Raw genomic sequence first — 142,556 nt, forward strand, 5'->3', positions numbered from 1 at the left:
AATGACATAAGAGTTTTCCTTTTATTAACAGTTTCTTATAGGAAGGCTTTTAGAAAGTCATAGTAAAACCATATTCAAAGCACTGTATCTCTAATCTGTTTAGAGAAGTCTGCACAGTTTGGAATTTTATACCTATGTACAATTCCTTTGTAAACCACCTGAGAAATGAGGAAAAAGGGGCAGAAGACCCTCATTCTAGTATATAGTCAAATGGAGAAAAATTGGTTACTCTAGTACTGAAGTTCTTGTGACTACTTTATGAAACACATTCCATTTTTACTGCTTATCTTACAATACTGTTTGTTTGCTAAAAAATCACTAATTTATTTTTTCATAATGTTAGTGTTGTGCCTCTGATGTTATTGCTGTTATCCCGAAGAAATGCAGTTTAAAAAAAAAAAAAAAAAAAGAGGAAAGAAAAAGCTTTCTCTACTGTAGAGAAGGAGTTTAGAAGAATGGTGATGCTGCTGAAAATCTTTCTGCTCTTATGGCTGTCTGATTATCTGAAAAAGTACCTTAGACCTTTAATTATATCCTAATAATCTTGATCAGAGCATTAATATAAAAAGCATGAGACAAGTATGTGTGTGAGCATGCAAGACAGAAAGGTTTAGGGCAAGGATCAGTGGAAAATCTTTAGAAATGATGTAAGAGAAAGCAAAGGCAGGGATTGGAGTTTGTAGCCTACACCAGAGACTATAAAAACTCTGAAAGAAAGCTGAACATTAGGGATAAGTTAGGGGGAAGAACATAGCAGGACCATTAAGGTTGGAGTTGCTTGGAGGCAAGGTAAGATAAGTAAGGACAGGGATGGGTTTGGGTTGGGATGTTTTGTGTTTTCTTTACAGAAGCTTTCTTCCCTTCTGTGCTTTCTTCTTTTTATTTTTTTTCTAATTTTTAAAATGCGCAGGCATGCATAAAGTATTCACATACCCATGTCTGAAGGCAAAATTATAGCTCCTTTTTCCAGTTTGAGATTAAGATAATAAGATGTCTATAACCTAGTACTTTTGGTATTAAAACTGAACTAAAAGCATTGAGTGAAAACTTATTTTCTTTAACTAGTCAGCTAGCATGTAAACAGACTGTGTCACTGCACTTTGCAAAAGTGCCTAGTTGCTTTCATGCTTTTGCAGTGCTCTAAAGATGTGAACTGCTGCCTACTCTTACTGTTATGGATTTTTCTCTGTATACATTACTGCTAAAAGTATGCTGCTACTTAAAATATCCCAAAGAACTATGACAATAGTTGCCTTACTAAATACCAAACATGTAGACATGTTTGATGTCTGCAATACCTTGTAAAACACAAGATAAATAATTGCTCTGGACAGATATTTTTTCATTATTTTGTAACCGTTCAAAAGTGGTGTTTTTTTTTTTATATCCCATATTAGGTGGATAGATTTTGTCACATTCCTGCAGTAGCAGAATAACCCTGCAATAGCATTCCTTCACTAACAGAGTAATTACCATTATCCGGTGATCTGGTTACTTCAGTTGTGCCCCACTGTAAAGGAAGGCAGTCTCTGTTGCAGTGATAATCATTGTTATTTCTCCATTCTGAGTTCAAAAGTATTTCACTTTTTTTTTTTTTTCCCCTCCCACACTGGAGTCATACAAGTAAATACACGTGAATAACCTTTGGGTTACATATCCAGAGGCTACTGCATATCTAACTGGATCCCACTAGGGAAGCACAAGCACATACTGCCTTTCGTGTTTCTTTATTTGGCTTTCCAGTTTAAAATTTTCCAATATGATCCATCTCTAATTTCCATTTGTGATGGATATTCTATTGACTATTCTTCTGTTAAAGTCCCGAATTGAAAGATTTAAATGTTCACCCAGTAAATCATCATTAATATACAATTCATTTATTAACAAATTCCAATGCCATTGATGTCTCTTAAGAGCTAATCTTAAGGCATATTTTTTGTATCACACATGAAGAACTTCCATTTACCATTGCAAGAGTGGAGTGGTAAATAGCATTAGGAGTGGAGATTTTCTTTTTTTCACTAAGTGTAGAAAAGTATAATATATTTAAATTAATTAATTTAAAATTTAAGTACAAAAGTGGTTAGGAACATTAAGAAAAGCTGGCTTGCTCAGTAAATATATAAATGATTTAGGGCTGAGAGCTTGTTGTCAATGATGCTTGTGTTTTCCATGCTGCATGGCAAGAATACTGTACCTCAATTGTCTCAGGAAAGGTGGAAATAAGCTCTTCTGATTAAGATCTATTTTCTTATATTTTGTAATATCCTATTTCTTTAATAATCTGTAGAATTCTGGTTGCATTTTTTGTTTGTGTGTCCTGCTTCCTGGTCTTCTAATTTTAGTCTTGAAACTAGGTGGAGGGTTTTAATTACTAAAATCTGCTGCTGAAATTGTTTTCTTAGACAGCAGTCAGTAATAGATTTTTGAGTTGTGCAAGATACTCAACTTGTCTCTTTCCTGCTAGTTCTAAGGAAAAGGTGTCCTTGTTTGTCCTGTGTAGACTTTCCAACCTGTGGAACTCTATGAGTTTCAGTTAATGTTTTTCTGATTCATTCTCATTTTCATTGAGCAAATGTTCACCAACAGGGCTGTGGTCATCTTGCAGCACAAGCACTTTTACCCTTGCAGTTCTTTACAGTGTTAGCACACGGTGGTGCCACATTTTCAGCCTTTCTTCATATAAGCAGTATGACTCATGTTCTTCTCCTGCTAATATTGAACATTCAGTGAGTAGAATCGATGCAGAGTCTAGTAGGGTCCTACAGTGCCTAAGCCATAACTGTATCCATGGGTTTTAACTCGGTAAGGACTATCAGTGCAGGTATAAACCTGGGCATACGCTGACCACATTTACTACTTCTAATAGTTCAGTAGTTGGATTGAAGTTTATAAGAGAAACAGCAGTAAAAGGTAGACTAGATTAACCATCATGATGCTATGAGAACACAACTAGTTAGGAGCAAGCACTGGTAGTCTTACTGTAGTATTATATAGCATTAAATTGTTAATGAAATCTTTGAAATGAAAACTTATGAAATTGATGGCTAATCTGGGATGCCTCTTGAGAACATCTTAAGGAGCCTCATTTGCAGGAAGCAGAGCTTACCTGTCCTTGAAATACCATATACTAGACAAAGTGTTTCATTTGGGTTGCCCAAATACATAGACATACTCAAAATCACTTTAGCCTCTTGCATAAGTTCCTGAATTTTAAATTCTTTGTGGTTGCATCAGATGTAACCTACCAGCATCTATTTATCTGCATAGTTGGCAAAATGCAAATTCAAGGAAGTTTTCAGTGCTGTAGTTACAGTGTCTGTATGGGGTGTCTAAAAAAACATATGACATGGTGTAAAAATCCAAACCTACTCTAGAAAACTGAATGTCAATAACATAAAGTGCCTGGCACTATTTCACTTTGCCACAAAATTCCCTGCTTCAATATCTTGCTTCAGTATCTTACATAGTGGCTTTTTAGAAGGCACTGTATAAGAAGTGACCCATGCTTCTGTGAGATGAGAGTAAAAATACCAGTATAACCTATTTCTGGACTCTCTCTTCTTTTTGAATTTGTGGTTTGTTTTGATTTTTTTTTTAATTTTTCCCTCCCCTTTGATATTTCCACAGTTAGAAAATTACACTTCAGATTAGAAAGTTCCCTTAGGAGTTTCTGAAATCACTAAGACTGCTGGTATGGACATATTTTGGTTTTGTGGTTATGAATATGCTCAGAATCCTAAAGTAGGGCAAATCTAGCATTGGCTTCAGCAGGAGCAGACTTACTCTAAGAACTTTACATGAAAATATTTCTCAGTTTTTCTTCTGATGAGGTAGATCATAACTTTATGGGCCATAAGGTAGATTCCCATCATTTGGTGCATAGTGCCCAATGAGGCTATGTGTACTGCCCTATCTGCATCAGCTCTACTCAGGAGCAAACACCTCAAAGGCTCAAGGGCCCTGGGCTCTGCTACATCATGCACATTTCAGGAGCAAGGTTGGTGTTTGCAGGTGAGCTTAGACATGACCTATACTGGTGTTGCCTTAACCAGCAGAGCAGTACGCAATATATAGTGTCAGGAGAAGTGCAAGATTACTGTGCAAGGCATGATGTCTTGCCTCAGTTCTCTTGCTAACAGGCCAGCAAGAAAAATAAAGCTCTTGTGATTTATACTAGTGGACTAATTTCCACAGTAATGTGAAATATGATAGTTCAAATGGGTAAGAACAATGACAGCTGTTACCATTTTTGACAGGCAATGGGTTTGGAGCTTGGTGATGAATTACACACTGTCTAGGGTTTGCTCAGCTCACTTATCTTCAGGACGACATTTTTTTTTTTTTTCCTTTAAACAAAAATGTATTCTTACATTGTTTCGTTGGATGTTGGGGACTGAACACTTTGTGTTCGGTAAAGAATTCTGCTTTTTTGTAAACTCTTGTTGGAAAACAATTCTGCACAGATTCTTAAGAAAAAGCTCTGAATGTTTATCCTGCTTTGATAAGGTAGAATAATGTTCTTTGTTTTATCTTTAATTATATTTTAACTGGACTTGTAACAAAGATGCCCAACTTGAGTTTTGACGCGTTTTGAGCTAAAACGTCGTTAAAACACATAACTCTATCTGAATTTCAAACTTGCAATTGCCTTTAGTGGAAGGTGAACCATATTTTATGTTTGCCAGGCCAGACTCAGAGTTACTGGAGACATGGATTAATGCCCCAGTTCCTTGACCCATTTCTGTGAAACTGCTAAAGAGCTTTACAGGATGAGTCAGAAGGGGGAAATGCAGTCCAAGTGGGGATGGTGTATCTTGTAACAGCCTCTGTGACTGGCAGAGCTTTGCTCCTTCTCTTTTAGTAACAAATACAGTGAAGCCTGGTTTCAGGTCTCTCTCTTGACGGGGACAAGGTAAAATGTGGATGGGGTTAAGCAATAGCCAGATATTTGGCTAGGAGGAGGATGTGCATTTGCAAAAAGACCCCCCTGGCCGGGAGGTTCTGCTCATAATGCAAGAGAGGAGCTAAAGCAGTAGAAGCAGCAAATGGTTTTAAAATCCTGTGACATTGCTGAAGGTGGCCACCTAAGCTCAAGGCTAGCAGAAAACGGTCTGATTTCAGTTTGCTTTTGCAGAATCCTTATTGCTGCCTTTATTTTAGAAAATACTATTTTAGAGGCAAAACTGCTGCATTAGAACAAACCTGCATCTTTCTCCCACCTTGGTCACCACAGCGCAACAGGATCTTCCAGACTTAGTTTTGCACCTCTTTAAACCAGTGATATTGCTTCTTGGTTTCTGATTTCCACAGGAACTAGAGCCAAGTTTTAAGTTTTTGCCATTTCCTCTGCTTCTAATTTCACTGGCATCAAGTTCTGACTGGTTAATCAAATGTCTTTTGTGTTGCAGGTGCCTTAATATTTATTTTTATTAGTGTACCAGTTGCTATTTTTAGCTCTCTGGTCTTTGGGATGGATGAATACCAGCAGAGCTCTTAGACCATAATAAACATGTGTTTTTAACCTTGTCATTTATTTTTATGTCCCTGTATCCAACTAATCAGGATGTGGTTATCTGTGGAGGTGGTAGACTACTGCTTCAAATTTCAATGCACAGCCACATACAAAAATATACATTATAGAAGGCTATAGGCTAAAAACACCAGGACAGACATTTGTCTGGTTTTAAGGACTGTCAGTATTGGACTGAGAGACACTAGCACAACCTGGTTTCTGCTTTGTCTTTGTCCTTTGATTCCAATGGACTTAGTCTGCTTGATATCTCTGGAATAACCAACAGCTTTCTGCCTCACAACTGATGCCTAATGAACAGTATAAGGCAGATACACAGCAGGGTAACCAACTAACAGAAACATGTTTAGAATATATTGAATAAGCCAAGGTAAGAAGCAAAGTAGTGGGTACAAAAGTTTTATCTTCACTTTTTTAAACTGTATTCCAAGCACTTTTGTGGCTTTTCTCTTTTGTAGTGTGGGAAAAAGTGCAAAGCCAATTATTTTTTGCCATATGTTTTTTTGCCTGATCTTACAGAAGATTTGCTAAGCAGGGGATAAAATAACTATCATACATCATAAAAATGTATTTATACATCCTTTCTGTTTCTGTTTTTGCCAAGAGGAGAGTCAGCAAAGAATGGCAGAATCAGACTTGAGTTATACTCTGCATCTGGCCCTGGTAACAGACTAATCAGTAAATTAGCAGATTTCTTTGGCACTAGAGGCCACAGTCTATTTCTTATCAGTCATTTGAATGACTCCCACCTGCAGAAGTCAGAGGAACATTAAGCTCTGTGAGGTAGATCTAGAAAAGGGCTTAAGGGTTGCAACCCATATCCATGACCGAAGAAATCCCTGCAGCCAGCAGCTTCCTGACCTTGCCAAAATTTAAACCTCTCTGCTTGACTTAAGGGCTCTGCAGGCACCTGCAGTTCTGCAACTGTGCTGACCTGGTTTGAGCAAGAGGACTGAGCAATGGATTGTAATTGCTCAAGCTTTGGGAAAGCTTGCAAACTTTTCCCAGATGTGGGAGCTATATGACTTTCCTCCAGGATCCCAAGGGGTCTTTGGTTTTTACTACTGTTAATTCACACTATCAGGATTTGGGGGGGTGTGAAAATCAGGGTTGCTTGAAAAATACTGCTAGGGAGATCTGTGATTTCTGTAACAGCTTCAAGACTCCTACCTAACATATGGGGAAGTCAGGGTCAGCCTCGAGAACTGTGAAACACACAGACTCTCTCTGCTTACAAATGATGGTCTAGTTATCTGGTTTTAATGCAAGTTTACTCTCATTACCTCTCCCCTTCTGCAAGAACTAGGCCGTTGTGCAGAAAGGAATTAAAAGATCTGCGGGGTCACTCGAGGGTTACTAAAGGTCATTCAGCTAGTGTTATTTTAATTTTTTAATGAAGTGACTTTGTGTTAACTTTCATAAAAGGTGGTAACAGCCATGAGAACAGAGAATCTTACTGCTTGCTTTCCCTTCTCTAAAGTCTTTGGAGAGAGACATGTTCTCTTCCTTGCCTCTCCACTGAACCTGTAAGGACTCTCACTGGTATTTGCCTCTTTCCCTTTCTCTGATCCAGGAACATGGCAATGGAGCCATTGACAGCTCGTTCTCCTTTGCAGATGCTGCAGTTTCAGCTGCTTGTGGTGCATTTGACCCTTGTGGTTACCCTGCTGCAGTGGCAGTCTAGCTCGGTGCTCCTGGCCAAGGCAGCTCCAGAGGTAGGTGAATATTCCCGATGGACACCACATAACCCCTCTCTTCCTAGGAGAGCTCCCAGCCACGGGATGTGGATGATACCATGGTCTCCTGGTCCTCATGCCATAAAGGGAGCAAGTATTGACTCTTCAAGGGCAAAGCTGAAGCAGGGCAATTTCTGCAGTGAAAGGAGTGATGCACTTTGCATGGTTCTGAGAGGGCTCACGGAATTCAGTGCTGCCCAGTTCAGTTGCTCCTGAAACACACTGGGTTTTCTGTATGTTAAAATATTGCGCAGTGTCGGGGAGAAAGTACCCTGCCGGTGGGGGTAGGGAGGAAAATTTTCAGCTAACACTGAAAAAAATTCCAATCCTCTCCTTAAAAGACAAATAATAGTGCGAGTCTCATAGTAGTGAGATACTGTGAGCAGTTCTCAGAAGCTGTAAGGAGAGGATTGAGGGGAGACACCCTTCATAAAACTTAGTTGAACGAGAGAGGAGAGGAGAGGAGCAGTAACTTGCCTAAGTTTGCAAAAGAAACCTGTAGATGAAATGGCAGAACTGATGTCTTGTATTTCATCCACTAAGATATGCACTGATTGTACCTTAAAATACTTCTGGTGAATTCTTTTGTTGTTGTTTTCTTGTCATCTTGACATAAAACAGATGTGACAGCAAAGATCCTTATGTAATGGTTTCATGTCATGAAAGTCAGGGATCTAAAAGTTTAATCAAAGCATCACTATTTGGCTGTAGGGTCTTTACGCAGATTTTTTTTCCCTCCCCTCTTTTAAGAGCAGCTTAGAAGCTGGGTGCACATTGCAGAATACTGACGCACCCTTCTGCCTTGCTCCTTCCAAGTGAACATGCCCTGGCTGTGCCAAATGCCCCCTCTCCACATCAGTGCTACAGCAGCTGCTGCTGTGATACCTTGAAGAGCTGGTACTCGATGGCAGATGTTTGTGAAGAGAATATAAGAACAGGACATCTTCAGGCACGTCCTGGTCCAGACTGGATCAGTGCATTTTTTTAGCTGCTGTAAAACTGCTTTAGCTGCTTTAAACTTTTGGTGTCTGTTACCACATTTGGCAATGCATTCTACTTCGTCTGTGTGCTGTGTTTAAAAGGTAGCAACTTGTATTTATTTTAAATTCACCACCTGGTGACTTTGCCAGTGAAGAAATGGGAAACTCTTTTTCTTAATAAAATATTATTAGACTCTATTTATCCATTTGCTTTTATATAACTTTCTAAGCGTTTCACTGTAATCCCCTTCCATTCCTTTCTTGGCTCTTCTGTGAAGTTGTGCTGTCTAGTTATTCATCATAGTTGTTTAGTTCATCATCATAGTTAAAAAGTATTTTTACTTTCAAGTTTGAGCAGTGTTGTAGATATTATGCCCACTAAACAGAGAGGAGAGTTCATCCTTCTTTAAAGGCACAGTTTGGTTGCAAAGTTTTGGCAACAGTTGTGTACCCCTGAAAAAGAGCAGAAAAGCCAACTAAATGCCACTTAAGGCTCAGAGAAAAATTAAGAGAATAATATGAGAGCCTTCCAAAAATATTAATAATGCTGTGTCATTATTGTGATTTTTCCTGTCATTTGATCATCCTTATGTCGATGTTGCATTTTCCTTTTATACTATCATGCTTTATGCCACCCGCCGGTAGTGAGATGTCACCATCACGCTATGGTGTGAACCACAGTAGATGTGAACGTTTTACATTATCCCTATGATGGTTTCCTTTACGTTAGTATTTAACACACTGTGTAAGAGTAAGAAAGATAGTGGCATGATTCTGAACATAGAGGAAAGTCAGGCTTAAGGCGTCTAGTAAAAGTTTTGTTTAGGGTTTTCCTTTTGCACTTAATGCCATAGAGATCAACTTGAACAAGAAGCCACATTTATGGCATAATACCTACCTTCATGCAGTAACTGCTGTCTTTTATTTTTCTGTTATTTGCAAAGCAAATACTTCACTTTCATTTCATGTGTTTCATTTCTGTCTTGATAAATCCCAATATTTTCAGCTGTTCTGAATGACTAAGTGGAGTTTCTTTATTTTGTTAAGGTATTAAGCCTAATGTCATAACTGAGGTTCAAAATTCTGTGTCAAGTCTGTATACTGTTCTTTACTTTCCTGCTCTTCACATACTGTTGCTGTGTAATGCTACTACTCAGTTTTTTGAATGTTAGTGAGTTGATTCTGCCTTTTTGTTTGTTTGTTTTCATCATTTGTTCAATTTGGATGGAAAATACTGGATACATTTTCATTACTACTTATTAGCATTCACTTAAAAAGAAAATCACTTTCCTGAAAAATATCAAAAGGGATATCAGAGCCTGCTAATGGCTATTGCATCTTTAAAAAAGATGAAATTACTAAGCTCAGGCTAGAAGTGATGCCAACCACACTGTTAAAATAGGGATAGTGGGGTGCGCTGGTTCACAAAATATGAAATAAAAAAAAAGTTATTTTGATAATAAAAAACATAGTTATTTTAATAATATTAGTAATAACAGTGAAAGGGGAGTTCAAGTCTATCAGATATCTCAACCATTCAGGGCAGCCTTCTGTGACTGGAAAATGACTAAGTTTCACAGAAGAGATTTTGGTTTAAAATATTCTGGCAGGTTCAGTGACTTTTTTAATTATTCGAACTGTTGCTTACTGTCCTTGAAATGAATTTTTCTGGAGCTTCAGCAGCAAGCAAACATCCCTGTTTTCTTTTTCAGTCTTTGGAGCCTTCTAATGTGACAGGCATGGGAACACATCCCCCTGCCAGTGAAGAGAAGTTGGCCATCGACCTATCAGCCAAACTGTTCCTCCTTGATGAGTTAGTGTCACTGGAGAATGAGGTAACCGAGACCAAGAAGAAGAGAAGCTTCCCAGGATTTGGCTCCCCAATTGACAGGATTTCTTCAAGCTCTGTTGATACAAAAGGCAAACAGAGGTAAGCTCTCTGGCTCCTAACAGTGATGAAATTAGAAGGCCTCTGTCGGTAGATTATCCAGTATGTGAGTGGCTTTTTTTTAGTCCCTAGCAAATTCACTAGGCAGTTGTGAGGTGCCTCGTATGAGGGTACCAGAATCTCTACAGAAACCACTCTGTCCAATGTGTAATTCTTCAGCTGTGATGAGTAACACATGCTGTGGTTCCCTTATCCCCACAGTGCCATCCGACTAACTGGAACATTCAAGGACATGTATTTTTCTATACACTTCTTTCCAAGCATGTGAACTATCCTTCAGTATAAAACTGCCTTTTAGGTCATGAGACTATTTACCACAAGAATGCATCTGAGGTTAAAAAACAAAGGGGCATGACTAGGCGTATTGTAATGCACACCCTGAACAGAAGTATGAAGAACACATCAGAAAACACATTACAAAATATTAGCACACAGATTACAAAATGATTCTCCAAGAAAAAAGCTTCTGGAACTTGATCTGCTCCTGATAAGCTGGGCTTAATCAATATAGCTGTTCTGTTCTATGATGAGTTTGTTAATATTTGGGCCTTCCACGCTGGAAGATATGTTTATAACTATGAGGGCTAAGGAATGATGATTGGTATGTCTGAGGAAAGCCAGTGAGTTTGGGACAAAACTAAAGGGGCTGTTCACCATATCTGAAAGAGCTAAACCATCCTGTTTCTTCCTTTCTTCTGGTTAACTGTTGTCTTTTGGATGGAATCCCCAATGCCACAAAGTATTTAATGACATACTTAAAATTTAATCTGGAAATGGAAAGTATTCACTGGAGTCAGTCAACATTACAAGTTCTTACAAGTTCTTTTTTTTTTCTTTTTTTCTTTTTTTCCCCCCTTCAAGAAGAGTTTTGCAATATTTTCTTGCTGTTTTTTCCACTTACCCACCCAATCTGCTACTAGGAGTTTTTGACTGCAGCCAAAAGTGATAAAGTAGAAAAATTTGAAAACCTCAAGTAGGGCTTTTTTTGTCTGTATAGCTCTGCATGCATGAGATCAAAACCACTAATTCTTTGTGTTTTTAGCATATTTTTCCTCTTCTGGGTAACAAATACTAGATCATTTTTGAAGTTCTAGCACCTTTTTGCAAAAATATATGGTAATCCCAGCTCGTCATGTGCTTTCTGAATGGCAAATGAGTTCCACTCTATAAGCAATAGAAGAAAATAACATGAAAAAGGAAAAGGGAAATTTTGTGGAAAACTGTCCAAATTTTCTAGCAGCTTTCCCTGAAATCAAGTAAAGATATCATGAAAACAAAATAACCCACTGCACAAAATTCTTCCCTTCCCATCATCATCTGCAGAGTTTTGCTTGAGATTATCACTTTCAGAGAGCATTTGCAGGAGTAAAGCAGAGAATTTTAAAAGCACAATCTTGTTTAGAACCTGAAAATTGAGCAAAGGGTCAGTGAAGGAAGCAGGGATTATGCTGCCATGGCTTCATATGGCCACAAGAGGGGAAGCTCAGCTGCAGGAAACCTCCCCATTTACACAACATATTAAAGCAAACTTCTGCTGCTGAAACAAATGCTCAGAAACACTACATTCTGTTTTCGTATTAAAAGCTGGAATTATGTCTATGAACATTATTTTTAACTAATAAAATACTCCTCCCTCTACCTTCTCTCACATATTTTCTCAAGTTCTTATTCAGCAAGTTATTAGGCAATGCAATATAAAGAGAAGAGAGAAAAAACAAACAAAACCCTAATACTTTCAGTCTCATCAAGAGGATTTTTAATATTCAGTTTTGTGACCAGTGTGTTGCAGGATACCCCTTGGGAAAATCCTGGTAGGCTTTCTCTGACTTGTCCCATCTGTTAGTGTGGAATACCTCCACCATTAAATAGGAGGTTTTGAAGATCCAAGGTAGGGTGTCACCTGAGCTGTATAATACCACACACAAAAAAATCTCATTTCATACATGTAATGCTTTTCCTTTATTTTATGAATAGCTGGTAACCTATGTAATTATCTGATTGTTGGTATTCATAAACAGGGTAGTGTATCAATATCAGCTTTTCTGTAAACAGGTTGCAACTCTTACCTGTCTTCAGTTTTAAGAGAAGTGAAGCATCCCATTTTTAAACACTCCTCATTAGCTGCTGCTGTGAAACTGTTCTATCTGAACAACAAAGCTGTGCGTGGGATGAATGGATGAATCAAAGATGCAACAACATTTTGATTATTGCCATGAATTTATTTTTATTTTTTGTAGTTCTTTACCTCCTCCTTTCTTTGTTTTTCCCATTCAGGAAGGTGGTTGAGCTGCCCAAGAGACGGTTTGGGATTCCTCTTGACCGGATCGGAGTGAGCCGTCTCAGCAACACGAAGGGTTAGCAGTTCATGCAAGTAAGACGCAGCGCTGCAGGTACGGCAGGTTTGGAGAACCACCCCTGTTCGTGGTTACACGGAGGTTCTCCAGGCTTGCCCATAGGTTTGCTTAGGGAGGCTTAGGGAAGGAAGGATGACTTCATAAAATGTTTATTGTGACTGTGAATTCAGATGTGATACTCTAAATTAGGAACTCTAAAGTAGGGCTTAGTATCTCCCCAAAGTAAATCTAGAATTCTTAGTCCTGCTGTACATGACCTTACAGTGCCTTTACCCAAGCCTTGCATTTCTGACTTAGGAAAATGTAATGTTCACTGTTTTCTCTCTACAGGTGCTTCTGTTCTGAGTGATTGATGCTGTGTTGGAAACATTGCAGGGTTAGGGAAGATGCATCCAAGCATGTCTTGTCATTGACTAATGATTCAACGCTCAAGGAATTGACCTCCTACAAAATCTGTTTCACATTGCATTTTACAAACAGCAACAAATTCAATTCGTCTGCTCAGAATGCTCTCTCAGATCTGCACAGTGCCACAGATAGGAGGGAACAGAAAGTGTGTGTGTTGTGTGTGTGTGTGTGTGTGTGTATATATATATATACATATAGTTTAACTGCATGGCATTCATTTCTTAAACTTGCAAAAGTTCATACTCCTAGCAAGGACTTGTTAGAATTTTTGACTATGATGGAAAACTTTCAGAGATGCCAAGAGTAGTCCATGAAAAGCAGACAATCTGCATTGCGAATTTCTTCCAGGAGGATGTTTGCTTAGTAGATGAAGGAAGAATTTAAGTTATGGGACAAACTGAAATTTTATTTGAACTGCTACTGAGGAGAAAGCATCTGTTGACATCACTAGGCGTTTGTCTAAATAAAAAACTATTACGATATCTTAGAATTTGGCCTGATGCTTTTAGCAGAATTTCTCTTATTTCTGCACAAATTCATCAATGTTTTCGTTGTATGGCAGATCCTGACATGTGATGAGAATTACAGTTTCCTCTGCTAAGCTTATGAATACATTTTACTCCTCCCTGTGTATAATATAGGAAACCATCCAGATATGAAGTCACCATCTCCTTCACAGGCCATCTGCATCATCAGCCTTATTGTAGTCTCTTAATGTGTGTATGGGGCATAATCAGACATCCAACTGTAAAAGTTCAAGCATTCTTACCCTGATAACATGTGAAAATGTGCCTGCCCTGTCCATTTCAATTCATTTTAAAACAGATTAACTTGAATCCTGTTTCATTATTTTTCACTTCCTTCCACCTTATAAAAATAAGCTAGAAAGATGCTTGCTGATAAATACTCAGGTTCCTAGCTGATCTTTCCTAAATCTCACACATTTCTCATTGGGCATGGGTTCATGTCAGTTAAGTTCTTTGGATTGATGCTCTTGATAAATCGCTTTTATAATTTCAAAAGATCTTTTTAGAGATTATGCAGGACAAAGAGAAAAAAAAATACATCTTGCTTTGACTTAATACTTACTCCATTTTAGGCAGGGAGTTGCAGTAAAGGTGGGGATAGAAATGAAGTGCTAACTTCCTAATCTTGTATGAGGCACAAGGCAGTGACCATCAGCAAAAAAATAGGAAATAATCACAAAAGGAATCTGAAAGAAAGAAGTTTAGATGTTGATGAAATTTCCAAGATAGATCTATTCTGAGGAGTGAGACTTTTAGGTCATGGTGGGAAATAAGGCTCCCTTTCAGAAGGACAGTATCTTCTGAGCATTAGCATCTAATACTTGCCTGAGAGTGGGACATACTTGGGCCATAGCAGGGACCCCACAGGTCTTATCCCTCTCCTTGTTTCCTACAAGCCCTGACTGGATCTGAGTCCAGCAACTAGGATCTTAACATCTCCCATCTAGGCTACTTCTCCTGTGAGCAATTCCACAAAACACCGCATTGCATCAAGAAGTGCACCCGTCTTTCCACTCAAGAGCTACATCAAGTGGAGTTAGGTGATCGTTTCTCCGCGGATGGGTGTAGTGTCCATGGTTATATGTAAAGTTAGTGACAAAAGCCCAAGATCTCAAAAGTCAAAAAAAGAAGAAGAGCTATAAATCCAAATTGAGGAATTATCTTGTCTTTTTGCTTCTCACAGTTCCTCTAGCCCCAGTGCTTGCATTCAATTTTTAAATTGTAAAATCCAGGCTAGATTGACTGCATGGGTGGAGCTGGCTGAATACTGACCTGAGACAAGGCTTTCTGCCTATAGCAGAAGCAAATTTGCAAACGCAGACAAGCCCAGACCCTGTCTTCTGGAGTGTGCTGCAACCATGTATCCTGAGCCTGCCCTGCAGCTTAGCAGTTATCTTACTGCACTGAGCTCACCCAGACAAGCTGCAGATAATCTGCTTGCAAGGCAGCTCTGTGTGTGTGACATGACCAGATCATGGAGGCAGTGTATTCTGAACACTTCTCCAGTTGCCTGTCAAGAGCAGCATGATCAGGACTCATTGTGTGATACATTTTGGGCAACTCAGTTTGGAAGAATCCGGTGCTGACACAGATGATTTACAAAGACACTAGAGGAATGTGAATATATTACAATGGTTGCCTGATATTAGTCTGGGTTTCTAATTAGAAAGGAGGATTTAAAGACTACAGCTGTATGCAGATGTGCCCTTCACGTAGAGAAAAACATGAAGGCACAGCAGGACAGATGTACGTGGTTGTTAATTGTTTCCTGAAACTGGGAGCTTGAAACTTCAGTCCTATACTTGTCTTCCGCTATGTCGTGTGCGCTACCTGGGAGAGACCAGCAGCTGTTCTGCTCCTCTGCCCCATCCTTGTCACAACATGCTGAGGCCTCCTGTGATTCAGAAAGCACTTGTAAAATCCATTAAAGAAATGATATCTGAAAGACTGAACACCATAATGTTTTTCATAGACAGTACTGGATAGCCTCAGTCACTGGGTGTAACATAGAGGTTAATAAATGTGAAGTGGGTGAACACTACAGCAAGCATTGCAAGCTCTTCGCCTTGTGCACTCTCTCTGTTTGCAAAACCATTCCGTTGCCTGTGAGGATCCTGTGCTAATAAACCAACACGATCTACTAGAAAGTCTAAGGGAAATGTCTTTAATTATGAGTCAATAACTTCAACAAGAGTGACAAGACTGAGCATGGTTAAGATGTGAGCAGTACCTTGTGTGTAGCACAGTGGTCAGAAAACATGAAGTGAGAATATACTACAGCATCGAATGCGTATTAGCTTTGCCTTGTGATGTGGAAATGGCACCTGAGGACAGCAGGAGCTCCTGCTCTGCGAGTTAGGAGGATAAGCAGGACCCCTGTAGCGACATGCTGAAAGTGAGGCTAGGGAGAGCATTAACATCTTCACTCAGAACTGGTAATCAAATTGCACTCCAACACCTCTGACCAGCAGAGGTAGCCAACACAGCATCATAGAGCACCACGAGGAGAATTGTGGTAGTCTGGGTACTGGGAGCACTTGCTCCCAGCAAGTGCTCTGGTAGCACATCCTACACACTGGTAGGATGTAACACATCATGTGGACTAAATATCCCTACTAAGCAGCATGGTGCATTGCACATGCAGGGCTTCCTGTGTTTAAGATCAGACCAAGTTGTTAAAAAGCCAAAAGTGCTGTGTTTCCTGGCTTTCTCATGAGCTTGTCACACCAGGTAAGGAAGGCATGGCTACAGTTGGCAAGGAACAACAGATGGAGCCTGCTGGTCCATCCGTTCATTGCAGTGGAATTTCCTGCAGGCTGAAGGCATCTGAACAGAATAACAGCTTTGGGCACTAGGTGCAGCTCATAAGATACATCCCACTCAGCTGGAGCAGCAAGCACTTTGAGAAGGAGACACCCTTCACTTGGCAATGAGCTGTACTTTTTCCTGAATTTGCTGCTATTGTGAAAGAAACACTGTGTTCCCATGCACAGTGCAACAAAGGGAAAATCTTTCTGAATCACTACTAAGGAAATGGCAAAGAATTGATGTTAGCAGCAAATTATATATTATGAGTGATAAGACCTCACTAATTTGGTCAAGCTGCTTGTATTCCATTTATGCTTGCTTTAACCTGTAATAAAATGATATATATGGCATATCTTGCCAGAGGCCAAAGCAATTAATGTAGGATATTAATGATTTGGGAGATGTCAAGTTTTGAGGAATACGAAGTATGCAATCTGCAGTTAAATAGCATGGCTAAATAGGACTGGAGAGATACCTCAGTTCTGGTCAAAATCAGTCTACACATTAATAACACTTATTGCATTCTACTTTTGTTCACGGAACTGGAGGTCTTGAAATTAACTTGTATGGCCTCAACAATTTATTCTGTAGTTACACTTTTCAGAAACCAGCAAACATTTGCATTTTGTTTGCAAATAAACTTGAATAAAACTGCTTTAAAATAAATGTGTAGGAATCACTGATGTAATGTGACCTCTTCATTTTGAACAGGTGCAGACATAATTCTGCTGTAGAGAAAGTCAACTTGCATTAGTAGTGACCAGCCAGAAGAGCCAAAAATCTCTTCTAAAATTGTCTTTTTGAAGTGAGTAGGTGGAAGTCACTGGGGCTGGTCCACCTGCAAGACAACTGCAACCCACACATATCCACGGGGAAGAGCCAATTTTTTCCCAGTCCTGATCAAAAGGAAGGGTCTGTTCTTCAGGCACAATAAAATAGAGCTATGTTGCTATAGCTTGGTGTTTAATAGGAGCCTGTTTCACAGTAAACTTAACATGAGCTTATATCAAAGGAAGCATGCTGCCACCCTGGTCATCTACAAGGGATGAGAAAAAAAAAAAAAAACAGCATGTGTGCAACAGAAAATCTTTATTGGAATGATATCCGAAGGTCCCATACTTCTGTGCCTGTCCTCTCCCAAACTGACTGCATACAGTGACAGGACATGACAAGGAGCTCTGTTTCAGCAAGCCAGGGCAGGCAGCCCTGGAACTTCCACGTTATCCCCACTTTGCCTTCCTGTTCTGACAGTGGTAGGTCATCACAGACCTGCCTTTAGGAGGCAAAGAGGAAACCAAAACTCCACCGTGAGCAATGTCTGTGCAAGTTCAGGGCAACAAAACTAATGTTTGGCGCCTTGGGGAACCTCGTGGGATAGTGAAGAGTTTACACTGCCAGCAGACTAAATGGCACACACAGGGCTGCAGTGAAAGTTGGGAAACACTGCCAAGTAGATCAGGGAAGGTTGAATCTGGAAGGAAGGAACAGTGGTGAGGGGTAGTTGGCTACTGGCTCCTGTCACAATCCCCATTAGACTTGGATGTGGTGCAATTACAGGGGATGCATCGGAGTTAGCAGCACAAGAGAACAGAAGAAACTCTAAGACATTAATACCCAGCAAGGCAGTTTGGGGAAGGGCTTGTCTTCATTCTCCAGTCCCAACAAGCCTTCAGATGCAGTATTTCCAGAAGCAGGCTAGGGAAGGATACAAAAGGAGGATGTTAGTATCCAGGGTACTTCTAACAATTTCCCATTGTATTATAAGGATTTGCTTTTCCTTTTGCTTTGCTTTAGCAATATCTTTTTTTTTTTCTGTCTTTACTGGTCAGTAATTTTGCTGCCTCAGTTGTATGCACAGGATTTCTCACATGGGCTTGACTGGAAGAGATGGGTGCTGACTTGGAGAGATCTGAGCTCATCATAATAATAAAAGAACGAGTAGCTACTGATTTTTTAGTAGTTCAATAGCTCAGGTATGAGCTTTTCCCTAACTGGCAAGTCTTTGGATTAAGGCAGAGATTCTCTGCTTTCTAGCAGAATATCCTTTAAATCTAATTGTGGAAAGTGGTTTTATTCATTTTGGGACCCCCCCAGATGGGTAGGGCCATAAATCAGCCCAGTCAAATCAATGGCAGCTTCCAGGACTGCATATAAATTTCCGATCATCTAAGGATCACCTAAGCACTTATGCAAAGGGGACTTTTCCTTTGCACATGCAGAGAGCATCAGGGGTGAGGACAAAACCAGCTCATTTGGTTTTAGTCCAGATTCATCATCAGTGACTTCTGTTTTACAGCTATGACTTTTTTGCGAAGGAGTCCCCTGGATGTCAGCAGTAACTGGCAGTGTTCGTGAGGTTGTCAAGGACGGCCTTGCAGGAGCACTACTGCAATGTGCTCTTTGAGACACTAAAAACAGAGCGAACAAATCTCAGAGACAGTATGGCAATGAGCAACCCTGCCTTGCTGGCAGAGTGGACCAACTGGGGGACCTATTAAGATCTTAGCTCCCTGCATACTTGGTTGATTTCCACATCCTTTGTTGTTGTTGTTGTTTGGTTTTGTTGTTATTATTTTTTCCTTCAAAGGCATACACAATTGCTCCTTTTTCCTCTGTAGGGAGGCAATGACCTTGAAAGAAGGGAAAATGAGCAGTCCACTGCCTCATTATTCCCTGAGCTCTAGCTTTGTGCACCAGAGCAAAATGAGAGACACACTGAAGAAATGTGCTCATACACCTCCTGGAAAGGCAGTCATTGTCCACATAACCCCATGGTCCTCTGTGAAAAGAGGGGAGCAACACTAACTGCCTCCTGCAGAGGCAGAATTTGCAGCTCCACTGGATCTGACCCAACAGCAGACAGCGTTTGGTTACACAGAGACCTTCTCAACAGCTGCTAAGCCAGTAAGTCATTTGCAAGAGAGGACTAGGACTGCTAGAAATGCTGCCCACCTGTGGAAGCAGGAGATGTGACAGCAGAAGCCCTGGCTGGATGGCTGCACCCAGCCAGACCCGCAGACTTTAACTCAAAACCTACCGCGTTTCTTAGGCTGAGATGCTGACAGACTTTCCAAAGCATAGGCCACCTCTGACCCCTCCTCAGCTGAGAGCTGATCCTTCAACTTCTCCAGCTGTTGAAAAACAAATGCAGTAATGAACAAATGCCCCATCATGAGGAGCTCCGAGGCCTTCTGGAAAGCACAGTGCCATTCAGGGCAGGCTGCGCTGACAAGGTGGCTGGCAGCATCACTGGGGAGGACAGGTTTTTCCCTGGAAAAGGGCCCTTCCAGAAGGCTCTGCCTTTGAAGCACTCACATTTACCCCCACAGTTCCTGCTCCCCTTAGCTGTTTGTTTTGTGACAGCAATGTGGGCACTCTCTGCCCTTTCCTGCTGATGCAATCCAACCACCTCTGGAAAAGAGGCTGCACAGAAGGATATGGTACATTAAGATTCAAGTTAGTGCTTCTTCACAAGGGTGGGAGGTCCCCAGGCATCCAGACACTGCGACCCAGGGTGTCACACCTCTGTTCCTCCAGACTGTGGCTCCTATTCCTTTCCCTCTTTGCTCTTGCTAGCTTCCCTTGGTCCCAGTGATGGAAAACATTCAGCATCTTTTCCAGTGGACTGGAAATGCCTATGACCATCATCTAGACTTATGTTTTGGCAATATCACTCCCAGGAAGCCCGATCAAATATCCCTCAGCCCTAGCTTGAGGGTGGAGATGGATCTGGGAGCTCACCATATCTAGCCTGCCACACTGTTACGTTTCGTCGTCGTTGTTTTCCCAACTAAATTTGAAATCTGATGAGTGGAATTCAGCAGAACCTACAGGATCTATGTGAACACCTGTATTTGGCCTGAAGGTGAAAAGGGCTTCCACTCCCTGTGGAGACTAGGACATATTGGGAGCCACATCAAAGTTCCTGCATGACTGTTCCTGGGCCTGGAAACTTGATGTCAGATGGGCCTTCCTCTTTTTATCTACATGCGTGTGTGTGTGTGCACGTGTGTGAGTGTGTCCCGTGTGTGTGTGTACGTGTATGCGCATGCTCTCATGGCACAGCAGGACTGGTAGGTAGGGCCTTCAGTAGGGATTTTGTCTGGTGAAATGGCTGTCCCTCTAATTTGAAATAATTATTGGATTCACCCAGCTGAGGTATGGGAAGGCAGCACTAACTGTCCTTCTCTCACCCTTTCCATCCATGGATATTTCCTTCACAGCCCTTTTCTGCTGCCTTGGCCCTTTCTGGCCTGTCACTGCTGGCAGAGGCAAGAGGCGTTTCAGCCATTACTGCATTAAGTGATAGTTTTGATGCCTTTTTATGTGCTTACATTGTAACACCAGAATGAAGAGCAGGCAGATGTAAAGATAGAAAAAGACACAAAGACAACATACATGCTTGTTTAGCTGAGCTACTATTCATGCAACAATGCATATATGCATCTGTATTTCTCTCACCTGTTCAAGCTCTTCAAATTTTTTTGCCATCTCCCAGTCTGCAAGAAAAGGACAGGTATCCACATCAGTATCCACATTGCTTCCCAAAGCTCAACTCAGAAACAGTTTCAAGGCTGCACTAGGCTTTCAAAAGCTGCAAGTGGCTGAGTAAATTGCCCTGAGATATCCCATCCAGGATGTGGCAGGAGTTAGGGTGCCTGTGGATGCAATCCAAAGTAACCACCATCCAAATGGGGAAGGGCCTAGACAGCAATAGAAAATGTGGCAGGAAGGGACATGGAATTTCAGGCTCACTCCAGCAGGCTGAGGGACATGAAATCAAGCTGATGTCAAAACAGTGAAACTGTAGGAACAATACAGCTGAAGCAATGAAACTATGGGAAGCACCACCATAGGGTGGGATCAGGAAAAAATCCCACAGCGAAGACTGTGGCAGTTTTCTTGGGCAAGAAGGAGAATGCAAAGCAATCAGCTAGCTTCAAGTGCCAGTATACAAAAGAAGCAAAATAAGCAGAAGAGCTAAGAAAACACTAAAGAATGTCCCTGATAGACCCTGAAAGAAAGCCAAAAAATCCAGCCCTGGAGTTACCTCCTTTTACTGCTCTGACAGTGGTCACAGACACTGATCTGGATCTCCAAAGGGATTTAAGTGTCTAATTCCCCTGACTTCAGATAAGACTTCAGCACAGAGACGCATTGCCAAACCGGGCTTTTTTTTTTTTTTGCATTTGAAAATGAACAGAAGGATGACAAAAAAAGGGCTGGCTGCATTCTCTGTTTCTCCTTCAAGAAGGAAACAATTTAGTTGAAAGATCTTGAATATTATCTGACAGATATTCATAAAACAGAAAGAGTAACATATTATATCGGGGCTGAGTTTGAGAGACAGCATAGCGCTGGGGATGGGCTTGGAGTAGACGTGGGAGTCTTTTCCTGGCAGTGCCAGAAATTATCCACGGCAGATTCCTCTTAACTGTGTCTTTGCACATCATTGGGGTACACGCAAACAGCCGTGTACCTCTATAAGTGAATGGTGACACTTAAGAGCTTGTTATTATTTTATGCATTTTTACCTCTTTCGGAGTTTTAAGTGCCTATTTTGGTTCAACTTTCCACAAACTGTAAGCTTGGCCAATGACGGCTGTGAATAGAAAATGAACAGTGGTCGAAATTTGGAACAGATTATCTCAGGCAGGGGGAAGGAAGCTAATTTATGTATGATGCCTTGAGAAAATGCCTGCTGTAAATCCTCTGTCTGTGCTCTGCTCAGAGATTCATTATATTCAATTGTCTGGCATAGAATGCAGCCTTTCCTCTAGGAGTAATAAGTGCATTAATCCATAAACCAATCATAAAAATGTTATTTTTTGAATGCCTCTCCTCTACAAGAAAAATGCCTTTGTTAGTATAAGGATTTGATTTATTTGTATTTATGGTTTAACCACTGCCTCACTGCATTAACAAGGGGCTCGGGAAGAGCACTAAGTGATTTGATGTATTGGATTTTCATGACAGTTTCTGCTGGGCCCCCTCTCTCCTGTTTTTACAGGAAAGAACAGCTTCCTGCTCCGAGACCACCAAATATTGACCAAACCCTTCCCAGACTGTGGTGGCCGTGGGAACAGATGACCTCTGTAATCTAAGTGGACTTTGGGATTGTAGTGTCATGGAAGGCTCAAGTTCTCCATCCTATGCATCTGCAAAAATGCCACCCCACTGTGTGCTCAAGAAATGCCAGCCTGACATGGAGTTGTATCTCAAAAGCACTATGGCTATATGGGGGGTGCAGAGGGAAAGGTGACCCCCTGCCCAAAGATGCCCTGTGCCCTAAACTTAATATTCAGCACTTATCCCAGGGATGTCAGGGGAGCAGGGGCTCAGCATCATCTCTCCTTATTATTAGTCATGCCTCATATATACACATGCTCCCTTGGCAGCTCAGCATTGAGTGTCTGAGGATTTAGGTTGTAAATTTTTGGACAGTTTTGCATTGCATTGCACAGCAGGTCCAAGTAGCCCCATGAGACAGCACACCTGCTTTTAATCAGCTATAGGCAGCACACTGAAACGCAGGAGCTGAACTCTCTCCGCTTTCTGAGCAGTCTGTATTTGCTAGCAAGCTCGCCATGTAAGGAGCAGGCTCCTCGCATTCGTATGAACACAGCTGCAGGAAGCTGGGATCTCCAGCACATTCACTTACCAATGTTTTCTGGTCTCCGCCATGCGAGCTTCTTGTTCAGAAGCAGAGACAACAGGGTGTCCTCGTGACTTGTGGCTTCTCTCTCCGGATGCACTCGGTTCTCTGCAGCACATAACACACGCTTCTGTCAGTCCCTTGTGTCAGAAAGGGTGGACCCTCCATCCCCCAGCATTAATATAGAAATTAAAGCTAAGAAGTAGAGGTGAAATGTCTCCTGTCTTTCCCAGCATGGAATGAGCTTGAGGAAAGTGGAAGATGTGTGAATGTAGAATAAAATGTCCAGGCAGCGAGGTCTGCTCACAGAAAGGGTGCGGGATGGGGCAGCTCTCCCTGGCAGTTCTGGGCTGCTGGCCAGTCTCAGTGCAGCCTCACGGCCTGAGCGGCTGCCGGGAGCTGGAGCCACCACCCGCATTGACAGTCCTGACCCCCTCTGCCAGGCGGTTGCGTTCAGTGTCTCTGCAAAGGCAGCCAATAATGTGTGAGATCCTCTCTTCCTTCTCAAAGCTGTGGGTGCTCCCCACACTCTCCTCATCCCTCTTCCCAGGCCCGCAGAGGTGAGGACCAGCTCCCGTGGGGCTGAGGAACATGTAGCGCAGTGAGGAGCTCTGCAGCCCCATAGCCCACCCGTGTGCTGGTCTGGCCCGGAGCTGATCTGGTGGCATTTCAGGGTTCTTCCTGTGCAGAGCTAAAGTGTGAAGGAATTTAAAATTGTATTTTGTGTGTGCGTGGTTTTTTTTTAATTTTGTTTGTTTCTTTGTTTTTCTGATAAAACCTCTTACAGTAGCTGTAGGCCATGTATGGAGCTCCTGTTTTCCAGAAAAATCTTCCCCAGGCTGCTGTCATAAAGCAATTTGGGCCTCTCTGTGAAGTCCTTTCTTTATGTTTTCTCCCCAGTGGTTGTGGCTATGCCCTCAAAAGTGCTTGTGAAATCAGTGTCCTAGCAGTATCCAATAGGCATGGGGGGATCAGACTTATTCAGAGTCCTGAAAGCTTTCAAAGACCCTCCTAGCTCTGCCAAACGTTTCCAGAATCATCTAACACTTGGATGTTGAATTCAGTATTGAGAGGGGCAGGCTGAGAGCCAGACTTTGCAGGGAGAATGGCCATTTCCCAAAACTTTTGCTCTGAATGCCCTTGCCCCAACCAAGATACCCACAAGGCCTTAGAAGACACCCATGGAACTCATGGGTAGGGCAAGAAAATGATGCAGAAAGACATTTTTATCTCTTCCACCAAGATTTTTGAGACATCTGCTCACTCCCTTCAAGGAGGCGAGTAGGAAGAATTTGGTCTCGTGTAACTGTCTACCCTATGTAACTGTAAGGGGATGAAGACAAAAAGAGACACAAGACAAAAAAATGTAATAGATGAGCCTCAAAAGTTGCAGGAATCAGCCCCATTAGTCACAGCCACATAAATCCTTGGAAGCAGAGCGGTCCTGGCTAAAGTGATGGTCCAAGTACTTGGCTAACTCATCACTCCCTAATGTTACAGCTGAAGCCACTGGCCCTGATCGTGATCTCGAGAAACAAACCGGGGGAAGTCGGCAGAGCTGCACACGGAGCAAAACTCGCAGTTCGTGTGGGGTGCTGTGACCCTCTGTCCTAAGCTCGAAAAGCAGTTATGATTTCAAAATAGCTATTTTTAGTCATTTGGGGGCCTTGTTACAGAAAAAACAATATAAACACTCTGTGAAAAACTAAATGGCAGCAATATTTAGCTAGAGTGGCCTCAGGAATGTTTTGGTTGTCATTACAAAAATAAATAGGTGATATAGGAGGAGAAATCATTTGAAAAGCAACATGTTATTTTCTAGCCTATATTTAGCTGTTCTGATTTTTTTTTCTACTGCCAAGTCTCTCTAAGAAAGAGGATTAATGATTGACATTTCCCTGCAGAATAAGTCCAAGCTAAGATTAATTTAAATTGTGGGAGAAGAAGATATAAAAAGTAGTTTCCTGAATAAAGAAAGTTCAGCAGCACCCAACCACTGACATTTACGAGCTGTCAAATCTCATATGGTACATACTAGGATTGTTACTCTCCAATTTTGTAATATTTTTCCTTGGAAATTTTCTATCAAGAAAGAAAGCAGTACTCTTACCAGACATATTCCATCAGATCCGGTATTTTCTTACTGATTAATGGAATGTGTCACACAACCAATGCTAGACCAGAAGGACAACTATAGGTCGTGCTAATATAAGCAAGTTGTCTATGGGTAACACCCAGGTTAACTGAGTGTTTAATATAGTTGAAGGTTGATTTTATTCCCTTTCACAGACAAATGAATGTTGCCCAGCTACGACAAGCAGCAAAGCAAAGCAAAAAACAATCACCTACCTGTGACATCCAGTCTGTGTTCCAGCTTACCTTGTAGTAAATAAGGCTCTCCACGTGTAGATGGGACATACACAGTCATGGTCAAGATGGTCAGCACTCCAAGGGACAGCGGGACAGACCACATCTTCTCCATGCTCCCACCACCCAGAAGCATCTTCCTTCAGGCACGGTGGAGGACTTCAGTGCAACCCAGTGCCAGATGAGCTCACTTTTAAGAGGCAGTGAATGTGCCGTGATTGTAAATGGCCTTTGAAGGGGGGGAGAAAAAAAATCTCTTGAGATATAATTCAACCTGTCAATATGATTCACTCCTTTGGGAGTGGACAGAACAACCCAGTAACAGACGTCATATGGAACCTGTTCAATATATCTCGTATCAGACGAATCTAATGAATTCTGATGTTCCCACAGGCATGGACTGTCCACGCACATTGATATACATTCCATACGTAGATACATTAAAATATTTTTTCAAGGTTGTTGTTTTAATGATGTTCAGACATGCGGACTCCCACGTTAGCAAGGAAGATTTTGTCTAACGTACAACCTGCCATAAGTCACCAGTTTGGACAGAATCGGGTTAATGGGGTTTTGTAATTTATCATCGCACATTCTAGTGCCTATATTAATTAACATGAGATAGAATGAGTGCTGAAATGGTGGGAAACAGAGGGGCAGAGCTCTTTTCATTTAACTAATTGGAGGATATTGAGTGTGTCTCCTTCACAGTGACTTACAGCTTTGTCAACAGGAAAAGCATCACACCCTATTTTGAGATTGTGTCTGAGTGGGGAAGTTCAGATTTGGCAGCAGATATGGAACACATCAAGGATGGGCAACTACCTCAAGTCTTGTCCAGAAGGAAAAATAATGATGGTCAGATACAATTCTGGTTGCACAGCCATATTTTACTAGTTGATTTGTTAGAATAAAGCATTGAGGCATGCTGCATATGGTCCATGTCTGTTCTAAGGATATGACATCTCAGTTTGGCTTCTATTTATTGCCTGTCCATTTCTATAGATAAGGGAGCTGCTATTCACATGTTATTACAACCTCACCAAGAGAGATGCTGTAAGAATAACAGCGCTAAACTTTCTTCTTCACTTTTGCTTCGTATGCCAATCATGATCTGCAAAACTGAGTCATCTGTACTCTGCTTTGGCCAAGCACTGACATGTACATAGACTCCTAGTGAATCACATCATGTGCTTTTTTGACACCCCTCATGCCAGATGAGCCAACATAACTGTATCTGATGGTACCTGCATTTCGTCTTAACTCAAAAGATCATATAATTTCTGTGTTTGGACTTCTGGTCCTCAGTGCTTCCAACACCTTGCTGTGGAGCTAAATTGGCTATAGAATGACTAACCTGTTAATATTGCTTTTAAAAGCTTTTCTTTTAAGTAAAAAAATATGGCAGGAGAGAAAAGGGAATTCCTTTTTTTTTTTTTTTCTAATAAGTATCTATGAAAATGAATGAGGTCATTCCATGAGGAAATACTTCTCTACTGAGGAAATATTCCAGTTTTTCCCTTCAGATATATATGAATAAAACAAACTTTACTTTCAGTCTTGGGAACCAATCATCCACCAGCTGAAGTACTTCCCATTCCTTTTTCATGATCTGTGAAATTCTCCTTGGACAAAAAGACCTGCATCCTATTCAAAGACACTTTTCCAGTCATATCATTCTCTGTAAGTCTGAGTCCAGGGTGACTCAAAACCAAACTCTTAAGGAAGGTCAAGTACAGTTTTGCTTGGTGTAGAATGGTTTAAATGTTTCTTCAGGTGCCTACCAGTCTGTTTGCAGATCTGCAATGAAATTGGTTTTGCATTGATTTAGATGGTGGAATCCCTGTCTCATACAAGTCCATGCAGAACCCATTAAATCTCTGACCAGTTTTTCTTCCCACTCTATGAAATCCATACCACACTAATGCACCATGGGCAATTCACAGGATTTGCAGGAAAATGAGCTATTCGTTGGGATTTTCTCAATCACTGCAGAGCAACTTCTGTTCTGTCCATTTCTATACGTAGAGGAGTTCCTGTCCCTGAAAGGACAGTTCAACTCCCAAAGCAACTTGCACATATAGCGTTGCCATTCTATGCAAATGAGGGCTCTGGGTAAAGTGAGGGACAATCTTCTACTTTTACATATTAGAAGGGAGATTACTGGATGTTGCGTGGGGAACGCTCTGAGTGAGTGGGTGAATAGATATCTCACAGCCAGGCACCAGCTGCCAGACGCTTGTGAACTTTTTGCATTTGTTGCAGCTATGAAAATGGATGATTTGCAGTGATGGGCTTTGCAAATTCCCACCTGTAAAAGATCTTTGCTTTTATCCTATTTGTCCAGTCGGGGGGAAATTACTACGTTTTATTGTTTTTATGTATTTTAATCTCAATTAAAAAAACACAGTCACCATACTTTCCCAATTACTTCACTTTGTGATAATGCTTTGTGCATCATCCACTGGCCACCTATGTTTACAACTCAAAGATAACCAGAAACTAAAGATCAGAGGAACTGAGAAGACTTAGTCTAATGCACTAATCTCAGCTGCATCAGCTCTTGAGTGCAGGAGAGGTGCCTGCACGTGTCAGGGCCTGAGGCACTGGTGGGCCTTAATGATCCTGATCAGCATCACCTTGGAACTCCACCCACCTCCTCTGCCCATAGGCCCAGGAGCCTCATTTAAGCTCAGCTGTAGGCCCCTTTTTCCTTTCCTAGGTTATGCTGTGGGAATGCTGCTTTTTAGGTTGCTCCTGCCTCATTGTGGACCTGATATGGACTCTGCTGTGCAGGCTGATTTCCTGGTTTGATCCTAGACCTGTCTCATCACTGTGAACCTGTCTGGTGATCATGGGGCTTTCTCTGATCGTGTTTGCTCTCGTTGGGCCTGGTTGTAGTCTGTAGGCTGTCTTCCCAGCTTGACCTCAGATCTGCATAATCATATAAACTTGTCTGAAGATTTGGAATTTTGGTCAAACCTAGCAGCCATCTCCTGGCCTACCCTGATCCTCTTGCTCAGGTACTGTGGGATGGGGTCCTGGCTGGTGAGGCCCCTGCCCTGTCACCTGTGTTACTGTGCTCAGCGCTTCCACCCTTGAGAGGTGACTGCCCATTCTGCTCTTCCTGACAAAATCTTCAGCTCTCTTTACGTACTGAGCTCTTCTTTGTGCCTCTTTCAAAGGAGCTACTTTAGCTCAATAAAGCCTTAAGTAGTTTATATAAAAACTGGACTTTTTAAGCTTGGTATAGGTGGTATTGTTAATGAAGATAGGACAGTCCCTAGAAGAGCTGCAGTTTCCACATGGCCTAACCTGGGTTTATGCTAAATCTGCTGTGTGTACTGCTTCAGAGTAAGCTTCAGGTGAGAGGCCAAAGTGCTTCTCAGGCCATCTGGAAGGTGCGGGAGGCCGTGTTGAACTGCTGAGAGCAGAAATGGAGGGACAATTTCCCATAACCAGCTTGGAGTGGCAGGCTTCCAGGGTACTTTGCATGCTATCCTCCTTAGACCTGAAGACAGGGAGGATATAATTCTCTGTTTCGCTTGTGCTATTTTTCAGAGCTTCCCAGAAACATGTGGCATGTATTTCAAATGAGCCTCAGGAGCACCCATGGGCTTTGCTGTGGTTTTTATGGTCTCTCTTTAGTGCATTTTTGATTCCCAAAGCAAACAACCTGCTGTGGAAGATCTGGCCAGAAAGGATCTTCTTATAAATGGGGGAATGGGATGTTTTTAACTCTGCCCTGCTGCAACAAAGAGGGACTTGACTGAAACCAGTTAGCAAGAGCTGGTAGAGGTGGATTTTTATGCTATATAGTAAGATATAATTTTCCCTTTATCTATTTCTCTCTTACTCGGAGCACTGCTAAGACAAGGATGAGGAGTGATAAATGAATTTGGAAATGAAGAGGGGACAAGAGGGCGAGGCATACTGTAGCTTAAAATCCCCAGTAAATAGGAGATGAGTTTTAGGAGCTTATAGCAAGCAATGAAGGAGAGCTCCCTCAGAGCACCTGCTTTCAGAAAGGTGGCAAATGTCTTGTTGGCCTGGGCTCACACCTTTCCATTGATTCACAGTGCACATGTCCTCTCCAGACATGTACTTCCCCCATCCATTCAGATAGCCAAGCAACTGTCTCCCTTTGCTGTACTCAACTCCCTTCTCCTAAAAAATACCTCTGGTATTCTTCCCCCGCCCCTGCTTCCTACTGGTGTAGGACTGGGTCACCCTTGTCTTTTCTATCCACATTGCTGTGGCATCTCTCTGCCTCTCTCTGAAATGCTCTTCATCTGATAGGAATCAAAGCAGAAAGCACTGAGAAGGTGGGAAAAAAAAACACAAACAAAAAAAACCCCATTCTCTTCTGCCTACTCCTTTATGCACTTTATATATGATATCTCCCTTGTGTCAATTACACCCTGGGGCATACCTGAGAGAACAGAACCTGTTTGAGTCCTGTTACTCAAAGCACCACTGGAAGGCGCTCAGATATTCTGCTCATGACCCTGGTGCCAACTGACAGAACTCTTGACCATAAAAAGAAATTAAAATAATGTTCACATAAGCCAGACAACAGCCCCCCTTGCAGTTCCCTGAGTGCATAATGTTAAATGAGATTCTCTGTTTCTCAGGGGACTATTAAAACTGGTCAATATTTATGAAGCTTTCAGTCTGATTCATGCAATTTGTTCTCTATGTGGTTGTCTTTGGGACTCAGCTGTTGCTTGGCCTGCTGCTGCCATAAAATCAGATGCTATGGTTTAACTGCCTCCTTGCTTAGAGGTGGAGCATGGAAAGGTTTGGGCAGGATGTGAAACTCTTCTACTTGTTGCCCACTGCAAGTAACCAAGGGAGGACACAAGGGGAAGAACCACCTGGAGCCCTTCCTCCTGCCTGTCTTCCATACTTAACTGACCAGCTTAAGTTATCAACAGGCAATGTAGAAAATTTTTCTGCTGTGAAGTGTGCTGTGTCATGATGGCTTTTAAGTAACTTTCACTGATGTTCCGGTATACTGAATATTGGTCATGTGGCTGTGTGAGGACTAATCTGTGTGTCTGTTCCAGGACCCCATGCTCTAAAAAGAGGCATGGTCTGGATTGACCTAGTTGTGACAGCAGGTTTTCACCGAAGTTGATTCCTTCCATTCTGATTCATCTTGTGTTCTGCCAGGTTGACAGAGTGTGAGCAGCTTCCCTGGACTCAGCAGAGATGCTGGCTGTCCAGTCAGTGATGCTGTGGAGCGTTTCCATAAGAGCAACACTACCCTGTGGAAACTAATCCTCCTAGGACTCCCTGCCTGCTTCTCCAGGGAACCTCCTCCTCAGCTAGGAGTTTAGGGAACAGCTACTTGTGAAAATGGTGACTGAGGTAAGAAATCAGTACATTGCAGCAATGCATGACCTCTCTCCTGGAGATGAACTTGCATTTCACAAATGCAGCTGTTAAACTCTCTTTTGCCATTAATGGCAGATCTCAGCCACTCTAATCTTTCTGGTGATGGGCATGAGACACTAGCTTATCCCTTAAGCACACAAGGCCAGCAAATCAAAGTGGTTGTCTGGGCTGCAAACTCAAATGGAGCTTGCCACTGCCTGGATGGAAAGGGCAGGCGAGGGAAGGTGTTATCTCTACTGTGCAGCAGAGGACTGGGAGGCTGCCTGAACCTGTCACCAGCAGACAGGTGTGTCTTTTCCAGCAAGGTGGAAATCCATCTTAGCCACAGAAGTTTTTTGAAACTGTTCTCACTAAAGGTCACATGGGAAGCTTTAGAAAGGCAATATGGGTTACTTGGATGAACTCGTGCTGATGCTGTTTTCTGCTATATTTTTTGTCGCCAGGAGACTTTGAGACATCTAGACTTTAAAAAAAATAATAATAAAAAAAAAAGAAAAAGAAAAGAAATCTGCATAGGCAACAATAATCTAGGGCCCGACTAGTTTCTTCATCTGTGTACAGAACACCTGAAACTGGTAGCTTCTGAAGATGCAAAATAGCGGTTTGCTGAGTGAGCATCAGTGCTTTCCATGTAAAATTGTAAATATAGAATCATGACTAGAGATAAAGGGTAAACCTGAGAGCATCAGACAATCCATCCCTTGCCTCTTGGCCTGCTTGCTGCCCTGGGGCTAAGGAGGCAGGGCTCTGAAGAGTAACACAGGATATTGTTTAACTGAGAGGAAAAAAAGGATGAGAAGATAAAAGTGACAACTAAATGCCTTGAAATTTCATGCAGGTAGTAGTGACTGAGTAACTGAGTACAGGCCAAGGGAGCTTCCCCACCACAAGCTTTTTATTTGGCTGTTTGTACTTCCATTGGCAGGGTTTGCAGGCAGTTCCCTGTGAGGCACTAAGTGATATGTTAGGTGGGTTTTTTATTTTGAACTATAAGAGTAGATGTACAGCAGGTAAGGGAAGAGTAAAATAGCATATGTACCTATATGGTACAGTATTAACCTAACCTCTTTGAGAGAGGTGCTTCCTGAAAGGCATTTGGCCTTTTTTTTGCTGATGTAAAACTTGACTCTGTAATTGCCAGATGCTTCAGTGGCTGTTTCCTTTGCAGGGTGTGGGGAAACACTAAACTAGAACCTTTGCAATTGTATAAGTAAAACTGTAGGCACAGGTGCTGCACTAACTTGTATGATGCATCTTATAAGGAATTCTATAGAGCCACCTGATATATGCTGCAAGCAGCTCAGTTTTATGCACAGTACCTGACTTGAGACTATATGGGTTATCAGTTAAGCCCTTGTTTTGTAAAATTGAAATTCAGTTTTTACAATGCTTCTTATGTTAAATGTAGACATAAGCTTCGTTTCCTCTTTTGTTTCATCATTTGCAAGCATCCCATTGATAATGCTGTAGTGTTTTATTTTTATCATATCCTTATCCTTGCATGCCCCTGCTCTCCTTGTCCTCCAGGGAGCCTGAGTTCCCACAGGCACCATTCAACTGCCTAAGAAAATTGCACACCTGCTTCTGGTTGCTCCTTGCCAAGTGCTGTAGTGCCTGCTGCTTCTCCCTGGCTGCCTCTGGCACAGGACTTTAGATATCTCTGAAGTGCATCCTTGCTTACTTGGGAAAAGAAGGGAAGTTAATGAGCAGGTGAAAGAAAGGAAGAGTTATAGGTGATGTCTCCAGCTTAGGTGTGAAGGAACCATCCATTGGCAGCAGTCACCACTGAACCTAGTTTTAGGACAGAGGCTTGCATGGCACCTGATGCTTAGTATCATGAAACATGAATGAATTTCTCAGCTCTAGACTGCTAACTGATGCATATGTCCTTCTCTGTAGGGTAATGATCTTGTCTATTCCCACAATGGCCTCATTCATGGGAATTAGCCTTGCACTCATGAAGGAGACTTTAACAAAAGCTTTTCTATTGAAAGTGAACATCTTGATGGGGCCTAATTTATTTCACAGTTGCTGGCCTAAAATGACAACATGACACTTGGAGAGGTGCCCAGTTTAAGAAGCATGTACAAAGCCTGCCTGTAAAAGGAACTGAGTAGGATAAGGCCCTCCTGCTGGTCCTTAGCCTCTGCCTGGTCAGCCTTTGCCCCCAAAAGCTCCCTGTGGCTTTTCTTCAGGCTAGGCTATATTATTATGTTTTGCTTTGAGCAGGGGTTTGGGCTACAGCCTTGCAGATGTCCCCTGCAACCAGAATTATTTTGTGAAATAAGGATTACATGTGTGTGCTGTGCATTTGAGCTCAGATTCTGGTTTCCATTTGCTTTTGTCTGGGGCAATGAGATGAGCTTGTCTTTAGACAGAAGCTCTTATAGGATTAAGTATCTGCTTTCATAAGATTGAAATGTCCTCCTATCATTAGCTTAATGTGAAGAGAGTAGTCTTTCCAGCTTTATCAGGATTAATCTGCCCACTACAATGTACTAGATATCATATAACTGGTACAGAAAAAGTTGGTTTCAGTCTAGCAGAGTAACACTATTCCATACTTTTTGCCTAGAAGCAGCTTTTAGACACAGATGCTAGTCAGAAAGCTGATCTGAGATCCACCACAGTGATAAGCCTGGTGGGAATATGAGATTTGATTATGCTGTAGTGGCGGTGTCATCAGCAACAAAATTTTTGGATCCTATTTAATCCTCATTTGCAGTCCTCTGGTGGTTGTATTCATGTTCATTGTAGTTAAATTTGAATCCTTCTATATTCTTCATACCCTCTGACCAATTAATGCTACTTATCAACTTCATATTACATTTGAATATCTCTCAAAATCAAGCTAAGATGAGTTCAAAACCAAAAATGTGAGGGAAACAGTTTGGTGTGTAGGATTCAGCCTTAGGCAACTGTGTTGATAAATAACAAACTTTTTGACCCTGATGTTGCTCCAAAGAGCCTGTTCTAATCTTTCACTACTCAGTTAGAAACTTCCCCTCATTTACAGAAGTGGGAAAATAGCTTTTACACCGTCTGCCTGAAGTTCTCTGCATTCTGGCGAATCTCAGTGTCCCATTCCTATTGTTGAATTTCAATAAGTCTTGCAAAAACAAATACCACTGCATAATTAAAGGATGGGTGGATACAGCCACATAATTTACACAGTAGAAACCTAAGCATAGTAACCTTAGGAATTACTCTACTGTGACCTAATATCATGTACCAACCTCTTTAACGAAGTTATGTATAGACAGGCACATACTTTGTTTAGCATCAGCCAAAGCCATGTCAATCCAACCTAGTAGTTCCAGAGTGCTGGGCAGATTTTGACAGTTTTATGTTGCAGGTTTGGACTTTAATCAGGAAAATTATTGCAACAAATTCATTGCTGAAGACTGTCTATATGGACTGATATTCAGGATTGCTGCCATTGATGGCTTAAGTTACACTCATAAATGCAAATTGTGAAACTGGCTTTGTTGCCTTAAAACTGCTGTATAAATGGTAGTGTTTCAGGCTTTCAGTTTCTGCTGTTTTGTATTGAGCACCTTATACTAAGAGAAGGGAAGAAAAACATTTCATTTTTTTGGAAAGCCATGAGCAGTATCAGATTTGTAAATTCTGTGCTGCTTCCTGGTTTGTTGGTCTCTTGTCCAATAAAAAGTACTTTCTGCATGATTTAAAAAAAAATGCTGAGGTGGTAAAGAGTAAAAGATGTTCAGAGGAATATCATACTGACTTCATAAAAACACAAACTTGGGATAAATGGGAAACAGACTTTCTGGCTCCTCCTGTGCGTGGAGCTGGCTGTAACCAAGGGGATTATCTACAAGCAATCCAGTCCTACTGCTTGTGCTAGGTGCAGCTGCTGCTGAATGACAGGGGATTAGAGGAAGCAGCTAGGCGGAGAGGAGAGCGGGTAGGAGATAATCTGCTGAGCTGTCCCCTTGGAGGGACAAGACACTGACTAATCCCTACACGTTTGAGCACATGAAGGGCTGCCGATACAGCTGGAGTGATCGGGGATGTCATGTCATTCTCAGAGCCACCATCCTCTAGGCAGAGGCCTGTCAGCCTCTGTGTAATGACAAGCATGAGAGGTGCATTGGATGTGTGGAAGTGAGAAGGAATTACAAATATGGATGATTCAGGGACTTTTTGCTGTGAAGGCTGAGCGGTTGCAAGAAAGGTAATGGCAGTTCTGGTTATGTGTAGGTTAAGTACAGAGTCTCTGCATACTTTTGGGATGAGGAAACCTTATTTGAAAGGGGTAGAATTAAGGGAAATAACTCCTGACTTCCAGACATGACTGGATAAATCTGGAAGAGCAAGAAGCTAACCCTGTGTAAATTTTCCCCGCTCCCACCACAAGACAATTTTTCATGTACTTTTTAATAAAATGGAGATATCCCTTTTGCTGTTTTTGGAGAGTTCACATTGTTACATCTTCCTCCCAGCCTTTGGGGCTCTTGTTACCTGCAGCAGCAGAGCTCCCCAGGGTCCCTTGGAGAGAGGAAGGGTGAGATGGGCTCAGTCCTCCTGCTCCCACACCCTGTGCCTAGAAACCTGACCCAGACCTGTTGGAAAAAAGGAGCTTCCCTTGGCTGAGGCTCTGGAGGAGGCATCTGATCCTGCCAGGGGACTACGGGGGCAGATGCTGGAGGTTGCTCATGATAAATGTAGTAGTGCTGGTTACATGCCCTGAGTCAGGCACTTGTTTATGGTCAAAACACTGCATGGGGTCTGCCTGAGTGATTCGCTGTGCTGAGCATAGCCTGGAGGGGCTTGAGCACTGCTAATCCCTGATCCTCCTCCTTTTGGGTCTTGCTTGTGGAAAAAAAGAGTTACCTGTGACAGTTGGGATAAAGAAGATGGACAGCAGCTGCCAGCCCACCTTTCCTGGCTGCCCTGCTTTGCTGAAGGTTGGATCTAACTCCTTGCCCAGGCTCCAAGGCCCTCTGGAGCTGCTCCTTGTCTGGTCCTTGGGAGCACTTGCCATGCAAGGTGCCTGTTCCAGTGCATTTTCCATAAATACTTTAATTTTCTTCCCTAAAGGGCAGTGTGCAATAGTTGTGATAAGGGCTGAGGCATTGGCTCACCTGGCATTTGACCTGGGTGCATTTTTATTTCCCAGTTTGATATGAAAAATACAAATACTGTGTGTCGGATCCCTAAGAGGGGAGTAAGGGGCAGGCAGGGAGGCTCTGGCACGGTGTCTGGTGGGTTTGCCACGGGGTGGCTCAGGAGGCACCCAAATAAATGCCTGTGTGAGCCGAGTGCGTGGGGGCCTCTTGAAGCAAGTGGAATAAAACAAAGTGAAAGTAACATGATATAGAAGTGGGGCAGCTGGGCGACTGCCCCCCTCGCTGAACTCCACCCGAAGCGCCCTTGGGGAAGGGGAAAAAAGCGGGAAAGGGGGTTAAAAAAGCAGCGACCCCCTGTCCGCAGCGGGGCCGAGGGGCGGCGAGCGCAGCCCCCGCCCCGCCGCCGCGCGCCGCTCCGCTCCGCCCCGGCGCTGTTGTGTCCCCTCTCTCGCGCCGTACGGCCGGGCGGCCGCCGCGTATCCCTCCGCGGGCAAGTTTGTGGCGCGGGCGCGGGCGGCGCCGCCGCGGCTCCCGCTCGGCAGCGGCTCCGGCTCCAGCGCGGGGCGTCCCCGGCCGCGCTCGGCATGGCCGGGATCGGCATCGACCAGTCCAAGCTGCCCGGCGTCAAGGAAGGTAGGGGGCCCGGCGGGGCGGGCGGGGGTTTGGGGGGAGTTATCGGCGCTTTCCTGGGTGATGGCAGATGCTGGGGCGGAGGGCAAGGGCCGGGAAGGAGCGTTGAGCGCCGTGGCCGCCCGCTCGCGTCACTCGGGACTCCCGTGCGTGGGGTTTGTGCCCAGAATCGCGGCGTTGGGGTCGGAGCGGGGCGAGGAGGCACCCTGGGCTCTGGGGGAGAAGCGGCGCCGGGGAGGAGGAGGAGGAGGATGAAGGGGGGTAGTGGAGCCCTTTGTTTGCGCGGCGGCTCCGGCTCGGGAGCGGCCCCGGTGTCCGCGGGAGCCTCCGGAGCTGCCCCCGGCCGGGCTGAGCTGCTGGAGCCCGGGCAGGCGCTGGGCAGCCGCGGGCTGGAGCAACGGCGGGAGCTCCGCGGCTCTGGGGGGGCTGCGGGGCTGCCCCGAGAGCCTCGGGCCGCCGCGGAGCCGCCGCTCCAGGCTGCGCAGTCCGCGTGTGCGCGGAACGTCCCAGCGCGGGGGTGGCATCCCCGCGTGTCCGGCTGCGGATCCCGCGTGGCGGCCCCCCCGCGTGTCCCCTCGTTCACCCCCAGCTCGGCCGCGCTCCGCTCCCCGGCCACAGCAGGGTCTGCTTCCCTCGTGGGCCTCTGAGCTTCGATAAAGGTGCCCTTCGACTGCTCTGCCTTAGAAACCAGAGCACTGTGCAAGGCAGAGGCTGTTCTTTCTGACAGCAACGTAAATCTGTAGAAACTCCACCAAAATCAACCATAGTTATCAATAGCACTGACTGCCTGTGTAAATGCAGTGAAAATGTGTTTTCCTTGCTGCTGGCCTTTTGTTTGTTTCTGTTTGCTCTTTTAATTCTCACGAAATAACGAGCATGAATCTGATGATTCAGCTGTGTAGAGCAGAAGGCATGTGTTTGCAAAGGGAGCCCCTGGTTCCCCTTGATGCCTCCTCATCCTTTAATGCTTCTCCTGTTTATTGCTAGTGGAAGAAAAGTAATGTTCATTTGCTGAACTTCTAGGGTTTACTGCTAGTCCCATTAAGTCATTAGCAAAATTGTTATTGGCCATTTTAGTGTTGCCAGCGTCTCATCCGTACAGTCTGTCTACATGTGGTTACTCAAGAAAATTAATCTCATTAACCTTTCCAGCAGATTGATAAAATTGAATCAAATCCCTGTGTAGACGCTCTTATTCAGAATTTAAGTAGCCTTGATTTGATTTAGCTTAAATAATTTCTGAAGTGAACTCACTGAACTGAATTAAGGTGGCTTACATGATGAAAAAAAGTGTGTTTACAGGGGGCCAATGTTGTCCAGCTGGTTCCTTGAAATTTGCACCTCATTTCCAATGAGTGTCCTGGTAGAAAATCTCTTGTTGTGTGGTAGCAATTGGATTAAAGGAGTGTTTCAGAGCATTCACAGTGGGCAAAGCTGATGAGGCCTGAGCTGGGTTCTGCAGAGCCTGGGGCATGTTTCATGTTTTCAGTTTACTGATATAATTTGTGTTTGTTGTGGCGGAAAGTGTTGGAACTCAGTTCTGCTTTGCAGTAGACCTTCTCATGCTTGGCCTTAAAGCCAACCAAGGAAATAAATGCATCGCCTTCCATACCTAGGGAAATATTTATTGTTCCCGATACAGAAATCACTGTTGATCCTCCTTGCAAGCCTTTCCCTTTCTTCGTTTTGGGTAAAGGTCAGTTTAGTCATTCATTAACAGTGGGGAATGGTTGTGCTGCATTTGTTTTCTGTGGTTCAAGTGCTTTGCTCTTCACTGGCTCCCCTTGGGGAGCTCGCTTGTGTCCTGGTCCTCCTCAGCTACTGGAATCCGGTGCTGCTCCCAAAGTGCTGCCCCGCTCTTTTGTTGTAGTCTTGACAGCTCCCATAAAAAAGAGGGCGTTTCTGAGCAACAAAGGCAGTGACAGCCCAAGCAGGTGCTGCAGGGAAACCTGCTTCTTGTGGTGGTTAAAAGGAAAAAATATACATTAGCAAAAGACCAAGCGTGCATGGTGGTCTATTTGTGAAAAATGCTCTGGCCAGTGCAGTTTGTTTGGAGGGCCAGGGATAACAGTATCAAATGTACCCTCAGGGCTGGCACAGCCTGGGCCGTGGCGCTGCAGCCTGATCCTGCTGAGCCGTTTTTCCATGGGATGTTAAGTAGAGGCTCTGACCGCTGTGGTCAGTGAAGCTCTTGTAAGTTATTTGTTGAAGGTTTTGGTGTTAGTTACAGTATGTGGGCTGAGTTTCTCTGCTTGTATTTCTACTTGCCATTTAAATGCCTGTGACATTTTCCCTTCTCACAAGCAGCTTTTGCTGTGTGCTTTCTTGCCTCTCCCTGGGGGGTTGCTCAGTTGTATGTGTGTGGATCTTTATTTCTAGAGGGACCTAATTTGTGAGCCTTCAGGGAACAAAAGCATCATGGAAATATTATTTTAATTAGCTACTTGTAAAGCAACCAAAAGAAATTTGCTTGAGCTCTGCTTGATCTCCAGCTGCTGGCTCTTGTCTTTTGTGATCTGATGCTTTACTGGAAGTTAAGAAGAGGGGGAGAGGCAACTTCCCCTCTCCCTCCAGGGCTGTCTTTGCCCCAGGCTGAGGTCCGTGGTACTGACTGTGCAACACGGGCACCTGCCTGCTGGGCCAGGGGCTCAGCCCGTTGTCCCACATGGGTTTCTGAGAGCTCTTGGTGGTGGCAGGTAAAATGATGAGAATTTCCTGGCCCTTGTGCCAGTTTTAACCCTCTGTGAGAAGGGGAAGTAAAACTGAGACCCCAGCGCTCTAGTGAGCAGCATGTGGCAATTTGGAACCATGGAAAATTGCAGGGCCTTAATAAGCAATTTTGTTAATAAATTGTGAAGAAACATAAGGGCCCTGTATCTGTTCTAGTCATTAGAATTAATCCAGCCATGATGCTGTCACTTAAGCTTCAGTGTTGACAAAGGCTAATTGTGGCTGCCGCCTGCGCTCCCGGGGACACAAACAATGTCTGCATTATGATTTCTACTCTGTTGGGCATCTAATTTGACTACAGGAAGGTCCTGAGCTGCACTTGCCAATGCTGCTCGTCCTAGTCTGCTGGCAGATAGGCCAAGTGGAGCAGGCGACGCAACCCGCCTGCTGCCTTGGGAAAACAGGAAGAGCTTGAGTTTTTATTTTCCAGCTTAGCAGGGCGTTTTCTGGGCCAGGCAGACTAGCTGGCTCTCTTTGGCCTTAGAATAAACTGAATAAAAGTTTGTTGTCTTCCTCTTCCCAACTGCACCACCTTCCGTCTGATGTCTGCAGCCAAACATGACCTTCCCTGAGACTCTCGCCGTTAAAATCTCCTGGACCCTGCATGTGGCAGATGGGTAGGTGTCAGCTTTGAGGTCCGGTGTCTCGGGCACTCCTGGAACACACAGGTTGATGCTGAGGTTATATCTGGCCTTTCAGTGGCAATGTGTGCCCAGCAACACAATAGTGGAGGAAGGGAACTGAGGAACTGATGTCTGTCAAAGAGGGAAGTAGGTTCAAGAAGTTTTGACAGCTGGTACAGCGTTTGGGGAGGGATTCTGCTTCAGGGTTTTTCAGGGGGCTGGTGCTGGGGGATGAGGTATTATGGCTTGCACTTCCCTCATGGTAAGGAAGGTTGGCTTTTAACCAGGACAGCACTTCTGAGAGGAGCTGAAGATGAGCCAGGTCCCTGTGAAGCCACCTGCACCATGTCCCTTGGCTCTGTTTTGTTTGTTTGTTTGCTCACCTTTGGTAGCACAATGTGCAGCATCTCATCCTTCTGCTTTGTGACTTCCTCTGAGAAGCGCTCTGAAAAATCCAGGAAAGCTGGATGGCTGGAGGGCAGTGAGGAGGTGGAGGGTGGTAGGACACAGACTCAGCCATAAAGGCTTTTCTTTCTAGGTCACTGGTTCATGTCCAGCTCTTCTGCGTAATAGGAGATTTTTTTTTTTTCCCTGCATGCATGAATTCAGTAGCAGAGGCTTCAGGACTCATTTCACTTCTGGCTAAAGCAGGGTGAAAGTTTTATTATGCATTCGGTTGTTGTGTGTCTGCAGCGCTTGGCAGAGGAGATGGGCAAAATTAGCATTTCAAGCTCCTGGCTCCAGAGCTGGGCAAGCAGGTCTGCCTCCTGCTGACCCTCAAATCCTCGGTGGAGACAATGCCCCAAGGATGACAAGATTGCCCAAAAAGAGGCCTTTAGCAGGGAGGAGCTTCCAGACTCACATTAACCTCTTCTGCAGGCAAAGATGTTTCCTAAGTTACTGACAAACAGAGGAGTTTTAGGCCTGGGGTAAGGGACAGAGCCTGTTTTCCCTGTCTGCTGGGGTGGCAGGGAGCCTGGGACCCTTTCCCCATTTGTGATGCTGGGCCCTTGGCCATCACCTCTGTGGGTCTCTGAGTAATCATCCCAGCTGGGCAGTGCATTGCAGACAGCTCAGTGGCTGTGGCCACCGGCCTCTGTTTAATCTTTAATTTCCTGCGACCGTGACTGGGTGTTCCTGCACGCCAGGCTGGAGATGGCAGTCATGAAGAGCGGGGCTGCCCTTTGGGGCTGTGCAAAGAAAACTGTCCTAGGGAAAATGATGGGACATGCCTTTGGGTTGTGTAAAACGTCCCTGCTCTGCTGGAATACGCCTTGTTTTTTGTTTTACTCGGGGACATCCAGCATGAACATGGTGATTTAGAGGACAAAGCGACACATTCCCTCCCTGCTTCCTCACTCCCTTCCCGAGTGCCTCCGCTGGCCACTTTCCCACTCCCTGACTTGCTGCTGCTCCTCTGTGCTGGGCCGAAGCCTTGGGGATAAAGCTGCCCTAGAGTTTAGGAGGTTAAAATCAGCTTTATTGCATGACACTCCCTGCAAGCCAGCTTGCTCTTTTGGCTTTCTCTCTTTTTTTTTTTTTTTTTAAAGCATTTTTTCCCCCCTCTCTTTTCTTTCCCTTTTTCCCTAGCTTCTTTCTTAACAGAGAGTTGACATCCTGCACTCCTGGTTGGAAAAGCAGAGCTCCTGTCTCCCCAGAGTCTGACGTGTGTCACTGATGCTCCACGTTTCCTTCACGGTGCTGGCTTATCCCCCCGAAACATGATCAGATCTCATGGAAGTCTCTTGACACTTCATTTATGCTTCCCTTTTAAAACAGAAATTGGAGCCTTCCCAGGAGAGAAGTCTCTTTGTACGAAAAAGGCTGCATAATAACATAGAGCTGGGCTTAGTAGTCACAAGCCAGGGTGAGCCCTGCTCTGAGCCCTGCGATTTAGGCTGCTGAGGGCAGGAGAGGGTGTAGCCCTATGTTGCACGTGTAGGAGATAACCGGAGGGCAAGGCAGGGCTGTCGTGAGCCTTGCATTCAGCAAAGGTTGGGCTTAGGAGCTCATAAAATAAATCGGTTGCCCTGGGTGCTCTGTGGATTAGGCCATCACCCTTGCAATGAATGTTACCATTCCTGGGAAAGATGCACAGGGGTCCCTGCTCAGACCCTCAGCACAGTCCTTGGTGTCAGGTTCTTGAAGCTCAGATGATGATTGCTGCGCTTGCATGCTAACCTACTCTGCCACCAATGTGGGGATAAAAATAATTTGAATTTTTTGGGTGAGCGTTGGTAGCGGCTTGGTCTGTGTGCTCCTCGCTGCGGTGAGTGCTGTTCAGGACAGAAAGCTGAAGTGGGGTAGCAAGTGAGTCACTGTTCTCGCTTCTCTGTTCAAAGACAGCTTAAATAACTGCGTGCGGTAAGGCTTTGAGTTCGTGTGTGTGTGTGATTCTCCTCTCGCAGCAGCCCTGCTGAACCAGGAATCGTCTCAAGAGGAAATGGTACATGGGCTAAGCGCGTGGCATTCAGTAAGTGAGGACAGAAGGGAAGAAGGCAAGTAGTTGAAGGAGTTGTGTGAGAGGCATTTCTTGGGTCAGCCTGCACTGTCCTAAAGAGGTAATGGGACAAAAGATAGGAAGGAATTGAATGCAGATGACAATATTTCCTGGCAGCGAGAGGTGCTTCTCTGCACAAGCCTTTCCAAAAGAGGCTTTGGATACAGCGTGGGCTCCTTACAGCTGGACAGGGCGAGACGCTGCAGTGTGCCCAGCAGGAAACGTGCCCGGCACGGGGCTGCGCTTGCCCAGCTGGCTGGGAGGATGCGGGTCTGCCTCGGAGCAGCCCTGCACTGGGAAAGCCTCTGAGCCTCTCTGTGTCACTTATGGCTGTGGTAGACCTTACACAGGGGAACCCGATAGAAGGACATTTTTCCCATCTATTCTGAAGTTCATTTCATGATGGGTTACTGCCTGACTTGGGAGGTGGCAGGGGAGGGAGTTTATGTCCCAAATTCAAGAGTGCCTCCTGGAGTCCTCCTGCAGAACCGCTGGGTGAATCGCCGGGTGCTGGGTGAAGCCACGTAGGACAGGAGGGAAAGACCTGGGAATTTTCCAAGCCGCCAGGGTGTTGGCTGTTTCCGTGGCACACAGCGAGTGCTGCTGCTCTCCTGCCGGCGATTCCCTCGGCGCCAGGTTTCCGAAGGAAGACGGTGTTGGGAAGAGGCTGCCTCTCCTGACCCTAACTGCAGGGCTCGGGGCTGGATCTTTGGTTAGTGTTTCCCACATCCTTCATGCTATGGGCTGGGTTGTCTGCAGACCTGATCAAGTTATTCAGTTATCTTTTACTCTTGGCCTTGCCCAGACTGTCAGCTCTGGCTGCATAACAGGAGAACTTGTTATGTCCTGGTTTTAGTCTTGGTAAAGGTGTGGCTGAAGTAGAGGTATGTTTTGGCCTCAGGGAGCAGACCTTTAAAAGGGTGACAGGCTGCTTTTCTCATGCTTCGTAGTGCACATACGAGCTGAGCACAGATGCCACAAAGCAGCTTGCTCCAGGTCTCTGCTGTGAGCGTTGCCTCCCTGCCCGCCTGGCTGCGGGGCCAGGGACATGTTCGTGTCCTCATGTGCAGTGGCTTAAGCCTGTAGTTGCTCTCAGGGCAGGGTGCCAGCACAAGGCAATGGCAGGAAGAGGGATGTGTATTGTTAGTGCTCTGACCCTGCAGACCCATGACTGTTTTGTGGAGGGATGTGAGGATTTTGCTGGTCCAGGGCCAGCTTTAGGACTTCATGTTCTCCAGAGATGACTAATGCAAGCTTGGAGAACTTAAACAGCGGAAGCTGGGTGGGGATGATAACCCAACAAGAGCTGACAGAGCAAGGAGAAGTGGCTTTTGGAATGAAGCAGAACATTCTTAGAGTGCGAGATACAGGCAAGTCGTCCTCATGGACGAGGCCTGCAGAGAGGGTTCCTCTGAAGCGCTGGCAGCAACCGAGTGGGTGCAGAGGGGAGAAGTCTGGCAACCTGGCAGCAGCCTTTCAAGGAAGGAGCAAGCGGATAGGGATCTGTGCTGGATAGGAATCCGACTGCCGCATCAATTCCGACACCTTCTGCTGGGATGCAGCAGTCAGCCAGGTTTCCAGCAAGGCCAGGAGGATGCTCTGAGGCCCATCCTGATGGAGCTTTGCTTCATTTTGTATCTGGTTTGTCTGAATAAAATCTGGCTTGTAAGTGTATTCAATGTATGCACTGGTGCTGCAGTCTGTCCTTCCAGCTGCAGCTCCGTTCTAGCTACCGGCCTCTGAGCAGTCTTGGGCTTGGCTCTAGTCATCCAAACACTGAAGGAATGTGGTATTTTCAAGGAAGTCTTTCTTCTGCTTTGCTCCTTCCAGGGTTGCTTATTCCTCCATACTAATGTGGTGGTGTAAAACCACAGTGCGGGTTTTAAGAGGAACTAGAACTCTTTTTGACAGCTGGCACTTCTTATATGGGGGTCAGGTTTTCAGAAGAAGTTATTTTGGTATAACCAGTTACAAAAACTGTCTGAATCATTATCAGAGGGGTGGTGAGAGTTTTCTTGCTGATTGCTGTCTCCCTTGTGTTTTGCTAGGTTATGTCTTAGGATGGAGCAGGAGGAAAAGCTTGGGAGAGATGACACTTTGAATTATCTAAGCTCCAGGCTCACTGCCTCCTGCTCCCTCGAGCTGCTGTGTGAACTTATTCGCTGTATCTTGATACTGAGGATTTAGAGATGCTAGCAGAGCATCCGTGCTCAGGTGTTTGCGGCTCCTGAATGCCATCCTGAACTGCACAGTGAAACTGCCAGTCCTCTGCAGCGGAATTAGTGACCTGAGCAAGGGATATAGACTTGTATTTAGTGGAGAGCAGGAAGTTCTGCCAGTCTGGGCCATGCAGCCTGTCCCTCCAGTGGTTTTGTGTGAAAGAAAATAGCTTAAAATGCTGAAATTAAAGCTACTTAACAGATCAAAGTACAATGCTGCTGAGATGGATGTGGGGAGAGGGAATTCAGATAGTGCAGATCTCTTGACATGCAAGCTCCATACCTAAAGAGTGTTCTGAGTGGGTGACTGCTCTGAGGTGTGCTTGAAAAGACCTTCTGTGTGTGTTTATTTTCTTTCTCATCCCTTGTATCAGTTTGAACAAGCAGTGTTGTACTTACAGCTAAAAACCTGTTGCAATGTCCCATCTGAAAAGGTGTCTTCCCTCACGCCCCGGCTCCAGAAAATTGTAGTACCATGTGGTTGATGGGGAGCTTCTGAAGGCACCTTTGACAGTAACAGTGCTCTTGAGGACATCTGAACCAGAATGTTGACCTTTCCTGGTGAAGATAGCTGCCATTCCATCCTCTGCTGTCTGGTGAGGTGGTTTGCAAACCCTTGGGTGAAGTGAGGGTAAAATACAGCTGGTGGGGCAGCGTTGTTCGTTCTGCTGTGACCTGTGGTTGCGGGGCACGGGTGGAACTTGACCGCTAGAAAAACTTCCCTCTGGCTTTATTGTTAGTTGTTCCTGTCACACACTTGGTGCTGGCTCCTGAGTCTATGGGAGCTGGCTGAGTCAACTGCAGCTGTGTCAGATACTAGGAAGGATGACTACAGAGGAAAGTTTTATTCTCTGTAGTTGTTAAGACCAACTTACTCTGCACACAGGCTGAACTAAGTCATAAATATTCCGGGTAAAATATTTGGCTACTTGGGGTCTGCTATCCAGCTGTCATGTCGAACTAAAGAATCATCCGGGTGAAGTATCTGCCTTGAGGTTTTTATCTCTGTCCATGTGAGTGTTGCTAATGGTCCATGGTGCCATGGCTGAGTTCATGAGTGACCTTTTCCTTTTGGGGCTATGCAGTCCTGTACATCCTGATGGACACTGGGCTGCTCAAGAAGGAGCTCTGGAGAAGATAAAGTTGTGTTCTGAGCCTGGCAGGCAATGGCAAGGGGCTCATGTACATTAACGTCGTAGTTTTTTCTGCTTTAAAGTGACAAAATAGTGTATATGGTCAGTACCTTCCGTGTGGAAGCGCTTCTGGAATAGCAGGCAGCAACTACAGCAGCAATGTTGACTACAGGACTCATTTCTTTTGAGAAGTTCCTGCACTTCAGGTGCTTCATATCCAGGACCGAACTGGGCCTTCCTCAAAGGGCTGAATTTTGAAAGCATATCTTGCTAATACTCTTGATCAAGGATCAAACCCATTTTCAAATACATCAATGTCCAAGTCTGAAACACTCCAACTCACTATTTTCTTTAGCACTGCTGACCTGTGGGCTGTGTTAAGCCTAGGAATTAAGAAAGAGTTATTTTTGGACAGCTATGAAGAAACATTGCAGGACAAGTTATATAGGGTGCAATTATCTAATAATAAAAATGATGGCCACTTTCTGTAATAAAGGTACAGTGATAAACTTTATCAGGTTTCGTGGTTGGGAGTTGATCTTCTATAACCTCTTGAGGTCTATTGTGGTATTTTTTTTTTTTCTTCAGTCTTGTGCATCTCCCTTTCCTGTTTATACCATACAATGCCCTGGGGTGTTCGAGCAGATGCTATCTTGGTTGGAGGACCGTTCTACAGTACAGTTTGCAGGCACATTTACAGAAGTGAAAATGCTAAACAGAAGGCGTTTCATGATGGGAGATTTCTGTAGACTTCTATTTCAAGGCAGGTTAAGATATAGACTCAGTCTCTGAGAATTGGTTCCAAAACAAATATTTATATGTATTCTTTTTCTTTTTAAAGCATTAGTTGGACTGCTGAGAACTTATTGTTGGACAATGGTACAGGCAGAAACAAACCTGTTTTGTAATATGCTGTTGACCTCAGAGCATTAGCTCAAGAGCAGAGAGAATAACCGCCTTCCCAAATCCCAAGCTTTTGTTAGCTTCTGCACCCAGATTGCCAATAAAACTCCAGTTCTACAGAGATGTTTCTTAATGGGGCTATTTGCCCATGAAGAGTTGGGCCACGACCCTGCAGTTTGATCCCCAGTGGGGCTGCCCAGCCTCTTTGTGCTGCCTCATAGCTCCCAGTGGTGCGAAACGGGCTGCGGTTGCAGAGCAGAAACCTTCTTTCTCTTCCCCAGGCTGCCGAGCCCTGCCCAGCGCTGCCCTCCGTCTCGGGGCAATGTTCTCCTTCCCTCTGGGAGCTTTTTGATTTCCTTGGCACCGGCTGTAGACGGTGAACAAGGTCCCAGGAATGCCGTCTGTGCAACTCGAGCTGCTGGAGCCCAGACGTGTCCTGGCCAGCCAGCGCCTGTGCGCCCTGCGGAGCTCTGGAGCCTCTTGGTGCAGTGGGAGAAGCAGGAAGGAAATGAGCAGTGGCCAGGTCAGACTGCTTATCTTGCAGAACTGCCCTGCTCGCTGTTGGCTGGAGGCGAGCAGGAAATGTCCAAGTTGCAGGTTTCCTCCAGAGATGTTCCTCTGGATGCTTTCCTGCCTCCAGTTGGGTGACTGCTCGCTCAGATTAGCTTTAATTCAGGGAAAGGATTGGCAGATTTTGGAGCACTTAGCTAGTTTGGAGTGGCCTGACCAGCTCCTGCTGATAGGGAACTGTATGAAGTTTCAGCATTTTTTTATCTGCAAGTTTTTAGTAACTCAGCATCTTCCTGAGACCATTAGATTGAACAAGACTGCACCTGCTGCACTCAGCTTAATTCCTCGCTGATTTGTCAGCTTTGTGGGCCTTGAAGTGGTTTCTAGCCGATGAAACTGTATTTTCCTGTGTCACGTCTTTTCTCTTCTCTTTTCCCTCCCTCCTGTCCTTCGCTTTGGGATTCAGGAACTGCAGATGCTCTGAACTAAGCATGACTCACACCTTCTAGTTTATGTTGTCCATTATCCAGCACATGATGCTGCTGGAGCAAAGCTGGCAGTGCAGGGGTGGTTGTCCCCGAGCGAGGCAGGAGGGCAGTGTCAACCAGCACAGACTTTGGCTGATGTGAAAACGTGGCCCGAGTGCAGGCAGCCAGCGCGGTGCGTGGAGCTGGGGGGCACAACTGCTGCTCGAGAAGCCGGGGGCACTTGGCCCCTTGCAGAGGCAGCGCGTGCTCGCGCTGCTTCCTCCTGCACACTACGATTTTGTCCGCTTTCTTGTACATATAAATAACACCAGCCACCGCCAAGGCTGCTGCTGCTTCTCTGTTGTGGTCACCTCACTTGTCTCACAGCTGCTTGGTGTTAGAAATGTTATGAAGCCGAGGTAATGGTGGGGGAAGCTAGTGAGGCAGATGGCTCTGTGTGTGTGTGTGTGTGTATATATGTGCGTGTATACATATATAATTTGACCCATAGATACTTATTGGCCAAGTAGTTACACACAGAGACGTTCGCAGTCAGCCAGGAGGACAGGGCTGGGAACCCCGCTTTGAGGAGTGTCAGATGCAGGGCCCTGCTTCAGCCCTGCTCAGGAGGACCAGCTTTCAGGCTAATTCCCAGCAGCGCAAAAGCCCATGCCGGGAGCTTAAGGAGTGCCTCTCGTCTGGATCCCTGCAGCAGGGGAGCTGCCTCTTTCGTGCCATTGCGAGGGTTTTGCAGCACGACGCTGCTGCTCAGGGTGATGCTCCCAGCTGTGCTCCTGCCAGTCTCTTCTCCTGCTGGCGCTTCCGCTGGCTGTGCAAGTGCCTGGCCTTCCCACACTGCCTTCTTTTTTCTCCTTTTTTTTTTTTTTTTTTTCCTTTTCTTCTTTTTAGCTCACAGCTGTGCCGGAAGTGCCTGCCCCAGGCCCGCTCCCTGCTGCAGCAAGGCAGATTGGCTTCATCGGGCTCTCCTAAACCTCTTGTTACGTTTCATGCTTTGTTGGCCTCGCCAATTGCAGCTTCTCCGATTGCACCCCTGCTGCTGCGTGACCATCTGCTGGCTCTCTGCCAGGGCCCGGAGACGGGAAAGTCCAGTCGATTTACAGCAGGGAATGTGCATTAACTCATTTTGTAGACACACAGCTAGGAAATAAGGAAATCGGTTTCTCTTTTCCCCCTCAATATGAAGCCTTTTGGGAAAGAGGAATTGTGAGTTTCTCCGTTGTCTTTGGGCTGTCCTATTTCCCAGCACAAACTCTGTGCAAAGAAGAGCTGGTACCGAGTATCCTGGGGTGAGGAGGACTAAGGGAGATGAAGCTTGGCTTCGGAAGGTCAGGCATGGTCTGAAAGGGTGCACATCTCCAGTTATTTAGCATTTACCTCATTGCTGGATGTGTGCCTCCAAGGAAGGAGGGCTGGTTTCTTGGCCTCGTTTGCAGTTGCAGTCATGCTTGACTCAATGCCACAAGCGCAGGGTCTAGTCTTGAGGGAAGCTTCTGCATTTTCTATCGCCCCTCAAAGTTGCCAGGGGGTCGCAGGTGTCCTCCAGCTCTTGCCACCTGGCCGACTGACAGCCCTTCATCGTGTTCAGAAGAGGATGTTCTCATCCTCCTCTGCGCATTGTTCTCATGCCGACAGCACTCGGGAATAATGTGCTCAAATGAGCCAGAGGCAGCCAGACCAGCCAAGTTTCTGACGATGATGAAAGGTCTTCTCGTGCCTCGTGTCCTGCCAGAGGCTTGAGCAGCACAAAGCAAGAACTGTGCGCTCACGCCGTCCTTGCGCGGGCTTCGAGGAGCCCCTGAACACAGTGTTTGCACAGCCGAGCGGTTTCTTCAGCAACGCACAAATGGGCCCCAATGTGTGAGCAGCTCCACGGCTTGCTGCTGCCACGGGAGCCTGCGCTGCCCCGTTCCCTTTGGGAACCCACGGTCGAGTCCCAGCGCTCGGGAGCCTGACCTCTGCCTCCACCCTGCAGCAAGCACATCACGAGCGCGCATCCCGTTTTCCCTCCCTCTGTACTGAAACTTTGTGGGATAATAGTTACAGGATCAAGACACCAGCTTTTTAATTCATGCCCGGCAGTGGCTTGTCCTTAGGGCTTTGCCCCGGCAGACAACCTGGCTCCGTTCCTGCTCGGCCCCAGAGAGGCGGATGCAGAAACAGGGCAGTTGGTGGTAGGTGCTGCACTGGGTCCGGGTGTCGCGCAGCTGCAACGTGTCCAAGCTAGAGCAGGCGGCTCTGGGACGAGAGCCATGACAGGCGCGTGGTGCTGCCCTGGGCTGTGTGTGCCTGCCGCTCGGGCACTGCTTTACAGGTGACCTAGACTGCCCGAGGAGCCAGAACTGCCAAGACGGGAATCACGATTTCTGCTTTGTGGCTCATGGCACTTTCAGCTGTGGTCCATGGGAAGTAAGGACCAGAAGTTGTGGGTTTTTTTGGGTTGGAGATGGGTGTCTTAATCTTTGAGACGCAGGTACCATCTGGAGGACCAGCTAGATGAAGCAACTATGTGCACTTGATGTTTTTAGAGTGATCCATGCTTTCTTTGCAAAGCTTGTGGCAACCCACAAATCAAAAAGGATACAATATCAGTGCTGTATTTTTAGGATGAAGCTCAGTGTAGGAGATGAGACTTTTCTGGGACTGGTGCAAAACCACTGAGGGAAGAGCATGTGTGAGAGGATGCATGTTCCGCCACAGCCCTCCCACCTCCTTGTCTGCACACCACACATGTTTCCAACACTGTTTTTTTTTCCCAAATAAATACTTAAAAGTGTCTGGCTGTGGGTAGAAAGTACCCTGAAAAAACTGAAATACCTTTCTGTGCATGTGCCTCTCTTGTCTAGAGAAAGGAGGATCCCAGAAAATTTCATGTGTCTGAACACCAGGCACCCTGTGTGACACACAGGGGTAAATAGCATCATTCCTGAAACTCAGCTCTGTGTTTCTCAGTTCTGTGGCTGACGGATGTGGGGCTTTTTGTTGTTTCTTTGTTTATTTTTGTTTTCTTTATTTATATGCAGATGCCATTGAAAGTATTTCAATGCTATTTAGAGTTTTGCGTTCTCTTTCCTTTTTTAAAGGAAGCTTCAGTAAAAAAAGCAACAACAAAACCCTAATTGCACCGTCCAGAATTGCGCACACTTACAGTGAGTCACTAGGGGATGGTTTTGCTGGGATCTCTGTCCTCATCGCTGCCCTGCTGCTCCTTCCTCTCCTTGCTTTATGCCTGAAGTGAGGGCTGGTAGCCCGAGTCACCGAACACATTAGCCCTGTCTTCCTTTTGTCACTCCTCCAATGCAGCCAGGCAGAACCAAGAATTCTGTTGAATATAATAAAACATTTACCTGACCACTTAACATGTGCAGTTAGAAGCTCCTCTAGGTATTCAGTGAAGGTGCTGGGATGCACAGGAACATCTTGAGCGTGCAGCTGTGTTCTCGTTTCCTTGTGGTGTTTCCCTTGCTTTGCCGTGATGGAAATGTTACGTCTTCTCAGATGCTGAATATTTTCATGAATTCCCCTCATGCTTTCCGTACATTCTGGGGACTGGGGGTTTATTTTCGCTTTCTTTCTGTGGCTTCGCTAAAGAGAAACCCTGGTCTTCCCCAAGGGTTGCTGCCTCAGGGAGAAACGGAAGCGGCTGGGGAAACACTTGCAGCTTTTAAAGCACTTCACAACTCTCTGCTTTCTGCCATACATTTCAAGCAGGACATACTCCCCTCTTGGGTGCCTTTAAGCAGTTCGGTTTGTCACAGTCAGGAAAAACAAGTGCAGAATTCTCTAGTCTCGATATTTCAGTGCCATTGCTTTAAATTCCCATGGAACAAGGCGGGAATGTGGTGCGTGACAGAGGTGCCGAGCAGGACCCTATATTGCAGTTTCGGGGCATGGGTCACGGTTTATTCTCAGGTCAGTGAGAAGCTGACGTGTCTGTGCTAGTGGAAGGCTGAATGGTGCTGTGTGTGTCCCTGCCACATTGCTGATACGGCTCCTGTGTTTTATTGCCCCAGTGCCTATCATAACTAGTTAAAAATAAACTCTTGGGTTTTCCTGCAGTGTGGAGAGAGCATTCCTTGGACATTTCGAGTGTGAAAGTGGCAGGCACTTGTAAAAATATACCTTTTTCAGGCTTGTGCCAAACGGAGCTCATCCCTTTCCTGTTTAGTTTGTCTCCAGCTCATTTTTGGTGTGTCTTTTTGAGAAGCTGTGCTTATCCCTGCCCGTAATGCAAAGGGCTGATGCCTTATTCATTGAGTGAAGCTCTTTGCTTTGGCTTCTTTGGCTTTAGTTCTTGTAGGGATTGAGAACAGCTACACAGAAAACAATTTTTCACCAAGAATGGAATTTGCAAGGTGGGAAAACCATGTTTCCACTGACAGTTTCCATGGGCAGAAAAAGAAAATCGAGCTTACCAAATTTTAGGCATTTTTTTCCTGTGCTTTTTCGTTTTTTTTTTTTTTTCTTTTTTTTTTTTCCCTCTTCCTTTGAAATCCCTTAGTTGACCAAGAATCAGCTTTTTCATTGAAAATATTTTGGTAGTCCTTGGACTCCCTCAAAAATTACTGAGGAGATGGGATTATGTAAAAATACAACTTTTATTTCAAGGAAACTGCATTGTGGTTGTGTTGGGTAGGAGACGTGTGAAATCTCCTTTGGAGATGTCTGCACTCCAAATGCTTCACCGTGGCACTGCTACGATGTCATCTTTGCAGAAATCCTTTCTTGGACTTGGTTCTGCTGACCATGCTGATAAAAGCTTTGTACAACTGTCTTCATGAACAAAATAAGCTCTTTTTAGCAAAAGTTCCCTGGTTGCAGCTGCACACAGGGAGGGAAGGCTGCATCTCCCTCAGCTATTGGGACACTGTGAGAGCAAGCGAGGCCTTTCTGCACGCCCAGGAGTCTGTAAAAAGGAACAGCAATGCCGCAATGTTTTGTGTGTGTATTCATTTGGCTGGAGAAAAGAGAAGCTATTTTTAGTTCTCAGGATAAGTTTGGAGATCTGACAGCTCACTTCTCGGAATTAAAAAGTAAATGTATCAGCTCCTTGCGTTGGACTGGACACGTGCGCGCAGCCGGTCTTGGTGCTGGGGAGGGCACCCCTTCCTCTCGCAGCTCCAGGTCAGCTCTGGGCCTATTTTTTCACAAAGGAGGTTTCCTTTGCTTCTCGGGGTCTTGAGAGTTCTTAGCTGTTGAGCTTAGCATGTTTTTTTTTCTCTCCCCTTGTTTCTGTGATTTGTTTATTCTGGAGTTGCCTTGCAACTCTTTCGTTGGGGAAGAAGAGTCCTGGGAACAATGGCAAAACCCTGGAAAAACTGATGGGGGGTTTTGTTTCTGTTTTAGAACATGGAAATGCGATGCTACCAGCCAAAGTAATTTCTTGAAATGTGGATTGTGTCAAACAGACCCAAATTCAGGTTGCAAGTTTTACCTATTGCAATTACTGTAAATTATGTTTAAGCCATTGAAATTGTGTAACTTATCTTTCTCTATTAGCAACTTCTGTGCGCACTGCCAGGATACATTAGATGGGTTAAAACGTGTTTCGGGTGTGATGCCTCAGCAATCATTCCTGGTCCCGGTGCTATTTGATACTTTCCTCCTTCAGCGTACACAGAAAGTTGCTGCTGAAAGCAGTTTGTAATGACCCAAAAACTGCTCTCTCCAGCTCTCTGTTCTGCCTGTTGTCTCGAGTCACTTCAAATGAAACGTGCTCCAACAGACACAAACGGGACAAGGCTGGAGCTTGGCACGAGGAACACGGGCAAACTGGAGATCTGTGTCGTGGGGAGCGGTGGCCCCGACAAGGCCATGGGGAACGCGCAGCCCCGCAGTGAGAGCTCCCGGTGCCACGTGGAGCAGAGGGACGTGGTCCCTGGCCCTGGCTCCTGGCAGCCCCGCGGAGGAGCGTCAGCGCTCACAAGAGCAACGGCGGCTTCTTGGCTGGCCTCCAGCATTTGCACTTTAAAGAGCCGATGAAGCTTTGCAGGAGGCAGGGGGAACAACTGTAAAATTCCTGAGCCCGTAGTAGTGTCTTGCAGTAAGAGACATGGAACTTAGTCTGCTCAGCTCCTTGGTCACGTACTGATGGTGAACACGTGCTTTGGTGCAGAGAAAACGCTATTGTCAGGCTCTCTAACCTGGCAAAGAAAGTCACAGTGAGAGCTAGTGGCTGGAAGGAGAAGCCAGGCTAATTTGATTGATGATTTTGGCAGAAATGTTTCAGATGGGTTTTAGCTGGACACACTAATGATGGGCTTTGGTGGAAAAGCTGGCTGAGTGAATACAGGGTGTTTGTATAGAAGGTCTGATACAGCTGCCCTGTGGGACCTGCTGGCCTTAAGCTGGCAAACCTGAGGTAGAAGGAAGAGTGGAGAAGGTTTGTTAAACAGAGCCAAAAAAGTAAGTGCAGGCACATATAGCCACAAGTGCAGGAGGGGCAAAAGACACGAGTCCAGGTGTCAGCAGATGAAAAGCGAGCATCAGGGGTATTTGATTGTTCCCTATGCCCCAATATCTCTTTAGATGCTTTCTTTATTTCTGATCTTAATTCTCTCGTCTTTGTTTTTGTACACAGTGTGTCGAGATTTTGCTGTTCTGGAAGATCATACCTTGGCCCATAACCTACAGGAGCAAGAGAGTAAGTAACAGTGTTTTTTGGAGCACGCTTGCCCTGGAAGATATTTATTTTTGTTTGTTTTTGCTAAGAAAAATCTTCCCTGCTTTTATTTCATTTCATTCTTTTTATTGACACCCTGATTATTCTTCCCATCTTCACTGTCAAGTAACGCTGTTTCATATGTTCTACCCCAGCTCACATTGTGCCCTAGGGACAGTTGCATTTCAGTGATTCAATTTTGTGATATCCATTAGAGTTATGTTTGCTTATGCTGTTGATAGTAAAATTACTCGTGGGAGTGCAGGTGAGATTTCAGCGCTGTGCAAAGTCTTTAGAAATGACTGGCACAGTTAAGACTTTCCAAAGCAACTGGAGATTTTTTTATATGCTTATCTTTTAGCTGGGTTATTTGCACTGCAATTTGAGGTGTGGTGGTGTCTATAACCTGCTTAACTAGGTGCCAAGACCAGTGGTACCTCCTGGCACCAGGCTCTAATGCTGTTCTAGCTACTCCGCTGAGCTGCAGCTTGTGCTGAAGTTGTGTCCTTGCTGCTAGAACCTGAGACCACAGAAATAAAGCTGGGTCTTGGCTGCAGCTCTTGTAGCTATGTTTCCTTGCAGGCAATATCCTTGTATGGTAAAGGACTTGCTTTAGTATTGAGTTGCTCTGTTGCTAAATATAAAGGTGGTGAGATTCTGGAACTGATTATGTGGGGGAAGGAGCTCCATCCCTGGAGGTTCTTGAGAGCAAATTAGGGAAGGTTTCATAGCAGTAGTTCAAATTCAGTTCATTCCAAGTGGCCTCTGGGGGTGCTTTCCTTCCCTGCTTTTTTTAATCTAAGATAATTTTCTGTGGCCTGAAAATTAAATATAAGGTCCAAGAAACATTCACGATAAATCTAGATGTGATTAAGATGTGCAGATCTTATTTTGGTAATAAATGCTAATGTGCACCCCCGTCAGTGTGGAAGCAATCTCGAGCTGCTAGTGCAGTGTCAGTTCAGAATTCCCCCAGCTCTAGAGATGTTATGTGGTGTTTTTCTGTTGAAAACGGTGTCTTCCTTTCCAGCCTGGGATCTCCCTCCCACTTGCTTTGTCTTCTTCACACCATTAACTTCTGTAGGTTGATTTGGGGTATTCCTGTCTGTTTCTTTCCAGTTGAGCATCACTTGGCGACAAACATTCAGCGTAATCGTCTAGTGCAACATGACTTGCAGGTGGCCAAGCAACTGCAAGAGGAGGAGGATCTGAAAGCACGTGCTCAAATCCAGAAACGCCAAAAAGACCTGTGAGTGAGAAACGCTCTTCCTGTTCGGTCAGAGCGCTGCAATAAGCTGCTCAGTTTTGTTTTGCTTTTGTTTTGTTTTCCCTTTGGGTATCATTTGCTATAGAAGTATTGGTGTTAGCTTCTCCAGCATGGAGTAACGAGGACAGGGTGGAGCTGGTGGCCCTGACACCCAGCCTGACAGCCAGCCCTGGCTTGGATTCTGTTGCCTGACCGTGGAAAGGGAGTTTTCATGTTCTGCTGCATTTCCCCAAAGTGGGGTAACTGTTGGCCACCTGTATTGGGCTTGGCCTGGCTAAGATCTGAGAAGGGCTTAGAAGGAACTGTGCTTTACTGAAATGCACAATGTCATAGTGAATTATCTCTTAATAGTGGCCTATTTCCATTGCACCTGATGATGTGCTTTTGAGGAACTCGGCACAGTGCAGTTTGGTGGCCCACAGCACTAACCAGCTGAAAGTCGCTGCTTGTGCTTGCAAATACTCCAGGGTGAAGCAAGCTGGGAAGGGGAGCTCCTGCCTCTGTTCTCATGGTGGAGGTGGTGAGACTAGTGCTGGGGACAGACAACCTCCTGCAGGCACCCACTTCAGCAGCAACTGTGGGAAGATCCTTAATAAATGCTCTGGTTTGCCCAGCTGCTGGTTTGTTCAAGGTCTCAAGGCAGATCTAACTCCATAGTTCATTTTTTGGCTTTCTGCATACTGTGACCCTCAAAGTGAAACATAGGACGGGAAATCCAAACTGGGCTGCTTCTTGAAGAGCTGATTTTGCTGCTTTTCTTGTTTTTGTGTCTTCCTCAGTCTCTTGCATTTCATGCAATGTCACCAGTGGGATTAGGTGGCAGGGCTCTATCGCGTGACAAGGACAGATAGTAGCTTGTCCTCTAATGGGGTTCTGGTGGATGTAGGACCTGCAAGGCAGGCCATACCTCCTGCTGCACTGTATCCTGGCTGGTCTCTTGCTCCCAGATGCCACCCACAGGTCCTGCTGAGGGACCCAGGGTGGTTCATCTGACACATGCAAGAATGTAGTGCAAGAGCTCTGGAGTGCAGATGTGTGAGCTACAGGGCTGGCTTCAAAGGGACTGTTGGGAAAGGATTTGGAGCTTGGGATGTTACAAATCAGCCACTGTTTTCCCTGTCACCAGCACAGCCAGGCAGCGCTGAGAAGACATATGGATCTTTAAAGTTTGTGCTATATTTCTCTGGCTCTGTCTTAGCGAGCATTTAGCTGTGCGAAATAAACAGCAACAAATAATATAAACAGCAACAAAATGTATTTGTATCACAGAGAAAATCCCTTTTTGATAGAAACAATTTTTCCTCTTGTAGAATTTTCTGAAAGGGATTTGCTAACTTTGTGATCCAGGTTACAGGCAGAACTGCTGATGCAAAATGTTGTGTCAGCAGCAGTTCCACTCCTCAAAGCATGAGCTGCTATGCAAGATCAATAAAAAGTTGGAGACATCCTCTTGGAACTGGATCTTTTTCTTCCTTAATTCTCTGTATGTTCCTGCTGTCTCTTCACTGTGAAAGATCAGTGTGTTCTGGCAACAGAATGATCCTCGCTGCAGTTGCTTTCAGTTTTGTCTAGAATAACTTGACATGGGAAGGCGATGGAGGAATAAAGAAGCAGATCAGGGTAGTCACTTTAGAAATGGGAAGCATGAATGAGCTCTCCAAACTCAGGGTTACGTGTGGGGAGTTGCATGTAGCTGTGGTGGTGAGGTTTTGTTTGTTTGTTTTTTATTGTGTAAATCCTAGATTCCCTAAGAAAGAATTTATGAAGACAAATGAGAAAATGGATTTTTCTTTTCTCTCTGATAATTCTTGGAAGCACCACACTTTATTTTCATGCTCCAGTAAAAGCCTCTCTCGCATCTGAGCAGCTTGCACACTGCCAAGCATAGTAGCATCAAGGATGCTGAAATGAATATCCGAAATAGCATGAGAGAATGATGCTCCTTCCTCTCCTTCCTTACTTTGCTCCTGGTGCTGCGACGGCTCTGTTGCGCTGGTGTGAGCAGTTCCTCTGAACAATCCACTGAAACACGCTTTTTCTTTCTTTTTTTTTTTTCCCTTTTTTTTTTTTTTTTTTTCCTCCTCTCTGCATCTGGCAATAATTATTTGCCAGAATCAACATGAATGGGAACTTTCCAATTATGCTACTTTTTTTTTTTTTTTTTTTCTTTCCCCCCTCTTCACTACTAAACTGATGTAGAGTTTCCCTGACACTCCAGTACTCCTGGCTGCCCGGGAGTAAAGGACACGTAGGTGTGATGTTTAGGGATGGTGACATTTATATTGCTCTGGCTGATTTCTGTGACCTGATAGGAACCTGAGTTCACATTAAAGAAACTAAAGGACAAGAAGAGCTGTAAAAGCTCTTTGGAGGTTTTGCTTCTGCTCAGTCAAGTTGAAAGACTAGCCTATGTTGAATGACTAATCAAGTCTCAGTATTTAATTACATGCTGAGCAGCAGCCCCCCTCCCCCCAATATATAATCTTGTGCTCTTCAGTGGTTTTGAAAGAGCTTCATACAGTGTATTCCAGCTGCATGCCATCAGGAACAAGAAAATGCTTCTGCTTTTGAATTGCTTCTGCCGTTTTCTGCTGTTCATGAAGAAGCAATGACCTTCTTGCCGTGGCTGTAAAATATGAGTAGCTGTTTCGGTGTCTTGTTTTTCTGCAGTGAGATGTATTTTAAACACTTTGCAAGTCAGTTGGTGCTGGTGAACTTGGCACCTTAGCTCTGCTCACAGGTGCCAGGAGGAAATAGAGACTTGCAGCACTTTGATGCATCTGATCCTTCTAAGTTATTTTCTAGTTGGATTTATGTCTTCTGAGACTGGGGTCATAAGGAGTCCCATATTTGAGGCATGCTGACAGTTCATTCCCCAGGACTTGTGTATTCAGCTACTGAGTTTTCCTGGGGACTGTGATTCCTGGCTTGGACCGAGTTTGCCAAGATCTTTTTTTGTATGGAAGATCTGCTGCTGTAAGAGTCTCTGTGCCTTTGGGCATGGAGCTGGTCTCTGCCTGGCAAATTTTTGTGTTTTTCCTGACTGTAGCTTTTGTTAACTTGGTGGGAGGAACTGATATCTGAAGTTATTTGATCTGTGATAACTCCAGCCTTACAAATACTGAAATTCATGAGAGAAGGGGATATAAACAGCATGCAGTACTCAATTGCAGGATTCCAAGAAACAGTTAATGGAAATAAGGAACCTTCCTTTCCAACCTGTTATGTGTTCTTTTCCACTGGCAGATTAGATGTTCTCTGGTAGCATTTCTTGTCTAAAACCTCTTTTTGATGCAATGGCCTCCTCCCTTGCCCAACCCTGTATCTATTAATTCCTTCAGCTTCTTTTTTTCTCCTTGACTTCCTACAAAACAAAAGGCCCCTGCTCTACTGCTGTCTCTTCCAGCAGTGCCACTTCTCTCTGTTTCAGTACAAAAAGTCTGCTTTTGCTGTCTTCATTTTCTTTATTTCTGTCCTGCTTCCAGTATTTCTGGTCCTTTGCCTTCAGATTTGCCAGGTCATTTGTGCCCTGCTCAGCTCAAGCTGAGAACTGGTGCCCCAGCCAGCCGGTAACCCCTGCGCATCCTTCAGGCCTGTTTGCTGGGCTGCTCCCCTCGGAGCACACAGCTGAGCTTTGCACAGTTCTTGCAGATGCTTTTTACGTCATGTTTCTGAAATATAGCCCTGCCTGTCTACCCACGCTGCCAAAACTTTCATTTCGTGTCTTAATTGCTCTGGTATTTCTTTTGCTGTCCCCAAGTAATGCAATTGTGCATTGCTCCTGCATCCATAAGGGCACCACAGTGATTGATTTCTCACTTCTTGTTTCAGCTTGTGTCACTCCTGCCTCTTTGCACTGCTTCTGCTTTCTCTATCTGGCCCCAGCTCAGCGGGATCTCTCATTCATTACTAAACTGCCACCTCCAGCCTCCGCTTGGCCTATTTAATGTATTTTCCCATAAGCATTTCTCACTTTCTCCTTCCTGGCTTTCTTGGGAAAACCGCTGCCCAGAAACAATTATTTTAACCTTCTCCCAAACTTCTGTTGACACTCTGCATGCAAAAACTCTTCAGCAGAAGTAGGTCGTTGTTTGCAGACTTCTGCCCGTTCTCTTGGCCTGCCATATGTTATTGCTACCATCTCTTCTTCTAGTAAGCTGTCTATTAATCTGCTTGCTCTTGCTTTATTCTTCACTTATGAATGTTTTGGGACACATCTTTTCTATATTTGTCTAGCAGTAAGCAGAGGGTTGCTTGCTGGTGAGGGTTTCTTACACTCTGCAGTAATACTGAGTAATAACTATTGTGCATAAATCAGATGGATTCTGTCACTCTCTTTATCCCTGTCTCCAGGCTAGCTGATGTCTGACTTCAGCTGTGTATAATCCTTGTCTCTTTGCCTCCTAGGGAACGACAGGACTGCGAGATAGCTCAGGAGATCCAGGTGAAGCTGGTATTTGAAGCAGAGCAGCGACGCAGACAAGAAGAAAAAGACGAGGTAACCTTTAAAGCTGCACAGTTGGCAGGGCTATTTGCATTGACCGTGTCAGTGCAGGCATCTCCTAGTCATCAGCCCGAGGAGGTGGTTTACGTGGTGCCAAGCCTGGTTCTCGCTGCTCACACAGTAACGATGCAGGGAGCGATGCTGCACTGTGGAGGTTTTGGATGCCAGGGGCCCAGCAATGTGAAGGGCTTGTTGAGATGCTCAGAGGTCTGCAGTAGGGAAGTAGTTGCTTCTGTAGCCCGAGAATTTTCTTCTCATATGTAGGGAGACATGTATTGCTTTGGGGACAGTTCTGGCCTGTGGTTGCTGTGGTTCTTAGTGGCTTCAGACTTGAGCAGGACCCTCAGCTACTCATCAACTCCCAGCTTCTCCTTTATCTTCTTTCAACTTCAATTTAGTTTTTCAGCCTATGAACTCTGAAAGTCTCTTTTCAGGTGCAAGTGCAGTTTCTTGCTAGCACAGATGTCCTCCTGCAATTGTAGAATGGTTTTACTGCTGCTGCCTTGGGGTGGTCAGTGGCCCTGGTCTGTTGATGACCTTCAAAAGATTTGGCTTGTTGATTGCTTTATCGTGCCAGGCTTAGATTTTGTATTCAAGAGAGAGACAGAACTTAAGTTTATATGTTTATACATTTACTCTACTCGTTAGAAGAGGTTAACTTAGCCAGGGTAAGGGATTTTTTCATTGTTGTTGTTTTAGAGCCTGTGTTGTCCCCAGGCCCTTTACAAAGCTGGTTACCGTTTAAGTCTGATCCGAATCCTGGAATAAGTTTGTATTTCAACACCTATCCAAAGTCCATTAATACTGGCAGACACCCAATGTTTTGGAGGGTGTTGGCTCTGACTTTGCATTTCAGTAATGCTTTTCATACCTGCAGATTCACTTTCCATGCACAGCCACTCGAGAAGCTGTTTGCTACTCTGTTTGCCAAGGCAAACCTGGGCACAGAGAGATGAGTGGCTTCCTTGCCCACTACAGCAACTTTCTTCTCTGCTTTGAGGATGTATAAAGATGTTTGTTTCCTAAGTGAGCTTAGCCTCCATTACAAGCTCACCTTAATGAGCTTAATTAATGACTTAAATGAAGGAACAATGATTGAGTTGGAGGGAGTCTCCAGGCTAAGGGAGTGCAGGAAAGCTTGGTCTTTGAAGCTGGATTGGTACTTCGACAGGGTGGCTTGGGAGATCTTGTCTCCCCTTCCTTGGTCTCCTATTTCTGAACCTGACTTCCCTGTTTCTGTTGCCTCATCTGGCTCTGCTCTTGGTTGGGAGGTCTTTCACCCTGGTCTGTAGGTCTAATGAAACATACTTCCATTGCACCATAGCTGGGCCAAAGTGGCTGCTTTTGGAGCTGTTACAAATATTTTCAGTAAGGTTTGACTCCCTGCAAAACTCCTGGAGGGGAAGGACAGCTTTCCAGCTATGTCCACTGGTGGCATTAGGAATCAAATGGCTAAAACTCATCTCTGCTGTTGTTTTTGCTAGGTGATCAACTATGCTTTAGCTCACAGCAACTGAACTTGTGTCTTCCCCATCTGTCAGCCTTGGCCAGCTCAAGTTTAAGGAGGCTTAAATGAATAATATCCTAAGATGTTATCTTCTAGCTTTTCTTCCTAGCTCCAAAACTTCTCTTCTGACTCATGAGCTTTTGGGTCCCCAAATAAACAGCTCCTTGGGGCTTGTTTCCTATTGCTAGGCCTTGTTGAGTCATTAGTCATCTCAAAGGAAAACCAGTTAGGAAAATGGAGTGCTTTTCTCTTTGACAGTATTTCTGCCAAAGCTACTACAGAAGATAAATAGCCTACAGCCCCTGCAGCACCCCTGCATTGTGCTTTCTTCCTAAGATCCCATTCAATTTTCTTTCACTCCAGTCTTCATCTGTCAAATTGATGCATTTCCCTATTGGCACCTTACAGCTTCTGTAAATTACAGCCCCTCTGAAGCAAGTTCATGACTTGTGGGAACTCCTTTTAGTAAGAAAAGTCCTCAGCTTGAAGATTATTTTGTTGTTTGTTTGTTTAGTACCTCACTTGTGTAAGTTCCAAAGCCTTGCTGAAAGACCAGGTTTGTACATGCAGTTCCTTCAGCCCTCTTTTACCATTGAGGTTTTCTGGAGTCTTGTGTAGGTGGAATAGGAACCTGATGGAGACTGTTTTGGCATAGGAACCTGCAAGTCTCTTATGTGATTCACAGTTTGGTGGTCAGCATTGGTGAGAGCAGGTTCTGGTTGCTGATGCTCCTTGCATCGGTGCCTAAGCTGGACTCACCCTCCACAGAGGGGTTGCATTCAGATGTGACAAAGTGGCCTGGTAGCAGCGTTTTGCACAGATACAAAACAATGAAAGCTACAGGCCTCCTGCACGTGGGGTGTGGGGTACAGCTGGCAATGAGCAAAACGTCTTGCCAGAACTTATCCATAAAAAGAAGTTGCTGCTTTTATGCAGAAGGCATCCAAATATAATGGGGAAGGGTTGTGATTTTATGATTTATAATTATAAGGATTATATAATGCCCAAAACCTGGCAGCAATGATGGGATGAGCAGGCCTAAAAATGTATTCGTATGGAAGCATGAAGAAAGGAAGAAAGACAACCTGCTTACATGCAATGAAAGGTAAAGATTGCATACATGACTGGTAGTTAATTTGTGCAAGTCACTGCCACAAATGAGACTAAGGGCAAGAACATAGGATGAGCAAACAAGGGAAAAAAAAAAGATTGTTAATTTATGCAGATCTTATGCAGATTTCCTGTGCAAGGGACACATGACCCTGTCATCATCAAGTCTGGGAAGTTAACCTATCAGGATTTTTACACGTGTATTTGAGTAAAAGAATCTGTACATGTCCTTTTGGGAAAGGTAATGAGTGTTTGTTTCTGCAGGACATTGCTCGTCTCCTCCAACAAAAGGAGTTGCAGGAAGAAAAAAAGCGCAAGAAGCACTACCCGGAATCCCAGGGACACCCAGGCTACGAAGACAGTTATTATTCAGAGAATGGAGGTAACTTTCTTCTTGATAAAGGGTTGAAATCATGGTAATACAGGTAAACTTGGCATCTCAGTCTGGGACACTTCCTGCAGTTCTGCGCTGAGCACTGTAATAGTGCATTAGTTTCCAATGGTCAGGATCAGACTTTGTGCTAGACCAGGAAGAGCTGGGAAGGGTGGGAGAGAGATAGGATCCTATAAGGGTCCTATAAGATGGCCTAAGGGATAGAAGTGGGGTGTGTATATGTGCCTGCACATGCATGCATACATGTTTGGAAGGGGCCTATGGAAAACAGTAGATGGTTATTATATAAGGCATGGTTATTACTGCATACTATGCATAATATACTGCATATTGCAAGTGTGCAAAGGAGAAATGCCATATGATTCCACGCTTGTGTTTGAAGAGAAATGGTTTTGGGTGCTCATCTGTGATGCTGGTACTGGCGAGAGCATAAAGGAATAAGTTCTGGTTCATGGAACAGCTTTCAGAAATAATTCCTTGCATGTATGTATCTAAGAACTAAAATCAGCACAATGGCTTTGAGTGACTTACTGAATAACAAGGCCATCTCCACAGGATATCTTCACTGTAATTATCATCTGGTACTGTATGTTGTGGAAAAGATATGACCCACAGGGCTGCGTTGCTTTCTTTTGGGAGGCTTTTATGATCTAATGCAGGCTTTTTTAAATTGGGAAGAGACAATTAGAGTGTGTTTAATTATGGAGCAATCTGGGGATTGCTTTGCTTTTTGCTGGTGGTGGTTCTTCTGTTCTTTCTTCAGAAAACATGTGGCGGGGAAGAAACAGGCTGGTTTTGATTAGCAGATTGTCAAGACAGAGACCAAACCTCTCACTTTAGCATTCCTGCTATTGGTGATTTTAACTGTGCTTATTTGAACTTGCACATAGAGTATTTTAGACTCAACTGGGAGAAAGATCAGTGGTGGCCAAGAACACCAACAGCACAAAGTGCAGAACAGTAACTAGCTGGGACTACATGGATACGAGTTCTACCACATGTGTAAAGCTGAGAAAGACATGAATTTGGGAGCCTTACAGCCATCCCTCCCCTGATTTTCAGAATTAAGTGGAGCAAGTCCCCAGGAAAAAAAAAATAAACCATAGGAAGTAGTCTTGCTGTTCAGGGCTGGGAGAATAGGATGGATATTTTATATATATTAAAAAAAAAAAAACTGACAAAAACCTATGGTTTTCTGAACCTAAACTGTAGTGTGGATTCGGAGAGAAGGGTGTGATATGGCTCTAAGTTTTCTTCTTGCAATAATTTGTGATATAGAAGGTGAGGTAGAAAGCTCTCTACCTTTTTGTAGTTGTATTGCTTTTGATTACCATTCCTTTAAAAAACGGAAAAGACTGAAGTGGATTTTGATAACCAGGCTGTCTGGTACATTGATCTGGAACCTCTTAAGTACTTAAGCACCATTCAAGTAGGCTCCAGTATCCTTAGTTTGGATCATCTTCATTACATGTGAATTTAAAAGCAGAGAGTCCTTCCATTTTTTTTTTTTTTTTTTTTTTTTTTTTTTTTTTTTTTGCTCCTGTCTTTACATTGATGCAAATTTAGCCATATCAAGAAGGAGTGTGGATTAGGGCTGTGGCTCCAGAGCAGTCCCAATTTTCCATTTTTTAAAAAGAAGATAAACAGATGTGGAGGAAGGCAAAGTTCCTCCCAGAAGTATCTGTGCCATCAAAAATATTTCTATATTCACCCAGTCATGTGCTGCTGGAGAGAGTAACACCAGGACATAAGGAGTGTTTACACTGTCCCTGCGGAAGGTATCACAGGAACTGGCACCTGCCTGGAAACTTAATCACTCCGGGATTCCCCAAAAGCAGATTTCCTGCTCAGACTGTCTGGCATGGTTATGTTACCTGCACTGGTCCTTTCCCAACACAGCCTTGCGTCCCAAGCCACGCTTTGCTTTCTCATTTCCTTCTCCATCACTGTATTTATTGAGCTTTTCTTAATGACAAAATTGAACTAATTCTCAAGGATGCTGGTTTATAGGCACTTGCTGGTACCATTCAGAAAATTAGTCTCTAATATTTGGTGTTTATTAAGTCATCCAGACAATCTTTTGCTAGTTGTAACAAATAAAGTCAGTCAGTCACTCCAGTGATCTAAAACTGAACAGAAAAACCCACCGCTTAACAGGAACTGCTGTGGTTATTCCTACAGTTCCTGACTTTTTTTAAAAAAAAAAAAAAAAATCCTATTCTGGATAAAAGTCAAACAGATTTGTTTTCAAGATGAATTTTAAATGGCCTGTATTTTTGTTGGCTCTGAGAGGAAAAAAATGTAAATAGCATAAATTGAAAGGATTTTTTTTCCCTGTTGTCTTTTCCCTCCTTTTTTCTAAAATCTGGATGACTGTAATATATAGCTCTGCTTTTCAAGACAGAATGCAATCCATGTGCAGTGAAATCTCCTATGAATATTTTTAGATGGAATTTACTCCACTTGTTTTTGTATAGTTCTGTTTCAAATCAGCCTCTGCTTCAGAGAAATTTGTTCTCAGAAATATGTCTTCACTCTGAAAAGCTGCTGTAGACATAATATTTCATTCTGTGCAGCGATTTTTCTTAGCAAATGCATCGACTAGAAAGCAAATGGATTAGCAGCTTGGATGGAGGCAGGCTGCTGCATTCTTACAGCTGTGTCACTTTTACTGAAACTAAAACCAAAGAAAATTTCTCCCGTTTTTGGAGAGCGCAGAGGAAACAACCCGACCAAGCTGCCTAGTTAACAACTATTTCACCAACATTGCTGAGGTCAGGAGCTCAGGTTTTGTCAAGTCTTATCCTGCCGTTAAGCTTCTGTCGACCTCTCTACAGTCAGAGTCTAACTTCTGTTTTTGCATGAGTGTGTGTGGGCCCTGACGCTCCTGGGTCTGATGGAGAGGTGACAGTTTGTGCTTGTCTGGTGCTGTCATCCATGGGACCACGCTGACCGCTCTCCTCCCATGTGCTGTTTCGTGGGTTGTCTTCTCCCACAGTCAGGAGAGACTGATATTTCTGAGGAAACATCTTGTGGCTAAGACCAGGGCAAGGCACCCGCTCTCATAAACCAGGATCCAGCCTGATCCTCTGCTTAGATCTTCCCAGCCTGAATTATTCTGCTTTGCACTCCCCTGCCAGCTCCCAGCCTCGCTTCCATTTCATGCTCTCTTTTGCAAATCTCCATGTAGCTTCCTGCAAGAAACACCATGTCTCCAGGAGATGGCTTGCTCTGCTGTCTGTTTTCCACCCCAAGTTCATCAGTAAAAGCCCTTAATCTCATTACCAGGCCTTGTCTTAGAGGTGCTGAGATGCACTTTGCCAATGTGTCTGTGCCTCCTGCTCCAGCCCCGTGGCCTGTCCCTTGCCTGGCTTGGCCTAGCAGTGCTGCTCTCTTGCTCTCTCCCCCTGCATTCTGCGAGCACTTGCTGCCTGCTTTCCCAATGCTGTTTCCTTCTGATCCCTCCATGCTGCTGCTCCTCACTTCTTCCTACATTTCCATTTTTTTTTCCTGCATCACATTCCCTCCTCTGCATGCTGTGGGTCATCGTTTCGTTACCATTAACCCATGTGTCACTAACCAGCTCCCTTGTTTGTCCCCCCCTCCATTGCTTAGCACACCTGCAGGGTGACTCTAGAGAGCAGGTTTCTGAGCCTCGCAGACCCCACAGTGGCGAGAGGCGCCCGCGGAGGGAGCACCAGAAGGTGCCCTCGCCCTTGCCCGACAGCCCCTCTGGGCGCAGGCATCGCCCCTCGGAGGACCCTCGCCGCTCTCCTCAACCAAGCGAGGCCAGGAGCGGGCGCCACCGTGACACAGAGCAGCAGGAGTGGACATCGCTCAGCCGGGGAGGCTCCCGGAGACCTCCGAGCCTGGACCTGGAAAGAGGGGCCGAACGTGCCAGCTCTGACCGCTGCGATAGCTGGGAGCCACGGGACAGGACGGCAGCCAGCAGAGAGAAGGCTTGGCGGCCTCTCAGTCTTAATCTGGAGGCAGAGCAAGAACTCGCAAACCTGGTGAGACATGACAGAAAGCCATCAAGGCAGGACAGGGAAAAGCACCTTCCCCTTCTCGATATGGAGCTGGAAGCTGAACAAGAAACCTGGCGTCGTGGTGGCAGCCGGCTGTTGCACCTGGAAAAGCGTAAATCCCGCCATCGTGGCCACACATCGCCCAGGACAGCTCATGATAGGACGCTCCATGACTCTGAGCCCAGAGAGGATCATAGGAGGGGTGAGGAGAGAGATTGCAAAAGAGAAGGACATAGGAGAAAACCTTCTCCCTCTCCCCACGCGGTGACCCGAGGAAGGGTTGCAGACTGCCAGCAAGACTCAGGTAACCAAGTAATGGGGACCATGAACGTGTGTGTGGGGAAGGTGCCTTGCTGACCCCATCCTGTTGTTTGAAACCTCTTCTTTTTTTTTTTCTTCGAGGACTCATATCTCAAATAACTATCTGTTGTCTATATGCAGTGAACCCTACCTGGGTTTCTTCCTCTACTCAGCGTGATTCTCTATCCATTAAACTCTCACTCTGTTTATTTCATGATACATCCTGTGGCATCAAAGAGAACAAGTGAGAAGGCTTGTTAGAAATGTGGTCTTGGCATCCTATGGAAAACCATCATTTACTTTCATGATCTAATTAGTGCTGTGCTGTCCTTGCACAGGAACAAAAAATTATGTGTATTTTAGTTATACCCTTCTCTGATTTGATTTGATGGCTGTAATAAAGGACAGTTTGATTAAGCCCTAACAAGGTACCATTTTCTATTGGAAACCTAAGTAGTTCTTGTTGGGGAGTGTTCTGTGATTGAATTAAATGCCTTAATTGGAGACTCCTGGAAGACCGAGTTCTTGTGCAGCTCTGGAACAGGTAGATTTTCCTAGAAAACATGTACTGCAGTGGATTTTGTTGTTTAATAATACTTGGGGCTTTAAAAATCTAGATGGAGCTGATAATGACAATGGCAGTGGGCATGAGCTATCTACTAGAATGTGAAAGAAGGAGTTTAGAGAATTTACACCTCTAACTCTGCCATGGGTGGGAAGCCTGTGTCAAGCCATCTGTCTGCCCTTCACTTGAAAAGATGGGGATAATTATGCAATTATGTGTGTCTGTCTCTGGAGATGCTGTGAGAATTTTTTTTTGTGTATGTAATGCAGAAGTTCTGTCTTGCGATGTAGAAGGTGTTCATCAGATCTTTATAAAATCAAGAGGTCCTGATTTGCCCTGATAAAATGTGGGCCCCGAGTGGCTCGATATCCTCTCTCACGCATGTTGAGTTAAAATAGCCAAAGCAGTTAAACAGAAGCTCGCATCCCCTTCCTGCAGGCAATAATCATGGCAAGCTTTGTGCTTCCCTGAGCGTGGGCAGAGGTGATATGGAAATAATGTTTATCATTGTCTCCTGTCTAAGGCAAGACTGGCACCAGCTGAAGCGTAAAGGAAGCTCAGCCCTGGTTTCAGCGTTGCTCTCCAGCAAGCCGTTCCTGGAAATCCAGTTTGATCCTTCACACAGGCAGTGGAGAACAGAAGTGGGTCAGCAGCCTTGTATTTGATCCAGCATGGCAAAACTGCATTTACTGTGGCCTTGGGAAGAGCCTGAATGCTATAACTCTGTCCAAGCTGGTAGTTTTTGCCAGCTTCTGCATTGGCCTGAGATTGCAGCTCTTCACATCTTGCACTGATTAAATTGCTCTAGGAAAGGCCAGGCCATACACTTGGCTATAACATACCAGAAATCAAGTAGTTTATCTTCTTGTGCTAAGGCAATTTGTAAGAGGAGTATTAATTGCTTAAGATTATCAGTTTGTTGACTTCAGTTTAAATAAAAACAGTAAAACGCAGGCCTGCACGCCTGAAGGGGAAGTACCTCCCATTCCTACGTTTTTGGTCAAGGCTGACGCATGTGGTCTCTGACCCTGTGTAGTCTGCAGGCACAGGGGGACACGTGGCAGAATATGGCAGTGGTTTGTTGATAGATGCACAGAAAGTTTAGAGGTTAGTTGGTTCCTTCTTTTCCTCCTTGGTCTTGCCTGATCAGAAAGAATCTGGTACATGGCCCAGTAACCTGTATTTATAATAAATGCATAAGCAGTGTAACTGGAGACATGAAAGTTTTGAGTGGAACTTATCTTCTGATTTTAGCATGGAAGAGTGACAGGCAGGCACTGAAGTATCTATATACTGCAGATAAAAAGCAGAAACCTCATTTAGATGTTGGAGATTACCAAACAGTACCGTTAGGACTGCAAATACCAAGAGAAGGCATTCATTGTGCGTGAATGAAGCCATGCATTTTATCAGAGTACAATAAGACTCTTTTGATGTCCTATTGCAAGTAGACTATGGAGAGGCTCTCAAACTGCAACATTTCTGTTCATTTGGAGATGGATTAAATTTAAGCCAAGCTGAGAAATAAGGCTGTCTGCCAAAAGCAAGAACTGAACCTTATGTGAACCCTAAAAATGTTTGTTTATCCGTTTTCTCACAACGAACTGCAGAAATCATGTGTCAGCCCCAAAGAAGAACTGTCAGAAACTTTCAGAGAGTCTGTCAGGCAACTTTTGCAGTCTTTGCTGTTCCAGAGATACGTTTTACAAAACCTGTTGTGCTTGTAGCATGTGTTAAGCCGTTCCCCAGTGCTGAATTTTGCCAGCATACCTGTCGTAGCCCAGAGTGTGAAAAATCTACAGTTACAGTTCCTTTCCTGCTATCACCATGCAGGCAAAAGCCATGGCAACAAGGGTTATTTCTTCTACCTCGCAGTGACACTTGTTTTATAGGAAACAGTGTAACTACGTGCATAGGAAAAACCCATTCCAAGGCATATATTCCCCTTTGACTAGAGATCCTCTTTAACATAGCTGCCAGGCAGGGACTCTGCCGTGCTCTGTGGTCTCCTTGTGTGCTGTTTTGCAGAGGAGTTGACGCTGAGGAGATGGTGGGGATTTCCTTTCAGAAGCATTTTGGAAATTGGTGAATTGATTGTTCCTTCTCCTAATTTTACAGGAGCTAAATCAAGGGGATCAAAGCAAGCTATTTATGACAAACCTCGAAGGGAACAGGAATTATCTGATGCAGAGATTGCTCGGAAACTGCAAGAGGAAGAGCTTTTGGTAAGCGGAGGTTACATTACCTTGCTTGGCAGAATTAACATTCCCAGCAGTGACAATTTCCTCTTGTAAACTTTTTACATATGACACTTAAAACCTCAGGCTACATTCTGGTACTCATCTTCCTCTCCTGTATATGCATGTGGAGTGAGAGGTGATTTCTGCATATATACCTCTTTCCTGCAGTTTTCTGAACACAAATCCATTCACACTTGAAAATTAAATGATCAGAGCAGGGTGACATTAAATGAACGTTTCCATGTGGATGAAGATGACACATTGTCGACGTGGTCAAATAGGCCAGTGTGACAGAGGGCATTGGAGTGGCCAACGTATTGTGGTGTGACTTGTCAGAAAGGGCAAAATTCAGCTGAAACTGGTTTAAAGCAGATTGGGGGGTGACTGTTGAGCTGGTTTAGTGTATTTGGAGAGGATGGTAGCAAAGATGTGTGAGCACCTTTCTGCCCAATAGATTGATGGATTTAAGTTATTCAGAGGGGTAGCTATTTTTTGTGTGTTTTCTTTTTTGTTTGTTTGTTTTTCAGGCCAACCAGATGGATGAGAAGGCAGCTCAAGTAGCCCAAGATGAGGTGAGAACACAGATGTTCAAACTACGCCTTTATTTGTAGAAGCTGCTAAACCCCATTTGTTCCCAGTGATGCTCTAACTGTTCACTTCCCTCCTTGCTGGGGAAGCTCAGGGCTCTGCTGCTGGTTTGCACACTCAGCCTGGCCAAGCAGGGGATTTCGCTGCCTGTTGCAGCCACAGCAGATCAGGCTGGTTCATGGATCAAGATCAGCTCTTGTAACCACATCTCATGTAGGGGCTACGACATACGCTGTAAGGTGAACCCTACCCTGGAAGAAAAGAAACAGGTTGAAATGCTCTGCACATGCAAACCAGGGAAATCAGGGGTCCACTGAGCATATAGTATGTAATAAAGCTCATTTCTGCTGTGTCACTTGATCTCCAAGCACAGGCTAAGTTGAAAGGCTGACTTCTATGGCTTTGCAGCCTTAGCTTTCAGCAGCCATCCGTTATGGGTGTCCCAGGACCTTCCATGTTATACAAGATACCAGTGCAAAATGCTTTAGGCCTCTACTGGTGCTGCTGCATTAAAATGTGTTTGGAAAGTGTTTAAACAGCTGAAACTCGCAAGAGCAACAAAATCTTCTGATATGTGCTCTTTATTTTTTTTTTTTTCCAGGAAATAGCCCGTCTCTTGATGGCCGAGGAGAAGAAAGCTTTCAAGAAAGGGAAGGAACGAGAAAAATCATCTCTTGAAAAGAAGAGGCATGATCAAGACTGGAAGGTATGTTGAATTTCAGGAGGCCTTACAAATGAAGCAATAATCAAAGTGTTAAAGAAGGTGTTGTGTTAATCTCAGAGGCAAATGGAGCCTTATGCTCTGCTAAACCATGTGTACAAAAGCATATTTTATGCATTCGACCCCATCTTAGAGATGGATTCCTCAATTCAGCCTCATATTTAGAGCAAAGCTTCAGTTTCAGTAAGCAAGGCTGAGTTAAGGTAGTGGAAACTGGAGCAGATCTTGCCATTTGCATATACCTGGTTGCAGTTAGTTGCGTGAGTGAACTGAGCATAGACGAACTGTGCAGAGCTGTGGAAACCTCAACGCAGTGGTTAGTGTCTCGCAAGGCATGAGGACAGCCTGTTGTGAGCCACTTTCCCCTCTTCTCCCTGTCAGCACGATGGAAGTGAGTCAACGCGCTCAAAGTCAAAAGAAGGGCTTGAACCTCAGCGGCACAAAGGCGACAGGTCTTCACGGTGAGCTGATCACGGCCAGTAACACAGGCAATGCATGCAAGAGGCAGCTCAGAGCCCTGGGGAGTGGTGGCTGGGAGACCATCCGGATCCGCGAGGGGCTTGGTGGAGAGCAGAGGTTTGAGCAGTGAAGACGTGGAGGGAGAAGAGCCCGTGGCGTGTTGGAAAGCGTGCGTCATTCGCTGCGCTTGTGGCACCTGGCCATCTCATCCCCCCTGCCCAGCACTGACAGAGATTGATGAGCTGGTGCGATGACATTTGTTAAATGGCAGAGAAGCATTGACAGGGTTAAAAGAGCTTCTGGGTATGTGAAACCAAATGTCATCTCTGGTCAGGAAGAAGGAATCGTGATGCGTCTTCATGGTTGTTGCCTTGTGTTCCCATTCCTCAGCTAAGCCCTATGTGTTAACTCCCTATGTGAGACCCTTCTGCAAACAAATGCATTGTGCTTGTGGGATATCTCCCTCCAGAGCTGACAGGAAAGGGGTGTAGTATAGCATTTCTTCTGGGACAGAGCAGGCAGTTGAAGTATTGCTTTGGACATGATGTTTTGCCTTTGGTGTGTGCGACTTTTTTTTTGTTTCTGTACTTGTTTCCCCATCCCAATGTTTTTTTTTTTTCCTGTGCTTGGCAGGTCACAGCCTCTGCTTGATGACTTTGAACACTCTCGTTATTACACAAGTCAGCCTAGCCCCTCACGCCAGTTTCCCAGACATGAGCACTCTCCTAAAGGTAGGATTTAGCTCACAGTTGCCTCAGCGCTTGGGTTAAATTGTGTTGTATTCCTCAAATAACCAGCCTGAAGGATAGGACTTTTGGATGAGTGGTGCTACTACGGAGGAGGAATGAATATATTGCCCCAAGAGACGTGTGGTGCTCCTCAGTGTTGTACTTGCTGAGCATGTTGCTGCCTGAGAGAGGAAAAACACTGAAGTAGTTAGCCATGTCAAACTGCACTGTTTGCTTTATGATCTCTTGATAATGAATGACTGTAAATCCAGGCAGCAAATGAAAGAGAAGTAACATGAAAACAATGACATGGCAGTTTTCAGGTGAGTCACTGTATGAAGCGATTCAGTACAAGACAGAAGACCCTCACAGTGTCACGTGTCTGGCTGCTGGGTGACCAAGCAGAAGCTTGTCCTGAGATGAGGCTTGTTTTGTTCCTGTAACATCGCAGCACTGTTTCCTTGGCTTCTGTCCCAAAAACATTTGGCACCAGAGCAGTGTGGGTGGGGGATTTTCATTTGTCGTCTTTTAGGGGTTTTTGTTGTTTTTGTCTGATTTTGGAAGTCTAGAAGGTAGCTGTTTGTTATCTCTAGAGTCTGTGGGCGGAACAAAGGTGCAGCCAAAATTTGACTTGTTATATTTCATCCAGCTCCACTGATTATAACTTATGTGGAGTTTATTTTATAGAATTTGAAGTTTGAGCCTTTTTTTGTTCTGTCTTCATCAAAGAAGCTGGAAAGTTGATGGCAGTTTGTGTAGTTTATAAGCTCAGTGTTCCTTCCATGTTCTTTAGTGAGACACTGGAAAGCAGTTGTCATCCCATTCACATTCACTGGAAGAAATGCAAGTGTCTGCCAGCCTCAGTGAGATATTCTTCCATTTACTGTTTGAATAATGTTATGTACACTTACCACTTTAACATTTGGCTTCAAGCAACATGCACCTATAAAATCACATGCACATCTAAGAGGGCAGGACAAGCAAGATTTCTGCAGGCAGTATTTTCTTCACCAGGACCTTATTAATTTATTTATTTTTCCTTTCTCTTTTGCTTTCCAGGTTCCCGTAGGAAGCAGTAGACTGCTGGCCTTTGCTTTGGTACTGACTCTTCTGTAGCAACCTTTACTGGAATTGCCAGGCAACTTTCTCGATTCCTTGCCCAACAGGAGGTCCACCCTCCACCCTCAGGATCTCCTCTTTAACTGTCATCGTATTAATCAGGAACATTTGTTCATTTCAGTTTCTTAGTCATATGTGATCACTTAAGCAGTGCAGTACAATCTAGCCGCTACTGAGCTGCGTGAATCAACTAGCTGATTTAAAAGATTTTTTTTTTTTTAAACTTTGATTTGAGCTTGGACAAATAGAGATGCATGTACAGGAAAATTCAAGATACGAGTTGGGTTACGGCAATGCAGCAGAACATTTGAAGTACAAGTCCTTACTATATTAGGATGAGTTAGTGCAGAGTCGTAAGAGAGAACAGGTGTTTTTCTATGTGCTGGGTAAGAAAGCTGAGCCAATCCAATGGAGACATATTAGTTTGCAGGAAGGAGAGAGCATCTTTACAACATACACCAGAAAAGGCTAGAACTTGGAACTGATGAGGAGGGATTTGCTTGTAGAACAAATTTTTGTAACTGCTGTGTTTGCAGCAAGCACTCCTAAATTCTCCATGGGTAGAATATGCAGCCAGACATTCAGTGCAAGGTTATTGGATAGGAAAGTTAAGAGTAAAGACTATTTAAATGTAAAATAACCTAATGTGTGTGACTTCTAAAGGGCTCCAGTGAGTTGACAAAGCTATGAGTAGTAGATTAGGAAGAATCACACATACTGATTTTAATGTCTGAAAAGGCTTCTGTGGTCACCTGCTTTGGGCTTCAGCATAATGCAAATAATTCATTCAGGCCACGCAGGGACTTCTGTTACTCCTTGCTCAGTTGCTGATGCACTGAGCCTAGACCTGAATATGTCTTGAAAAGAGAGGCCTGAAGGAGAATTACATGGACATTGGACATTGAATCCAAAACCCACGGAGACACTGAGTCCAAACCAGTCAAGAAAATCTCGGTTCTACCTGCCCTTCCCTCCACATTGCTCCATGGAGTATTCCAGGCAAACTCCAGTATGGATTAAATGATTGCTCTCTGGGCCATGATTGTACCTGACAGGTTAAGTTATCTGTACAAATTTGCCCACGCTATGATATATATTTTTTTTTCCCTCCACTCACTGAAAATCATTCTGCTCTTAAACAGTCAGATAATTTTGCCCCTGGCCTCCTCTCATTCTAAATCTTTTGGCTTTTAAATCTTTGGGCATGTTAACCTGCAAAGCTGAGCATAGGGATAGTGGTTTGGAGTCTGTTAGCCAGTTCCAGCTAGTTACTGGCTTTAGCAGCCTGGTTCACAGCAGCAGAGCCTGCTTGAGGTGCCCCTGCATCCCAGCTTCCCGATGGCCTGGCACCAAGTCCGTCCCGCTGTGCTTTTCATTCCTTGCTAGCCGTTGCAGCCTGCTCCAAATTTAGTGATTGGGGGCAGAGTCACGACTGTACTTGTGCCCTCACCAACCTGCTTCTCTGCCTGGGAAAGAGGAGCCTGACGGCTGTGCAGAACTTCCTAAAGGGGAAATGTTGGCCTGGGGCACTGATAGGAAATTGGAAGAGATGGAGGTTCTCTCCTCTTGCACCAATTCACAAGTCAAGCCCCAAGGCAGCTATATGGCTTTAGCTTTAGCTGTTCATCAGAAAGTTACTGTGAAACAACCGCTGGAAAACAAGGCAACTTGTTTTTCACATAAGTTGCAAGGCCATATCTAATACCACAGCAAGAGCCTGTGCTTCGCCTTAACACAGGTGAAAACCTCCACCTCCTGCCCCACCTGGGATGTTGCTACTGGTTCCCAAGCTACAAATACCCGCTAATCCCTTGACAGAGCTTCGTTCCAGGCGTGCTCTAGCCAAAAAATGTAGCAACACAGGACCTTGTGCATCAGCAGCATCCCATTACTTGCATATCCTTGCTTCCAGACCATGAGCCTGCCCACCTGCATCGACCCTTAAGTGACTTGCAAGCTCTCTCTTGCTTGCTTGCTGCTGCTTCTCAGGAAATATCCCAGCCCGCGGCTAGATTTTACTGTCCCTGCATTGTGCCCTCTTCTCTTTCCATCTCTGTCCATTCAGAAGTGTTAACGTTGTTTCAAAGGAGCAGGGGGAAAAAAAAAAGTAGGCCGTATATTTTTTATTTGATAACTTGGGCCAATGTGGCACTCTCATTTGCAATGATTTTGTTTTATAAATGTTTATTTTCATATTTCATGTAACAGTCAAAATTTTTACTGCTGAAAATGTTTGGAATTTTTTGGTGAGTTTCTTCCTCTCTCATGTTCCGTCAGGCTGTATTTACTGTTGTGAAATGGATCTCTAGTGGGGATTTACATGCTGATACTTCTACAAATAACCCAGCCCAGGCCCTGCTGCTTGACGCTTGGTAGACTTGTAAAAACTGGATGGGAAAATTCTTGCCAAATCAGACTGTGGCTGTGTGTGGTAAAATAGGGATTCTATGTGCAAGGCAAGAAGTAGCAACAGGGAGTTCAGCCCTTCCAGGGTTTCTGTAGCTGACTCTGGTGGATTTTCTTGCACTGCAGTTGGCTGCTGTAGCTTCTGTCTTATCTTGATCAGGGAAGTCATTAAGTCCCTGAGCCTGCTGACATCTGAAGAACCTCTTAATTCAGGGAAGATGCTCAGGAGTGTCCAAGTTGTTGACTTCAGCAGAAGCAGGTAGGGACTAGATGATGAGAGTGAGTGTTCTGGTCGACCTGCTTGGAACCTGGGAAAGTCCAAAGGCCGTCCCAAAGTCTAGACTGTGATGTTGCAGGGTCTCCTTATGAGCCTCTTCTGGCTTGCCAAGCTATCTGCCCATGGCACCGAGAAGAGGGAGCTCAAGGGAAGGACCCAGGAGCGTCTGCCGCTTCTGCAGGTGCCTTCAGGGAGGGCTGGTTGCTTTAGGTTCATCTCTTATGTTCCTCCCCTTATTCTTAATTTTATTTTTACTCACTGCCTTAGTCACAAGGGACAGCAAATAACAATCTTTCTCCCCATTTAAGTTTTTTATAGCTTTTCTGAAGAAGGAGGTCCTGAGGTTATGTTGGAAAGGAATGGATACTTACACCTAAAGAGAGAAACTTCAAATCAGTAACTGGGGAAAGCATATAGTAAATAACTGTATATATAATGAACTATTTCTGTAATAGGCCTTGTGGGCCTCATACAGTCAGCAGGCTAGAGACTTCCCAAGACAAACATTGCAGCTGGGCTTGCACATTTAGCAGCTACTTTTGGATCCTCCTGCAGCCTCAGTGAAGTCAGCAAGAGTTGAGTTAAGATTGTGGATCAACAAGGACCCAGTTGGCCTTGGGGCTCGGCAGCCACAGTTTTGCTGAAGTCAGGGAGATGCAGCAGCTCAGGCCAGATGCAAAATCAGCACCTTGCATGTGTGTCCCTGGAAGGGGGCGCCTTAAAGTCATTGCTTTAAAAAGATCCAACCAGAGCAATATTTCCTTTCCAAGATGTTTTAATAACCTTATGCTTTTTGTTGTCTTTTGCCAGGTCTCAGTAGCTTTGCCTATGGTTTTGTTCTAGATTTAAAGTACGCCCAGGCTATTCTGACTTTATATGCATTTCTTACCGTGCGTGTTAATAAGGCAACAGTAGTCCCATGAAAAGCTTGTCACCGTGAAACCTTGTCCCTTCCTTACCTCCATAGCAGGCACACCTCACCAGCAAGAGCTCCTCCACCTCCTCACCTCTGTCCGAAGCACAATGACCTGCAGAGGAGAGGGCAGCGAGCCGAGAGATCGTGCCTTACGTGCGGGGACACCCCGTGTCTCCAGGATAGCCTGATCTGAGTCACCTTGCTATGAAACACTGTCTTAAAATGTGGACTGTGCAGCTTCCTGCAGCAAGAAGCAGTAGTCATGGTGGGGATAGATCCAGCAGGTTCATCTCGTGGGTTTTGGAGGATTTTACCGTTTTGAATTTAATAGGGGGTAGGGAAAATATGAGTTGTTAGGGGTTAGATTAAGTCTTGCCATTGGATTTCTCCCACAGGGAGGAGGGATAAAAGTTACAAATGCTGCAGTCTGCTTCACTCTGTAAAAGGGATCTTGTATGTACAGTATTTTTATATCTCTGCATTTTCACCTGCCAGGATTGGAATCAGAATTAGTAACATCTCTCAGTTAGGATTTCTTTTTTTTTTTTTTTTTTTTTTTTTTTACAGTGATAGATCTTTGTAAGTTTTAATTTTGTGCCAAATTGCAGCCACTGTTACATTTTCTTAGTTTATTATGAACTCCGTTTATTGCTCTTGATCAATGTGTATATTATATATATATTTTTATTATCAAGGTTTTTATTTTAATTCGTATTAACCTGTATGCAAACTAACTGTGGATTGCTAATTTATATATGAAGGGGAGCGCTTCAGAGCCCTGGTGAGCATCCCCTGCTTAGTTTACACCCTGGTGACGCCGCTGGGCTGCAGAGCACCGCGCTTCCAGCCCGGAATATTCCCGGAGGGCTCTGCCGGGCGCAGCGCGTCCCTGCGGCCATCCTCGCAGCGCTGGTGCTGCGAGGGGCTCTGCAGGAAGGCCGTGCACAGCTCCTGGGCACGGGGCGAGGACGTCGGCGCCGCGGGAGCTGTAGTTTGGGGTGACTTTGAGGTTTGCTCTGCCCAATCTCCTCCCCCAGGAGCCGGACGAGTCCCTCGGGATGCTGGTGGCTTGTTGGCAGCGGCTCTGGGAGACGCGTGGGGGATAGTGCTGGGGCACTGCAGTGCCCTCGCACCCACTGTGCCACTGGGCGGGTTCTCGCCGTGCAGGCGCCGCACGGGCTGCTGTGCCCAGGGCAGGCTGCAGCGGGCAGAGTTTTGTCAGGAAATCCCCCTGCCCTCAGCCTCCGTGTTGGGAATTCCATCAGCTGCCTCCTCCTCCTTGGGTAGCACAAGGCTTCGGCCGTGCAGCTTGGACTCGTCCCCGGAGAGGACGCTGGCGCACACACAAATGAGTATTTCCTGCTGCACGGTAAACAAGTTTCACTGTATCAGTGTTCGCTCTATGTAGACTCCACAGTGTGTCTCCAGCTGCCTCTGTGCACTGCAATATAGTTAACTTCCTCAGAGAAATAACTGCCGTTGTCTAATTTAGCTCTTTAGGGTAAACTTTCAGCCTGTTGAATCTAAATGTTAGCCATAGGATATGATGGATTAGTCAAATGGTTTAAATTCCTCGGAGTTGCAAGTTTACCCTGTGTTTCAACAGCTAATCCTTAATTGCAAATTGCGCACTGATAATAATCCATCTATGCAAGCCTTCTTGTTTTTCTTATTTTTGAGTGTTCACTATAATTTTACCAGGTTTGGCATAGAGCTTCTGAATGACATTTAACCAAAGTATCATGTCCGTGTGTGTGTGTATAGCATGTTCTGCTTCATACTCCTGAATTCATTGAATGTAAAGAGAACATTGCCTTGCCCCGTCTTGTTCAATAAACCCTTGTCTTTTGTTACCCACCGCATCCTCCTGGCCCTGCGTGTGCTTTTCTGGGAGCAGTGAACCAGGTCCTTTTCACCCCGTGGTGAATCAGGAGGGAGTTCAATGTGTCTTCCTGCCGCATGCTCCACTGCTGTTTGGTTACACAAGGGCAGGGGAAAACGCTGCTTTGTTCCAGCCTCGCTTTCTGGAGTTTAGCTTCTTCTACCGATAATTATGTTCTTCCAATCTAATAGATGTAGCCTAATGACAATTTGTATTCAGTTATTTCATGGCTAGAGCAATGGAAAGAGTTGTATATTGTTGTGGAAGGAATCTGGACTGTTACATTTCCTGAGACTGTGATACTGAAAAATAAAGCAGTGTACTTATTCGCAAGGGTAGGTTACTTTATTTTTTTGTTAGCACAGCTTCTAGTTTGTCAGATGCCAGCCTGAAGCTTCCTGAGAACAACTCAGACCCACAGGGGCGCGATGAAAGGCAAGGAGGAAGCATGACAAATGTCCTGTGACTGACTGACGTCTTCCAAGGCAATTAGAGGATGCCAGCGACACGCAACTCGAACACCATCAGACACGAAGCCAGTTCCATGTCACGAATTCAGTTTCCAACTCAACACGCTAAAATAAATGTGAGGTTACTAAATATAAGGCAAAGAGATAGAGACCAACCTGTTAACTGTTTTTTAAAGGCTTATTTACTGCCTGGTTTCCATCTTGTTGGTGAATGCAGTCATTGCTGAGGTAAGCACCAGGCTGCCCCCAGCCCTGAGCTAGGGCTGCTGCCAGGGCAAGTGCTCTGACTGCAGCAGAGTTCAGTTTGGGGCTTGATAAAGCAGCCCAATGTGCTCAACTACTATTGCATCTTTACCTCGCAGCAGCTGTATTGTAGGGTCCCTTTAGAGTCTGTCTCTTTAGGAAGGGGCAGGGTCCAGCAAAACAGTTTGACAACTAAAAATCCCAGGAGAGGGCCAGCGCGGGCGAGAGCCCTGCTGTGTAGAAGGCACTTAGTTGGAAATGCCAAGAGCCCTGCCAGCTTGTACTTCCTTGTAGTCTCTTGTCCGAAGTGGCTGGGTTGGTCTGCTTTATTTGAAAAACCTTCTTTCATGCCAGCCTTGGCTCTTATTTAAGTGCTAGACTGAGCTGGACTCTGGCGTGAGGGAGATGAGGTGCCAGGGAGCGTCTCTTGCTGCATCAACATGCACGGAGAGGGGTTATACATGGGAACCATGAGGGGAGCATTTAAGAGCTGCTGGTGACTTGGTCCCCTAGCAGAGACCTTGCTGATCTTTAGGTTTCTGTCTCATGGGCAGGTCTTGAGTTTTCTAAGGAGGCCTTGTGCTATCAGCAATGGATTCAAGCTTACCTGCTATCTTCCAACCATGAGAAGAGGGTAAACTGACAAAAATTGCTTCGAGCCACCATTGCATCTCTTCAGATGTTCTAAAAATTGGATGAAGGAAGAGCGGAAGAGAGGGCAAGTGCTCACGCTCCCCTTGCTGGAAGCTCACATTAGACAGCAAGCGAAGAGCAGGAGATTAAACCCTTCAGACCCACAGTCTCCAGGAAGTGCTCACTCCACAGGTGGGTAAACAACCCAAACTCAGTGTTGAACATCTCAATCCTTTGCACCATCCAGCTTGCAAGTGGCAGCTCCTGGCACCGATTCCTTCTCTCAGGTCAGAGGTACATGTGTCCATGTCTTTGCTCTTTCACAGAGGCAGTATCCTGAGTCCCATTGATTTTATCCTGCTTTGTCTCAGCTGGAATTCATAACACAGTTAATAATAAGAGACCTAAGTGAGACCTAAGATCAAGCTGGAAAGCAAAGATTATGAGTAAAGCAAGTGCAACAGTGAAGTCTAGCAGCTGGGGTACTTGTTAAACATCTCTGACCCTAGACAGCCCAACAAACAAGGATCCCACAGCTCCTGTGTTGAAACCTGCTCCTGGTTCCTTCTGCTGGGGACAGGCAGCAGCTCTGAGCTCAGCTTCCACAATGTCTCCCCTTGCACTGCCCTCAGCGAGAGCTTCCCTTGCCCATCTCTTACCCCAAATGTGGCTTTCCCAGTGCCACGGCAGCCCCAGTGACTCACCTTGTGGCCTTTTGAGGCCAGTCTTGGAGCACGGCTGTAAATACCCCCTGGCTGGTGCTGGAGGTTCAAGGCTGCCAGATGATCTCTAGGCTTATGTAAACAACATTACAAGATGAGGCACCGTGACGATTTTTGCCTGGCTATTTTATATTTAGATGCTGTCTCACTTCCATTAAACCATGGTTGACGTATGCAGCGCCTCATTCTGAGCAAGAAGAGCACATGCATTTCTCGCTAGGATGCTCTACGCCCAGGTGAGCCCGTGCAGGAGCAAGCTGCCTTCTGAGTCCTCAGTGCTTATAACTGAAGAGAGCAGCACCCTGGCACCTCCAGGCTGAGAGGATCAGGTAGGCTGAGCAGAGACACCTCTCCTGCTTGGTACAGAGGGAAACAGCAGGTCCATTTTTCCCCCCTTTACTTACCTTGGGTCTTTTGATCAGGGAAGGGAATAGAAAGCCCAGCCATTCTATAACACAGCACAGCTGCAGGAGAGGCCTGGTCAGATGGTGCCCAGCAGGGTAGATGGAGGACATCTGCCTGAAAGCAGGGCAAGTTTCTGACACAACCCTCATTTTAATGTGGAAGTCACTTTCTGCTTGGCCGAAAGTATTGGTTTGTGTAAATAGTCTGCCTATTTGCTGAAGAGCAGGTGTGCAAACAGGGCAAGTATTCCCTGGGAGAGCATGATGTAAAATGAAAAGCCTGTGTCTGAGCACCTGAAACAAGGGAAGATTTCACCATCTGGATGACCAAACCCACTGCAACCCAGACTAGCTCACCTGAATTTTGAACAGAAAATACTCAAAATGATCTTCTTACCTGAAAAATCAAAGGATTGGAGTTCTTTCAGAAATAAACCCCAAATCATTTAAGTACAAATTATACCATTGCAATTGTTTGCCGGGATATTCATGAAAGCAGCCTCAGCGCGTGCAAGTTATAACTCTGTGAGGTTTGGATCTGTCCTAAACACGGGTGAAGGGCATGAGCACGGCTCAGGGCTGGAGCAATGCGAGGCCAACCAGTCACACACAGTGCTGCACTGCTGCTAATTTTGGATAAGACTCCATCACAGCTAAGCCTGCTGCCTCTGCAGATTAAAAATGGGACCCCCAGCTCCCATGCAGGTGATTTGATGCCTCTGCCTTCACTTTCTTTAGCTGATCTTCGCACGAGTGGATTCACCCTCAGGTTCAGTGCCGGTCACTCTGTCCTTTATCTTACTTTTAAGTTAACTTTTTCCCACCAAAGTCAGTTTGAGTGTTTTCTCTGGACTCAGGGACCATCCACAGCAAAAACATTTTATACCATGGCTCTCTCTAGCGGCTGGACCGTAGAAAAGGGAAAGACTAGAGCTCCTCCTGCGTGACAGAGCTGCACCCGCATCCCAAGCAAGAGATCAGGGCCTCGGTGCGCAGAGACCCGGGTTTCAGCTGTGCTGACACCACAGCAGAGAGCAGCGGGGCAGGGTGGGCTGCTCACCCTGGCAAAGCCTCCTGCATGGGCTCATTAAGCCACAAGGGCAACAGGAAAACAAAACACCAGTGCATCTCTCCTCATCCTACCTGCTGGGGGTGTCAAGGCAGGAGATGAATTTGGGACAGGTAAATTGACTGTGGCTCAATCCTTTAAGTCCTGGAAAGCACAGGTGGGCACAGTGGAATCAAGCCTTCTTCTGAAGATTAATAACCAGGTGGAGCAAATTAAGCTCACTTTGCACTGCTTAGACAGGGCATAGCCATGGTTGCAAACAGATGTGGTGTTTACCATCTTGCTGTCTCCCTGTTAGCATCTTGCTTTCATCTCGTCCTGCCTAGGAGCTCCAGCAGGGAGGATTCCTGGTCTAGCTTTGCCAGGGATCATTGCAGACCTCTGCTTGGTGGCAATAGCAGGTATTGCTATGGCAGGCAGTATTGATTTAGCCCCTTTGCTCAGGTGAGATTAATGACAGAATCAGTGCTCTCCACGCACCCTCTCACCTCCCAGTCCTGGGGTGGGCTCATGGGAGACGAGGAATGACTAGGGCTTGGTTTGCTCTTGGTCTACCTGGCCCTTTCACAGGAGGAAAGGTTTATCCCAGTTTCTGATGGATTTAGACTTCTCCTGGATTTTATTGTGAGTAGTTTTTCTTCTTCTTCCCCTCCCTTGCTCTATGGGAATGAAAAATATGGTTTTATATGCTTTTCTCTTTTTCTTCCCTGAGTGTGTGTGTGTTCTAGCTATTAACATGCAACTCATAATTGTGTAGCTCCCTAGGGAGAGATCTGTCTGCCTCGCAGCACCTTGGTGTTTTCTGGAGAGTTTGTTCTCGCTGTGGTGTGAGCGAGACCTCTGCAAAAACTGTAGCCCTGCTTTCTAAAGGAGCTTATGCGATGCACAGAGGTGCTCCTGGGAGCTGAGTTTTAGTCATGTGGAGGCTCAGGGGGCAGGTGGGGAGAGGCTGTGTTTTGTTTTTTTCCTCTCTGTGTGCTGCTTTTAGTAAGCCGCGCTCCAACCCGCACATCAAGCAGCTCTTTGGAGGTCTGGTCTTGCAGCCTCCCCTCCGAAGGCTCCCAGAGCTCTGCAGTCCTGGAGTGCCAGGGAGGTGCAGGCTGAGGCAGAGACGCCCATGGGCCTTGCACCCAAGCTGTTGTTCTGGGCTGTGCATAACCCTTTTAAGGCTCTCGTTGAGTTACCCACAGTCTGTAGGAGAGGTATCCTCTAGCAAAATAAAGGCCTTGTGTTGTGGGGAGGGGTTGTTCTCCAGCACCGCAGGAAACTTTCCTTCTGCTGGGAATCTCCCAGGTTCATTGAATACAAAAGTAGAAAGTACATGACTGCTAAAAAAAGATCTTAAAAATTTGTATTACAAGAGTTCCCTGAACTTCTCTTAATGTTGCATAAACTCGAAACTGGGGGAGAGAGAAAAACAAACAAACAAACAAAACACCTTTGCCCTAAGTTGGGAGGGATGTGTCTTTCTGATCTCTCTGCTGAAGCCAGTGATAATGGCTACTGATATCTGCCAATGTGGCTATCGGACATCTCCCTTGCCAGAGTATGGGGAGGAAAGAAGGTAAAATAGGAATAGCAGCTCACTAATACCTGTTCTTACTGACATTCCTTTCTCTCTAAATTTACTTCTGTCCAAAAGCACTGCAGTGTTTATTTGCATCGTTCACGTGGATTTAAGCACGTAACTGTTCTTGCCCTCCTCGCTTTTTGCAGTATTTACCCATTACAGCTTAACTGGGTTCTGTATTACTGAAGGCTGCCTGCTACTTAAAGGTCTTTAGAGATTTGCGTTGAAATATTTATGTCCAGTGCATTACTTCATTAAGGAAATGATCTAAAATGAATGAGGATTGAATTATGCCCCAAGTGTCCTTAAAGCTGGATCCCAACAGATTTCTTAATGGTCTTCCTGATACATGATGCACTTGAGGACTATGTTGCCTTTAATTTTTCATAGGCTAAACTATGACTTACAGCAGCCCAAGTCTGTGGCTAATGGCATTTCCTTGTCATAGAAAATACCTTTCTTTTTTTTTTTCCTTGACATACATGATATATTCATGATATGTGAATTGAGGTGTCAGCCTGTGTCTTGTGCTTGAGAATGCAACTGAGGTCACCAAACCAATTATCCCCATTTTGGTTCTAGAAAGCAAATCTGTTCAGGAAACACTTCTGCAGCCCTGGAGAGGCCACTCTCCCTTCAACACATGTAAACTGCCTCTCAAGCACAGGAGGATGTGGTAAGAGGATGATTCTGTGGTTAAGACTGAAAGAGCTTAATTCAGTGCTAACCACTTAGCAGAATATTTGGTCAGCAAAGCATTTTTACTATTTTTTTTTTAGCTGCTTTTTAGCAAGCTCACCTTAATAACTACTTCATTAGTGGAGAATGAGTTCTTCTAGCTGACCCAAATATTAAGGCAAATATTGCAAGATACAAAGAAACCATACTGCAGGTGGAATTTTTAGTGTTTTTCAAATACTAAATCACAGGAAAATTGCAATGTACTTCCATAATGGAGAAACTTCGGCCCACACAGACTGAGCAAGACTTGGAGCAAATCTGGGTACAGGGCAGCCTGCAGTAGCAAACTGCAACCTGGCATTTCTGTGTTGCTTGAGGTACTTATGCAGCAACAATCTCGTGTCTCATAACATGCAAGTCTATTCTGTATGGAGTCTATTTTCTAAGAGCCGTGTGGTGCCTTTTTGAGATCTAGGAAGGATTTGGCTTGTTGGGTTTTGCACAAAGCAGGAGACAGGGAAGTTGGGATTATTGTGAATGTTCAGAGTAGGGCATAGGGACAAAGGAAAATGAGCTTTTTCATTATGCTTTCTATTGCACTGCAACGAGTCAGGGTCTTTGCTCTGTGTTCCTGTGGAGAAGAATATATCTGCTCCTTGTTTGACAATACAATTCAAATTCATCCCAAAATAAATCCTCTGACAGCTTGAGATTTAACACAGTAAATAAGGCAACATGTATTTCAGAGTCATAAAAAAGGATCTATGGTTAGTGGCAAAAGTTATTAATAAAAGTGTTCTCTTGGGCAGTGAATTTGGAGGTTGCCTCATCAGACAGTAATTACCAGCCCAGCGTCACCATTCCTGAGACAATTGAAATTTAGCCTCCTGACAAAAAATTGATTTTGAAGATTAATTGTCCCCTGTAGCACCTTTTTACTCCAATCTAAAACACAGAGAGGACAATTGTTCTTTGAGTTTAATAAAGCTGTCTCTTTGATATTCACAAGCTAAATCAGTTATATGCATTTGCTCTTGTTTTTGTCTTGAGCTTAAAGATAATATCTGGAAGGCTGTTCCTGAGAGATGCTTCTAAGAGAAGTGGGAATAGTCAGTGGGAACAGAACTTCTGTTCTAGTTTCACTCCCATAGTGTTTCCTAGAACTGACCAAAGGTAACAGAAAACAAAATTTGGATTTAAATAGGGGAAATTCCTCATGCAACTGTTACTCTAGCAGAGTCAGTGCTACACACTCGGCACAACTTAGGCCTGCATTGGAAAGACAAAGACAAGTGGAACTGTTTATCTTGATGTTATTTTTAAATATGTATTAGAGGACAAAGCTCAGAGCTGTAGGGAGCCCATCTCTCTCCAGAGAGGGTTTCTGGAGCTTGTTAACACCAGCTTTGTGTCCTCTCATGCAGTCTTGTTGTCTAGCGACTGAGAAAGCCTTGGCTTGTAGGCTAGAGAAACTGTTCTGGGTAGATATTTTTGAGATGCTTGGGTTTGTTTCAGCATTCTGTGGTTTTGGCAGACCGTTTGAGACTATAATCCTTCTACTTTTTGAACCTATGGGTGAGTTTTGGTGAAATTTGCCAGAGGCATTCTAGATAACATAGCATGTGCTCAACTATACTAGACAGTAGAGAACCCGCATGTGCCGCTCCTGAAGGGAAATGGGTTTTCTGCTCGTGGAGGAAGTCGCACTTGACTCCACAGGAGTGAGGCAGGCGTTGGCCCCAGGTGCTGTGTGAAGCACACTGGGTTTGACTTGAGTCAACGCGTCAATGGAGCCCACACGTGCCGCAATGTGGGGATGGAAAGCAGAAAAAGACGATGCAAGCTGAGTTTTAGGAGGATATTTGGCCTATTCAAAAGTTCAGATGTGCAAGGGCTGTTGATCCAAGTTGGTGCCAGAACCTTAATGTGAAACACTCATCTCTTGGCAGATTTAGTATCATTTTTCTGTAACTCTGCCTGCCCGTGTCACTTCACACGTGCTTCCCTGGCAGCAGAGGAGACTGTGGCTTAGGGCTGGCCTCTGGCAACAGGAGGTGCTGGTACCTGTACGGCTCCCCAGGGCTGCCTGTCCTTCAGTGTGTTCTCTAGTTAGCCTAGCCAGGGATGTCCAACTGTCTCAAATTAAAGCTACATCTTCAGATACAATGCTGTCCTTATCGTCCTTTCCCTTCAAAGTGGCAAACATACCCAAGTAACAGAGCTCAGCTAGATGTGTTCTCAACGTCTCTCGGTGCTGAGTTCCTCTTGGTGTCTTGTGTGCTGGGGCACAGTCTGTTCATGCCTTCAGCTTGGCCTCTTCATTTGGGTGTTTGCTGTCTCCTTGCTCCTCTCCTCCTTACTCCTATCAGGAAACAGAGGTGTTGAAGAGGGTTATTTGCTCCAAGCAGGAGGGGTTGATCATGTCCCTGAAGAACGCAGTGTGTGGAGATGCTTGCCCTCTTAGCTTTTGGTTTGAGGGAGAAAAAATCCCTTTGAAACCACTTCTTTAATAGAAGATTTAGTAAGTTGATGCTCATAAGGTTCTGCTGGGCTCCAGGGATGGTGCCTACCAGCATCTCCAGGGCTTCTGGGCTTTCTGCTCAGTCCCCCTGGCTGCAGCTCCTCATTATCAGAGGGAAAAGTCTGGGAAGAAGGAACAGCTGATGGGAGCTTTGCCAGGAATGGCTTCAAAATGTTTTTGAACTCTCTGAGACAAGGACTTCTCCCTAAGGGATCTAATGATTCTCAGATTTTTCAGGCTCTTTCCTGGTGTGCTGTTGAGCTTTTCTGAATCACTGCTTAAAAGTTAAAGTAAATATACAGGGCAAGGGAGAGCAGAATCAAGGTAACAAAACTTGGTTTATTTCAAAGCTTTATCTTTTAAGGTCAGCCTTGCCCAGATAAGGGCTCTGATGCCTGGATGTTCTTCAGCAGGCACCAAGCAGCTTCCTGTTGAGGGACCTCCCTGTCACACCTGCAGAGCCAGGATCTGCACATGGAGCAGCAGCATACAAACAAATCTAACAATCTTCGTGGGTGGTCACATCATTGTTTTAGAATTTTCTTGCTAGGTTCATAATTAAAAGAGGAAAAAGAATAAAATGAAATAATTTCAATACTGACAAGGAGAGAACAAGTATTCTTGCTAGGCTGTGAATGGTCCCGTTTTGCTCAAGCTGAGGTGCCTTGCTGAGGTGCCTTGCTGCGCAGAGATGTTGTTAGATTATTTGGCCGCTTGATGTCTCTGTGGTTTGTGGAGAGCACTGAGTAAGCAGAGGTGGAGCTGGAGCTGGGTGGAAGCAGCAATGTTGACAGGTTTGCTTTTCAGAGCTAAGGTTTGATAGAGCAACTCGCTACTCATCCTTCCCTTTTCTTTTAATGACTTCAGATTCTCAAAAGAATTGAAGATCTAGGAAGATTTGGACAACTAGCTTCCAAAGGGAGCCCATGCAAATGCTGCCAGTATAAAACATGCTGAGAGGTTCCTGCAGAATTGTGTGAGATTAGGAGGTCCTGACCCCATCTGCTTCCTCACGGGCAGAATACAGGGCAGACAAGGACCAAGATGCTGCAGTCAAGGGCTCTGCTCTCAGGTATGTCCCTTTCTGGAGTTGGGCCTGGTACCCTCTACCCTGCTGCTGAGGGAAATGCTTAGTAGAACTTGGATCAGAAAATTCACTGTCCTGTGAATCCTTGGAGAGAGAGGTGACAGATGCAACGTGCTGCCAGAAACATGAAACGTGGGCCTGTCTGAAAGGGAAGGCAGTAAGCAGTTTAGGGTATTCATATGATTTGCTTCAGGGGAGCCAGGCTGTCCTCTGAAGCTGATTCAGACACATGCCTGTGACAGGTCCAGTCTAACTCCCTCGGTGTCCTAAACATTTGCCACAGGACTTCTGTTTAGGGATGGTGAAAACCTAGATCAGCTCTTGCTGAAACGACATTCTGTGGCATCTCCCTGCCCCTGGGCATGGAGAGATAGATGGGATTGAACTTGCTTTGGGCACAGTAGAGATAAATTGGAAACGATTGCAGTCACAAATCTACACAGAGAAACACCTCGGGGAATGAAATTTCCAATACCAATTTCCAGGGGTCAGGCTAAACTGATCTGTGATAGCAGCTGGAGGATTCAACTGGCCTGTGTTAAATGTGGTGCATGTGCACAGTCAAGATTTCCTTCCCATCCTTCCAGTCCTAGAGATCCTGAAATTTTACTTCTGCAAACTCAGATCTGCCTAGATACAAGTCTTGCTCATGGTGATTCAGCAGCTCTGTTGCTGTTCCCTGGGAAGGTACAGAGCTGTATATAAATCAGACATAATTAAAAACAAGTTGAGTGACTTTTTTCCAGCCTGAATAAAAGTTCTCTTAAGGCTTGTCTCAGATGGAAAGCCCATGTGGTGAGGGCAAGCTCTCTGATTTCTTTTATAATGTTTTTGCCTAAAGCGCATCATCTTTCCCAGATTTTTCTTCTGAGGGCAGAGAGCACTAGGTTGGGAAGGTGGTGACCTGGAAAGTGTATGGCTCCAGCAAAACAGCTTCCCTTGGCTCGTGCTTCCCGGTCTCAGGGCACGTGAACCAAGCTGTGCCCAAGGCTCATGCCGCAGTTTGGTGTTCCTCGTGTGGGAACTTGAGATGTCTCACTCAATCTCCTAAGATGCTCCTTAAGAGCAACAAATGGCTTTCAGAGGAAAAATAGATTTGAACTGAAATGCTGCCACTCTGCCTCTGGAGGCAGAGGACAGTGAAATAACCACCTCTGCGGGCTCTGACGGAGCAGTATGGATTTATGGAGCAGAGGACAAGCCCCCTTGGGAAATGGCAGCAGGGCCACGGGTCTGTTCCAGATCAAAGCAGGTGGCTCAGAAGTGAAGTGCTTAGAGGGATGAGGAAACGGCCTGGGAAATATGTGGAAATAGCAAAGGCTTCTGTGTTCACGTGCTCCAAGTTTCCATAGAGCTCACAAGAGAAAGGTGCAATTTGTTTATTAAACAGCTTCCTGTGACTTATTAACTGCATTCATCTCAGGCTGGAGCGGCTCCCTGCAGACTGCTTGTTATTTCTTGCCTGGCAATCAGTCAGTGTCTGGCCATGAAATGACATTCTAGCTGAAATCGCTTGCTCAGTCAGTAATTTATGCTATTGCTAGGAGACTGCTCAGGTGGCCAATGACTTCTAGTAACATAACTTTAATTCTGGCTTTCATCAGAAATAATTCATGCTTTGTGTTTCTTCAGGACTGTTTATTAGTCTAAGTCCAAGTTCTGTGGGAGTATTAAGGCTCTACCTTTTCACCAGTGATTATTTCTGCAGCTCATCTGAGACTAGAAGCTGCTTAAGTTTCTCACAGGAGCCAGCTCAGGAAAACAGACCAGGTGTTGGCAGGTATCAATTCCAAAAGCCCCTTATCTTTCTTCAGGTTAATGTTTGTCTGAGATTCTGTTATTGAACAGGATCACAGCCAGGTTGGCTTCACTGAGTGGGTGGTGATACTTGGGTCGCATCTTTAATGAATTCCGCCAGCAAATGTAAGGGGCCCTGTGAGTCTTGACTGTACATAAGGATCGAGGAAAAAGGAAGCAAAAAGGTCTGGGGAAGTTTCACTTCCTGATGCTACAACAACTCCAAGACTGCTTATGATTTCCTGTAATAGCTGAACCAGCCCTGGCAAAGGGCTTTCAGACCTGGGTATTAGTGTTGGTCTGTATTCTAGCTTTTGTTTGTTTGTTTGTTTTTATCTGAATAGCCAGCCGGAAGCATTCCACAGTATTTGGAATTGCTGATGGACTCATTGTGATCATTGTGATGTGATCAATGTGATCGTTGTTATGATACTTTCATATGGAAAAAGTAATTTGTAATATGTGAAGGTGTGTGACTGGAGGTTGCTATTTGCTAGAGGATATTCAGTCTGGGTGCATCACCACAACCTGCATGGTTCAAAAGCCTCAAAATTGGCATAGATCAGAATGGTGACAGACAGTTTCTGTAGCACTTAAGTGCTGACACGGCAAAAATCAGCACAAACCTCTCTGATTTGTAACAGGTGGTTGTGCTCCCAGAGGAATGGGCTAGCTAAGATACTTCTGTCATAAGATGATCTTGACAGGTTTGGTTTTTCTGAAGCTGAACTCTTACCAGCTGCTAATACACTCAGAATGAGTAGGTAAAAGCATAGCCTAGGTACTCAAAATCCAAAGTAAGTTTCCAGGTCTCTCTTCTTTTGGGGGGGAGGGGAGAGGGGAGAGCAGTTGTAACAATTGTCTTCAGTGGTTCAAAAAGTTAGGATGGAAATTACCATGGAGGATGTCAAGCTTAAAGCGTGTGATGAAATCCCAATCTACTGTCTAGTATTAATATTGCCATTAACAAACATTCATATAAATATTACTCGCCAGCAGATGAGGGATCCAGTCCTTGCCTTGTGTGAAAGGAAACACCAGGAACACAAGTGCCAGTGTGGTAAAATTGCTGAAAAATGTGCTCTTTCTATCCTCTTGGAGGAGGTAAAGCTGTAACTGATACAAAGGCACCATATGCAAAAGAACCTACTTGGATCCCTTTCCCTAGATTGCTTTGTACTGCAAAAGGTGAAAGTCTATCTCCAGTTATGGCAATATATTTCAACAGCCTGCACTAATGGAGTGTTGCCAGGGAAATTCTCTAATCATCAAAGAACATGTTAGTGTTAATGTGATTTTGCAGGTCTCCTCAGGGAATGGCTCATGTCCTTCCAGGAGAAAGGCATTGCTGAATAAATTAAACTTCCCTTGCCAATGAGACCCTGTTAAGCATATTGCATAAATGAAGACTATTTTCCTGAAAGGAGAGGTGCTTCTCCACACTGTGCACCAGGCGTCCTGGCCACAGCTGCTCAGAGGCATGTGAGCAGCCAAGACCTTTCTTGGGGACTGCTGGCCAGCTAGCCCCACAAGTTAGCACTGCTGCTTGTGGGCCAACAGACAAGCCGTGCGAGTGGGTCGCTGTCCCCTTTGGGGGTGTAATGAAGGCTAGTGACAAACATTTTTGGAGAATATCACTGTTCTGTGCTGGTTTGCCCCCTTACGTGTCTGATCTATTGGGTTTTCTGTCTCAGCTTCTGCTGCCCCAGGACTTTCCCTTCTTGGCGCTGCTGAAGAACAGCATCCAAATGGCAGAACCATCAGCTAACCTGTGGGGTGCTGCACCAGGGCCCACAGCCAGCATCTTTGTAAGAGGAACGCAAAATCTGCCTTTTGCTGCAGTAGCAGCCATGGAAATGGAGGTTAAGTAGATGATCTTCAGCTGCAGGGTTGTGATAATGGGTAGTTTATAGCTAACCACTTTCAGGGATGTGCTGCTCTGGGTCTGGGCTTTCAGGGTAGATCCCAGTGGATCAGAGTCTGTTTCATGAAGACTTTCCCCTTCTGGGTAAACACCAAGGACTCAAGGGATACAGCTAGGAGGTTCCCTGAAGCCAGATAAGCAGGCACCTGACTGCCTTTGGTTCCGGGTCCTGGGCTCATTGCTGTGGGTGAACGTGTGTTCAGGCTGAGCACTGAGGACAGATGTCTTGGTTTGAGCCGCTGGTTTGCTATGGAAACTCATCTGTATCCTGCATTGGCCCAGTCACCGATAACCCTTCATCTCTTTCTGGAAACTGGCCGAAAACAGAGCGGGTGATGACGGCTTCGGGCACAGGACATCAGATATGTTTCCAGTCGCTTTCCTTCAAAGTGACACCAGCTGGCTGAGTGCCAGGCAGGGAAGTGAGGCCTCTGGCTGGTTTGGTTTTGAGCCATCCAGCAGCACTGCCACTGCCCGGGTGCAGGGGCATGGGCTGCAGTTTCACCGCTACTGGGAAGCCTGAATGAAAGCTCCCTCGCTAGACTCCTGAATATTTCCATGTCCTCCTGATTCTGGAACTTGGATGCAATTTTAGGAGCTGTTTGGGGGGCACTTATGGTCTGAGAAGACTGGGATCTTTTGTCAGCTGAGTCCTCTCATCCAGCACTGGCATCAAGGGCAGATGTACAGTTTGCATAGGCTGTCTATCTCTGGGGCCCTTGGTTAAAATAACATGCTTGGGAGCAGTAGCAGAGTTGTAGCACTTCTCTATTCAGCCTGTTACCTATTGCCAGTCCTCCTTTCATTTCGTTAAGGCAAGTTCTTACTCCTTTTAATCATTCTCCTCAAAATATAATGAGGATGGGAACATGTGAAGCCTGAACCATGTCCTGTGGCTGCAAGGCAGGATTAAGGGGTGACCAAGTAGGCCTCAAATGTGTCTGAAACTGCCACAGCAGCAGGAGCACCACCCAAGTCTCCAATCATAGCAGGTATCCACAAAATGCAGTGCTGTTTCCCCTTCCTAGCTTGTCACATCCATAAAGGCACACAGCAAATACATGTGCTGCACAGCTATTATCTGAGTTTGCTTTTCCCTCCCTGTCTCCACCAAGGGCTTTACTGCTGCCCTAGCAATCTCACATGCAAGTGGAAAGAGCTCTGGCTTTGTGGCATGCTCAGGCCTTGGCTCTGCTGAAGACACTGAAGCCAAGGTGGTGTGTTGCCTGTTAGATGTAGACTTGTTTGTATCGGGCTATTTTTTCAGTATTTTTTTTAGGAGGAGGAGATGGAAAAATACTTTCTATGCCCTCTTATCCCTTTTGATTTAAAATATCCAGATGTCAGGCAAGCTCTTCTGTTCTACATTTGATGCCATGGGATTTGACCACCGTTACACATGGACAGCCAAGGTTATTTCTGGGGTTGCTTTGCAAAGGCATAAGGTTAAGTAGTTTGTTGTCCTGGACAACTCTAATTATCTGAAGAAGTCTTCTCCGGGTGGCTTATTTTGTTCTGTCCTTTTTCTTTCTAAACCGATATAAAACTAGCTTCACAGTGAAGCTGCTACCAGAGTAATTGCAGCTACACTGAAATCTTCACCCTGCATTTCTATGTCTGGCCACAAGTTCTCGCTAAGAATCCTTTAGGTGTTGGAGGGCTCGTGAAGGCATGTGTGGCAGTGTGCGGTTCACAGGTCCAGCCATCACCTGAGGGGCTGCCCATGGGACAGCTCACTCGGCCGCAGCAGCGGGACCACATTGACACGGCCTTGGAGACTGCGGAGGGGTGATCCATCAGGGCAGGCATCCCAGGTAGCAGCTGAACTGGCTTCCTGCTGCCCGAGGTAGACTGTGCTAGAAAGCTCTCTGTGCTCTCATTCTTCATTCCCGCTGCCAGGCAGGGCTCCAAGTACACAGATGGGCCCAAAGAAGAATTGAAATAATTGATGTTAGGCAAAAATAGAAGAAGAAGAGGGAAGCTGCATCTGAGTTGTTGCAGCGGAATATGAATTTTGGAGATCTCCACCCTGAGGCTGGAGAGGAGCTGAGAGACTCCCACACTGAGCTCCTGAACTTGCTGGGATACCATTGGAAATGGAAGAAGGAGCTGAGAGACTCCCACACTGAGCTCCTGAACTTGCTGGGATACCATTGGAAATGGAAGACATGAGGGCAAGATGCATAAAAGTCCAGCTATCCTACGTGTGCTGTGCAGGAAAGGTTGACTGTTCCATCTAGCTGGAGACCAACTGGCAAACCAGGGCTGGGGAGTCTGCAAATGCTTCCCCTTCTTCTGGCCCTTGCTGGCACAGGCCTCTAGGCACCTTATCCATGAGCTTTGTGTGACTTCAGTTATCTTACATGACAGTCTTCCTCAGTGGAGACTGACATCTACAGGTCCATTTGCTTTCAACAGAAAAGAAAACCTGTTCCATCAGCTGTTAAACTAATTTTCTTGGTACACTTACTGTATGACAAACTATTCATGATATTAAACAGGTGTTTGCTAAAGGTTAGTGATAATACACTGTATTTCTTCATCTCCTCACTCTCCTGCTTTCTTCCGAAGCAACATTCATGTTTATACAGGGCATTGCATTTTTCAATGAGCTCTGCAAACATTAACAAATTAATCCTCACAACCCTCTATACATATGCTTTAATTAATTAGCTCTCATTTACTTAACTTACACTGTCTCATTAAATATAAATTGAATGTATGTTTGGGAACTTTAACTAGAAACATTACTGGGAATTTATACAAAGCATGAATGCAAAATATGTTAATAGTAGCTGGAGGCAGTAAAATTCAAATACCAAGGTATTTAGCAAAAAATATGCTATGGTGTCAGTGAGTAGAAAGCACAGTCAGACAATTAGCTCTTCCTATAAAATGCATATGTTGTCATGGCCTTAAAGACATAATTCACTGGTTGTTGTTACCATAGTAATCCTGGTATTTTGCTTTCTGTAAAGTCTGTCTATAGAAGTGACTCTGTTAGTTTAATTTTTCAGACTTGCAGCACTGTGGCCCGCAAGCTCAGTACTCTGGGCTGGAAGCTTGCTGTGAATTACTCGGATCTGAAGGATAATGACAGACGCATAAATGTTAAAACTTAAACTTAAACCATGGCAATTGGGTAGGATTCTCCTTTGTAATTTGCTGTTTGTAGAAGCAGTGAGACTAGTAAGTGCATGAGGGTATCCCCTTATCTCCCTTGATGTCAAGAGGCTGTTATTGGCACAAGGTACAAAGATTGGGTTTGGCTCAACTTCACAATCCATTAGAGACTCTGCCACCCTCTGTAAGGGCAGAGAATGTACCACTGTACGCAAACTAATTCCCATTTGGATTGATTGCGTTGTCACAAATCCTTGAAGTTATTTAGGCTATCCGTCAGTGAGACTTAGGAAAAAAAAATATTTTTGAGAATTTGATCATTTTGCCTAGATGAAATTCTCTTAGCTATGTCTCTTTTGTTCTTGTTGCTTCCTAAAGTGTCTCATGCCACCTAAGAGGCAATCGTAGCTCAATGATGACTGAAGTGTTTTTCTAGGAATAAATTTGTAAATTAGAACAGGAGGAGCTGAAAGAGCTTTAACATGATGTGTATCATTTGCATTTTGAAATATGGCTAAAAATGGAGCACTGTCTGGTCACCTTAGGTTTAGGTTGTGTCCTACAAACTTGTTTTTATTTACAAAAAATTGTTTGAGGTGCTGTGGATTACATCACCTTTCCCATCTCCCTACACCTTAGGAAAATGAACTTGGACAGAATTTGACTTGTTACTAATAGGCAGCTAGCTCCTAAAAAATAGGAGAACTGATAGATAGATAGATAAATAGAACTGATTATTTTCCCCATATGAAATCGAGAAATATTTCTCTCAAGGCACATCTAACTCTTTGTCGAGGACTTATTTTCCTTTGTTTTGACTGTCCTGTGAATAATATGCAAGAGACAAGGTGTAATTTCACAATATTGAATGAGACTATCTGGTGACAGATGGAAAAGGGCTCATTCCTGCTAACTGGTGGATGTTGACTGTCCCATGAATGATAATAGTAAGTATATCACAATTTCTGCAGGGTTTGTGCATACAATTGCATGTCTGAATATATGTTCATTTGATTGATGTACTTGATTGATCTGCCTTGTGTAGGCACAGACACAAGCACCTGGTGATGCCTGATCTTTTAATTACAATTATGAATTTCCTCACAAACTGCCTTAGCCTCTGATCCCTAAGAGGTGTCAGGGCCTTGAGAACTCTTCTGAGTGTCTCCCTTCAGATATCTTCACCAAAGTATAAAACCATTACACAGTATCAGATGCCTTTGGGAAGGTTTTCCGGAACGCTGGACTGAATCTTGGTGATGAGTTTTGTTGGTCATACCCAGGAAGAGGCAGAGCTCTCTATTCCTCAAGACAAGCAAGGATTAAAAAGAATAGAAATCTGAGTCAGCAGGACTGTTTGAGGACACACAAGGAAAAAAAACCTACTATAAGGTATAATAAAATTTCAGGACAAGTTTCATTCAAAAGCATAAAGAGGACTATGTAGAAGGGGTTTAAGTAACTACTGAAGCAAGAAGAAATATTACTACATTTGGGGAAGGACATCATGAACATTATTTTCAATTGGGTTTTTTGGAAGAGCAGTACTTCTTTCTTTACCATTTTTATCAGAGTACTGAAAGCATGCAGTAGTATTATTTCTTAACTTTGCTTTTCTTTACGGTATTTTGTTTTCTTGTCCAAAAATGGTGTAAGAATATAAGAATAAGCATACTGGATTCTAGCCCAGTGATTCATGTACAGTAGCATAAGAACAAGCATAGTGGTAGCTTTCCAAATATTCTTGCTTCCAGCAGTTTTTAGTTTCAAGGCTTTCATAACACAAAAGCACAGTTTTTCATTTTAACAGCTTAGTAGATTTGTCTTCCATGAAATTGTCCAGTTGATGTTTAACCTGTCTATACTTCTGCCATCCACAACATCCTGAACAAGGATTTCCCCAGCTGAAGCACACATTTATGAAGAATCACCTCCAGACTGTTTTGAACCTGCTTTATGGGGCTTCAATACCTGTTGTACTGGAGAAAAGCGTGCTCAGTCAATCCCTGCTGACCTTCTCCATGACACTCCTTACTGCAGGGATTATTTTATACTTGCTTTAGCTGTCTGGTTTCAGGATTGAAGAAACTTGATCTATTTAGACTGGAACAATTTCTTTGACAGCTACCTCAGGATAAAGATATGAGTTGATAATGCCAAAATGCAGAATTGCCATTCAAAGAAACTCACCAGCTTGTTTCTACTTGTGGGGATTGATTTACTGAAATCAGTGGCATGCTGAGAGAAGGGAACTTTGGGTACCAAAAATTTGGATGATTCAGACCAGGTTGAGGGAATGTGAATATGGTGCCTTTGCTGAATTTTCTTGATGCTTTTGTGTGTGTGTGTGTGTGTGTGTGATTATAAAGAGAAACTGCCTTGAGAAAAGGGAACCAGCAGCCTTTTCCTGTTTTTATATGCAATTCTTCTATTGAAAGAACATAAGCATAGAGCATCGCATCTATGAACAGTAAATGAAAAGGCTATTTCTTAAAAAACTGAAAAGCATGTTGGAGGATTGATTATGTTGTTCTGTTCAGGGTGGTAATATAGGTTTGGAAAAGATGTGAAACCTGTTAGGATGTTAAGGGAGATTTGCTAGTGCTTTCTAATTTTCACTTTGATAGCTAAGAAAAATTCATTATGCTCCAGCTGGGAGCATGTACATAGTGAAAAAGCTAAAATGTTGAATTAAAAACCTCTTGAGATACTGACACACAGTTGCAAGCAAAATGTGCTGCCTAAGAAGATGCACAGTGTTGGCCAGCTGTAGGTCAGTTGCTGCCTCTTCCTCTCTCCTGTATTATTTCAGGACCATTCCCTCTGATACATCTGTTCATAATAAAATTTACGATATTGGACAGACTATTCGATTCTTTTGAATAGAGCCGCTCTAGTGTTGTCCTGGGAACTCTTGTCTCTCCATTTCTGCAGTCTCTTGTTCATCTAGAGCAGCACAGAGCCCTCAGGAGAACTTGCAAATGGATTTCTTGGTGTTGACTCTTAATAACTTATTTCTTAAGTAGTGACATTTTTTTTTCCTTTGGTTTTTATCAGAAAACAATGATGGAGAAATAGAGTAGTTAGTGTGTCCTTGGAGTTGTCCTTGGTTCTGTCCTGTGATCTGCTGTCTGATCCTGAATGCGTCGCTTACAGTCAAACAAACATAGGTTTATAAAGCACCAATGCAAAGGCTTATTTATCACTTGCACCAATGACCCCCTTAAAACTGAGGGACGTGTGATGCAAAATCCTCACGATTTGTCTGGACAAAAGTAGGTTCTACTTTGTGACTTCCCTGACAGCTGGAGCTGGTTTGGGGGTTTTACCAGGCAGGGAGAAATTCTATAAGGAGAAGTTTTTGCAAGCCATCCACACCATGAGCAGGAGGAGAAAAATGCTAATGCCCAAGCCTCTGTCTAGCCCAGAAAATGTGGTAGATCACTGGGCTATACTTGCCTGTGAGTTTTCCTCATCACACAGACTCACAAAATTTGATGTGTAATATTTAAGACTGATGGTGGACAAACTTTCATATGGATTCAGTTCCAGCCTTGTTCCTAAATTTTCTTTTTTAGTTCAATTTGTTACTTTTAAACTTCATTCAAAAGTTTGTTTCATTTGGTTCTTGTCAGAATTCAGATCAATATTTATCAAGGGACTTTACATGAAATCATCCAGAAATAAACAAGCAATTGCTCTTTGCAGGGGTGTGTGGAGTGCGTTCATATGTATTTCTGTATAAAGTTGAGCACCATTCTTCTTGACCAGCTGCAGAATGGAGAAATAACGCTAACATTTGCAAAGAGTTTGTGTAATTGCATTTCAAAATTGGGTATGATCCCAAAGGAGGGGGAAAAAAAAAAAAAAAACCTCAGTTTCTTTTTAAAAAAAGTTTAGTTCCCCACTTGGAATTTGACAGCTTTCTTCTTGGAATAAAGAAATGAAATATTAAAAACCCTTGTGTGTTGTGAGCAGTAGCACAAATGCAAAATGTTAGAATCATCATTTGAAGATCTTCCTGAAGCCAAACTTTGACTTCAGAAATACCTGAGCTGGAATTACCTGAGCAGGAAATTACTTTCTGCACATCTAAACCCATCCCAGGTGCATACTAGTTTCCGCTGGGTACAGCAGAGTGCCATACTTCAAAGTCTACCCCATACTGCAGTGTTGCTTTGCATGTTAAGCACAGAGGACGATGTTTTTCCCTAAAGTTAGCATCACTGGTACCTTGATGAATTTAAATACCTCCATAAAATCTGTCTGCTGCTGCTTCTTTTTTCTTTTCTTTTTTTTTTTTTTTTTTTTTTTGGAGGGGGAGAGTGGGAGGAAGAACTCAAAGAACTTTTTTTTTTTCTTTATTTCAGTAAGAAGAGCAATATTGTGTTTTTAATGGATTAATGGATTTGGATTTTTCTTCTCTACAAGGCCTTCAGGGAGAATATAGTTAGGAATGGATGGCTTCACTGTTTTTCTGTTTTGTGGGAGAGGGAAGCAAGCTGTATGGGGAAAATAGCAATTAAATGCTTTTATTTGCTGTCTTTGAAAGACATATGAAAGACATAAGATTAGAAACTCTTTCATTTTATTGATGTAAGCACTAACAATAGAAGTCTCAGGAGTCACAGAAAATTGTGTTGGAAAGGCCACCCTTTCTTCCTGCTCAAAGGCAGGACTGACTCTGTACTGTGCCCTGGCAGATGCTTCTCTAAACTCTTCTTGAAAGATTTGTCTGGTGATTCCTGACTCCTTGTGCATAAGCTATTCCAGTGCTCCACTGTCCAAGTTGCTTGGTTAAAAAATGGGGAATTGTTTCTGAATTTTCTCTGTTGCAGTCCAAGCCTATGCTTCTTGCCCTGACCACCACAGAAAATGCTAGCTTCCTTTTCATAGCTACCTTCTATCTCAGAACCATCAAGTGCTTCCCCTCTTTTAGTTCTAAGCAAAACAGCCCCTATTCTTTCAACCTCTCTTAGCTCATTTTTATAGCTTTGACAATTTTTGTACATCCACGTATTTCTGAGTTTCAGTTCTAAAAGTGGGCGTGACTTTAGCAAAGCTTTGTAAAGAGGGACAATTCCTTTGTGTATCCTAGGCACTGTGTGGGTTTCTTCCTCTCTGGGTAATGTCACCTTCCCATTTCATGCTAGCCCCACCTCTGACTTGTGACATTTGCACTTGCTGCTCTGCTGTCTGGCCAGTGGCTCTCCAGTTTGCCATTATGCCAATAAATTCTCTGCCAAAATGGACCTTTTTTGCTTTCCTTTATTGAATTGCACTGATAAAACCTTTCACTAATTTGTCAATATTGTTTGAATTCTGTTCCTGCCTGTTTATAGCCCTTTCCGGCCTATAAGTGTCTTCAGATCTACTATCTGTGGGAACACCATATGGGACAGTGACAAAGGCCTGCAAAAGGCAGGATAATACTGATATTTGTGCTTCTATACCCCAAAGACCTATTATTCCTTCATAGAAATTGTGGTGAACTGAAGCAATTTTGTTTTGACAATGTAGTGTTAGTTGCTACCTGCTTTCTATTTCCCTATATTTTGGCAGGGCTTTGGTGGAAGCTGACTGGTCTTTAAAAGGGATAGAAGAGGAGTTGGGGTATTAAAAGCTGGAAGTCTTTGCTGTCCCCTGCAGAGCTGCAGCCTTCTCTGTCCACCTCGGCTCTCAGGGGGAGCCACTGCAGCCTGTTCTTTAATTCACCTCAGTATAGTCTCAGGAGGCTGTGGATGCTGAAAGCAGATAGAAGAAAAAAATCATTACAAATGAAAGAGAAGAGACAGGGCAGTTGCAAACAGTAAGACCTCGCTGTTTCCTCCCTTGTGTTCTCTGTCCTCCCCGCGAAGGAGCATTTCTCTTTTCTTTCTGATCTATTCGGCCTAAGGGAGCTGAGGGGGGAGTGTTTGGGCATCTGTTGAGGGGTACAGGAAGAGCAGTGGAAACACCAACATAGGCCAGGCCAGTTAATACCTGCTGTTTCCAAGCTCTTTGCTCTTGCTTGGTGGGCTGAGGAGCTGTGGGACCAGCCCCCTCTCCTTGATATTTGTGACTAGGCCCGACACTGCCTTGATTTCCTTGCTCCAAAGTGGGGAATGTCATGTCAGACCATGGTAAAGGCCTTTGAGAGCTAGTGGTGGAGAATGCTGGAGAACTGGTGTCCCTGCTCAGAGCTGAGGTTAAAGCTTGCAGACTAGCCAGAAGGGAATCAAAATAATTTATGGAAATTCCCAAATTTAGGCCACACAGGTGAGATCTGTACTTAGGTATCAGCCTCTCCCCTGAGGCTGGCAATCAGCACTTCAGGGTCAAGTGGAAGAACTGAATGAGTTGTTGGCTGTTGTGTGACTGTTTGCAGGTACTGCACCGGCCAACAGTTAAGGTAGTGTGGTACAACAGGCTTACAGAGGCTCATGTATATACGCGTGTGCATGTCCCCCGTGTTCCTTTCCTACCACATAAATCTTCCTGAAGGTCATACTTGCGCTATATAGCAGAAGTGCTTTAGTTACCTAAATATAAGGGATTTATAGTGGGGTGACATAATTTCATTTACTACTTTTAAAGGGCAGCTGACTCACCTTGCTTAATCAATAAAAAAAACCTTACTATTCCTTTATAATACTTTCCTTTTTCCCATGCAGCTGTTCCTATGTATGTGTCAGGGAGGTTTTGTCCTTCTGTATTTTAGTAGTTTATTTTCTTTCTAAGGCAAAAAAAAAAAAAAAAAAAAAAAAAAAGGCAACTGATATAAATGAGTACCTCATTTTTCTTTCTGGACTAGAGCTGTCCCAGAGCTGGGGCTGAGCAGCTGCTGCTGTGTCACATAATAGAAATCACAGCCCTGTTCTTGCAGCTACCCAGATGAAATCTCTGGCAAATTGTCAGCCCCTGAGCTCTTTATACAGTTGCTGCACTGCCAGAGACCATTAGATAATGAAATGGGGAGGATAATGGGTTTGCTCATAGGTATTCCCCCCACCCCATCAAAATCCCACTTCTGAGACATGCCTGCAAATTCAGTCGTTCAGCCCTGCAGCTCTCCCCCTTGACTTTGGGAGATATTTGTGAGCTCTGCTACGCCTGCTCTGGAGGGGATTTCTGAAGGGAGGGAATGAGTCCTCTGCTTCCCTGCTATTCATTTTCCGTGCTCCGTAATGAAGATCACACAGAGCTCCTCTGTGGTCTGAGCAGAATAATAGAGTGGACTGGACAGGTGCCTAAATCTGACTTGCCATCTCGAAGGTCTCCATCTCTCCCCAGAGGGAGATATTGCTGCTGGTGATGGTGGCAGCCACAGGCATGCACTGGTTGGTAGATTGATTGCTCTCAGGTAGATCCTTTAAAACCAAGTGGCAGACTAAACTGTTGTTTCAATCAATAACATAAATACACCGCTTGCTTGGCCTGAAGAAGGTGGGAACTCTGTGTGGAAGAATAGGCATTAAGATTATTTATTGTCACATGGCACAGAGGCAAAATATTGGGCTTCTCCAGCAGATTAGTCATTTAAATCTTGTTTTGAAATCTAATTAAACTGGGACAAATGTCTTTGAATACCCTTGCTTTACGGTATGAATGGCTATTCTCCACTTACGAATTTTTAGTGTTTTGATTAACTTAATGCAAAGGCCAGATTTGCTAAAAACTGTAAAAATCATAATGCCTGATTCATTTCCACACTAGCTTTATTAGGTTGCCTACAAAGAGCCCAGCTAGGCAAGAGATGTAAATATAATGTGGTTAGTGCTCAAATAAGGAAATTACATCTCTTGGATCCTGACCAGCCCCCACCTGAAGAAAGGTTTTTCTGTGGTTCAAATTTGCAGCAGATAGGGGTGGGAGCAGCAAGCTTTCCCTGGGCAAGAGGGTTTCTCAACTCAGTTGCACACTTTGCAGGTAGAATAAAATCTGAGCTGCTTTATGGATGTCTCTCCATTACCTCAGTCTGTGCTTTTTTGCATAACCCTCAGGTTGTCCTGCTTCCCCTTTCCAGAACAAGGCATTAGTAAGGTCTACCCAATGTGCTGGAAAAGGGGATTTTTCCCATGACAATTAACCCACGCTTGAGGGATGGGGGTTGTTTCCCCTCTCCCCTCTGGCTTGAGCAGCTTTTCCTCATGAATTGTCCCCCAAGGCCTGTTTGCTTCAGTCCTCCCCATGAACATCTTTCTGCTGCCATTATATGAGGCTGGGGCTTATCCGATCACTTAGAAGAACTCAGATGTGTTTCTTGCTTGGCTGAGACCTGCTGCTGAAATACGTGAGCCCAGTTTGTTTATCTGGCCGTGGGCCTTTGAAGGATGCGCTGCCACAGAGTTGTCACGAGTGCTGCTCTCTGGAGCAAATGAGAACAAATGAGAGGGAGAGAGACAACGGCCTGAGCAGCAGTAATCCTGCCAAAACCTGGCCCGGTGTCCGATAGCTCCAAACCGCTAATAACGTAGATGAAGGGAGACGCCTGACACCAGGTGCTGGTGACCAGCAGCTCTGCCCGATTCACCTCCCAAGGGCAGCTCTGCATAGAGCGGGTAAAACTCACATGAACTCCATCCTCTTAATTTTCACCAGCTCAGGGGACATTTCCTGGTGCAATAGCAAGGATGAAGTTGGTGGGAGCAACGGGAAAACTGTGGCATGGGAAGGTGCAGATAATTTCTCACTGGGGCTCCTGGGCAGAGGGGTCCTCAGGGGCTCGCAGCTGCTCTCTGCTTTTGCAGGTAGCCTCCGAATAAGAAAGGCAGGGCCGATTCCTGATCCTTGGGCAGTACTTTCACATCTGCCAAGCAGACCATTCGGTTAAGTATTAACCTCAATAAAAAGTAAACAGCCTATTTAAACACATTAAACCCTAACCTGTCACCTACATAGACGGAAATTAAACATAACCTATTTAAATATCTACGTCTAAGTCTGCATGGATTTGTTCCACTGCAAATGCTTTGCAAATAACATATCTTTTAATAATAAAAAATAAAGTGACAAAAATTAAACATCAGCTTTGCTTAAAAAAAAAAAAAAAAAGTGAAGAATGGTCTATATGTCATATTCCCAGCATGTGACTGTTACTAATGTCCAAGAAAGGAATAAGTTCATTAGCCCCAGAACTTACTTCATTCTTCCTCTGGGCCTGTGCTTTGCTACTGTCATTGCTGTTTGTTAGAGGCTTTCAAGCTTTTCCCTTCATTATTTCACCTTTATGCTAAATTTGACCTCAGAAAATGTCCAAAAAGAGGAAGCATGGACTGGAGAGCTCCTTTTAGATGCCTCTGGTTTCTTTGCTCCCCACTTTTATATATACACCTGTGTAGACCAACAGGATAATCCTATTTTGTCTCCTTGCACAAGCTGGAAACATTGTTTTCTCCCCGTTTCCCTGCATCCTGCACTAATACAGGAAAAGGTAGTTAATTGTTTTTGCAAGTTTTGGAGGTGGCAGTGTGGCCAAGGGATAGCAGTGTATCCTGCAGGATACATTGCTGCAAGGGGGGGATTTGTCCAGCTCTGCCATGGCCTTGCCCTGCAATCTCAGTCAAACTAGTTATTTAGACATAAATCTCTCAGCTTCTCATAAATGTCTTAGAAAGTCCAGTGCAGTAGTATTTAATTGCTCTGGACAAAACTATTAATGCTGTTATGACCCTTGTAACATGAACAAAGGATGGGACAGGGGAATCTGCCAGTTTTCATCTCTCCCTCTGCACCTTGCAGTTAGCCAATGTGGAGACTTCAGTGGCATATTAAGGTTTGCTCTGGACATCTTGAGTTACTGCAGTTTATCTGTCCTGCCCTCTGTACCTTTGCCATAAAAAGGACTCACCAGAATCTCCTCTAAAAGCTAGAAATAGACCATGACTTCTGGTCATGCTTGGACCATGACTTTTGGCAATGCTATGGATTCAAAAGTAAGTTTTATGTTAAGAGGAAAAAAAATCTTTATCTTACAACTTATGGGAGTTCAGACAAGCAGATGGTCTTTGCTCTCTGTAACTGTCTGTATGAGAAAATGAAGTGTGATTTATTGCCATTTCCATTAACTGTTTCTAATGCAAAGAGGAAATGTTAGTTTCACCTCCCTGGAGGAGAGCTGATGCTTGACCTTCTGTGGAAAGAGGGAATGAAGGAGGAAAAATGCTACAAGAGGGAGATCTGCTGGGATTCTGTCAATGGGAACAGCAGTGACCTTTTCCCAGTGGTCAGCAGCTGGCATCATCAAGACAAATGGCTTCAGCTTGCAAGTTTATAGATGTTCTTTGTACTGAGTAAGAAGATTAAAAAAAAATCCAGAAGTCAAACAGTATTTATAATTTCAGTTAACTCTTTCCATATCCTTTCTGAAAAGAGGAATTCTGTATGAAAATGAGAGGCATCTATCCTAATTTTATTTTTGTAGTAGAAGTTGTTGGTGGATATATTGTAGAAGAGCTTAGCTTTTGGTTACCCCCAAATCCTGTCTGTCATTGTAGTGAGAATGGGAGCCACTGGGAGGACTTTGGGTGGCACCCCTAGGGATGAGTCTGCCATTGAAAGAATGCAGACTTTCCTACTAAGCTTCAGGGTCTCTTTAGGGAGAACACTCAGTGACAGCACATATTTCCACCTCACTCATATCTATTCTTCATTTCCAGCACTATACACTCAGTACTGAACTGACCTATTCTGAGGTCAGTATAAAATGCAATCTGCAGAATTACCATGGCAATAGCTGCAGCTCCTCCTTTGTGGTTCCAGGTGACCCGAGGGCAGCACTGGCAGACACTTTCTAATTTACTGCTCAGCCTCATTTCTGCCTATGGAGTTTATATGGAAGGTCACTCCCTGCATCTCTCTCTCTCTTTTTTTTTTTTTTTTTAAACCTTGTCCTTATTCCTTCCCTTATTGAAAAGCAGAAGTGGGAACAATCAGGTGATATGCCAAGGAAAAGAAAAGCGAATGTATCTGAGCAGCTGTGGCCCTTTTTTTGCTCTCGGTGTTGATAGTGGTTGCCTGTCAGTGTCCATATGAATGTGGGCAAAGACATGACAAGTAGGACCCTCTCTGCTCGCAGGCAGTGCACATATAGTACTCAGCTCCCATGCAAGCCAGAGCAGTCCCTTCAGTTAGCAGCTGGCTTTGACCTCTGAGGGACAACATCAGTTAGTAATTACACTGTGGTGTGTATAAAGCATCACAGGAGTGGAGAATATTAGTGAGGGGTCACCAAATCCATCCTAGCTAAGGCTTCCTCTTCAGGTGCACTCAAATGTCTATACAGAGGGATAAGTGCATGGACCTGCATGGATCACTATGCAGCAAGAGACAGGCTGTGAGCTCAGCATATGCCTTTGGGCTGCCCACTGACTTCTGAGATGTGGCAGGAGCTTTTCAGGTGAGTCCTTGGTTTTAATGCCTCATAGTGAGGGATGGTAGTGTTCTTCGTCCACCTCCAAGCTCAGACTTGCTCACCTTATCCCTAGGAGCGTGTCTTTTAAAAAAAGCATCCTGCTCATTTCACTGCTGTGAATCATGAGTAGGAAACACTGTTGCTAAGCTGGCACTGGCATGCTTCAAACTAGAAGGCTGGGATGCAGACTTCAAATACTGTAATGTGTGAAGATCTGGGGGCTTGAAGAAAAGGGCTGGGCATGTCTCAGATTTGTCGTGCTTGGACTAAACTGCAAAATGGTGCAGGTGGAGCCTCACGTTCATCCCCTGATGTCTGTGTTCACCATGTGTTGTCTTGAGCTTACACACATCTTTTGCATTTCTAGACTTATGAGAATCAGTTGCCTTAAAATGAAAATACTTCCCAGAGCTGAAAGAGTTAACTGCTTACACCTCAAGACAGCTCTCTCCATGATGGGCAGAACTCTGTGTCACAGAGTTGATATCACCTGTCCCGAGTACTAAGACTTACTATGGCTCTAACACTCTGAGTTGTCACTTGGCTACAGCCTGTGTATGCATCTACATGCATTATTTTAAAGGGAGTGAGAGCAGCACACTTAGACTGAAATCATCTAAAGGCTCTAAACCCACCTTCAAACTGGCAATATCATTCAAAAGACCTTGCAGTGACTGAGGTGACTCAAGGAACCCCCCTGCCTTACCCATCCTCTGTCTTTCCTGTCTCACCTTGACTGCAGGTGGTCGGATGCGCCTGTGCAGAGGGAAGGGTGAAGCAGGGGACAGCTGCTGTGACACAAGGGGATCTGCTGCCTGCCAGAGACATCCCCAGGAGAGCTGCAGCCTGCCCTGCCCAACTGAGCAGGAGCAGGGTCTGCTGCAGGGCCCCAGCCCTCGTTGGCTTGCGCAGCACAGAGCTGCAGAGGTGGCCCCTTGCAGGTGATGCTCTCCGAGCGCTCTGCTGCACGTTAGGGCGCGTGTGCTGCTCAGGGCTCGCTAAATTTCTCTCAATAAGCGCCTGAATTGCAGTGATGAGAAAAGCAATTTCCGTACAAATCTGAGAAGCGTCTTGAGGGAGTTTTTTTAGATCGAAGCATCTCCTGATGCTACAAAAAGTAGGACAGTCTTCCATTTCCTGACAGATTTTTAATGTGAATGGATTTTGAAGACAAAAGCTGTAAGTCAGCCCCTTTTCTTTTCTGTTTCGTATATAAAGATATATGCTGTATGTGAAAATCCGGTCTGTGCAGGATTCATTACAATGAAAGGAACTTGGCACATGCACTGCAGTATTATCCCTATTCTGCAGTAGACGGTGCTATAAGAAAATGAAATTCATTGTCTGTTCCCAGAGGGAGCTTGTCCATCCATCTGCTGCCTATCGCTGTCTGTCTGTCTGAGGCATTTAAACAACTTTTCTCTGTGCCTTTCACATAGAAGCAGTAATAATAGTAACCTTAGACATGTCCAGCCCTTTTCCCTTCCTCTTTTCAAAGCTCTGCTAAGAGCAGGACTTTCCTTACGGAGAGAAAAGAGAATAGGCAGAAACTCTGTTTGGGCTGTAAGTGACATTTTCAGAGGAAAAGGCTTTTCATGCAGAGGAGGGCATTGCAAAGTCATCCAGGGAATGTGGTCATTTCTGGAAGATCAGTTTCTACCTGGGCTGGCTGCCTTGATAACCCTTTTTTCCCCAGCTCCCACAGGTTGTGTTAAGAGCTTTGAGGTGTACAGCACCACAGAGCAGCAGGACTGAATGTACTGGGTACATTTCATAGAGTGAAAAGGCATAGATATAGCCCGGGATTAATCTGTACGGATTTTTGTTTGTTTTGAAGACAAGACCTTGATTTCAGTGTAGTCTCAGTGGAAGGGGCCAATTCACAGCCATGCAAGAGATGAGAGACCAAGACTTACATGGGGTTGGAGAATGAAATGTCTTGCATGTGCCAGTCCCACAAGGAATCCTCTGAGAAGTAACTTTTTTTTTTTTAACGTCCTCATCCAAGAGGAGGAGGATACTGTATCCTAGGAAGATGTCTGTGCAGACTGAAAGCCAATGTTTTCTACTCCTTTCAGCACAGGGGCTTCTCAGTGCTCTGATCCATGTGGGTTTAGGAGCATCCTAGGAAAAATGGAGAAACTATATCCTAATCCTGAACCCCATTACTTCAGCCTTGAGTGGGTTCAGCTTCAACAGCTGTTCTTCATCCAAGAGCTAATTTCCTGGGGGTGTTCTGACATTTTAAAAGTGGTTGCATCATTTTCAAATGAGGCTTGTAGCTGAATGTTATGGGCACAGTGTTGGCAGCTCGCTCTTCCCTGTTCCTAGTGGAGGCATGTGGAGAAGCAAGTACAGTATGAACACCCCTGGGATACAAGATGAGCCTTTCTTGCACGGCATATTGTCTGATTTATCTCTGAAACCTCCGAAAGTGGCTACTGGTAGCACGTACAGGTACCAGCTTCATGGCAAGGTGCTGACTGTGAAGGACTCTGCTTGTGCTTGACCACTTTGGTCTTGGAGCTTGAGTGAGGGGATAAGGCTCAAGACTCCTGGGTTTTCTTCCTGTAAATGTCCGTCTCTCTGTAAGCCTTATAAAAGATATTTAATCTGAGCACCTTTATTTGCTACTGAAAAAAATGAAATATGTAAATAACAAGAGCAATAGCAGATCAAGGAGAAATGAAGTTGGTTAATAAGCAAACATTTCATTGTGGAGCATGAGGATTGAAAAGATTATAGTGACCTAGTCTGACAGCTCACATATTGTGAGACACTGATCGAATATACCAAAACTTTCCTGGAACGAAATACTTATAAAAACAAAGATACAATAGTACAGGAGACTTTGCTCTTTTGTCAAATAGTTAATTCTCCTGGTAAGAAAAGTTTCTTAGAGTTGCTGAATGGTGTTTTTCAAAACTTAAAAGCATTTTGGAAAGACAACTCCACTTTAGAGAATCTAAGAGCAGCGTAGATTAATGCCAGAATTCTTCAGCTTGCTTTAGAGGAATACGTCAGTAATACTGCACTGTGGCAACAAGATAGAATCATCAGATGGAATAAGAAATGTGCTGAGTCCAGCTGATATTCTTACATTTTGGTCTTTCTCGATGGATAATTTCACTTAGTACTCCCTCTGAGGAGCAACTCATCAATAAAAGGGTTTGAAGCTTGGCTCTGGCTCCAGCTTTCAAAGGGCTCTGAGATGGTTCTGTAAAAAGTGGAGCTAAAGAATCGCACGCAGCAAGCAGTTGTGGGCAGGCGGTGTGAGGCCTTTCGCTACGTTAGGGTGTAGTGAAGATGTGTTTGGGCAGCTGGAGGCCCTCCTTACGCTCTGCTTTGTGCTGTGGAGAACAACTGCCAGGCCACAGCACATTGCTCATACAATGAACAAAGTCAGCTCTGGTTTCTCAGAACCAAAAGACTTCACTGTGTTCAGTGTCTTGGGCTTCACTGCCCAAGTAATGCATGAAATTTGGAGCAATCTATTGCTTCATTTGCTTCTAAGAACTAGCACCCCCCATGACAGACCCTGCTGTAAGAAACTGTGGCCAAAACTTGAACCTTTTTACAAGAGCCAGCCATTCTTCGGGTTCCCCTTTAGAAGTGTTTAATTGCTTATCTACTCAATGAATTTCCGTGACTATCTCCTCAATAAACAGTGGAAACATGCATAATCTGTTACTGGGATTCACAGGGCATTTTGCACCTGGGGGTGAATACAGATTTGGCTTGTTTAAGCACTAGGACAAAAGCCTTGCAAGGATCAGTCTTTTCATTGCCAAATGAAAATTGCTTGAAAAAATAATATATTAGAGACATTTGAGGAGTTTTTGTAATAAAATAAAGAATTTAATAAAGAATACTTTTGCACTTCTGCAATGTCTTTCATTGGTGTAGATTTCCCATCAGTGTGCTGCCTGGATAATGTAAAGAAGGGTGTACTAGAAATACAACAAATATTAAATAAAAGATTAAGGCTTATGCTGGTGTATACATATTGATAACAGATCCTCATAGTACTCGTGTAACTTAGGAATTATATAAGATACCAAAAATAAAACTGGTTGCAGTACAGAGGGCTACAAAATGTCTGAACGCACTTCCCCAAAATGGTGTACCTAGAATCAGTCCTTTATAAAGGACTTGCATCTTCTTTTCTGATGAACCCAACACCTCTTCTGGGAACCCATGGATGAAGCAGCACTAGCATTTCTACGAGCATTTAGCAGTTCTTCCAGGGAGATTTTAGACCTCCAGGTAGCTGTCAGTATCTAACTTGAATGTCTCATCCAAAATAGTTGTCAGAGGATGAAAAACTTATGCCTTGGATGCTCACGGATTTAGCCACGTCTTTTGATTTCTCATGTATTAGGACAAGCTGGGATTGCTGTGCTCTTGTATGACAGCACATGCACTCTCAACACCCACTTTTCCACGTACTGGGACTTACAGGCATGTGAAATGCTTTTATTTTTAATGCAATGTATAGAACTGTGTCAGGTATCTTACTAAATGAAACTTTGACATCAGTTCTCTGTCTTCTGTTTCATTTTTTTCTGTCCCTTTGGATAGTGTCTAAAAGATATATACATATGCATGTGCATAGACATATGTTTATAAAGTTCAACTTGGTCAAAAGCAAGTGTTGAAAAATACCAAGTCTATTACTCAGAGCTCGCAAATGGATTATGAGATCTTTCTTAAGCATATGTTATTTTGACATTAATGTATACTTGCTCCAACTGCTCACTGTAACCATAGGGATGAGAAAAGTATTTTAGAAAATGAAAGCTGGAAATTTTTAAACAGGATCTTTCCAGTAGCTGGAAATGTAAGACATTAAAAAAATCTTGAAACTTAAACTGACATGGCAAATTTGCTATCAGTGAAGATGAAATAATACATTCAAGGAATGCTATTGTGAAAACAGAGTAAGTTGTCTATCTGCAGGATGTAGATTCCAAGTTTATCAGTCAATGCTGTTTTTTTTATGTCTCTCTGTGTATTCTTCTCTTCATTGTCCCTTTAGTTCTTATGTAATGGAACTGATGAGAGGGGTCAGCTTTTCTGTTTTTGAAAGACTCATCTCTAAAGGCAATTCATTGATGAGCAAACTGAGTCTGTACGTAACAGTGAGCCTGGTAGTCTGGAACGAGGACAGGTTGGAGCAGTGACAGAGAGCACTTGGGGCCTGACTGAAGACATCAAGTGTTATAACAGGTCTTTGAAAGAATATAGTTCTAGGAAACTCAGATAAAGCTACGTCACAGGATTAAGGGAGAGGGATGGTGAGGAAGTCTGGGGTTAATATCAGAGGTTGGCAAGCACCAGAGAAGCTAACCAAGAGGGTAAACTTTGTAGTCTGGACTTTATGGGGCATTTGCTTCATGAGTCTGATCTGCGAGGGAAGATCCTGAGTGCTCTAGGGGATGCTCTAGTCACACAAGTGCCCTCTAAGAGTAAACTGTGGCACAGATTCATGAGGGGTGTCTTACTTTGTCTGAATCTGGGCATTTTCTGCCTCACATAATGAGGAACTGTATATGGAAACCTCTAAGTCTGTTAGGGTCTGTGCAGGAGGCTACCGTGCTAGGAGAAAACGCATTAAGCTTAAGCTGTTGGTGAACTGGGGGAATCAGTGTTTGTCTTGGACCATCCAGTCCCCTTTATTTGAAGCAGTCAGGGACAAACCATCCCCAGAAAATAAGCCCAAGAGAACACGCTGCAGCTGGACAGCCCCAGGAAGGCTGAAGAGGACAAACATCTCCTAAGGAGGGCAGGGGAACTGCAGCCCCGACTGCCACCCCTGCCTGGCACTGTGCACGTCTCTGCACCGCAGGACGCGGGAGGGCACAGGGGGCCACACCGGCCCACGGTAGCTTCCTAAAATGGTGCAATGAGCCCCGAGTCCTCAGCACGCTGAGGCCCCAGCAGGAAACGTCCTACATGAGACAGTCACCTTCACGTTGCACCGCGGCTCCCAGCTGATGCCAGGAACGCTGTAGGTACCTTGGTTGCTGTGCCAGCCCCTCACTGCGTCTGTCGGGAGTAGCTGTTGGGGGGTTTGACTCGGCTGCTGGGAAGGCTCCCGCAGTGCCAGGACTCAGTGGTGCTGAAAACACCAGCTCACTATGAATATGTAAGTAGCTCAGTGCATTCAATTAGCAGAAAATTTGGGTTGTCTCATTGTTAAACAATTGCAATGTGGAGAAATTTAATTTTATGGTGGCTGAGATCCTTTTGTGTGCAATGACGAACTAAGGAAACTCCAGCAGTACAGCTATCTGTCATGGAGCTATTTTAACAATTCCTTCTACTATATAAATGATACAGTGAAAAAATTCCATATTAGTTTAGATAGCAACAGTTCTCTTTCACTAGCAGTAATGGACTGAAATTAGTTGTACAGTCTGTGTATCGCCTAGTCATGAAGGAAGGTCTTCTCAGTAAGAACAATTTGTTTTGTAAGAACCCATGTGCTTCTGAGCATCACTATCATCAGCTAGTCCCTGGCCCTGATTCCTAACAAAGAGAAAGATGCAATTGTGTCCAGTGTCGTGATGTTTTTTTCTCTGCTTTTTGTTGCCAAGTTATTGCGTGGGGAAGTTCCTGTGAAGGTTAAATTAAGTAAAAGGGTGAGTTGGGATGACCAAGGAAGGGGAAGATGCAACAATATATTTTCATTTACCTGCTTTGTTATTGTCTTTCTGGAAAGCGCTTGCCTCCAGCCTAGTAATTCTGGAAGGAAATAAACGCTTCTGCTCCAGGACTTCAGAAGCAGTGGGCCTTAAAAAGAAACTTAATTGTGTGAAGCTCATTTCATAACTGTCTTCTGAAGTTCTTCTGAAAGTATTGGTATTGCCTACCTACTTTCACCCCTTTAACTATTGGTAAAGACGCGATTATGTGCTATGGCAACCTGTGTCAACACTATTACAGCAGACATGATGTACTCAGACAGAAGGATAGCTGAGAAGCATATTTTCCCATCACTTTATAAATCTTTTTTTTTTTTTTTTTTTTAAGTAATAGGTATCACCTTGGATACTAGCATCTGATAGAAATGCTTTCATTTTTCTTCCATAGTAGTGTTGTGTACATTAAGCTGCTTTTACAGCATTAATGGGTTCTTCTTCATGGAAACCCTAAACATAAAGCTATGGATGTCAATTCAGTTTGCAGAGTTTTGATCTGAAATACGGTGTCTATGTCATAAGTTTCTTATAGTGGATGGACCAGCCTCAAAGTTTGCCTCAGAAGCTACTGTATATTGCAGCTTCTCCTGATGCAGCACATGGGTGAACTGAGGTCTGTCCATAACTACAGAAAGGAATAGAGGATCAGAGGGTGACCTGGATGTGACATTTGCAGGAGACGAGGGAAAGCTCTATGAGGATCTCTGTGTAGATGGAATCTTGTTCTCATTTTGATATCCAGCAGTTAGAAAAGGCTGCCAAAAAGAACTTCTACAGAAATATAAGCAAGAGAAATCTCCTTTGAGCTTAAACTTGTGGGAAAAAAAGAGGTCAGAAGGGACTTGTTCAGAGTCTGCATGGGAAATAGAATTTTTGAGAGCAGAGACATCACTAATTGAGCAGGTGAAAACAATATTTGGGGGCTGGAAGCTGAAGAGTTGGACTCCAGACATGAAATATGTAAGTTAATCAGTGAGGAAAATTAAAAACTTATCTGAATATGTGTGCAGCCTTAGATTTTGGCAGTTTCACATTGAGAGGTACATGAGCTCAGCTATGAGACGCTGAGCGGTCACAGGTATTCTGGGTGAACTTTCCTTGTTGATGGCTTGCAGATCAGAGTAGATGTTCGCAGCAGTTATTTCTGGTGTGAAAGTCTTGTGCTGCTGTTGCTTAGAGCACAAATGGTCTGCGGAGAGATCATTCAATCTCTAGGGCAATCAAGAGAGAATATCTGCCAAGCAGGGAATGCGGTTTAAATATACACTGCAGTACAATGAAGGTGTCTTGTTGGTGGTGCCAGATGTATTAGGCTTTGATAAGGGATGCAGATGCCTTAAATTATTTAGATGAAAAAGGTCATTTAGTTTGTCTGAATGTCAGATCTCCTGGGTGAGAGCAAAGGATGTATTTATAAAAAGAAAAGTACTTAAGAGAGTCTGGAGGGGATATTGATTAATGAAAATGTTGGAAAGGAGATTCAACATAGGACAGTAGAGATGACCGACAGATTAACATAGGTTAATTCTGAAAGGAAGCAAGCAATGCATTCCAAAAAATGAACAAGAATGCAAGAAACCAGAGAAATTTGACACTTGGGGAAAACTTTCAGATCTGCTAAAAGTGTCATTTATTTCCCAAATACATTTTCCTTCAGAGATTAATGGGTATGCCCCATGATTGCCAAGGCTCATAAAGAAGGAGCAGTGAGAACTGTCAAACCAGGCTTGAATGCTCAGGGAGGACCTGCTCTTGAGAAGGGAGACACAGCTAAGTGTGGGGTGAGGCTGTGGGGGGATGCAAAAGGAAGGACAACATGGGGATGGAGGCTAAATGCAATAAGATTTATTTTGGAGAGACCGGGTGAATCAAATCAATGAATCTAGTTCACATGATACCACTAACAAAAGGCTCTGAGGGTCTTAAAAGTTGTCCCGTGTTTATCCTCTCAACACCTTCCTGGAGAGGCTGGGATCTTTACGATCCTCTGCATCACTTGTACCATTTTACAGTGAGAATCTAATTTACTGAACATACTTCTGTGGAACACCACCTGTTCTTGTGTACCAGGAGAGAGTAATCATTATGTGAATTACTTCAGAGGTTTTCAAGCTGTGGTCCATGGCACCCTGTCAATCGAAGGATTAGGTTTTACAAGTCCATGGAAAATAAATTGGAAAACCATAAAGCTTCCCATCTGTAGACTCCGATTTGTGACCCCAGGGGGGCACATTTCTGTCAGAATGTTTTTAGGAGTCTACACATCTAAAGAATTTGGAAACTTCTCATAGACAGTGATCAGAATGGAAACTTAGAAAAGCTGGCATAGATTTTTGAGAGGTGTGGTAGAAAACTTCAAAACCCCAAGCTTTTCACAGGTCCGGCTCCATATTTGGTAGAGCCAGAATGACTATGGCACACTAGCTGACTAACCAGTAAATGTAAACATGGGAAGGATTGCACTTTTTTTCTCCTAAAAATATGCTCTAAATTTATTACAGTGATGGAAAAAAAGAGATTTTGAGGATAAGATCTAATTATCTGAATAATTCTATATATCTTGCATTTATAAAGAGAAATAAAAATCAAACAATTGGTCTCAGAGAAGGAAAATTTGCAACACTGTTCCTGCTGGGAAATTTTCTGTTCCTGTGCAATGTTGCATGATGTGTACCTTACACACACATTCACATATATAAAGTATTAATTACACAGTGATATCTTCAGTGCCTAACATATACATGCATTACATGTATATGCATAATTAATTTGCCTTTTTAAATAGACATTCATTTTCTGATTTTTGGATTTTGATTTTTCATAAAAATTAATGTTAATCTTCAATAACTCAGTCAAGAGATCTAATTCTGATCTGGTTGACTAAGTATGGATTTGCTCTACAGATAGTTATGAAGTTACTCCATTTTTATACCTTTTGGCAGAAAAATCAATTATAGTGAAATTGCTTTGTGTGTGTTTCCTGTTATCTGCAGGGCATATTGTTAGTGAATAATATCATGCCCAAGCTAGGTGGAATACCAGAAGCAGACAAGCCTATTTCTAAACAGAAAAATAATGAGCCCTGGTGAGGCACTGCACTAACATTACATTGATTGCTGCTTATGTGTGGTTCATACATTGCAATGTATATTGTATAACATATCTCTGGGTGAATGAGAGATTTTTGAAGACATACATAGAAGCAGTTCCGTATGTAATGTTATTTTTAGCGGAGGCTGGGCGCTTGGCTATATATAAAATCTTCAAAAATATCTTTGATATTCTGAATAAAAAGGCAAGGAGTTTTTCTTACTTTTATTTAAAAATGACTAAACAGGTTAAAAAATATATTGCTGCCATTAGCTGAAGGGGAAACATTTGTCTGCAAAGCCTACACAGAATTCTGTTGGGCTTTATTAATTATCTTAATAAAAGATGCAAGGAGGAAAGAGGATGAATGTGTAATCTCATCATCGGAAGTTAATCAGTTTGCCCTCTTCTCGAAAGCCTGTTAGCCAGCGATGCAAGAGGCTACCTGGGACCTTTGCTCTTCCATTTCTGAGCATCTGTAACACGGTGCTTCTCTCATCACAAAACAGATGAAAAGCAGCTTGATGAAACCGGTGAGGGGAGACGCAGAGAGAGGGTACAGATTTCCTTCCTTTGCCCTTCTGAGGTAGCTGTGCATCGCCCCGCAAACCAGTCAGACGAGGTATTTGCTTTGTGGCTTCCAGGCAGACGCGGTGGGGGAGAGCTGGCAGCTGACCTGGAATATCATTGGAAGGGGACTATTGTGGCACCACGTTTGTAGAGGAAAGACACTGTGAGGACGGCATTGACACAGACGGGGCTGGCGCGTCTCGTGTGAGGACAATGTAACCCTGGAGCTGACGGCTTGGAGGTACAAGAGGCTGGCAGTTTGGCACAGTCCTGCACGTCTGAGAAGGGTTCAGGGGCTCTGATGTGAGGCAGTATGTGTTCCTGGGAAAGTGTCATCTAATGACACTCTAAATCCTGAAGTAGGCAAGTTTATGCTTTCTAAATTGTCTGGTTTATAGCAATCATTAGATTTCTGGTCTTTTTAATCTTTAAAAACTTCCATCCTTTTCCTGAATTGTAGGAATTTCTTGGATTTTGCAACTGTTATAGCACCACTCAAACTCATTCCTTCCCTATAAAAATGTAAGTGGCTGAATGCTCTGGTCCTCCTCCCCTTTACTTAGATGCCTGAGTCAGGGTAACAGTGGTTCTCTGTACCTAGCTCCCAAAATCCAAATTATATTAGCAGCTGTATCCTTTATTTTTTTTTTTCATCACATATTTCCACTTCTCTTCAGCTCCCGTGTGATGAGACAAACACCTCTGATTTTCTGTGGGAATTCTGGGTTTGTAGTTACAGCCTTTGTCTGCAGGGTGAAAACCAAGCAAGGAGGCATAGGCTTAGCAAGGACTTAATTATTCACAATGACTTTATTCTTAGAAAGCATCCAGGGAATTACAAATATGTACATGTTCCAGCATGTTGGTGAAATGACCCCTATTAAACTATTTTTAAAGCTGTCTCTTACTTCTCAGTTGCTGTGTGCTTGCACAAAGGAATCTTCATCTTCCTCCTGGACTGTACAGGAGTGCAGACCCTGAGAGGTGAACAGCTCTGCAGCACAGAGGCCATCTCTGTGGCTCAAGTGTGCAGTGCCCGGAATAGATGGACTCTTGAACCAGGAGGCTGTGTTTTGCCACAACAGTAGTATCATTTTAGGACATTAAAAAAATATGCATGCATTAGCTGACATCAAAATATGTCAAATGCATGGACATAGGTACTAAGGAAGGTTATTCCAGCAGCTTTCACATGAAGAACTGTTCTAAATAATCTTTGGGAAAAGAAATATGCATAATCTCTAATTCCTTCCTCAAGTGGAAGTCTATCTGGTAGGATGGCCCAGTTCTTCTCCTTCCCTCTCTCTGGCAGCTTGTATCGTTTCATCTAGAGGAAGCTGCTAATGGGGTCCTGGAACTTGCCCTTCCTGCTCTGACATCGTAGGCAGCTAACAGTCCAATTTATTGCTGTCAGTGTGAGTGTGGCAGTCCAGTCCAGGCCCAAGGTGAACAACACTATGGTCATTGGGGCTTTTTCAGACTCTGGATGTGGTCAGTCCAGGACAGGACTGACCCATCCTGAAGAAGCAGTGATTTTTTTTTTTTTCTGTTGCACTGAGTCATATGGTGTTTGGGATAAGAATATGGTTTTATTCTCCTCAGTTCTCAGTCCAGCTCTCACATATAATATTAAATTAACTTTGTTTTGTTACAAATATGTGGCATAAAGGCAAGGAATTTCATCCTAGCCGCTTCTTACCACAGAAAAATAGGTTAGTGGTCCCTTGGGAGGTTCTTACTTGTCTCTTCTACTCTTGACTGACCACTTGTCTTTTCTACTGAACATGGTTGCAGCTGACAATATTTATCTGGAGAAGAATAAAGTGAACCCTAAAGGGACAGGACAAGCAGTTCTCATTTGCTGTCCTCATAGCAGTCCCTGGTCTGTAGTCTGATTTTGTATTGTGAAGGAAGGGAATAACAACTGAATATAACAGCTGTGTACAGAGATGGTGCTCACATACATTTCCTTTTCACTGAAAGGAAGGTCACTTACTCATCACAACTTGTTATAATATGATCTTGACAACATTTACATTACAATGCCAATATAAAGATCAGACATTTGGAACTGGTAAAGAGAGATTTTTTTTCTTCAAAGATTGTTATGGACTTACACAGAATTCCATACTTGAAAGAAATTGCATGAAATAAAATTGAGCTTTATTCTCTTTAAATTCATTTTATTTTCTTTAAAATAAGCTTTATTGTCTTTTTTAAAACAAGACAGAAATTTCAGTTACTCGTACTTTTTCAGTGCAAGTAACCCAGAAGACTATTTTATATTTTCAAAAGCATAGTAACAAACTTAAGCAAAATGTAGTAAAAATCTGAGAAAAATCTGAGTAAAAATTGAAATTTTGGCTGGCTTTGATGTTAGAGGTATTTTTTTTTCATTATGTTTCACAAGAAAGGCTTACCAAGTTGTGTCCAGTTCTGGTGCTATCTGGAGAGCAGGAGCTCCCAGGGAGCTGTGACAGCAAGTGGAGTCTCCACAGTATCAGCAGTAATTGGTCTCTTCTATGCACCAATTGCTTTATTTTTTTTTAAGATTTCTGCTGTTCTTTGTGTTGCTACTCTACTATACTGCATTTGAACACTTGGCCATGCAAATATTTATTTAAGAAGCTTGCAGGGTTTTCCAGCAGCTCCACCATCACTATGGCCTTTTCTCATTTGCTTGTTAATTAGCATAGGTAAGGAAAAGAAACCTTACGTTCTACTTGGTTTCATTAATGGTAAAAAGCATTTTTGCAGGAGGTGAATAATGTTTATTTCTGTTTAGCATCTTCTGTGCTGACCCCAGATCACTTGGTGGCTGGGTAAGTGCTCTGTGCCTGCAGCTCCTGGCCGTGTAGGGCAGGGGCTGGGGTAACCAGCTGGCAGAAATGGGTCATAAGTGAATATATAGCTGCTCTTCTCCAGCTTGTTAGGTTAGAACAGATCAAGCTTATTGTCTGCTGATGGATGTGTTTCATGCCCATGTGAAATGTCCCTAGTTTCACTGCAGCTCTACGGAAGAATTGCTTGAAAAGGGGAAACAGGAAAAACTAGGGCCTAACAGAAGTTATGGCATTACAGAGCTTGCTTGGGGTGATGCACACGGTTGCCACTTCCAGGATGGTTGGTTCGCACGGACTCTGCTCCTCCACGGTTCCCTAGGCAGCACAATCTGCCCTCCTAGCAGCTGCAAAGAGGAGCAACGGAGGATGGAGCGAAGGCACCATGGCCAAACTCTGTGGAGGTGGTGACCTGATGGTGCTGTGCAGCTGATAAGCTGCACAATAGCTTGGGAAATACATGATTTCCCATTTTCCAATGGGAGATATACAATAAGATGGCCAGTACTGAGTTGGCAAGGCTGGCAAATCACCCATTTCAGATGAAATTTGCTTGAACTTTTCCTCATTATAATCGCACTATAATGCCAACACACCTCCATCCCCAAAAGTTAGCCGCCTGCAAAGTAAAACCACTCCTCATTGAGCGCTCTCTCTAGATTTTCAATTAACTATGCCTTTAAATGAAAGCAAGAGACTTTTTCACCAATCAGTAACAAAAGTAACTATGACAACAGTCACTCAAGCCCGATCTAAATGTAAAAAAAAAGAATAAATAAAAATAAAAGGTGAATGAAGGAGGGAACAAGTTTGAGGGAAGACTCCATTGTAACGTTGCAGATTGGTCAATGAGCTGAACTGCTTTCCTTCCCTTGGGTTGGGACATTGCCTGAGGAGACTCCTCGAGGTTGAGGGCCCTCTCCCATCCTCTCGGGTGAGTGATTACTGCATATTTGTACATTAGAGCTAGCTAAGAACCCCATGCTGTAATAGAGAATTTCTCGTACTGACATGTAAAACCTACTTTATAATGTTTCATTTAAATAAATCAGGCTCTTCGTGAACTTCACTACTTGTTTTAAAGGCAGTCGGACCTACAGTCGACAGACTGTTTGGCAACACTGCATTCATGAACAGTCTGTCGACTGTAGGTCCGACTGCCTTCAAAACAAGCAGGCGAGTTCACAAATAGCATGATTAGCTATAGGCCTGACTCCGGGAATCCGGTGCTGCCGGAGTCAGGCCTGTAGCTTACTCACGCATTGCCAAGGTCAGATTAGGACACAGGTCCTATTGCTGATATAAAGCTAAAGAGATCTGAAAATGGAGTGTTTGGAGAAGGGGCCTCAGCTGGTGTGTCCCATTGATCCAGGGCGGATGGCTGTCATCGGCCTCCCAGTCTGACGCAGTGTTCCTCCTCTTCCTGAAGGCATATAAGACTTGTTTCTGTTCTCGTTTCTGTTCTCACTGCTCTGCATAGGTAGCTGGGATGTAGAGTTTTGTCTCATTCTGCTACAAATATTGTGCCTGGGCAGTCCTCTTGGGATCAGGGACAGGAAGGGAAAGGCAAATTGCTCTTTCAAAACTGTGCTACCGTGAAATTGCTAGCTAAGCAGAAAAGGTCTCGATGCCAGAACCACGCAGCTTCACTGCCTGTCTGGAAAATGGGTAGCATCAAAATTGAAGCCAAGACTTCTTTTATTTTTTTAGTTTTCTCATTCTAATTACTGTTTTAAAACTTGAGTCTTTTGAAATAGGGTAGGAAAATACTTAAGTAGGAAAGAGCAAATGTAGGTTCTGCTCTCTTGCCTTTCTCCCTACCTGATCAAAGAAAATGTAGTGCTCCAACCAGCAGAAACATGAAGCACGGGCTCATTAGATGTCTTACATCTCTCAGTGGAGCAGTACATCTTTGCAGGGAAACCCTGGTATCGGTTGCTTTGAGGATGTTTTATTTCAGCTGGTTGGCACCTTCTGGTGAATATTTTAAAATTACCCTGTTTATTTTTAAATAAAGAAAAGCTCTGGAAAAAATGCATAGGATAAGAAAGGAGCTATTCTGCAGCTCCTAGAAAGTGACCTTAGTTGGTATTTTTTTCACTGGGGACGCAAAGAGGCTATACCAAGCAAGATTAAAGCAAAAATTAGAAGTTAGAAGCAGGAAAAGAGCATTAGATTTAGTGATAGCAATACTGGCCATGCAAAGGAAGATACAAGAATCGCAAAAGAATGGCAGAGCTGCTTGGGAAGGTGTGGGGCAGGAGGCAGGAAGAGGAGGAGTCAAGCCCTAAAACAGGGACTGAAGGCCTGGTACAAAGGTATGAGCTTTACATGGTTTCACAGCCTAGCTGCAAATATTCTGCATGTCTCTCTGGCTCAACTGACCCCTTATCACCTCTATTCTATAGTACTTGGATTCTGCCAAGACCCTTTACCAGTGCCAGTGTCTGACCCATCCATGTTTTCACAGGGTCTGATGTTAGAGACGTATCATTAGATGCGGTGAGCGAATGACTTTTGGAGACAGGCTGAGCAGGCCCCACTTCCACAGTGTCAAGTGCTAGATAAACCTGGCTGTGACATGACTGTGGACCACAGTGGTCCAGCTCTGTGCCTAATTCTGGACTTTTCAGCACATGCCTCCCACTATCTGGTGCATGTTTTGCACCTTTTCTGTGTTGGGGTTAGCTCCCAAATAGGCCACTCTTTGGCAGTATGTTTTCAAGGTAATTTGGGACCAAGGCAGGGCTGACATGCTCCAGTTATTTGCAAGGAAGTCTCATGCTGATGTCGGTGGAGCTCCTGCCTGTGTTAGAAGTCATTTCATCTCTGTAGGGTGCAGGCAGGGCTGTTTGATCACAGAGGCACTGGGGTCGCTTTGCAGCCATTGGCGTGGTCTGTCCTTGAAACCCCCCTGCTAAGTCTAAAGGTGTGTTTGTAGATGACAGGGTGCCTCAGATTAAAAAGGGGTAGGCAATGGGGAAAGAAAAGGGCTAATGCAGAATGAGGAGATGGGGACAGCCCTGCACACTGAGCTAACGCTGCACCCCACCTGAGCCCTGCCAGCAGCAGGACCCGCAAGCCATGGATGTTCCTGGGGGAAAAAAAATAAGTATCTCTCCGCCAAAAGCAGCAGTGTGACAGGACTGGGTGTGAAGATTAAAGTAAGGAAATGAATATCAGAAGCTGGGATGTTTTAAATAAAGCCAGTTGTTTATGGCAGAATTAAGAGTCTCATTAATTCCCTAGGCTGGGACAATGCCACAGTATGAAAACTTAACAGTTCCCTCTAAAAATACCCCGTTAAAAACAATTAAGGAATTATTAGTAGGTATAGAGAACAATAAAGAATTCGGGTTGTTTATTTTCATGCTTCAGAACTGAGAGCTGGAAGTGGAGTGTTTGCAAGCTGAGGAGAACAGTATCTTTAAAAGTAAAGACATACCTATCCCCTGTGCAGATTAATTTTAGGCTATTTGCATATTTTGCTTTGAAAAGTAATCTGAACAGAGTCAAATATGATGCTCCTTTTAGAATCTTCTGAGGAAAGAGGCAGGAAAAAGTGGTGGCTGGTGCTATTTTTCACTTAAATCAGTACCCCTAGAGCACTTTGCAGACCACATGCCCAGAAATCTCTCTTGGCAGCTAATGAAGTAGCACTATGCAGCAGGGAAATGAGCAGATGTCTCCAGTACTGAGGAATTACACAAAGTTTAGATAAGGTGTCAAGAATAACTTCACTCACTGTCTTGCAGACTGTAATTTTAGGCAAGCAGAGCATAATAACTGGGCAAATGTTGCAAACTAAAAACGTCTATTATCATTCTTTAATTTAAAAATGCAATTACTTCAGCAATTCTTACGAACATTTCATGCCCACATTCTGCTTCACTGGTAATCAAGTTTAACTGACATGAAATTTTGGAAAAGTAAATTTCAGAGGTACAGGTACTGCTAAAATAATTTTTTTCATGGGCTGATTATCACCTTTCCCCTGGACAGAGAAATCATATTTCAGGCAAAAATGGCTAGTCAAAAACCAGCTAATCAGTCTCATGGAGTTCAAATCCTTATGGGACAGGCTTGCAAACCAACTATAAACTGTATACTAAAAACTAAAATATTTTGGTGAATATAATGAATAGAATTGAATAAGAAATATATGTAAGAAAATTAAAATCAGCTCACATGTAGTTCTGAGAGAGAAAAGAAGCAAAGGTCATGCTATAAACTGATCAGTGAAAATTATTTATTCCTAGGACTGACATCCCTAGAATTTCACCAAAACACTATGGGTTTATTGGGATAAGCTAATCCACTTAAGGGACTGATGCTTCATCAAGTTACTCTTAGAGATTTAAATTGGCCTAAGAGCAATGTAAAAGCTATACAATACAAATCAGACATTGTATCCGGAAGGTTAGAAGGATAAAACCTCTTTCCTCGCCAAAAGTATCTGTAAGCCCTTACTGACCACTAATCCCAGAGAAGCAGACTGACTCTGTTCTTCTTCTCCTCGTGTAATAGTACGATAGTGCTCAGAGCTGCTGATATTTAGGGAACCACATGCAAAACACGGTGTCAGAAATGAACAATGTGTGTAAATCGGGCCTGACAAGAGAACATCCTCAGCAAAGCTCTATCCTGTTACAAATGATTTGTGCCATCAGAAAATGATCCAGTATTAGAGCCAACTAATTCAAGGTAAAAAAATCCTTGTAACTAGGTGTTTTTGTTCTTTGTGATTGCTTCGAAGAAAAGAAAATGTAGAAGCTGTGGTTTTTGTTGTTGGTTTTTCTCCTGTGAATGGATAAATATTTCAATGTCGTCAAATAGGGTGTTTTGCATTAGGGAGGAAAAGGTTAACTGTATTGTCTGACCTATTCTGATTTACTAGTGATTCCCAGGGAAGACTATTGCTTTGGAAGCCACCATGATTCCTGTCCTTGACTTGGCTCTTGAAGTTGAACAAGCATTTCTTTTTATTGACAATCAAGGTACATTACTAGCTTAGTTTAGAAGCCTAAGTTTAAATAATTTTATTTCACAGGAATCCCACTCTAGCAGTAGGCATATTTCCAGCCAGAAATGAGATGAAAAGGTTGCCCTTCTCTTTCAGGAAAATTTCAATGAGAGAAAAATAATTGTCTGTAAAAGCTGCCAAAATGATTTGAAATAATGCAATTTCAAATCTGTTGAGTAATTCCTTTCTGAAAGTCTGAGCAGGTCAAAATTACAGATGTGGGAATACCTTCTATCATTAAAGTCCTCCCTATTCTTCAAGACCCTGCGTATGCACAATTCTGTATTCTGTTTGCAACTGAATTTAATTTACATGCTTAATGATCCAGAAACACAAGAACACAGTCATGGGCAACTAAGGAAGTTTGGCAACATTTGTGAAATAAAGAATGGGTAATCAATCAGATGTCTTGGTTATAAGTAAAGGAAAATAAATGCTGGCAATGGGTGTTGGTTCAGAACTGAAGGATGGAGGGATGAGACTGGACAAGTAGCCAGAAGGCTGAGAGAAACTTCAAGTAAGGGCTGAGAAGCAATGCCAGATACAAGTCTTACTTCTGATGCAGATTCAGTATAATGATAATTGCTAATCCTGCTTTACCCTCTAGGAAACTGAAGTAAATCACACTTTTTGTGTCCATCATGTCAGTTTTAAATTTTTATTTTTCAAAAGGTGCATCATTTTGCTGGTGTCTTTGAAGGATAATGAAAATATGGTTCAAATGAATTTACATGAGCTGTGACATGAATTTGCTGCTTTGTGGCTAATTTTGAAATGAAAAGTTTAGCTGTGTGTCCTGCAGAAACACAGGAGGTGTAATTCAAGGCATGAGCTGGAAGGATCTGGCAGGATCCTTCTAACTAACAGGAAGGCACCACATGGGTTTTTCTGTTCGAGCAATCAAGGCTTTACCAAGGAAAGGAGAGTCACTAGCAAAGCTTCCCAAATGAGGGCTAAATACTGCTCTGAAAGAGAGAACAAGACAAACAGGGTGGGAAACTCGGTCTTAAGGCATTTTCAGGAGGGAAAAAAAAAAGCCTGTAAGCAGGGAAGAAGAATTCTGTCTAGAGATCAGAGCTGTTTTCTAGGAGATTACTGATTGTGTGAGAATATTATATTGACAGTCATTGCAACAACTGATTTTCTTTAATTTCCCACTTGACTAAGTGAGAATTTCAGCTTCTGTTTTTATTTTAGCCTTCGAGATGGGGGAACGAGCCTTCAAAACTGAGTTCTGAAAGCTCAAAAACCCAGAAAAGATTAAAATGAACCAAATGTGTATTCTTGTGAAAATTTCATGATTTTTTCCAAACCAACTTCATGTGCTCTTAACTTCTAAAATACACATTAGGGACACTTGGAGGTAGGTAATCTCTGTATGAGCTGGAGTAAATCTTTGAAATATAGAAGTTCTGTTTAGTCTCAGTCTAGCAATCTGTGACTTGTTATTGGCTTCATCAAGATCATCAACTCACCTAAGAAATCTTGTTCAGAATCTAATCAGAAAATGAGGATGGGACGGTTAATCCTTTAGGAATGATCCCTGAGGGACAATACTGAGACATAGTAAGAGAAGAGTAAGAGGAACTCACATTTTTTTTGATGTTTTCACACACTAAATTTGACTTTCCTCTCACTTCTGAGGTTCCTCAGCAGAGTAAACATATTGATTTTAGAAAAATAAGTCTTGGTATATTCCCAGCTAAGTGAGAACAGTGAAAAACACTGAGATTTGTTATAGCCATGGAACTGCAGTAATTTTAGAGAATGTTTCAAGTGTTTGATCAGTGATATAAAGTTACTGTTTACTGCATCATCAGGGTTTCTTGTATAAATAAATTGCCTTTGCTTAATAAGGAACAGCAGGGTGGTGGGGAGAGAGAAATCAGAAGATGCATAATGGATCCAGACACCAAACATGAGTTTGTGGAAAGTAGTCTGCAGGATCTATTCAACAATTCTGAGGTTTAATAGATAAGACTCTATAAATAGAGAGAGAGTAAGTCTCTAGAGATGTTCCCTGCTGCTTGTGACGGTGGTGCCTCTGCATGCTTAAACTGGTCCCATCCACCTCGGCTCCAGACTTGAGGCCTTTGCACCTGCACTCTTAGTTTATCTGTGGCTTCTTCCAGTTTCAAGTAGGAACAAGCTCAGACTCATCTGTGTTTCCCCAAATTTCATCCAGTTCCTAGAAGTTTCAGAGGAATCACGAGGAGCTCAGTTGTGCCAGGACTCATGTTGGAAAGTTGTTCAATATCCAGTAAACAATGTGCGTTATTCTGTTTGCTCATGGCTGGATTTGTTTTGTCCTGAAAGGTTACATATTAAATGTTAGTCCTGCTGCAGCCAGAGAGGACAGTGTCCCAGGTGTGGGTGCCGATTCTGGCAAGGGAGCGGTGGCTGCATCCCATCCTGAGCCAAGGAAATCGGCCTGAAAGAGGAACAGCACTTGACAAGATGTGGACGAGTCTGCAAATCAAATAGCCTAGTATGGCAGCCAGTCATCTTGCTTAAAGTGACAGCTACATTTACATTGCTAGCAGTCAAATTTTGAGTCAAAAAATTCACGTTTGATCACTGCATTGGCAAGAACAAATGTAAATACAATGCGAATTTCTTTTACACAAACTTCAAATCGTTTCCTGCTTTAAGTTCTTTGTATTTAGGTTCCCCTTTATTGTTGTGTTTTATCTCCTTTTTTTCCCTATCTCTTCATTTCAGGAGAGCAAGAAAGTAAAGGGAACCAAAGGGAGAGATTTCAACAAGATCACATCTGTTAGTGGGAGAAACATAACTGGAATATTGCTGGAATATTGTCGTGTCATTTGCTAGATGGTGCTAATGAAAACATTATGCAATTTGCTGTGGGTTAAGAGAGGCTCATCGTGGATGCAAACAGATGTTTCAGTGCCAAAGGAAAAATGCAGGGAATAATTTTAGATGTAATTAACATAGCACACATTATAACAAGTTTTTACCTTTAAGAGTGTCTTGAAGCATTAACCTTGAATTAAAAGATTGCTTTATGATAGGAGGAGCATTGTGGAAATTTACTCTAGGAAGGGTGAAGCACTGCCTTTACTTTGCTTGCTTTAAAAGGGCCTCCTGTAACTATCCAGCTCAATTACTCCCTGCCTTCCCAGCTCCATGAGCATTCCAGCACCTACTTTTTTGCAGCAACCCTATCAGGAAGGAGAGTTTCTTCCTCATCCCACCTGGTGAACAGCTCATGCTGGGAAACTTCACAACTGGTTTGACTACCCTTGTAATTTCCATCCTGCCTAGCACTAGTGGCTGTTTTCTAGGATCCCTTTTGCAAGGTGAGGGATGAGAAATGTCATTTAGAAGTTTGTGCTGAGAATGCAAAGACATCAAGAAATGGGTGCTTTGCAGTGAATCCGTCTCCCTGCCAGAGAACGATGGTTGCGGCGCCGTGTCCAAGCCCTGTGGTGCGAGCAGGGTCGGTCTCCTGTGCCAGGAGAGCAGCAGCCTCATTAATGTCAGCGAGAGAGGCTTGCATTAACAACCCCTCATGATATACTCGCCGTGCCAAGGCAGAAGGGATGTCCTTTCGTGCTAGGAAACAGCAGCCCTGTGAGTTATCGTCGCGGAGGGTATATCCTTGTCAGCCTTAATGGTAATTTATGTTCCTAGGTCAGGCGCTTACGGGAAGTCAGCAGTGCTGATAGGGGATGAATCAGCAGATGCTGCGTTTTGGAAAGCCAGCCTAGAAACCCAGCTCCCCGGGGCTATCACACTGCCTGCTGGATTGGAAGGATGGTCTGACATTCACTGGCAAAGATGAGGGGAAACTACCCTGCAGCTTGTGGGCCTGGGCTTGGGAAGATCTGTCCGGCCCAGGGCAAGGGAAGGCCGTGCTGGCGGCAGCGCTGACACTGTGTGTGACATATCTGTGCTGCTGTTAATATCAGACACAGTTAGGAGAAAGACTGTAGAAAAATAGGATTGTGTGTTCAATCTGAGAACCACAGGGTGCAAAAGAAAAAGCTTTCCATGCGCAGGAGTTGGAATTTCAGCAGTGCAATATTCGGGAGTAGTTTGGCCTTTGAAGCTGTTTTCCTTCCTCCTGCCTCTCTATTACGAAGTCTCAGTATGATCCCTGCAGCTTAAAACTTCTCCCTGTTTGTGCTGAGATGCAGAGCATAGAAGTAAAATGTTATGAGAATTCATATAATATCATTTATATCACTATTCATCCATCTGGAAGCCAAAAGGTCAGCAGAAGAGATAAAATTCAGCCTGTATTGGCACAGATACTAATCTGGACTAGGCCTGCAGAATGGACTCGTCTGAACTTGCCATATATTTATTTCCCCTGAATTTCTCTTGACTGAGGGATGGGAGTGCCCTAGATCCACATGGTCATACTGGAGGCATTTGCAGTACTAATACTAATATAATGAAATGTATTTCATGGAGGATGGGGATGAGGCAGGGGTTAGAGCTGAATAGCTAGAAATATAAGTTGACTAAACTAGAAGAGGACCAAAATGCAGGTTTTACAGTAGAAATCTACATACTGATTGAAATTAGTCATGATTAAAACACTGGCTTTTCCTTTAACTTTCCTATTCTATTCATAGAACAAAGTTAGAGTTACTTAAAGATGTTCATTAAATAATTAGTCGAGCCTCCATCCACCTGCAATAAAATCAAGCATGGATCACTGCCTGTCTGAAGCTAACTAAAAAACTTAGTGTTAAGAATTAATTTAGCTGCTAAACTAGTTTGTACATTTACTTTTCTGTAGATTCCTCCATGCCAGCCCCTCTCATTTGCCTTAGATTAACCCTGTAAATGCAGGCTAGAAAAATGACGGCAACCTGTGTTTCCAGTCTCTTCCAGTTTCCAGTATGAGTCTTTCTAACTCACACCATCCAGCAGGTCTGCGCATTCAAACTGATGCAAATGCCTGTTTAAACACCCCTTGCAAGGCCAAGGGCCTCTGCAGAGACAGGGCGAGCACGGGGCTGCTGGTGCACCTGGCTCTGCCTCCTCAGCTGTTTTCAATCACATTGGCAGTTCTGAGAGCCTTAGAAACCCTAGGATTCAGTTCACCCTGTTTGTGTGGAAGGCAGCTGTGCTGCTTTGTCCGTGCTCTGAGATTTGAACTTTGTGTTGGTGGAGATTTCCTGAGACCTGCTCCACGTGTTGCAGTCGTACAGCATAATTTGCTGGCACAGCCTGTCCGGAGTCCCTGCACAACTAAGAGGTCTGTGATAGTGGAGCCTTCCTAAGGTATGAGACAATCCTCAGAAAGACTCTTAAGATATTGTGTGAAAATCTTAAAAATAAATACCCAAGTGTTCAAAAGGGAGCGGGACAGAGGAGGGTGAAGGATGGTTGTAGAAAGAAAAATGGTAGAAGAGATGGTAGCTGCATTTGATGTGGAAGCGGTGAGGAGAAGTGTTCTGCACTAGTGGGAAGTGTACTAGAAAAGCAAATGGACATCACCTGTGAGTACATTATGCTAAGAATTGCAGGGAGGTTTCTCCATGGATGCTGAAGAGCCCCTAATGCTGGTTGAGATGAAGCCTGCAGCTATACTGTGCCTAGCACCGTCAGCTCGCTCTCTTCTGGAAATTTGGAATAGAAATGGCCCTACTCAGCACGTGTGGTAGACATTACCTATGTGTTTTTATATCCATGGACCCTTGTCCTGAGCTTCTGTTGGTTGGGATTGGAAACTTCTGGATAGTTATCTAAGAAACAGGCATGAACTTAGACTGTGGCTAAAGTATCTTCCCTTTTGTCTTACTGTGTGTTGTTGAAATGCCAGCATACACCCCACATGACTGTTAGGTGTTGCTGTACTCTCCCTTGCCTGATTTTTCTGATAGCACAGAATTTTCGGCTGCCATGCATGAAATGTCATAATGGGAAGGGCTGTGGGAAACCGGAGCCTCCTCTTTCCTACTGCTTCCATTTAGATGAAAATTGAAACTAGAAATGTTCAGCTGGAGCCAACACTTCTCCTGGACAGTATTTTTCCTAATTCTTTGTCAGCCTCATTTACCATGTCCTAGATTGTGCCAGGTGGAGGCCCCCAACAATAACTTACAGCAGATCAGTCTGCATGGCATAAGAAAGATTTCTGTACTACAGGGATGCTATATACATTCCCGTCTCTAAAGACCCAAGTGGAATAGAGAAATTGTGTAGGAGGATGAAATCAATCACTATTTTAATATCAAGAGTAGGAGCAATAAGGATTTTGATGGTCTGATTGGTTGCAGCCACCCTGAACTACTAGAACTCCCTTTTTCGAGCCACGCTAGCATGCCTTTTGCTGAAGTCTAATAGAGCATTGCTAGCAGGGATTTGATTCAGGCAGAAGCCAAGCAGCAGTGGGAGGGATAAAATCTGAAGCAGGGGAAGAAGCTGAACCGCAGGCATAGCTGGTGTCATTGCACAGAAGGGTGGTTTCATTCTGCCTATTCGGGAAAGCAGGAACCACATCTGGAGCGTAGCTTCTGCACCCTAGGTCTAGCTGTGGGTCAGATCTAAAGCACTGCAGTGTGTCTGCAGCAAGCTGCTGCTGCTGGGATCTCATGAACATTTTAAAAACAATGATGCGTGTTTTAAAAATCTACCCTTTGCACCTGAGCAAAAGATTCATTCATTTGCACCCAACCTCAAAAGCTGAGAGGCACAAATAGTGCCTCACAGATATGCTGGTGCAATAACCATACTTAGTAAATGCAGATCTCGATCTGCCTTACATGACCCGTTTACTGCTTTCTGTGCCTGTGTTTGGTCCATTGTTGTTTTTCTTTTAATGCTATCTCAAATCCTTGGCTTTCCTCATCCAAAAGGAATCCAAAATCCTGCATATGACTCACTGAAATACCAGACTGTCTTGTCCACATCCTCAGTGTCTTCCTGCTGCCTGTTAGCTTTCTGTATAGCTGAAATTCTGAAGCATCACCTCAGGTCAGAGACCCCACTCTGCAGTATGAAAGGCAGCTCTTTTTCCTGTGTGAGTAGGGGTCTGGAGGGCAAGGAGATGGACTGAAGTTGCCTGGGCAGGGATGGAGGCCAGATGGCAGAGACTGCTCCTAGCCCAGTCCATGTATTTATGGCAAAGCCTTTCCAGCTCCCAAAGCTTGTGAGATTCAGCCAGGAGACTGACAGGACAGAAAAATAGAAACATTTCCAAAGACGTGTTTACATCCCAGTGTGATGCCCTATGTAGTTTGGGTCATCTTGCATGTTCATGAGTGCAGTCTTGGACTGAACTGCAAGACCACTTAGAAGAAATGCTGAGATCCAAATGCTTTTCCTGATACTGAGAGAGAGCAGGATTATTAGCAGCAAAATCTGCACCATCCTTTGAATATTGACAGGGGCTCTGAGCACTAAAATAGGAGCTAAAGGGAAACAGAAGCAAAGACGGGCTGCTCCTTCAGGGTAACCAACCTTGCTTCTGAGGCTCCAGGGCTTTGGTTAACTTGGCTACATAGCTCAGCTTGCAGTGCTTCGAGTACTCCTCTTCCTGTCCACACTACATCCCTTGCAGGAAGGATTTTGAGGGTCAGTCATGATAATTCTTCCCCAACTTTTCTTTTTATTTGCTGGAAAGGGAGGTAAATGGCAGAGTGATAAGCAGAAAGTCTGGCTGGATATAAGCATACAAAAGAGAAGGCTTTGAGAACAGTTTATCTCATCTCTTTACACTCCCACAGTGCCTCACAAACTGCAGAAATAAAAGCAGAACCAAAATAGTTTTTCTTTTGCCTAACACTTTCAGGTTTTAAAAGCACACTTTAAAAAGTGAGGTTAACTCTCAAGATTTAAGATATCTGCAGTAAACCTCCAGATGCCTGCAAAATGGCTCATCTCTTCATTGGCGTAGGTGCTATTACCTTTAAATGTTTGGGTTTGCCCATTTTACTGTCAGCTTCTAGCAAGAAAGCTCCCAAACTCTCTTCTGGTTAATGCTGTCAGGGAAGGTTAAAGCCCCCCCCAAAAGCTGGGTGTTTGTTTGTTTTCCAGAAAGAAATCTTCTCGGTGTGGAAAGTCTCTCTTCTAATGTTACTGTTTGATTTATTTTTCCAAACTATGGATTCTGGAGTTCTGTGACTATGCGAAATACCCTAGGTCTCTTTTTCCTGCAAGAAACATGGCAAAAAACATGACTAAAGTGAGTTCTGAATGCTGAAGATGACATCATCAAAGAATCCAATGGTGCTGGAGTTTATTTTGGAAACTTATAATTTCAAGCTAGCTTCATTAATTTGGCATGTGTTTCTGATTTATTTAACATTTTGGTTGAGCAATAATATTTTGCTCATCTTTCAAGTAATCTGCTAAAAGCATCTTTAGACTCCTGATACAGAAAGCTGTCAGTTTTGAAACAATTTCTTTCCTTTCCTACCTTAATATAATATTACAGTGGGGTATTTGCCATATTGCAGGAATGGATTTCAGAAAACAAGGTATTTCATGTTGTAACTTAAGAGCACGATGTGAGGAGTTTGAGATAGTAATTTTGTAGAGGACGTCACTGAGGGAATTACCACTGCTTTTTAACAGTCTAGTTTGGTGCTAGATTATTGCCAGTCCGCTACTGGCAGATAACAAAAATGAGGGGTTATCAATGGAAGAGAAGGACTGAAGCTGGAGCTAATTAACTGTTATCTTATTTTAAGTACACGTGCAAGTATTGATAACTATTACATTAAGTGTCTCAAGCCTATAACAAGGCATGTGTTAGAGAACATCTTTTAAGAGAATCTACTCATCTGCTCGCTGTGCCTTTCCCAGTGAGCAGGAAATCTTTAGGGCTCATTCTTAAAGAAAAGAGATGTCAAATACTGTAGGCTTCCCTGCGACAAACAGGAGCCCAAGGGGCTGCCTTCACAACCAGCTGCCTTGATATCTTTGTCGTTCAGGCTGGTTGTGCCTTTTGGAGAACTGCAGGGCACATTTAACAAAATACTGCTTGTCTGGCAGCCCTCAGAATCACATTAGGGCTGCAGTCTTCCCCATGTGCTCCTGTGCAGGCGGCTCCTCCGTGCTACTTCTGCCCTCTGCTATTTGTACCTTACAGTGAAAAGGATACATTTTTAAATATCATGGCATTATTATTTAAAGTTTTCCTTTTTGTGTGTGTGTGAAGGATTGCTTGTGCTTTCAGGGCTTCTTACCTCTGAAAAACTCTTGTCAAACATCTTCATGGGCAAATTAAAGGGCGAAAGTGTTTTCTAGCACTTCCTAGTCATGCTTTTGATGCATTTAAGCTTACCAGGGCTGGAACAACTCTGTAATAGCACCCTACATGAGATGCTTCTGGATCCCTTTGCAAGATGGGGATCAGATATCAAAACAGAGAGGCCAGCCCATGGCTTTGCACAAGAGTATCCAAGTACAACTGTAATTTGCAACATCCACTGTCACCATCCTTTCACTTGCAGATTTTGGCAGTGGATGTAACCTTGTACCACAGCACAGTCCTGCAACTGAGCAGAAGCCGTTAGAAATACTGAAAGAAGGATTCCTGAGAGAACTTGACCAGGGATAGGAAACGGTTGACCAAATCTGAGTTATGCTGAACTAGAAGCTGGTAAATATCTCTGTTTCATAAAAAGCTTGTGGTCATGGCAAGTGCATGAAAGCGGAGCTGCTTCTCCATTGCTGTCACCAGCAGGAAGGCTGTGACACATCCTTCCCATCTTGTCTCCATTCCCTGTCTTTAATCCTGACTCCCCGTTGCCTCTTGCTATTCTGCTCAGTCTGTTCAGGTTGCTCCATTCCCAGCACACTTCAGCATCCACACAAGTTTTTGTTGCTCCCAGTAAAGAGTTAACTTGAACGTTTTGTTGAGAGTTGTGGAAATGCTGATCAGATTTGTCAGAAAAAGCAGTCTGGAGGAGTGGGGGATAACAACCCTGTTGATCTCACCAGATCAAAGCCCATTCGAAAGCGGCATTGACTTACCTGTATAGTCTATTGCTGATAACAGAAAGTTGCCCATTACCTGTTAGGAATATATAATATATTCACTTTAAGGCTGCATGGGGACTTGAGGTTGGCTGGTCCTATTAATAATGTAGGGGATGGCTGGATTTAAGTAATAATTATGCACAGAGCATGGTGCAGTGACATATTGGTGCAGAAAACTGTTCCTTTAATAGGCTTGTTCCTTTTGGCTAGATCCCTTAGATAGTTAGTTTGTTTGCTTGACAGGTTTATTCTTTTTTTTTTTTTCCCTCTTTTCTTCCTCCCCACCTCAGTTTTTCATTAAAGCCCAAATGCTTTTGCTTAGCTATTGCACTGACTGTTGTCAGGCCCTCCAAGGGGAGCAGGGAGCTCGAGCGCGGTCCTGGTGCCTGCTGTGGCCTCCCTGCACACTCTGAGAAGTGGAGAAGGGCAGAGGGAAATGCTGGAGCACATCTGGCTGCTACATCCCCAGCTCCTCTCACACAGTGAGTGGCAGGGAGTAGGAAACTGAATCTCATGAAAAGAAAGGACCTAAGAAATGGCAGAATCCTGATTCTTCGTATTCTAGTTTCTCAGGGGTTATTACTGGTACAGGAATATTCCAGTCTTTAGCAGGACGGTGTCTTTATGTGCATGTTTCGTGAGTGCTTTGCTGCTTTATTTATTCATAAACTGCTGCCTTCACAAGGTAACATGCCGTGATGCGTGTTGTCACTGCCTACAGCCCACTCCACTGCAGACAACTATTTTCTCTGGATTAGCCAAGCTGAAATGGTGTGTAGAAAGGGGCTCTTGTAACACCCTTTCTGATCATTAAAGAAATTTATGTCTGCCAGTCTCACCACTGTGGGATCACCGCTTGGTCAGGAATTCTGGAAAACTTTTGCCCAAAATATTTCCATTTTGCTTTCTCTTGCACAATATGCCATATGTTCAGGGCATAACTTTCTCTTCACTAAACGTAATAAAATATCAAGCAGCAGCACTCGGCAGAGCTGCTGATACACCACGAACTCTCCAGGTACACCAACCTTTGATTCTTTCTCCTTTGTATTACCTTCATTGTCAGCCAGGCAGTTTCTTCTGGAGAAGAGGCTCTAGGAATCCCATACCAGTTTGTGGCAATCTGGCAATCTTCAGTTAATTAACTTACCACTACCTCTTCTTTTGTTGTTGTTGGTTTTTCTTCTTTTCTGCAGACATTTACATGCTAGATCCAGATTCACCCCTCCAAAGCCCCACAGTGTGTTTAATTGAAGTTATGATAATTGCAAGTTACTTTGCTGCAGCTGTTTAAAAGTAAGAAGGGAAAAAATCCATTAAGACTATCGGAATTATATCACAGGAAAAAGTCTGCTTTTTATTATATATGCTACCCTTAGGCTGAGCTAAATTGCTACTTTCATAGCTCAGCTGAGGGTGGTTACTTGAGCATTTTGTACTCCACTGATTTTGCATTGAATGCTTCAGAGATAATGTCCTTTCCCAAGTCAAACAAATGAAGAGAATATGGTTGCGTACACAAAGACGAGGAAGAGTCCATCTTCTTTTTAAAGCTTAAATTGGTAATGTCTTGAGTATTTTAACATAAATGCCAAGACGCTGTGAAATGGTTGATTTGGAAAGTGGCAATAGTGCCCTGGGAGTCTCGGGCTGGCTTCTGCCCTTGGTGAGCAAGGAGCGCGGGTGCTGCGCTCTTTCCCTGCATCGCTGCCTCCTTCCTTGGTGAATCCATTGCTGATACCTTTCCTGAAGGAAGGAGTGGGTGTGTTTGTCTGTAAAAGGCATCCTTCAGCAGGATCACGCTTTGGAGACTCTCAGGGAGTTGCACTGGATGATGGCAAAGGCAAAGCTCCTGGGGAAGCTCCATGTCCCCTGCTTCCTTGCAGTCAGGCAAGCTGAAGATCGCTCATCCCACCAGGAGCCTCAGTCTAAACATAGGCCCTCTGAGAGGGGTCCTGCAGAGAAAGACTGTGTGTTTTGGTAATAGGAGTTTATTGCAAACTGCTAATTCTTTTGTTTGAACAGCAGGTTATGCCCTAAAGCTCTGTTATTTCTCCTTAATAAGGGCAGGCATACTCCAGCCTCAGGGTGCAACACCAGATTGTGATAAAACAGTGTCTATGTGTGCGTATTACGCTTTCACTGCACAATTTGTTTTAATGGCAGAGACAGCTGATAATGAACAGGAATTTTAAGGTTCTGCTGCCTCTGAACTCCTTCCTTTGTTATAAAGCTACTTTTCACTGAAATGCACCCCAATATACAGCTACCAGACACAGAGTGAAAGTTGTTAAAGTTGCTACCACAGCTCTTAACCACATATGATATGGGATGAGAGAGATTTGCTTCCAAAACACAACACTGCTCTGAAATACAACACTAATGTAGAAGCATCAATATATAGTCCTGAAATGCTTCTGGTAGCCCCAAAATGAAAGAGTTTTGACTTTGCAGGACCATCTCCTACGTTTTACCTGAAACAGTAGCTCTGTCATGACTGCTCTACACACTTGCACCATATCTATCCTTTGTGCTCAAGGACACACTACCCTTCAATGCCCAGGATGACCTGGGACCTTAGAGGGATTGGCAATAAAGCAGTTTGCTTTGTCATGACCACAAGCAAATGTATTATGTCCTGAACAATTCCTGCAAACACCTCTTTCTATTGGTAAATGTTCAAGAACTTCTTCACAATAATAAAGTGCAGTGAAGGAGAATGTTAAAATGTAAAATATCTTGAGGGAGTTGCACTCATTTCCCTCCCCGGGTTGTAAGGATGAGACATAGGCCCTCCTCTCTTCCATTAGCACTTCCCAAAATGACAGCAGTTCCTATGGAATTAAAGCAAAATTAGAGGTAGCTTAGATTTTTTTCTTACAGTCTCTAAGGCATAGCTGTTATGAACAGAGCTTCCTTTTACAAGGAAGCTCCAGGAATGTGCCACAACTCATCCTTGACGGCTGTTTGCAAAGGCGTAACATTGACATCTTTCTGTCTACTTGCATTTGAATTTAGTACCTATGAAATACAGTTCCCTCCCCTTCTTCTAAATATATATTTTTTAATTAAAATGTAAAAGATCTGGGCTGTTATGGGGCTGGAAAAGCTGGGATTGCACTGAGGTTTGTTTTTCAGTGCTTTTTTTTTAAGAAAAAAAAATGATGAAAATTTTCAGCATTCTACTTTAGTGGTGTGTCATGTGGCTTCCAATAATATGTTAAGACTGAGCAAGGTTTATATGTGGTGTCTGCCAGGGCACCATTGCTGAGACGTTGTCCTTCAAGACCAATCTGCCTACAGTTGTCTAGGGCAGCTCCTGAGTAAGAGACTCTCCTCTCACTGGGCTTGGTTTTCTCCAGTGCTAAAATGCAAGTCTCTTAAACTAATGTGGGGAGGGGAAAGCATTTTCAAGATGAAATGGAAATGTTTGCAAAGCATGCTGAGATTCCCCAAGGGATGCTACAATAGAGTGCTAATAGCAGGCAAAAAAAAAAAAAAAACCCTAAGCCCATGATTTATAACACCCTGTCCTCTTTTATAGTCACTTAGAAAAGTCTCATTCAGTAGTTTTCAGCATCAAGAATTACCTGGGCTGTGATTTGCAGAGAAAATTCATGACTTGTATCCTGCAAAGCACTCAGCAATAGCTGAAATCTGGGTGCTGACAAAGTTCCTTCTTCCTCCAGTGCATACAGCTTTTTTGGGCATCATTTAGAAAGTTTTTGTGGTGTACTGTGATCAGCGGCATAGCCTAAGATGTCAGAGAAAACTTATGCTTAAAGCCCAAGGAATGGAAATAGAGCACAAGTCACAAGCAACCTTTTCATTAAGACAGTGCTGTGACTTTTAATTTTTGAAGTAAGTTTCCAAAGTGAAATTGTACTCGGAATGACTTGAATCACCCTCTTTACTCTATCCTGGCATAGTCAAAAGGCAAAGCATGCTCTCATGTTGGCAGCCTAACAAAAGTTTAAATATACATACATATATATATATTTAAGGATGATCTGTTCTTGAACTATTTATTTAATAGTCAAAAATAACTTCTCAATCAATGATAGTGTTTGGACCTCTTTTGGTATTGTCATCTTCTCAGAGGAATGTATTAAAAGAATAGTGTCAGGTATGATTTATATCGTGTTTCTTTACTGTCCCTCTAATTCCCAGTGAAGGAATACAACTTTGTGTTTTGGTAGAAAAGACCTTAACAGAAAAAATAAAAAAAAAAATAAAAGAAATGGTGTGCTGGAGTCAGGATGTGTCTGTGACCATGCCTGTCTGAGCAGGAGGAGGTGCTGGGTGACATAGCCATGTCCCTCACCTGGCACCAGTGCCCCCCCTTCAGCTCAGAACTGCCCCCCATGCTTCACTGGTGCTTCAGAGAGGTGTCTGACCATAACCTGATCTGGGCTCATCCAATTCCTGCTCTTTTTTCCTGGAGAATCTGTAAGTTTTGAATCAACCTAAAACCCTGGGTGCTCATGGAGCCTCCTCTTTACTAGCCTAGCATCCAGTGTTACCTCAGCTGAGCTCTTTGGCAAATTAATTTCTCTGCAATCCTCAAGGAAGAACACTGTTTTCCAGCAGTTTCCTCTCTCTTTCTTCAGTGATCCAACAGGTGTTTTACTAAAACTCTCCTTTAGAGATGGAGATGTTTCTGGAAAAAGATGTAAAAACTGAAGTCTAAAATCTGGAATTCTCCAGTGGAGAAAAAGTGCCCTACAAAGGATAAAAATTTGATCCAAATTTATCCACTTTAAACAGTGAGTCTTGTGTGTTCTCACTACAGTCGTTTCAGATTTTAACTTCCCCTGTTTTCTGACAGAACAGATTAAACAGTATCTTGGCCGATTCTGAGAAGGGTGAGCTCGGCTACAACACACCCGTGTTAGTAGATATCTAGGGCTCCCTTTGTGCTGCGCACTTGGCTAAGCTGCAGCTACAGGATCGTATCCCAGTACATTTGAAATCCTGTGGCCCACACACGAGTGTAGGCCAGACCCACTTGTGTGGAGCCAGTGTTCTGCTCTCCTCAATGACCTTGAGCAATCTCTGTCTATCTGAACATAAGACATCTATTTCTCTCTCTAAAATGATTTATTATTATTATTATTTTATTTTAAAGACCCTTCTATAGTTACCTGCTGCAAGAAGTCATTTGTGAGTGTCTGTGTCAGAGTTTGAGTAAGAGAAGGGAAAACAAGAGGCTCTTATGTCTGCGACTGCTGCTCTAAAGCCCAGATGAGGACACTTCTTGACAAGCAGGGCCAGCTCAGAGTGACTCAGATCTTCCATTTACTTTCTGCAATACCAACCACTCTTTCCGAATAGAGCCTTGGGAACTGGACTATCACACCTTTGCCAGAGACCAGGATGTCCCTGCAGACTATCTAGGGTCCTGTATATGAAGATGGTATTTTTATAACTACATCTCAGTTTTGACATCCCAGCCATCTGCCCTAGTACCTCTGTGGTGGAATCTTGCCTGGTGGTGGGTGGACCTTAGAAGAGCTTCTTGTAGGCAAAGGCATATTCCAACCAAAAAAAGAAAGACTCTCTCAAAAAATATATATTAACTAATGTAAAGCATTACTTAATCTCATATAAGTGCAGAAAATTCTTGTGAAAATGGATATAACTGTTCTCAGAAGTTAGTGGTCTGTAGACCAAGGCAGCCCTCAGTGGATGTACTCTAACAGGGCTCTATCTATTTATTTATGTATCTCTCTGTTATTTCTTGCTGTCTGCATTTGCCCTTGAACACAGAATAAGACTTTTTATGCTTTCCAGCTAATTTTTATTTATTTATTTATTAGTGAGACCAGCCTGGATCAATAGATATTATGCAGAATGGAGATTCCAGTCAGTCACAGGAGTCTGTGTTTGGGCAGTGCATTTGGAGCTCTCTGGTCCTTTTCTTTTTACCAGAGAAAGTTATCTTTAAGGTTTTGCTAGAAAAAAAACTTAATGTACACTGTTTAAAAGGCCCTTTAGAACTGGTAAGTCACTGAAAAAATCTGGCTGTGTCCAGACCTGAATGAAATATTTGCATTTTTTCACTCAAACCTTTTTAATAAGTACATCAAGGTTTTTGGCTGCATTCTATGCTAGTTTCATCAAATTTGCAGCTTAAAAGTCCTCTAAATTTTCAGAAGAAATACAGCCCCTGTTTGTGGAAACAAAATGTTCTGAACTGTTCTTGTTTCAAGAATGAGTTTTGTTTATTTTCAATTTGGCATTTTAAAGACAAGGGAAATTCTAAGAAGAAATAATTTGTCCTTAAATAGAAGGATCAACATAACCAATATTTGGGAGCTGTGGTCTGAGCGGAGCAATTTTAATTCAATGTAGGGTAAAAGAGTGACATACTTATCAAATTTTCTTTAGTACACGTGAATAAACTTTTCTTAGGTTTTAACACAGCTTTTAGCTTTTGGAATTGAAGAAATCTTGCCTACAGTCCCTGACACTGAACAAAAGAAGGCTAAAACTGATGGCAAAAAGCATAATACTGTGAATCTGCAGAAGTGCCTGTCATCAAAGTGTCTGTGAGACTCTTCGTCTTTTGCAAACACAACCCCTATGAGAAGGAAGTATTAGGGAGCTGAAGCGCAGAGAGGTTAAATAAGTGTCTGAGTAACCAGGAAAAGGACAGTGTGGATGAGGGTGAAAATTTAGGTATAAACTTTTCCCTCACCCAATTCCAATATCTCATTTGCCTGAAGGCACCTGCAATTAGTGCAATCTTTAATTCATGATTTTTCTTTTTTTATTTGTCCCCCCAGTCAAATTTGGGCCCTTTATTTATTTTTTTAATATACATTTCCAGATTTAAGTATGGGAGAATGATGCAATTCATGAGGATTTCTATAGCAGCCCCCTTGGAAATGTGTCGCGGGAAATCCTCTTGCTGAGTCATCTGCTGTGCAGATAGATTTGCTGTGTAAGCACCAGCAACATGTCGGTGCCAAGGCTCCCCTTTCCTCTAACGACTCCATAATTTGGAAATCCTAATTCATGTGATGAACTTGATCTGGGCAAAGCTTCAGCTTCCTTCTGTACCAGCCTCATCTTCATCCCTGTGCCTCTGACCTCTCTCTTATCTGTCTGCTTTCCTCTAGATGGCATTGCAGGAGAAAGGTAATTCAGGCAGAAAAGCAGATTTTACAGCTGGTGAAGGAGAAGTTGACAGAGCTGTTTTGCATTTTGATGGTGCTCGATTATTTTATCCACTCAACAGGCACATACAATATTAATACCTCCCCTGTCTGTCTCAAACAAGATCCAGATAAGTATTTCTTCTGAGTAGACTTATTGATTGGTCCTACATTTAAACAGTTTTTGCAGCTTTCTTTTGTTCGGGTAATTTGCCTGCACTTTCACAGAATATTAGTATTTGTGCAGAAAAAAAGAAAATAAAAATCATATAAGTGCTTCTTTTGAGATAAAAGGACAGTGGAAACCTTAAAAAAAAAAAAGTTCTCTCATTTTATCTTCTGTGTGTTTTTTT

General features: G+C 43.9%; 3 protein-coding genes across 5 annotated transcripts; 2 read left to right on the plus strand and 1 right to left on the minus strand.

The window, feature by feature from the left end:
- Positions 1–7,136: 7,136 nt before the first annotated feature.
- On the plus strand, positions 7,137–13,108 carry OSTN (osteocrin). Of its 2 annotated transcripts, none has more exons than XM_088525602.1 (4): positions 7,137–7,248; positions 9,962–10,179; positions 12,472–12,587; positions 12,882–13,108. In XM_088525602.1, the coding sequence occupies exons 1-3, from the start codon at positions 7,150–7,152 to the stop codon at positions 12,554–12,556; spliced, it is 402 nt and encodes a 133-aa protein (XP_088381728.1). In that variant the 5' UTR covers positions 7,137–7,149; the 3' UTR covers positions 12,557–12,587; positions 12,882–13,108. The 2 variants fall into 2 exon arrangements, with proteins under 2 accessions (XP_088381728.1, XP_088381730.1); XM_088525604.1 differs by having other exon boundaries at positions 12,472–12,568.
- Positions 13,109–17,743: 4,635 nt separating this feature from the next.
- On the minus strand, positions 17,744–25,478 carry UTS2B (urotensin 2B). Its single transcript, XM_088525605.1, has 5 exons — positions 25,329–25,478; positions 22,956–23,057; positions 20,756–20,793; positions 19,332–19,425; positions 17,744–17,989 (listed from the first exon to the last, which is right to left on the minus strand). The coding sequence occupies exons 1-5, from the start codon at positions 25,450–25,452 to the stop codon at positions 17,964–17,966; spliced, it is 384 nt and encodes a 127-aa protein (XP_088381731.1). The 5' UTR covers positions 25,453–25,478; the 3' UTR covers positions 17,744–17,963.
- A 10,796-nt stretch (positions 25,479–36,274) lies between these two features.
- CCDC50 (coiled-coil domain containing 50) lies at positions 36,275–73,947 on the plus strand. 2 transcript variants are annotated; one of them, XM_088525536.1, is made up of 12 exons: positions 36,275–36,442; positions 54,123–54,185; positions 55,323–55,452; positions 59,878–59,968; positions 62,856–62,973; positions 66,601–67,317; positions 69,997–70,103; positions 70,646–70,690; positions 71,308–71,412; positions 71,809–71,888; positions 72,520–72,617; positions 73,674–73,947. In XM_088525536.1, the coding sequence occupies exons 1-12, from the start codon at positions 36,394–36,396 to the stop codon at positions 73,691–73,693; spliced, it is 1,623 nt and encodes a 540-aa protein (XP_088381662.1). In that variant the 5' UTR covers positions 36,275–36,393; the 3' UTR covers positions 73,694–73,947. The 2 variants fall into 2 exon arrangements, with proteins under 2 accessions (XP_088381662.1, XP_088381661.1); XM_088525535.1 differs by lacking the exon at positions 66,601–67,317.
- The last annotated feature ends 68,609 nt before the right edge of the window (positions 73,948–142,556 follow it).

The sequence above is a fragment of the Tinamus guttatus genome, unplaced genomic scaffold (genome assembly GCF_059628265.1).
Source record: "Tinamus guttatus ecotype Peru unplaced genomic scaffold, ASM5962826v1 Tinamus_guttatus_pri_ptg000227l, whole genome shotgun sequence".
Classification (NCBI taxonomy): domain Eukaryota; kingdom Metazoa; phylum Chordata; class Aves; order Tinamiformes; family Tinamidae; genus Tinamus; species Tinamus guttatus.

Bases quoted from the DNA above. Each gene is read 5' to 3' on its own strand.
- OSTN (XM_088525602.1), top strand. From the start codon at position 7,150: ATGCTGCAGTTTCAGCTGCTTGTGGTGCATTTGACCCTTGTGGTTACC. The intron at 7,249-9,961 runs GTAGGTGAATAT...TTTCTTTTTCAG, and splicing joins TGGCCAAGGCAGCTCCAGAG to TCTTTGGAGCCTTCTAATGT. The intron at 10,180-12,471 runs GTAAGCTCTCTG...TTTCCCATTCAG, and splicing joins GATACAAAAGGCAAACAGAG to GAAGGTGGTTGAGCTGCCCA.
- UTS2B (XM_088525605.1), bottom strand. From the start codon at position 25,452: ATGCTTCTGGGTGGTGGGAGCATGGAGAAGATGTGGTCTGTCCCGCTG. The intron at 23,058-25,328 runs GTAAGCTGGAAC...TATGTGCTGCAG, and splicing joins AGAGCCTTATTTACTACAAG to AGAACCGAGTGCATCCGGAG. The intron at 20,794-22,955 runs GTAAGTGAATGT...CTTTTCTTGCAG, and splicing joins GCGGAGACCAGAAAACATTG to ACTGGGAGATGGCAAAAAAA.
- CCDC50 (XM_088525536.1), top strand. From the start codon at position 36,394: ATGGCCGGGATCGGCATCGACCAGTCCAAGCTGCCCGGCGTCAAGGAA. The intron at 36,443-54,122 runs GTAGGGGGCCCG...TTTTGTACACAG, and splicing joins GCTGCCCGGCGTCAAGGAAG to TGTGTCGAGATTTTGCTGTT. The intron at 72,618-73,673 runs GTAGGATTTAGC...TTTGCTTTCCAG, and splicing joins ACATGAGCACTCTCCTAAAG to GTTCCCGTAGGAAGCAGTAG.